A 144,179-nucleotide genomic window follows, 5' to 3' on the forward strand; every position below is an offset into this window, starting at 1 on the left:
TCTGTACAATTAATTTAAGTAATTTGTGTTGTTTTACTTACTCTCTGGATATTACACACACACAAAGCCAAATGAAAAGAATCTTCTGATCTCATACTGTTGTGTACAACTAGGTGATTCAAACAGGGAGCACAAATAAACAATCCCCACTACAGTACAGAACATAGTAATAAATAATACAACAATTAAAAATCTTAGGTGTTTGAGAGTGCAAAATGTGTGTAGTAGAATCATAGAACAATTCAGGTCAAAAGGGGCTTCCAGAAGTTATCCTCATCAAAGTGATTCCTTGCTTAAAGCAAGTATAATCAAACCAAGTTTCTCAGACTTCTGTCCAGCTAAGCTCTGAACATCCCCAAGGCTGGAGACAAAAACTGCATAGATCCCTTTTTCAATATTTTACTACCCTAAAGGTAAAATAAAACAGCAAATAAATAAATAAATACTTCCTTATATGTATAATTTCAAATGTGTCAGTTTCTGTCCATGGCCCTTTTTACTCTCCCTTTGCACTTTGAGAAGTCTGCTCTGACTCTTCTGTGCCCAGGGCTTGAAGTAGTTGTTGTCCATAATAACATCTCCCAAAGTTATATGTTCTCCTGGCTAAACCGGGACTTGTCTAAGTGTTTCCTTATATGCCACATGCTTCAGCTCTCTGACCAGCTTTGTGGCCCTCCACTGGGCTCATTTCACTACATAAGTGTCTTTCTCCTGATGGGGAGCCTGAAACTGGAGAGAGATCTTCAGATAACAGTCCCAAATGAAACATTATGCACATCTAACTCATTTAATAATTGAAATTCATGGAACTAAAAATAATCTTGAAATGCCTTCAGTTTGGCTTTGAAAAGTGTAGTGTTTCCAGCATTGTAGATGTCAAAGCAATTTCACTGGCTGATTCAGCTTCAATTTTGGCACAATCAGCAGACTGGCATCTTGAGCACTTAGAACTCAACCAGAATATGAAGAAAGAACAGCTTGTTAAGCAAAGAGAATTCAAGGGCAAACAAGGTCTGGTGGGGCAAGAAATGTTTTAAATTGATGCTGAACCTGTATGGATAACAATAGAGTGAGCTGAAAAAGCTAGAAAATGTGCTGACCCATCTCAGTGTTAGTGTTTAGGTATGTGGAAAATAATTTGTCCTTAGAAGACCAATAAGAAATTTGTAATTAAAGATGTTCCTGGTCTAGCAAAATCACGTGTTTGCTTTAGAGAGATGAAAACATAAAAATAGAACTACTTTCACGGCTAAATGTATAGCCACAAAGATGATCAGAGGGCTGGAGCACTTCTCCTATGAAGACAGGTCAAGAATTGTGCCATCTAGAGAAGAGAAGGCTCCGAAAAGACCTTCCTTTCAATATACGAAGGGAGATTATAAGGAAGAGGAGGAAAGCCTTTTTAACAGGGCCTCTAGTGACAGAGCAAGTGGCAATAGTTTTAAACTAAAAGAGGGTAAATTTAGATTGGACATAAGGAAGAAATTTTTACAGTAAGGTTTTTGAGACACTGAAACAAGTCACCCAGAGAAATTGTGGATTGTCCCTGATTGGAAGCATTCAAGGTCAGGCTGGATGGAGCTTTGAGCAAACTGGTCTAGTAGAAGAGGTCCCTGCCCATGGCAGGAGGGTTGGAACTCAATGAATTTTAAGGTTTCTTTCAGTCCAAACGATTCTATGATTCTATGAAATGTTAGTAAGTTGTTCAAATCTAAGTCTTGGCAGATACAGGGAGGAAACTAAGCAAATACAGCAATCAGTGCTAAATTTTTTTACATATTACTGTTCATTATCATATAAATATTAGGGTACCTTGGGCCTTGGGTTTTTTCTTGTCTTCAGAAGGTTCCTAATCCTGGGTACAATTAATTTAACACTAATTAAAAACTCTTTGATATAAGTGCCAACATCAGTGGAATAATTTTATTTCTTTCAGTGTCATTTTTATTTTAGATAATCCAGCCAGCACAACTGGACATAGAAAAGACAGTAGGACAATAATGATTTTATTACATATTTTAAAAGCCAAAAAATCAGCTTTTTTTTTTTTTTTCCTGAATAGCAATGAAAGCCTGGACCACTCAGTCAAACCAGAACAGCTAAAGGCAGCAGACAGCCAACAAAAAATGGAAGACTTATAACAGAACCCCTGGGACATCTCAAAATATGTTGGACATAGCAGAAAAAGGCAAAAATACAAACTCTCAGTATATGCCAAGACTTAAATAATTCAGAATTATCTGAATCTGATAAAAATCACTTCTACTGATAACCTCGGAAACTGGTCTAGGAATCCTGCTGTTGAATAGCTAGAAAAGATGGGACTAGAAAATATGCATTGTTTTACCTGGGATTTCATTAGATAATTACAGATCTTTCAAATAATTATTTTCTTCAGCAGGATTTCCCCAATATAAGATAGTATATACAAGTCAGATGATTAGAAACCCTTGACAGTCCTAACATAGAACCAAAGTAAATTAATGTAAACATTTAAAAGTAATACTGAATTAAAAAAAAAAAAAAATTCACTAGTTTAAATTCCTATATATTATCAGTGTAAAGTATCTTAAATATTTTGTTATGTATCAAATGTGTCTGTGAAATTATATGTTGAAATAGTAAGAACATGACATGGTCAGTTTTTTTGACACATTATTTTTCTTTTCAAGAATAAGAAAAGTGACAAGTCAAATATTTCCTAACTGTGGGAGCGAAGGGAAGAATAAACTGGATGCTAAACAAAAGGATACATGATACTAGAGTCTTTGTAAAGATTAGATCTGTGGAGCTAGAGATTATAAAAGGTCTTGGTTTTTGAATGAAATACTAATTTGAAATTGTTCAGTAAAAAACCTGTAGCAGCAAGACGACAATGGCTACCCACAAAAAACCCCAGTCCAAACCCAACAAATTCTGTTGCACATCTACAGATGTAGTGATGTAGGTACCCTTTGAGAAGAAAGACTTCATACCTCCTCTATTGCTGACTGTGTCCTTTCTTCAGGGTAAAATTATCAGGATTTCTTAGAATTAAAAGAAAGGGTGGTGGTACACAGAAAAATCCAAATCAGGAGAGCAGGGGGAACTGTGTGGTTTCTCTTTTTCAGTCTTAAGTTTCAAAGCTAGCACTGTGGTTAACATGCAGGTAGTTCCAGACACTTTTGTCTTGTTCAGTGGGTTAAAAGAAAAGGAAAATGACCCACAGAGGAAAGCTCTGTAGAAAGCAATCTGTGAAAACATAAAAAGGTTCTGCCTGATTCATAAAGGTCATTTAGATTCAAGTGCTTTAAGTAAATGGATTAGCATAAATGGATTAGTTTGCCAAGGTTTGCACACTACTTTGAAGATATATAGGCTTCATACTTGTTCCTAAATGGCCTGCATAAGTCATGCAGAAAGTATTGTTCTCTGAGTCAGTTAACTAATGAGATACGATTTCATTCTTGAGTACTAAATACTTTTGACTTAGATATTATATGAATCGTGTGTCCCTATGTGCCTAAGTGTATAGGTTTGTTTGTGTTGATTATAAATTTACATGAATCTTGTGATTAATTTGTTAACATCTTTAGTTATAGTTACCTTCATCTGCTCACAGATAACACTAAATAGGTACTTAAATTAATAAGCAGATCTTTAGTACGATTAATTTTACAATGCTTCCAATTAAAATGAATCAGCTGGTTAGTTGGAAACATCCAACTCCATGCACAGAGTGGAATTGTGTCATATTAGTCAAAGATAATGTACTAATGTCATCATGCAATGAAAAAAGATGAGACTCTTCAATAAGATTAAGGATATACCCAGAGAATTCTGAGTATCTCAATATCTTCTGTAGAAAAGGAGCAGAGTTCCCAAGTTCCTAAGACTGAGACCAAATGAGGAGTATTTATCACTTCATGTCTTGTGAATTTCCTTAAAAGATACGCTTGCAGACTTTTTTCAGCTTATTTGATACTCCTCTGTAGCAAAGCTTTCCAACAGCAAGAGCATATTTAGTAGACAATCCCTGACCAAGTATTCTCTGTGTATCTAATCTTCATTTCATGCCTTGTGTGCCATTGACTTTGACCTTGTAACTAATGGTAATAAATGCCACAGTTCTCTTTGACTGCATCATATTTCAGGACATACTCTCTAACAGAATGTCTCAGAAGAACATTACCAGTATATTATGGGACATATTCTTATGCCTCTATTAGCCATACCCGACAAGGGAGAGAAATCGGACTCTGGGGAACAGTTTAACCATTGTCTTATGCCAAGACAGATCAGAGAGTTGTCCTGGTGAGCAAACACCTCACCTATCCACAGAGCCTCAGGGTTCATGCTGAGGGGACAAGGCATCTAGGAGACAATAATATGACACTCTGCAAAAATGCAAATTCTGTTACCTCAGTGACAATGGCTGAAGATTTATAAGTTATACCTTCATTCTGGTGCCTGAATTGAATTCACTCCTGCATAATACCCCTGTAGATTTTCTTTTAATCTAATATTATTAGTGTGCCTCATTCTGATGATATGCTACAGTGATAAATCATCAGTGTGCTGCTGCTCTGATGAGCAGTTGCTTCAGCATGCCATTGAATCTGTCATGCAAATGATGTATTAATGAGGAATACTGATGGTGTGTTCTGCAAAAGATGGCACTGCCTGGAAAACAAAGGGTTCAGGAATGTATTCAATAAGATTTCAAGACAAAAAGTCAGTCAGCACACAGCATGCTAAGAGCTGCTTCCCCAGATACACTATAGAATCTTATTTTTCTGAACTACTTGTGCTGTTATTTTTTTAACTTGCAGGAAAGAGGCAGGAGAAAACAGTTTTGAAAAGTACTACTTAAGCTGAGATAAAACAATCAGTATAAAAACAGCTTCCTGCATTTTATCAAGCATGAGGTTTTAATTTCACTCTACAAAGAACGGGGAAGAAGGGGAAATAGAGAAACACATTACTTTAGTTCTATGATATGGCTAAATAAAAAGGAGTAGAGAGCTGCTTTAATAGATAGATAGGAACCTTACATATTTAATGTTCTCCACAAGTAAAGATCACAAGAGAAAATTTTTTGCTGTGGCCCCTAAACTTACCTAAAATTACTTAAATAGTATAGGTAATACCACAAGAAATCTTGTAAAAAGTGATCACATCTCCATCCCTATGCTTTATTTTAATCTAGATGGAAGAGAAGAAAATACCATAACTAACAATAAAAGAAATCTGTGATTTTTGTAGTCACTTTCCTAGATATTATATGATTATGACAGTTTAAAGGCCATAGAATATTTCCATTTTAGCTTATCTTGGCTTTTTTACTTGAAAAAGTAAATCTTTTAATAGGAGATACTTTCAAATTCTAAAGATTTTGGATACATTCCAACAGACCATACTAATAGAATCATACCTTTAAAGCAATAAAACCAAATTTAAAAACTCATAGATATCTTTCCAAAATTCCTGAAAGCTAAATTAGGAACATTTTTATCTGATTTGGGAAAGCAGTACATAGAAAATTTAACTAACCAAAGTTTACATGACAGAATATTTCATCAGTCTTTAGATTTTCCAATTCAACTTTCTAGAAGACAATGAAAAAAACATTCACTTACATTGGACACAAATCTGGTATTTTGTCAAAAAAAAGTATTGAGTATTATATTAGCATTTAATATTAAGGGTAAAAAGCACATATTTTGTATTAAATATAATACAAGATTGAAAAATGGTGATGATATTTGTTCGTACCATAGTTATACAACTAAGGGTGCAGAATGGTGCTATGTCACGTAGCTGCAAATAAGATAGAATGTTTTCCAACTACCAGCATTTGGAATGCATTAGTAACAGAGAAGTAAAATAATTGTCATTATTTTTTCAAGAGACTAGTGCCTGCTAGTGATAACTGTAAGTTTATTCTTCCCTCTTTCTTATACTATTTATAGTGTTTATTGGTTCATTTTTCTGCCAATTTGACAATTTGTAGAAAAAACAGAAGAATAAAGGTCTAACATGAAAAATCTCTATGTCCAGCTCTTGTTTATTGCTTTAAATTACATCTTTTCACTGCAGCATCATAAATAAATATAGAGAAAAACTAAAAAAAAAAAACCAAACAAATAAACTAAAAGAAATTCTTGACCTCAAACATTAATGTTTTAGAGTAATGTTTGGAAAATGTTTTGATTATTGAAATCATCACTACTTCTGTTGTTGAAGTGTGCTTTCCTATCAATATTAAACACTCTCCATCTGAATGCTGAACACTTTTTTTTTTGAGGCACTGAGTTGGACTATTTTTAAGTTTTCTGGGAAAGAAATCAATATCAAATTACAACAAAGACAAGGCTGAAGTAAAAATTGTTTTTGTCTGGCCATAGGCTAGACAGCTCACTGGTAAACATTTAAAAACATAAACTACCTTTGCAATGTATGATTCTATGAAAAATTTATCAATTCATAATACTGATTTTCCAAAACCATACAAATTGTGATTTTTAGATGGAACAGTCATTTCTTCTAAAGAACCACCATTAAACCTTTTTTCTGGCAAGTATAATTTAAAACATTTTCTTGATATTATAGCATAAAATAATACAAATACACTAAAATGTTCATGACAGTTTCTTCCCAATGTAAATATTTACTATTTCCTTAATATCTAATACAGTAAATCAAAAGGAATATGAACTATCAGAGTCACCAGAATACCAGCACTGAGAATACTTAAAAACCTAGCATACAGAAAGAATCTGAAACCAGCTTTAAAGGGAAATGGTCTGTCTTACACAAATTAAAATGTAAATGTCTTCTTAAAGGGTATAAAAGAATGCTTTGACACTTTTAAACATTCTGTCAATTTTTTCATGGAGTTTTTAATCAAGGCAATATCTTCCTGGAAATTATTTCAGTTTTGACAATTCATTTACTTCAGAAACATTTCAGTAAAAAATTTTCAATCAATCACCTCATAAACTGTCTTCTAAATGCTAGCATCTAATTTCCCCATAATATGGTTTCCATCAAAAAATGTGTCTTGTTCCTCTCTTTAGATATAGAGCAATTTTTACTTTTTTTATATCAAATTTTCAAGATTAGATGAAGAATCCTGGAAAGAAGATGGTTTGCTCATTCTGCTCATGGCAGACTCCATCCAAGATTTGGATTGTTCTTCTCCTTGTGACAAGATCCCTATGAAATTTCTGGGTAAAAAAAAACACTGTCCCCTTTACATCATTTCTGGATGGATGCCTGCTTGATCTTCTTTCTGATTTCTGAGAGTTTATGTGATAGCACTCTGATTTCCTAGTCCCTGAGGCAGAATTCCAAAAATTCTCTCTTCAGAAAAACCTGATGACTTTATCCCATCTCTCCTTGCTGTACAAGAAAGAGGGAAAAAAGAACAAAAAGTGCAAGTCTTTGCAAGTCTTAGTTCCGTAACCATCTGAGTAACAGCTGATCTTTTTCTGAAACTGAATTCAGTGTAGATATTTCTATTTTCCTTTAAGCTGATGAAATGGATACTTGAAAGATCATAACTAGTGTGTAGCCTGGCTCCAACTGTAAGAAGAAGTAAGAAGAGGTTTGAGAAAAGATAGGCAGCTTCTCTCCACCAAAAGTATTCTGCATACTCATGGAAGCATTAAAGGCTTCTCCTGCTTTCCTCTTCACTCTTGAAAGCATTCTGAGTAACTGTTAAGATTTTTTTTAGGAGTTTTGCCCTGGAGGAAAAGCAAAACTATAGGAGGAAAAATAAAATATTTTTTCAATAATATTTAGGAAGTAATTAGAGTTTTGGGAATTGATCAGGCCAGAACATTAAGAAACTGGAGTGAGAACTACAAAATCACCAATCTGAGTGCCTTTACATAGAATAGTCCAAAATTTCGGTAGAAAAATGCCTATTTCCTGAGAGTCAGTCTCAAGACTACTTCTGAAAAGGACATTGGAAACTGATGTCTAAAAAAACAGTGTAATTTTTAAAAATGTTGGCATAAAATTCTTTATATAGATTAATCTCTGGGGCTCTTGACTATTTTCTTTTTTTTTTTTTTCCTCATTGATGTGTTGGGAGACACAGTGTATCTGGCCAGTATTCTGTAGACAGCTTAGACAATATTTCAAGAATTGTGCTATTAGTTGTTCATATTCTGTAAACAGCAAAAGCAAATATATGTGGACAAATGCTTTTTCTTGTACTTGACAAAGCAGGGCAACAATAACTCTTAAAATGATAATTTTGAAAACCAACACAAATCATCCTCCAATGGGCAAGATCCACGTTCATTGAATAAGAGCCACTTACAGTAGCAAATGTAACTAATCTTATTATCTTAGAACATGTGTCTTATGCATACATAAGAACATTTTAGGTATTGCTTAAATATAAAACAGTTTCCATTATGAGTGCATAAAGGGAGAGAAAAGGTTGCTGGAGACTGTTGATTCTATGGCAACCAATTTTTCTCTTAATTAAAAATATTTGTATTTATGGTTTTAAAAATTTTTCACAGAGAGAATATGAGAGACATGGATTGCATTTCTGCAGAGATATAATGTATAAAGACATTTTATAAACGTAAAGAAATACATAGGAACTTATTTTAAAGTTATATTACTCTTTCCTATGAAATTATTTTTTCTAATGAGCTTAACTAAAACAAAAGTCAGAACCTGAAGATTCAGACACAATCTCTTTTTCTCTCTCTTCTTCTCTCCTTCTGTCTGTGTCTTTCCTCCTCTCCTAACTAGGAGGCAATGCGCCACTATGAGATGTCTCCATGATAAAATCTGTAGCTCACATTTTATAGCTTAACTTTCTATGAGCATTCCCTGCAGTAAAAACATATGATTCTATTTATCATACAATAAATTATTAATTTTTTAAAAATCTCTATTCTGGTGCTATCCCTCAGTGTAAAATACATTTCTTTTGATTGATTGCTACTGCAAGCCTGGAATTCAGGCTTCAGTCTCTCTGTCTGTGCTGATATGCTTCCTTTTACATTCAAGTGAAGTTCAAACTATTAGCATGACACTGACAGAGATGCTGACATGAGGTGTTTGAAACAAAAGTTTTTGAATTATTAATGAAATTACAAGGGCAAAATCAGATCATTCAATGGGAGCTGGGATCTTAAAAAGACCAATAATGGGTACTAAATTTTAATGAAGTTCCTAAGTAACACTGAAATGCACCATTTCATTTGCTGTTAACCTTTTTGATATGCTGCTCTTTGGACTTTAAGATCTTTTATACAGGTTGCCTCTCAGTGATAAGGACAGGTGACTGTTCCATTTAAGTGAACATGCTTAACTGGAACATGGCAGAGGAGTTAAAATCACTGTGGGCTAAATATGAAGGGATATAGCAGCTTTAGAAGATATTACCAGAGAAAGGGGAAGGAGGAGGTTGCAAAAATAGATTGCACTCAATATCCTTAAAGAATCAAAAATCACTCAGATACAGAACAAATGTATCTTTAGAGATAATATCAAGGTCTGTGTGTCTTCTCTGAAGAGGAGCTAAGGAGGATCATTCTTAGAGCTCATCATACACAAATATATCTAATCCTAATGGAGGAAGAGACCACACAATCTAATGTCACTTGAAGCCATGAGGATGGGCACTAATCTCATGCTGTGTTGAAGGACCTGGGACTACAGAATCACAGAATCATGGAATATGCTGAGCAAGAAGGGACCCACAAGGATCATCCAGTCTAACTCCTGGCCCTTCACAGCACCATCCCCAAGAGTAGAACCATCCCAAAGAGTAGCACCGTGTCATCAAGAATGTTGTCCAAACACTCCTTGAACTCTGTCAGGCTTGGTGCTTTGACCACTTCCCTGGGGAGGTTGTTTCAGGGCTCAACAACCCTCTGGGTGAAAAACTTTTACTTAATATCCAACCTAAACCTCCCCTGACACAACTTCAGGCCATTCCTTCAGGTCCTGTCATTGTCACCACAGAGAAGAGATCAGTGCCTGCTCCTCCTCTTCCTCTCACAAGGAAGTTGTAACTGCAATGAGGTCTCCTCTCAGTCTCCTCTTCTCCAGGCTGAACAGACCAAGTGACCTCAGCTGCTCTTCATACGGCTTCCCCTCAAGGCCCTTCACCATCCTCGTGGCCCTCCTTTGGACTCTCTCTAATAGTTTAATGTCTTTCTTACATTGCAGGACTCAAAACTGCACACAATATTCAAGGCAGGTCTGCACTACTACAGAGCAGAGTGGAACAATCACTTCCCTATTGCTGCACTTCTCTCTTACTGGATGAATCCAACTTGGTTAAGCTTTTAAAGCAAAACTGTACGGATTTTTATGAAACTTTGTAAGTTAAATAATTTTATAAATGAAATGATAAAGGATATTTCAACAATTGTCAGAAAAAATGAAGAGTCTTCGCTGCCTGAAGTTTTCTGAACAAACAAACACCTAAACTTTCTTCTGCTTCCAAATAGCTGTTTTATAGTCCTCTGATTTCTACTGGCAACTTTGTTGAGTCTGTGATTTCAAGAGCTTTTGGGATGATACTTCTCTCAATGGGAAAGGCAAGAAGAACTGACTGATGACAGACTAGTAAGAAATACCTTACCTGATACTAACCTTTAGCCTTCAAAATTGTACCCACTACAGGAGAGTTGCTTCTATTCTTTCAAACTGTAGGCACATATACATAGCTACTAGTCACAGAAGCAGCTTATTTTCACTTTTTAATCACAGGCTTGAAAAAATACCCCATCATCGTGTTTTGTTATCTTGTTCTTCAAAGAATATTTTGTATTCATTAATTTTATATTTGGGTCACTGATTCTGACACCTTTTTATCTGTGGTCTTTGGGGAAAACTTGTAATGATTACACCATAATTTTTAATTCCCCTTGGAGTATGGTGCTAATAACGCCAAGGTTGTTGCTTCAATCCTTGTATGGGCCACTCACTTAACAGCTGGACTCAATGACCCTTGTGGATCCCTTCCAACTCAGAATATTCCGTGATTCTGTGTCCAGACAATGGATATCATTATTCCTTCCTTATTTGCCAGGATTTTTAATAGGGTTTTTTGTTGTTTGCTTGCTTTTTCCTCTTTGCTTTATTTTATTGGTGGTTTTGGGTTTTTTTGTGTGTGTTTGTGTGCATGTGTGTATATTCCATTTTCCCTTTTCTTCATTTTGAAACACTTTTTTTTTTTGAAACAAAATTTTTAAAGAATCTCAGTTTTGACATGTATAAAATTTCTTACTCAATATGAATGAAGAAAAACAAGAATAATTAGGAAGAAAGTCTCTGCTGCAGCTGTTTGGGGTGATTGAAAGAAAAATTACTATGAGATGCATTTGGAAATAGGAGTGATCAAAGTGTCTATTTCCTGAGGCCTCCTCTCATCTGTGATTCCTTTTTTAATAGTAGATCCCATAGTGCACCTGGAGATGAGAAGCTGTCTGCTTTGTATTAGTGTATGTATGGATTAGTTTAAAATCTATAAAATCAATTATATATTTAACAATGAAAGGATTTTAAGAGCTTTTTTATCTTTCTAGGAACAATGAATCAAAGAGTTTAAAATTTATCACTAGAGATCTGTCTAAGTGATACTGGAGGGGAATATGCTAAATAGGGAGAGGTTACGAGTCCAAAGGTTGAGTAGAGGAGGGATTCAGTCACAAATTTGGACTTATCTTGGCTTATAACCACTACCCACTCTATTCAAAATGTCTCTTGAAAGTGTTTTTCAAAAATAATTCTGAACAATTGTTAGTTAGGCAAGATTTGATAGAAAATCTGTAAAATTTTCTGCTCCAGACCTACCACAGTTAATACCTATGGGAGGTGGTTTTAGTCAGTAGTCACTTACACAAATATCCCTTGCTGGAATTTACTACAGCACCCAGACACAGGAAATTTTATTACTGTATTAAGAGCTGATGCCATCTAATAAGAACATTCATCTACCTCACATCACTTTTACAGGACATCAATATTTAAATCTTTGTATGGTGTTCCTTCTATTGTATATCATATGAGCCTTATCCCTTCAAGATAAGCAGAAACCCTTCAATTTTGGTTCAGTGATTATGAGCATAAGAACTGCTGTTAAGAAACAGAGTAACATTCACAGCTTCCACACATTTGGTAGGAAATGGTCCTGTACAATTAGAAGTCCAAGCAAATATAACAAATAATAAATATATGAAAAATCTCACTAAAACATGTCTCTATTCAAATATCAGCTCTTGTATTTTACAAAAATATATTTAATGCCTTGTAGACATATCAAATGAGGAGTGATTTTCTAATGCTTCTAGCAGGAGGTCAGAAGTAACTGCAAGTAAGGTGGGATTATCACTGATAAAAAGTCCAAGAGATGTTACTCTCTGGTCCCCACATGTACATGCTGCATTTTGCAAGTGGGAACTGAGTTATTTAAAAAATGACTTGTAACACTTACATTCAGCTTTCTCATATTATTATTTTTTATTGCTTGCAACTAAAACAAACAAGACTTTCCTGCCAGCCTTCAGTTTTTTAAAACATTTGCTTATTTTTTTGCAACTAAAATGTTTCATTGCCAACACAACTATTGCATGTGACCATGTAGGAGGATGGTTACTTTTTAAAAGGAAGGAAATCTGCAAAACTGATGAAGATATTCAGGCAGTGCACAAAAAAAGAAGGTTTGCAGTCTTGGGCTCCTACCTGTATTTACCCTCCCAAACAAGTATCCTGCTCAGCAACATCTTTGAATCCCAAAGATTTTACTGGGAAGTAAAAGACACTTACTAATCTCCATATTTGCTGAAGATTAGCATTCTTCCCATACCTCTTACTGAAAACTAAATGCGTTTCTACTAATTCTATATTCAACAAGGAATCTTCATACTTATCTCATCTGTAAGAACCTCTTCAATACTGATCTCTAGCAAAATAAATGTATTTTTTTCTTACATATCTTTAGGAGTGCAACAAAACATTCAGCAGTTACCTTCTTTGTGTGATATGAAAACATACAAAATTAGATTACTTAAAATTCTTGTTTGGGGAAATAAATTAATGAGCTCTTCATGTCTTTTTTTCCTCCTAACCCAAATCTGCAGCTCTATATTCTCTAATTTTAATAAATTTTAGAAAGTAATATTAAACTGTGATTTATAGGTGGGTCACCAGAGAAGTCATCAATGTTCTTTAAGTATCTCTAGAGCTTCTAAAGACTTATGTGTTCAAGAGAGATTTGATTGCTTGGAAAAGATAATGATAAAAATGAGTTGAAAAACTTGCAGAAAAATAACGATCAAGGTATGAAAAAGGAAATTTGGTGCAAGACATACCTGCTGCATTTTCTTCCTAGTTACAGTACCTTCAAAAGTATGAAGTTTCTATGTCTGATGTGAAGAGAAAAGCACAAAAAAGATCAATAGTTTGTTAAGAAAATTCTTGGGATGTCAGTAGCTTACAGAATTATATTTCTTTAAGAGGGATTTTGTGAATGGCAGCTGTTCTTTGCACCAGTAACTGATGAAATGCTGGTGACTGCTCACAGAATAGCAATGACAATATGAGGGGCAAAGGAAGAAATGTGACAAAATGTACAAGTAATATAATTATTGGCAATTAAAAGAAGAAAAAAGGGGTAAATATACTAATTATTGTTCAGATTTTACATTCTCATGTTACTTTATCAGCAAAATAAAGCAAAGTATTGGATTAAATACCAAGTGAAATTTCATTGAGCCATTTAAAACTTGAGATAAAAATAAATTAAAAATTATCAAGGGTCATGAGGTTTTCAGAATAAACATTAAATTCACTACTGAACAGAGGCCTGTCATCATCAAGTTTGTTATAATTCATAGAAGCATAGATAACTTTAGGCTCAAGCAGAACTCTGAAGCTCACTGAGCCCAGCCTTCTAATGAAAGCAGGGTTAAATTCAAACTGAGATCAAGTTGCTCATAATCTTGTCCACCTGAATTTTGAATAACTGTCAATAATCATAGCAGAGGGACTGGGAAATTCCAAACCTATAAACATGAATTTCAACAGCTTGAGCTAAAAACCAATCTTTTGGCAAGTCTTATGTACTTATATATATTCATATTTTTTGTGAATTGAGGAAGGTTGAGTGGTTAGCCCATATTCACCAGTCTGCTATACTGTAATTCATCTTTAAAAGAGATTAGGTTAGCTCCAGCCTGTACTGTGAAATAAAAAGTCTTGTGCTGTACAACTTGGGCTTGTAATGCTGAGAGTTATGCTGACGAGGGCAACTTTAAGTGTGTCTGTACCTGACAAAATATACAAAAGAAATAAAAGCCCGGCAGCATACCAGCTGATTGGATGAAATGCTCTGACTCAGAAGGAAATTTCAGAAATAAATTAAAGGAATCAAAGGAGAGCAGAAAGTAGTTTACATTTTAAAAGTGAGGAAGACCTGATGAGGCAGCAAATATCCACTAGAGAAAATTCATTGCTCAAACGTCTCAACAAAAGCAAGACATAGAGGATTAGCTATTGCTAAGGAATGCTCCATATTCTGATCTCAACACAGGCATAACTTTAACATTAGCAGCTGGGAAAGATACTGTCTGTAGAAGGAAAAAAAAAATATATCATTACTATTGAAAGTATTATTAAAAATAAAAGGCTCAATAGGGTCATTCTTTTCATGCTCCATGCATTTTCCCTCACCCTCCCTACAGCAGTTGTTAATGTTTCTTAGGTAAAAATCACTCCTCTTTTTTCTGCAGACCAAAACACCTTTCTTACTTCTCCCATACCTAACATTTTTTTCTACTTGACAGAAATCAAGTCCAAGAGCCCTAAAAAGAATAAACAGTAACAAAAGTTAAATTCAGGGTGCAATTTCATGTAGGTCTTTCCATATTTGTTAGTTCCCAAGGATTGTCTTTATCCTGGATCATTTGCCTCATCTGGGATATACCAGTGGCCTACATGCATTTATTGTCACAGGTGAGACCCCCAGAAGTTGTATGAGGGACCACTCAGAAGGAAAAGTCAGGGACACAGGAAGCCAGGGGAAGGCGTATGAATGTTGACAGTCACTACCAGCCTCGCCGTAGTCCAAATTCAGATGCAAAGACGTGGGCTCAAAAGTTTACTTTTCACAAACACATTATTTTTTCTAGATAAGAATATTAGTTGTCATTACAGCCTTGTCTCACTTTCATCCACTAAGTGTTTTTTGTTTAGAATGTGCTGTGTTCTCGTCATACATTTTAATTTCAGAATAAATATTTTGATTTTCAGTTGCTAAAAGGAGAACTGAAGAGTGGTTTCTGAAAGCAAGGAGGGCAGATTTCTTTTATGGGTTTTTTTGCTTGTGTACTTGTAATAAGATAAAAATATGTTTGCCATCAAAACTTTATGAAATACATCTTCCAGAAAGCTTCTGCTTTTCTGTATGGGGCTTTTTTGGATGTGGGGATCCCAAGGCTGAGATGATGACCAAAAGCAGCACTGTCCTTGTTCTGTCTGCACCTGTCCCCACAGCCCTGCCTTGGGCTCCACCAAGATGGAGGTGTCCGATGCCAGGGGCTGGGGATGCCCCAGTGTCCTCCTGGCTGGGGTGGTGGGATGGGCCTGGCTGCCAGGCTCTGCTGTTTCATGACCCCCAAGCTGCCACAGAGCCCCAACACCCCCCTGCCAAATAATCAGGAATGAAACTGCAGATCATTTTCAACATGTGCTCAGCCTGTGTATGAACTTACTATAGTAGTGTTATAAAAATTGAATAAACACTGAACAGGAACAAGAAGATGAGAGTTCCTTAATTATTTTCAATTAATTTAAATTGCTGACATTTTAAGTAGCAATTTAGTTTCCTGAGTTCTTCCCTTCCCTCTCTCTGGATGACATTGTGACTTCTGCTAGTTTTTTATTGCTTTGGATTCCCTCAGTGCTGTTTAAAAAAGAAGAGCTTTAACAGGTGAAAAGTTTAAAATCCATTTTAGTCAAGTGACTACATGGAGACAAGATAGCTTTTGAAAGCTTAGCAGTTTATTCCAAGGAGGGAAAAGGGATAAAAGGAAGCAGCTCATCAGTAGTAGACTGAAAACCACCTTGCCAGTTTTGTGCATTTGTGTTATATATAGCCACTGCTGCCACACACACATCATGCACTATACAAAAACAACCTTTGGAACCATTTGGACTAATAAAAAGAAAGAGGTTTCTCTGACATAAAAATGGGGTTGGTTGTTTTTTCTTCACTTTGGCTGGTGCTGCTGTTGTTAAAATAGGACAAACATTTTAAGGTAAATCTTATTAGACAAGATGGAAGAAGACCAGCAGCCCGAACTGACAATAAAAGGCATGTGGAATTTTAGATACCATAATCCATTTATAAGTATAGTTATTTTTCAGATGAATATTTCTTAAGATGCCACTTGCAAGCATTTGCAAAACTCCCTGCAGTTGTCAGCTAGATTTGTCCCACGTACTTTCTTATCCTTGACTGTGTAAAGGCTGACACCTTGCTCTTTTCTTAAATCCACAAGCCATTAATTTCTGACAACTTTCCTTCTGCCTCTGAGGTACCTTAGTGACTATAAGATCTATTCCAAGTTCAAAGTTAACCATCTTATGCTATGTCAGGGGTTTGCTGCTGCTGCGGTTGTTTGCAGATAAATAATTGAAATGTTCCACCTATCTCATCTGAATCAATGTCTCTGTTTTATTCTACCTGTGCAGCTCCACACCACTGACAGACTTCTTGGTGCCAGTGTTTCCAGCATTATAGCCTCTATAGTCATTTATTATGCACATTAGCCATTATGATCGAAAACTTTGATAATCTGCTTGTTTCCTGTCAAGACATACTGGTAAAAAAAAAATCCCTCTGTAGCCCTCATGGTCAAAAATCACTAAATGATCAGTGATGTGTTCCCTGAAAATGGGAATGTGTCAGATTGATTTTCCTGAAAGGCAGAATTTTTTAAATTATAAATAAATAATTAAAAATCCTATACCTTAATCCTACATTTTAACAATTAAAATATGCTTCCACCAAATGTCCATATTTATAGAAAATGATTACATTTTGTACTTAGATAAAGGTGCAGCTGGGTCTTTATGAGGCTTCAGTTTTCTATAAATATAGAAATTTGGTAATTTTCACTGTTGTGCTGTAGTAATAAGCACAGCTGGGGAATAGTGCTGCAGTTGTTTCTTTGGCTACAAAGCTAAATTTCAGACTTGCAGGTTGTCTCTGGTTTTCATCTGCTTTTTTATTCTACATGGAATAAACCAGCTTCAGCATATCAGACTTAAATCTGTGCCTGGTCCTTACATCTGGTTGTCAATGACATGTTCCAAGAAGCAGTATGACTGCTTCTGTGCCTTTGGATCAAGCCACAGACATCATTCAGAACCGAATCACTGGCATGTATAAGCAAAAGATGAAACTGAAAACAACAGCACTTGACTCCCTCTGCATCCTCTCCTGTTGTAAATTTCCTAGTTGTTACAATAAAAAACTGGAATTATCTCTTAAGCCTTTCATGCTTTCTTCCTACTTTTGTCTCTCTCCTTTTCTCCTTCCCTCTTTTTTATTAAGTAATCAAATACCGGCAGTGTTTAAGCTAATGGGCAGTATGGAAGAATGCTAACTATGCAACGATAGACAGCTAAACTGATCTAATATTCAGGAGGCTCTAATTACTTTGAAATTATCCAGACACATAGGCACCTGTTGGCTAACATTCTGAATTGTCACCTGCTAATTAAATGTGTGACATTCATGTACAGACTTCATTTATAGCTTGGAGAGCTTGAACTACCCGACTTGATAGAAATTGCAGTTGTTGTTTGGCTTTTTTAAGAAAAAAGGCATTTAATTGAGGTGTTTCTTTTTATTTTCTCTCACTTTGTATTCCCAGAACTAAAATGGATCTGTTGTCTTTTGTCTACTCCTTCCAGCATAAGAGGGTCAGACAGCCCTTTTTTGGAGTGCATCCTCCATGACCTGATATGATTATTCTTAATATTAGAATTTACATTACCTATGCATCTTCCTTTGGAAACAAGATGTCCCCAAAATCTGATTGGAAGAGTGTCCTTTGTTGCCCCTTCGCACTGGCCTTCCCAGCTGGCTGGCAATGCCGAGGACAGCTGCATTTCATACTGTAAAAGCTATTGTAGATGTATTTCATTCCTCATCCTTTCCTGGTTTTACAACCAAGAAGTAAATATTACATCTTGAATCTGTGCCTTTGATACAGATTTAATTTTTTGCAAACTACATTGATAGAGGAATCATGTAACAACCATGTCAAACTAACCACTGAACCTTTACTGAATTCCACAGGATTTTCAAGAGTTCAAGGTCTATGAAGTACAAAAAGCAAAATTGTACTGTCTTGACAGAAAGCATTTGTTTAATTTCTGTTAAAGGATATAGTTTTGAAATTTGTTCATAGTCTGGCTGTACTTCAGCTTTTGGCAATGTTTCTTCTAAACCTCTATGGCTGTAAAGTACTGTCTGTGAAACAAATTTTAAGGACCACATCCTGATTAGCTATTTGGGTTTCTTGGTGGGGGGCTGTTTATTTTGTCTTGTTTTGTTTTCAGCTCACGCAGAAGGAGAATATGTGATAAAATACAAAATAGAAACAAAATAAAAATAGAGAAGGTAGGAAGTAATGTCATAACTTAGTAGAAAAATTGTAGTGAAACTTAGTTCAGGCCCTGTAGGAGGAAAAGATTATTTTATTAAAAATGCAACAAAATGAAAATAAATAAACAAATAAAAAACCCCAACCACATTAACTCACATTAACACCCATGCTCACATACTCACAGGCACCAAGATTTTTGTGGTTTAGCATCCTCTTCAGCGTGCAATGAGCAACAATCTTGTACAATAATGGGCCCAGGATGATATAGGTTCCAAAGAACCCCTCATTACCTCCTCAGTTTTTCTTAGGTGGGTGACTAGCTTGCCCGTTTTGCATGTGTCTGTTGGACTCTTCAGAGATTAATCTCTCCATCTTATTCAACCTCTACAGTCCTTCAGAATTTATTCAGTTATTTGTCTATTGAATCAGATGTTTTGAAAATCAATGCATAAGTGTGAGTGGTTGTTGATGGTCAGCTGTTCATCTACATGCTATCAGGACATGCTGTTCTCATAGGCTTAGTTTTCTGCTTTTTCTTCCATTGCTTCTATAGCGGAAAAATAATGTTAATTATCCATTCACACCAATATTAATGATTTTACTGCAGTTCCATAGAAATGAAAGTTGCAGAATCAATTTCCCCTCAACTAATCATGTCAACTAATAGATTAAAGTCATCTCTCAAAATGCAATAACCTGTTTCTTGCATGGTTTTTAAGCAAACTGTGCCAGTCAGTAAGTATTACTGCCTGGTCAGATGTGACAGCTGAGGAATTTTCATGAACTCATAATGATCCTTGGTTCTCTGACTAGTAAACTGATCATTACCAAAGAATATGAAGTCTCTGAAGTATGTTTATACAGCAATGGGCAGATTTTTTTGAGGAAAACAAATAAATAATAAATAATAATAAATATCCCTGAGTGGGATAAAAGGCAGGAAGAGCATATATGTGTAGAGATGTGAAAGCACTTTGCCTTCTCAGCTTTCATCTGGGTAGTACAGACTAGGACATACCATCTTCCTTGTGTCTGGAAATACAATCCCCATCTCAAGCCTAGGAAAGTTTTTTTGAGAGCATTGCAGCACAGCCTCTACTTGCTATGTTTCTTCTAAACTAATTTTTCACTTTTGATTACGGGGCCTTTAGTCTGAATTATAGCCATTCTTAACATTTTGTGTCTACTAACTTTATATTATCTATGTCCTAACATATCTCTCCAGATTTTCAAGGTTTCCTTGAATGACATCATCCTCTTACCTATAATGCTGATGCAGTATTAGAAATTATTCACATAAATATGTTGGTATTTCTCAGAATTACAGCAGAACCTGGATATTTTATATTTGCTGCAGTTTCATCCAAACTGCAGTTATTACCACATATGAGTAAGGCTGTGTGAGGGGGAAGGAGAACATAAATGATGGATGATTACTCTCCATTATAGTGCTGAAAAGCAGCCAGTCACATCTTTCTTAGCTGTAGATCTCTACTTTCAATCTGTGAATAAAAAATATAAGTATGAATGATCGCATCTTGTAAAAGATTTTGTGGGACCATATGCAATAACAAGCACAGAAATTCTGTTGCAATTGAAAATCTGTAGTCCTTCACTGTAAACCTCCCTTTGAGTACGTGACAAACTGGTGAAGGTGCACCAAGATGTACTCAAAGGCTATAAAAGACTAACAGGTAGATGTTTTATAGTCATTCCATGCATTGTTAGGTATTTTAGTCCCCTAGCACTCTGAAAAAGTACTAAAGGTACATTACAGCACCCAAAAGTAATACAGAAGGAGTTTTGTTTTCTAGATATTTGCATAGGTTTTAAATAGGACTTCTGCAGACATGAGTAAGTAGAGTTTTATACAGGTATGCCACAAAAATGTAATTTTAAATGCATTTGAATGCATTGGTAATCCATTGGAAAATTTTATACAGTTTGAATATTTTAACACCTGTCTGAATTCATAATTAAAAAATGCTTAATGCTATTGCAAACACTGTGAAAAAAAAAAAAAAGGTGAATAATCATGAAAACGCATGTGTTACTTCTTATTCTGTATTTTCTTACTTAAATATCGATCATAAGGAAAGAGTCCTCTTCCCTGTATTTCTTGGTCTGATTCCACACTGCCTTAGGCAATCACTATCTTGTGTGCAAAGAAGTGGGGGTATGATCAGAATAGTAGCATTTTACATGCAAACTGAAAAGCTACAAGAAATTACAGAGGCTTCAGGCAGTAAAAGATTGGATTCCCTGCCTATGTTGGATTGTACACTTCTGGCTAGTACCCAGTTTTGCAAAGGTAAAAGAGGCACAGAAGATTTATAGACAGCTGTTCTGTCAGGCAGTGAAACTTTAACCCTGTACTTCCTCTTGCCCCTCCTGGTTTTCTTATCAACTTATTGTTTTCTTGTTTTTACAAACCACAAATCCCCCTACAGTAAGCATATATAGAGATTGACAGAAGACTGCACTTATTTTCCTGGCAAACTTTTCCTAGTAATTATTAAAAAAACCTGTGTCAAGAAAAAATCACCTAAAATAACTAACTGCTGGTGTTAGAAATGTTATAGCTCAGAACGTCTTTCTGCACTGACTCATCCCTTGAAAGTTACACCTGCTTTGGGGAATTACTGTTCAGAAAGGCACATTGTGTTACCTCGGAAACAGCTGCGACTGCATGTGTATATTTAGATAGAAGGTATTTCACTTCCTTCACATTTCTGTCTGATATGCCATTTTCTTTGTATTTAAGCTGTTAATGCAGTCAGTCCTTAGCTGTCACATCTGCTCTCTTTTTAGTCTTAAATCTACCCAGCTGCAAAAGATGGTCCTGTAAGCATGCACGTCTGGTGACACTGCCACATTTCTGTTGTTTTCAAAATTTCTGCAGGAGAAAGAGTAAAACAATATTATTAACATATTTAGGACCAGAAAGATAAATTCTATGCACCATCTTTAGAGGATTCAGTATTTCATTAAGACAGGTCATCTAATAAAATCACACAAGGTGACTTCATTTCCTTTCATTTCACTTCACAATTGAGAACAAGGGTACTTGTCTGTAAGACAGATGCTTGGCAGGAATGAGGTATAGCTAGGTACGAAGGAGACTAAAATTATGGAATCTTATTTTTGTTACTGGAATTGAATTGTTGTGTGGCCTTGGGTAAGTCATTTAAATTGTCAATGCCCTGATTCTTAGTTTCCCGTGTCAGCAGAGTTTTGATGGTTGGCTAAATGCTACTGAGCTTCAAGAATACTTTGAATCCTTCACACACAGCACATAATATAAATATGAATTTTTTTCACTACCATTATTATTTTTATTCTGCACAGACCTTTCTCTAATTAGGGGAAACAGTTTCACTACTGATTTAAAGGCAGCATGTGAGTGTATCTAATATTTCAAGTCATCCTACTTTCTGCATATGAATGGTACTTACTTCAAAAATATGTATTTCATAAAGTTATTAAGTAAAAATTAGTGCTTTAAAACAGATAACAAAAGAACTGAGAAAATACGTCCATCAATTTCCTGCTACTTTCTGGTCATAATAGACGAGAGAAAGCAGTGAAGAAGAAAAAGATTAAGAAGAAAATACTATATATGGTCATAAAAGTCTGTTTCCAAACTGGTCTACATTTATTTATTTTTTGCCTATAAAAATATTTAAACTCTTGATTGAAATTATGCTTATTCCTTCAGTATTTGTGCCGGTTTGGCCAAATTTAGAAATACATCCTCTGAGAGAAGGCAGGCCACAAACTACCCCTCCCCCACCAGGTTCGGGAAGAAAAACTTTTTTCTTTGAAAGAAAGTGAAAGAGATAAAAACTATTTATTTAACAAAAACACAGGAAAAGGATAATAATGCTAAATAATAAAACCTCTTGCTCTGCTGAGAGAAACCTGGGAAAATTTCAGAGTCCTTCCATAGATCTCTCTCCTCCTCCTTGGAGCTGGGACGGGGTGGTGGGCCCACCTCCAGGGTGAAGGCCTTGGTGGAAAGTCCTCCCAATGTATTCTGATGTTGAAACAGTCCAGCAGAGAAAAAAAGGAAAAAAAACCAAAATCCCAGGAAAACAAAAGTTCAACTCTCCGTCTCTCTGGAGAAAGGAAAAGGAGCTGAAAAAACTGGCCGAAATCAAGCCGGGTGCCTTCCCCACTCCCCTTCTGCTGCCGCAGCTGGAAAAAAACTCTCTATCTCTGTGTGACCTTGAACAAGCTGCAAACTGCTTTGAAGAAATTTTGCTCAGTTTTTCCTCCCCCCTCTCAGGCTCAATTTAACAGCACAGAAAGACACTAAATTAATTTCTGGGCATGGGGCAGTGATAGGGGATACAAATCACAAAGTCACCCCAAGACAGTATTAAACATACCATTTTCTCCTTTCTTAATCTCAATTTACCTTTTTATTTTTATCTAACAAAATCTTTCTTTTTTCCTCATTTCTCTTCTAGAGTCCTGTGTAGAAAAATACTCCATGTCTTCCAAATTTCTTGCTCTTTTCTGCTCGGTGATATATATAGAGCAGCATCAGTTGTGATAACTCAGTGATGAAGATTCCTGCGTGCAAATATCATGAGGCTATTCCTGCCAGCCTGAGCTGTCTTTTCCCAATTAACTACTGGGAAAGTGGTCTTGAGTGACATACAGTATAGGAATGATAACAGGGAGTTTCAGATATTCAGCCAGAAATGAGAGAAACTGGAAAAGGTGAGATAAGTTTCAGTAAAGAGAAAAAAAAGAGAAGTCAGAGTAGCTTAACTAAAACCAGTGATTTTAGAGGTACATTTGCAGTGTTTAAGGCACTCTAACTTCTAGAATTTTGTTCCTTGCAATATCAAAATTGTAAATTTCTGACCCAGAATACTGCTTTAAGACCCCAACAAACAAGAATTACACAACATGGGGTACTACTTCTGTTATCATGTAGGAAAAAGAAAGTCAATAACATAGCTTAAATGCATAATTAAATGCCAATAAAAAAAGGAAAAAGAGATTGCAAGAAAAAAAAAGTTCTATAGCAATAGGGGTGGGTGCTCACCAGCTGTAGGTTGAATGCCTTGGATAGGCACTGGGAAACCAAAACTCACAAGTCACCATATTATGTTCTTTCAACAAATCAAAGATTTCAGTATTTCAGCATCAGATCAAAAGCTGCAAAAATGCACAGAAATAAAGCTGAGGTCATCAAGGGCATTGACAGTGTCCTAGATTACAGGAAGAATATGAGCATTTGTCAGATGAAACCATCTAGGTAAGGAAACTGAAAACAAATTAAAATAAATTTCCAATGTTTTCTGACAGTCAGTCTTTAATTACTTCCTGACTATTAATTTAATGATATGTGATGATTTCTGTATCTAAGTATGAAACACCACGTAGGCACTTTAAAAATTATCAGTATTGCTAGAGCTACTTTTGAATCTGTACAGTAGTCAGTTATCAGTCTCCAAATGCTTTTTGGGAAGAAGAATGAAAGATGGAACACCAAAACAAGAGCAAATTTATTTGTCTAGGCAGTCTTGGTGACATGTAACTTCTGTGTAGTAACAAAAATCAGGGTTGTAATTTTTGACCAAAGAAACATTTAAGTTAATTCTAACAGCCTTTGAAAATTTAAATGAGTTGAATACATACAATCTTTCATCATGAGAATCAGGATTTTTGTTTTATGTAATCTCTTTTTCTCTAATCTTTTAAACTTCAGTGTTAAAGCCAAAATCATTAGAAATGCCATCCCAGGACCTTTCCTAGAAACATTTTTCTGATTGTGATGACAACATTATTCATGACCATTTCATATCCCTACAGTTATGCATAAGCATTGTCTTCTAAAGCAGATCACTTTGTCCTTATATTTTCACACTTAAAAAGAAAGTAATCTTCCTTCCACCTTTGTTTTACTATCTCTTCTAACATGATTTCATAGGGATTTTTTCATTTTTACAGTCATCCTTAACATCTTTTATGGTATCTAATTCAGGTAAATTTCATCATTATCAGCTGAGTAATATTGTATACAATATTTTGAGTAAGATCCTGACAATATGTTACAAAATGGGAGCAATGTTTCCCTATTTGTAATGGGAGTTCCTTGTTTGATGCACTCCAAGGTATTATTATTTTCACAGCCATGTCACAGTCATCTTATTATTTACCAATGTACTCAAATTTTCCTTTCCTTTCTTGCATACAATGAATGTAGTTTACATTTATAGGCTCCAATTCTCATTAATCATAAATTATTTATCTTTTAAATTTTTATTATTTTATTTCATTTCATTTCCATTGCTTTAGCTCCCAAGTTCATCCAACTCTTCCACTTACTGATCAGGTCTGGATAATAAATTCCACTTTCTAACACTTCCACATTTCAGGGTGCCCACTTGCTTCCTGCATAAAATTCTCTAAAGAAAATATTAAACATATTTACCCCAAGAAAAATGACTGAAGGAAATTATTATCTAATTTCTTCCCAGTCTGATCTGTTCAATGCAACTTTTGCCACATTCCTGTTGCCTATCTATTCCTAAGTTTTAATGAATATAAGTCCACTCCTCTATAGGGAACTGTATGAAGTGTTTTGTAACTCTAAATAGATTGGAATGACTTGACTACATTGATCTAATACATTGATCAGCTGTCAGGAAATATGCATATATGTTTATTTCCAAAAAATATATATGAAGTGAATCTACTGTGCTAGATAATAATTTTGTAACTTACTCAAAGGTCCACAGAGCTGCATGGACGTGGTAATTTTTTTCTCCAAAATTTGTTCTAGGACATTATACATCACTGAGGCCTGTTACATGCATATATCTGATGTACATACAGTGCTGTGTGTTCTTCTCTTCATTCAGAGAGCTTTTCCATCATTCATTCATTCATTCATTCATTCATAGTACTGGACTTTCAATTTCAAATGATGTTTATTTTAAGGACTAGATTCTTCAAGACAGAGACTAAGGGATTATTCTGATTTTTTTATAATTTGAAATCTAAGTTTTGTTTGCATTTTAGATATCCTTACTTTTTCCAGATACTTCTTTTTTTGTCATCGTTTTGCTGGTGTGGGTTTTTTTGATTACCATTGGTTACCATATTTTTTTTGTATAGAAGTTACATTGAAAAAAAGAAAATATGAGGCAAAACTATTCCTTTGGCAACTGGAATAGATTAACCTTGATCTTTTCTCCTTTCTGAGCATGTATTAGTATCACTTTTCTTCTGTTTCCTATCCCTGCTGACCCTCTTCTATTTTTATCTTTGTCACTGACAGATGTAATTTTCTTTAAAAGACTCAGCTTAACTGTATTTTGACTATTTTCACTTTGTTTCTGTACTTCCTTGCAATTTTGTCATAGGAAAATTTATTGGAGAGTCTTTTTCTATACTTTTTCATTGTTTTCCTAACAATTGTTTGGACATATATTATATTGTTTTGTGTCAGTTTTCTTTTCATTCAGTAAGGCTTGCACTTCTTCCATATGAATGCCCTCCTGCTCAAATTTGCCCTTTTTACAGAAAATAATTATTTGTTCATTCCATTCCAATACTTGTGTTCATCATTCAAGCCAATCAACATTATCAATTAGAAGTAAGAAATGAAAAAGTCAGAGGCTAATTTTTTGTCTTACATTTCAATATCTCAGATTACTCTCTGTGGCTAACTCTTTTATAAATATGCTTTCTGATCTGAAAGAATTTATTTCCCTGCTTCATTTCAGTATTTGGTAGAGATATCTGCCCTCTCCATGTGCAAGAATATTTTGTCCCTAAAGTTATTATAATATCTATTTTAAAATATATGCTTAGAAAATTGTAGTGTTTCAGACTTATTTGAACTGTTACTTCCAGAATTTTACTGAGATTATTACATAGTGAACTTCTGCAATTTCTTATAAGTGAAAGGGAAAAAAAAAGTGAGGAAAAAGGAAGAATTTGGAACTTTTTCAAGAACTGGATTTAAAGTCTGTATAAACACATATATAATTTAATGATTACTTTTGACCTGATTTGAAGATTACTGATAGAAGTTTTGAAAGTTGAGCACTGTAGGATATTAAATATCAGAAAGGTTTTATGACTGACCTTAACTTGAATTATCTTTCCTTAGTCAACAATCTTCTTTTGTTTCCAATGCTGTAAGAAAAATGCTGAATTAACAGTCCATTAACATCTAAAGCTTTCTTGTTCTTTCTCTGTGATGGCTAATACAGCTGGTGTCACTTTAAAAAAAGGCCTGAAGGAAACATTTTGTAATCAGCAAAAGGGTATTTTACTCTGCATGTTGTTTTAGTTCTTTTTGTCTTTATTGAGATTGCTGGAAAAGATGCTAAATTAATGGTCAGCAGTTATGTGAGGACTTACACTCTATGACCTAGTTTCAAAACACAATTCATTTGACATAGGCTCCCTGATTGCCACCTGAGTGTAATGTAATGTCTTTCAAATATTAAAGACTAGCAACTCCTTCTTACTCACAACTCACTTCATATAGGTATGAGGTTTTTCTTCCTGGTTCACTATTAACTTCCTAAGGCATGAAGTACATTGTCTTACTCCATCCTTACTTTTTACAGTGCCACAACTTCTTGAAAGCTTTTCTTTTAGAATTCATAGCATACACATGCAGAAGAAAAAGACATAAGGCAGTCTATTGGTTTTATGTCTTTTGCCTACCTTTTATAAAAAGAGGAAATATTCTGACCACATGTAAATAGCAGTAGAGAATTTTGTTGCAGATGGATCTAGAAGACAGCACTACCAAAAGCACTGATTACAAAACCCATTCCTTCAATCTAATTTTGCAACTCAAATAGTGAGAGTGCCTAGTATATCTTGACCTTTTAGAGATTGAGAGGTTGTATAACAAAACTGATTTATTAAAGGAGAAAAGAAGTGAAGAGGAATAAGGAGAGAAGAACTAAAAGAAAAAAGTGAAGGAGTAGATTTTTACAGAAGTCTGTAAAATCATGTGAAAAAATCATTTATTTTTCAAGCTCCCGGCATGGCTAACCTCCATAATACTGGTGTACTACCACTGCTAACTGACCTTTAAACTTTATGCTAACATTATATTTTATATACGTTTTAGAAATTGAAGAAGGTTAATTTTCTTGCAGACTTAATTTATATATTTATTCTTCCATGTTCAATTACATTTTCTGAAGTACTCTAAGTTTAATAATTCATACTTAACAGCTCTCTGATGAATACACTCAGTTGTAAACAAGATGTTCTTTTTCCAAGCTGGTTAAAGTTGCATCCTTTTAGTCTAACATCATGTCATCTTGTACACACTCACTCTTCTGCCTGCTAGGTGTAAATAATATGTCTCTGTGTCCTTGGACAATATGTATAACACCCGTTACACTTGCTGTCTGTCTTGTAATGCAAAAATCAGTAGGCTCTTACTTATAGAAAAAGCATTTAAAAAATAAAAAGAATAAGTTGTTTCCAGAGCTATTACAGCTTTATCCTAAGCCCAGGTAATTTTCTAGTCTTCTAAACACAAGATACTCTGATTTATACTGCAGCTCATATTGTCAAAAAATTAGATTTTATAAAAGACTAAATATTAAAAAGAAGAGCCTGATTGATGTATGGTTCTTCATCCAGCATGTGGAGTGCATTGGTTTAATGCTGTCTGGATTCCAGGTGCCCACCAAAGCCTCTCTATTACTCACCTCCAAAACTGGACAGAGGAGAGAAAATATAGGAAAAGGTTCATGAGTTAAGGACTGGGATTCACTCACTGGTTACAGTCATGGGAAAAGCAGAGTCAGCTTGGGGATATTAATGGAATTTATTACCAACAAAATCAGAGCAGGATAATGGGAAGTAAAACAAATCTTAAACACACCTTTCCCACGCCCCTCTCTCCTTCCCAGCTCTTCTTCCTCCCACCCAGGGATGCAGGGGAACAGGGAATGCAGGTTATGGTCAGTTCATCACATGTTGTTTCTGCCACTGCTTGGGGACAGGAATTTTTCTCCATAAACTTCTCCAGTGTAAATCCTTCTCACAGGCTACAGTTCTTCATGAACCGATCAGGAGTGAGTCCCTTTCCACAGCCTGCAGGGGAAACTCCAGCACCTGGAGCACCTCCTCCCCCTCTTTCTCCAATGATCTCGGTGTCTACACAGTTGTTCCTCTCACATATTCTCAGCCTGTTCTCCTCTGGCCACAGTTACATCTGCACAATAACTTTTTTCCTTCTAAATATGTTATCACAGAGGCATTACCACCATTTCTGATTGGCTTGGCCATAGGCAGTGGCACATCCATCTTGGAGCCAGCTGGCATTGGCTCTGACAGACATGGAAGAAGCTTCTGGCAGCTTCCCACAGAAGCAACCTCTGTAGGCCCCCTGCTACTAAAACCTGGCCAAGCAAACCCAATACATAGAGAAAGAAGGCATAGATAATCAGAAATTTTAAAAGACTTCCTTTTTAAATGCCAAAGATTCCCAAGAATAATTAAGGAGACTTTCTAAAGAATTAAGCTCACAGTTTTAATGGGAATTCTGCAGATAAAGGTTCATATGATGCTTTGGTTATCTGTAGATAAAAGACTGGAAAGATCACTTTCAATACAATAAGAAAACATCGAAAGATGAAACTTATTTATGACCCTTTTTTCTCCTATAACTAGATTTCCTAAGGTAGAGACTTTTGTCACATTCCACTGTCTGAAGGACGTTGTCCTCAGACATCTGGTCTCTGGGGAATTTTGAAGATGCGGGTACAGCTCTGATCATCACCCTTAAGAGGTTTTTAGCTGCCACACTGTCATTGGTCATGTGCCTAAATACCTCTAAAATCCTGAACTGGTCTCATTCTCAGGCTGAATATGCTAAAACCCGTGTTGTCGTGTTGTCCTCTGGGTCAGTTCACTGCTGCTCTGGTACCAAACAGAGTACCAAATAATTGCCACTATATTGCACAAATTCTGAGCTACTGGAAGGCAAATAAAACAACTGTAGTTTCAAAAAATCCTCTTTGAGAACTTTGAACTCATGTCTTATGCTTCTCTGTGTTTTGGTTTTTTCTTTCTCTTAAGCATGTTGAAAGCAAACAGTAGAACACATGTTCCATGCGAGCTCATTTAGTTCAGAAAACGATTTTGCTGTCAGAGTATTGGCATCGTTTTCAATTCACTCAGAAAAAATATAAGCAGTCCAGATTTCTTGGCCTGAATCTTGATGAATTATTTCACACATTAGTTTTGGACAGCATGGTCACCTTTAAACCTAATAATGTTTAAATTTTTTTCTGTATCAATTGGTTTATATAACTCCCATACACCAATAAATAACAGAGATAAAGTGATAGACAAAAATCGGATTTTCTACTGAGGTTGACAAAAGCTTACCTGAACTGCCTCCACCTGGGTTTTCTAACAGAGCAGTGATTTTGCTTTTCTAACCTGATGATTCCTTAGGCACATGGCAGATTAATCTTAGAGATATCATTTGGCAAGGTAGTCTGTTCAAGGCCATTAGCTTTTCTCACACATTGCTTTGCCAATAAAACTTGTTAGTGAGAGTGCTTTTAATTTCTTTAATTTCCAATTTCCAAAGAAAGGACAGACTTTCAAATTTACAAAGACATTGGGTTTTCTAATGATTGAATGGCAAGCAAGACACATTAGTTATCCTTCCTCAGATGGAGCTTCGATGTCAATAAAGTTTTTATTTTTTAGTCTCATATTAGTTAAACCATAAGGTTTTAAAGATAGATGTTTTACTTTAGGATTGGGTATTAACAAGCTTCAGCTCTTGAAATAAGTTAGCTGAGAAGAAAATACATTCTCAAAACCTTTCTGGTTCCTTTCAAGTATGTCTTCTTTCACATTAAAACATCAATCAAGTATTTGTCTTTGCCTCCTTGTGTATACTCAGTGGAAGGCTAGGAAGCTTCCTTTTACTTCAGTACAAAGTATACTAGGCCTCCAAAATATTTGTATGCCACTGTTTCATTGCAGATTTGAGAGAATGCTTACTTCAAAGACAGAATGGCTAAGAAAATTAATTTAATGTCTTTTTCTTTGAAACTATATGAATCGTAAAATGTATGAAATTAAAGTATTGGAAGCCATTTTTTGGGTTTTGGCTTTTTTTCCTACAGCATTCCATCACACTGGTATGACTATCACATTTCATTTATATGCCTTCTTAATGCCAACTAATTTTCAGGACTGCTTGTTGTTTTCTGAAGATTCCTTGCCTTCCTACATACAGCATTGAAATGACATTGTTGCTGTCATCAGCTAGGGAATAGCTTACTCCAGACTTATGGCAGGAATGAAATAAACTAACAAAAACAAATCAAACTGTTACATGAACATTGCCATATTATTTTCATTCTCCTAAGTATTGAAAGTGCTCTGTTCCTCTTCAGGTCTTTTTATCAACAGATGACAAAGATGGATCAATCAGTGCCACAGATCAGATCACTGACAAACCTGGGCAGATAACTTGATATTCTGATTCCAAGACCAACAATGTCTGGTTTTGACAGTGTCACTGTGTTAGTAGTAAGAGTAACATTAGTACTGCTGTTCTAAGGTTTAATCAACATCTGTGATCAGTGGTATGAATCCAGAGAAAATTCACTAAGTTACAACTCTCCTCTAGGAAATTCCAGCTAGAGAAAGCAATGAGCAGTGGAAGGATGAAGAGTGAGGCAGCAAGACATTGTCATTCATTGTAGGGAAAAGACTGGGGAAAAAATAAAGAAAACAGGGAAGTTATAACAGTACGGAAATTATAGGGGGGAAATGCAGTTGCTGTTCCTTGGATGGAATGTGGTCAACATGCCCAACTTCCCACACACAATATATGCTAAGGGGGGGATGAAGCTGAGAGTGGAGCAGAGTGGAGAAATGATGACCAAGCTCTGTTGAAATCCTTGCAGAGGAGGGAACTCAGTGATACTTTTTAGCTGATAAGCCACATATTTAGCTGCCTACCAATGGAGATAAAAAGAGATGTCTTGCTGTTGAACCAGAAACCAGGGTGAAATCACTCTCCTCAGATATAATACTGATGCCCATCCCCATCCCAAGGTTACCTCAGTTGTAATACTGATCCACACCTCCATCCCAAAGCTACCTGCCTCCAAGGTATGGGCACCCTTCTCTGAGCATGACGTATGCCTAGAGTCACTCAAGCTCTACTAGACACAAAGAAATATTATTATAAAAGTAAGCTAAGAATGGGGAGAAGTTAGGGAAGACTCCATGGTAACTTCTGGGATCAGTTGACAAGCTTAACATGTCTTCCCCCCATGGGGACATCTATCAGGTAAGAATCATACTGTATGCACACTGAATTACTATCTCTAGCTAACTTTTGCTAGGGATCAGAGCTTATCCATATATTGCTTTAAATAAGATTTTGCAGTCAGTAACTATCACCAGCAACCTTTGGACCTTAACCTGTCACAATTTTCTATTATACTAATAGTGTTATTTTGCAAATTGTGTGTCCTTCAAGGGCGCTGGCAGTCACCAGCAGTGGGTAACATACTCGACCACACACTGGGACCTGGGATGGGGTCTCTCTTACACTATTGCTGTGTGTGCTTGAACAGTTGAACTGCCCTCCATTCCAGTGGACTGCTCCGTGGAGAGTCCCCATAATGGGATACTGGCAAACTGATCGGGCACAAGTGTCTTGGCTTTCCTGAAGTCCTGACACACAAGTCAAGCACAAGGGGTTTCAGGAAATCCTCCCTTTCATGTGACATTCAGCATGGCCTCCCCATACCATCAGTCTTATCTGTATTGTAGGTGAGGCCAGACTGCCAGACAGCCAGTTGGCCACAGCTTTGGTCTGTATTTGCTTTACCTCTTCATGAATGCAAAATTGCCAGAAGGCAACGCAAACCTTCTCAGTTTCTGAAGTTGTGTTTTTTGTAGTACACCAAGCCCAAACTAAAGTAAGACAACTCCTTAATAGAGATGACGATAATTGGCTAAATTAGACTGATTAGAAAGAATGCCATTGACAGATGCCTCCTGTGCTTCTATACTGCTTTCAGTCGTAGTCAACTGGATTTTCATGCATATTCACTACAGGTGTTAAATTTGAAGAGCTTGCCCTTTTTGTCTTCTCTGAATATATCTACCCATTCCCAGAAGGACAAGAATTATGGATTGTTGGTTACCTCTGCTTATTTCCAAGGAACCGTGGCTTTTGAATATTTAAATAACTCCACATTTCGTAGTAGCTATTTGAATTTAAATTCTTTCATGGGAGTGCTTTGTGCATGAGCCAAGTTGGCCTTCATTAATCTCTGAGTCCCAATAAAGTATATTGACCTGTGCTAAGCTGCAGTAAAAAAAATATGTCAAACATACTATATTAACCTATTTTTCATGATCAGCTGTTTTGAAGTATCAATTTTTCATATTATTTTATTATGTTATCATATAATAACTTACACTGAAGGATAAATCAAGTCACAAACTACTAGAAACTGAAGGGGAAAAAACATGAACAAATATCCAGACAGAATCAATAGCTGCATCAACAAGCTGTACGTCCTATGAGAGCTCCCTTCATGTGTTCCTCACAAAACAGGAATACTTAATGTTTTGACTAACTGAAACTTTCTTATAAACCTTATCACTTAGGTGTTTAATCTCTCCCCTTAATACCTCTTTCTTTATATTTGAATGAGATGAACCCAGGCTAAGCATTGCAGACTGTTGGAAGATATTGTTCCACAGGGTGGAAATATTATTAGCTCAAAGGAAATTGTATTCAGATAGCATCTGGTAAAACACTATTCTTCACATCATTAGATCATCTATGAAACACTAAAAACACCAGAAAAAGCTTGATACTTTTAACCTCTCTTTTTTTTGCTACAGCCATTTTCTATGTTAACAAAATCTCAAGAATCAACAAGACAACATATTTGAAAACAAGAAGATTATAGTTAATTTGGATTGTACCTACAGTCAAAGGAGTCAGTAAAGCTACATATGGCCCCACAGTCTGAGGAAAGTATAAGATATTTAATTTTGATAGCCTGGAAATTCTGTGTGTTCTTTATTTTAAGGAGAAACCGTTATTTGTGTTTTCTTTGGTTTTGGCTTCTTCTCCAGGCAGTATTTTACCATTAGTACTTCATCAAATATAAACATTTCCTAACAGTCTCTCTATTTAGTATGTGAACAGAAATTATCTTTATAAGCAAGGGTACTATTCATTACAGCAAGATTATATGTACTATGCTGATAGTAAGTAAGTAGCTTATGCCATTAAAAACATCCTATTAAGCTATTTACATTACCATTAAAAGAAAGAGATTGTGTCTTCCAAAATGGGAAAATCAGTAGAAGAGATTGTGTAAAAAGAAAAGGTATCCAGCTCAAAGCAACAATCTCCCATCTTGATGATGTAAGTGATCGTTTACCTGTCTCCCCTACCAATGTATAAATCTTGACACCTCTTGAAAGCCATAGGGAGATCTGCCAAGTACTTCAACATGATCAAGATTTTGCCTAGCATTTTTTAGGTGAATCAGTAAACACTTCTTTTTCCATAAAATTTCAATTCTCTGATGACAATTATAAAGAATGTTCTGACCATTAAGGAAATAGAAGGACATTAAAATTCAGACTGAATATTCTTGTAAGACTCAAATGGTCTAATGTGGCTTGAATATCTGGCTCGAAATCACACTATCTTAATTTATCAGTAGTTAGCCTCAAAGAGAGGAAAAGCTATCAGCGTATGAGGAATACTAAGGCAGAGCAGTAATTAAAATGCTGCACTAAATGTCAGTGCACATAGGGGCATTTTGTACTTGGGCTGTTTTACTTTGTAATTTTTCCTTCTTCTGTGCATCAAGATCATGATATAAATAATAATGATGAAACTGGGTTACAGGTAAAAAACCTTGACAATTTTAAAATGCAATTTCATAAAATGTATAAAAATTGCTGATAGTAGTACCAGAACATTGTAAAGATTTAAAATTAAATCAATGTCATGATTTGAATGGTGTTAATGGCAGCTCAACTATGGAATTTGTGAGCTTGTGTTTCAAGAAAATGACAGATTAGTTTCACTGCAGTCTATTGATCCTATGTTTACCTTTTTCTTCATAGTTTCTTTACACCAAAGAGAGGGAACACCTCAGGACTTTCTATTGTGCTATTAACAGTACAGAAAAAGGTGGGTTTCGAGTCAAAATAGAGAAAAAATCAGGATACACATGGCCAGTATGGTTTTGACCAAAGAAAAGGAAACCCAAAAAATTCAATGAAAAAGATCAGCTCATTCAAACATAAGCAATTCAGCAAGAATACCAATTTTAACATTAACAAAAACATAAATAACCAAACCTCACCCCCACAAGACCTCCAAACCACATCAACTTCACAGGTCTCAGGTAGAGTGACCTAGGCAGTCAAGACATTATTAGACAAAAATATTTGAATAGAATGACAAGGTAAATGGTCTTTTAGCCTATGTGAAGAAGAGACAGGATTTAATTTCCTACTGTGTTCAGCTTATACTCAAAATGATTTTACTTTGGTATACAATGAAAGAAATTCTGACTTTGACCAAGATACTGGTGAATAGAAGGAGATTGATTTTTTTCAGTAGTGGTTCAGCATTCAGCTTGCTGTTATTCTGCACAAAAGGTTTATGACCTCAGTTAATCATCCAAATACTAAACTCCACTTAACTTTACACCATTTCTAGGAATAGGAATTTCAATCTGATTCATGGAAATCACAGTCCTTGCAACACTTCTAACAGCTTTTAAACTACTTTGGGTCAAAATATGAAACCAATTTGCTTTCATGGTGGGGGCAATGTTAAAAGTTTTGCCTGAGCCTTAATTAGATTTTTCTACCTCAGTCATTGATGGAGATAAACAAAGTTTTTGAGAGTAGGATTACTTTTTCCAGATACTCTCTGATTAAAAAAAGGTATTTTAAAAGAAATGGTTTAGGGGTGGAATGTTTAAATGTACATATAATTGTAGAAAATACGTGTTCACATATGAGGACTGTATGCAACACACCACTGTGGCTTCAAAGGAGATCTTCTTCTGATTTCAGAAAATTCTTATGCTGATTTCTTCTTTCAATGTGTTTGATTAGATATATAAGGCTCCATATAAAGATTCCATTACAATCCTGTGTCATATAATGATGAAGTAAATCAAGTTTTTTCAACCAATATATTTCTGTATGCAATTGTGTGGTCCATTGTATGCAGATTTTATGTACCATAGGGAAAGATTTTTTCTTTCTTTTGTGAGAAAATGTAAATTATAGTAACAAAGTATAGCCTATTATATGTAGATCTTTTTTTTCATTACCTTCTAGAAAATAGATCATATTGTATGCTGAGAGTCCCCTAGTTCAAAGAACAACAGTTAAGGAAGAAATTTATAAAAATCAGTGAACAATTAAATACATTTTTAGATGCATTAAAAATGGACTGAGAAAGAATTCTTGGTGAAGAAATCATTCTAGGGTGAAAATATATCTTAGGATGTATCTGGAAAACTTAGATGTAGATAAACTAGGTAAACTTAGGGATGCCACAGTTAAGACAGAAATTTGTAGAGCTCTTGGTGTCTTGTAGACTTTCCCATTTCTGTCAAATAAAGCGACATTTCTATCTTTAGCAATTCACTTTTACAGTCAGAGACCAAAAAAAATATAGTTGACCCCTTCTGTCACTAATAAGGTGAATACAACGATGTCTCAAAGCAGTATTACTCTACATAGATTCTAAAGTAGACAAAAATTCTATACATAAAAAATTAAAATCAGTTACATGACAGATTGCAATCAAGAATTTAATACTAGATTTGATATAGTTAATTGTGTTCACCTTTCAACTCTTTAAGGATCTTAAAAGTCAATGTAACTGTATGCTTTAGAGTGTATTTATTTCCTTTTCAGAATGACAAACTATGACTTTTCTTTATATCATACAAGAGTATTTGTCCATAAAAATAAGATGCTGCCATTTTATATTTCATAACGTGCTTTCATGCAGAATCTCTAAAAGAAAAAAGGACAGGAAATATTTTTTATTAATTATTGCTACCACCTGAAGGGTAAACAGGAAAAATAATTGAGAAAAGACCTTAACTGAAGAGGAACATTGTGATGAATCCTACCACTCCTTTTCAAAACAACAAATAAAGAGTAAAAAGGAAGTTGGGGGTTTTTTCTCTGTTAATTCTTAGAGAGAAGTTTGAGTTGGTAGCATCAAATTTCATGAGTCCTACAGTGATTATATTAAGCAGCTATCAGAACTAGAAGGCTTAGTAAGGCCTGTGCTATGTCTTAGTGGGAATATAACCTAGAGTAAGTACACGAAGTTTATTCTTTTGAATAAGAAATGTAAGCCAGAATCTCCATTGTTTGTTGAATTCAGTATATTTCATACTGGTCCAAACAGAGTAAAAAGTCTTTACCTTAAGTGTTCTTCAAACAGCTTAATTTTATGTAGGGGTATTTTAGTAGCACTCTTGAAACTGTGCATTTTTCAAGATTCTTGGAAATCTCAATTTAAAACAAAACTATTCAACTGGCATATGGTGAAAGGAAAGACATGTTATTCCACTGTAAGATGGGAGTGATTGCAATGTTTGATATATTTTTTTATCTAGGATTTATGGCCTCTAGTTAGATACTGAAGCTTTTCAGAAAGTTAAATAAATAAATATGATTGGAAGTCTTTTTAAAGGGCTGTTTTAATTATTTTGCCCAAATAATTTCATTCCCTTTCCAGGACAGAGAAAATATTTCTTACATTTAGTTAGTAGAATATACTTTATGCCATCCACCTATGCAACATAAATAATACTGAGAGAAAGAATTTGAATTAGATTACAATCTGCAAAACCTATAGTTGAGGTAATTTTTGGTGAGCATTATATAGTACGTGTATTATGCACACCCTTATGCTATAGTAATGTCTGCCATCGAACCTAAGGTGTTTCTACCTTTCCACCTTTCTTTCTTACTGCAACAATACAAGCAGGAGGCAAGCATGTAGAGTGTAACAGCAAACTTCACTAAATTAGAACTGTGCAACAGAAAGCATACATATGCAAGAGTTTCTATGGTACCAGAATAAAGCATACTTTTTACCATAGAAAGCACACCAAAAAAGCCCCCACCGTAACATAGTTTTCGAATAGTGGAGCTTTTTGGCTTTTTTTACAGATACAGAAGGTGGAAAAGGAGTAATTTGGGGCTGTTTACTCTAAGCCACATTTAAATCTCCTGTGACTGTTATGTGCTAAAATCAGCATTTTTGACATCTTAATCCAGATTCATGAATTATCTTCCCACAAACAACAAGGAGATTAATGAAAAACTGTTCTCTCAGAACCTTGCTGATTTAATACCTGCTTAAATTCTGCAGCATATCTTGCTCTCATTAAACTGTATACACATGGCTCTTTTTTTTTTGTATTTTTTAATTTTTTATTGAAAATCTTACATGTATGACTAAAAGTCATGGACGATATCTTTCAGTTCCATTACAAAATCTGTCATATATATATATATATATGCCTATATATATATATTTAATACAACTAGAAGCAAATCTACTGAATTATGAAACAATGATTGTCTATTAAAATGTGACTCAAATTAAGTATGTTGTAGATGATTAAAATTATTTTTCTTCTCTGATGGAGCTGAAGGCCACTTTCACATAGTTAATTGATAATGCTGGGCTGCAAAAATTACAAAGCCTTAATGATAATTTCCCATGCCCCAGCCTCACATCAGTCATACACTATGATTTCAGTACAAGGATCCTTCTCTCAGAAAGAAGTACTTTAAGAGTGAGCACCATCCTCTGTGGAGTACCTTCTGTTAACAAACAGTTCTGCAAACAGTTCTGTGTACCTCTCAGTAAATGCAGGCAGGTCAAGTCATTTCAAGTTAAATACAAGCAAAAATTTTGCAGGAACAGACTCTAATTTAGAAACTCATCTACATTTTATCTAAAACAAAAAAAATCTGAAATAATACTTAAACCCACTATTTTACTTGAATATATGCCTTATTATCTAGTAACAAATCATGAAAGATGAAGTATAAATATTGTCAGAATCATAAAAAAGTTGTCTTATTCTAAGAAATCCTACTTCAAAACCATACAGTATATTAACCAACAATAGTTGTCCTTCTGTTTTGGCACTCCTGAACCAGCATAGAAATTATGTGTAGTGAGTTAACACCTTGGGGAAAAAATATTTATGTGCAGCAAGATCTAAAGACGACTTCTGAAGTTAATAGTACTACATTGCTTAACACAAGAAAGAAATTTAAAAATCTTTTACTGTGATTCATCAGCAGCAAAAGAGAAGGGGAAGAAGAAAAGCAAGGTGTTTACAGTCTTTGAAGCATACAGCGTGTTTAACCTTGAAAACTAAATCTTGCCTTGAAGACACTCCTAGCTACCTCTGCAGTCTTCTTTCCAAAAATTCAATGTACAAATATTTTCTTTAAATGTCTCAGACTTTTTAATGGCTCAGAAGAACAACTGCACATCCTTGGAGCTGCTCTCCTTTCTGTGGGATGAATGGTGGGTAGCATTGTTTACTGTAATTTCTCCACTTCCATGCTTCATTTCCTACATTTATCTGAGAATGGAGAAAAATCAGCATGTTCTGACAAGTCTAAAACCATGAGGCAGTAAAATGGACCTGAATTTAGTGGAGATTGGAGCTCCAAAATAAATATAATACTTTATGTCAAACAATAATAAAAAAGGATAAATTCTCCTGTACAAATCAGAAGAGAGAATAAAAAAATAGCAAATAGATAGCAACACCTTTTCTATACCTACATGGGCATCACAAAACTTCCCAGGCATAAGACTACACCTCCATATTTCTCATTTTATGTGGATTTTAAGCTACTTCATAAGTTGATGACAAACACTGGAATTTCTCAGTACAAACAATAATTTCTCAAAAACTACTCAGAAAATTATAGGCTTCTAATTAAACAGCTCTGAGAACAAACGGAAAAACACACAAAAAAAAAACTTCCTGGGTTTCTGTTTGTTTTTCATCAGTCCTTCTGCTTTTGTTCTAGTAAGCTGTATGCACATTGTAAAGAAAATTTGCTAAAAAAACCCTTGCATGTGTAAATACCATGTATTGTAATATTGTGTTGAGTTATATACTTGAAAGCTTATTTCTTCTTAAACAAGAGACTCTGTATTCCCGATATAGCAATACTGTGAAGGCATCTACAGAGTATCACCAGTTCGCTGAAGTGACTGCATACTCTTGAAAGTGAGTTGCCTCTGCAGGTATTTGAGGGTTGCTATCTATTTGAACGTGGCTGAGCATTTCATTTTATCAAAAATGCCACCAAATGCTCATATTTTCTGTGGTCAGTGCAGTCCCTAGGACAAGTCTAATGAAGATATGTTCCACCAAGGCAAAAAAAAAAACAACCTAAAGTTTTAAAAATGGAGAAATATTTACAACTTTCCTCAGTCTGTAAGGTTGAGTTTTCTGTTTTAATATTCTTCAGTGCATTTTCAGAGAAAGGTTCCAAGGCTAGGAGTATAAGCAGTCTGGTCCAGTCCCATACATATCTGCAAGCCTTTTAAAACGAGGGCCCCAGTCACTGAGGTAATCGTAGTTCTGGTCAGAGTTTGAGCTGATGGAATCTAAAGAACTGAGCGACTCTGCCACCGAGCCGTTCCCCTCAAATGCGTATGTCTGCAGGGAGTCGTAGGGTGGCGCGCAGGGGTCCACGTCAGCTTCCTTTAGTCTTTCCCAGATAAATTCCCTAAAAATGACATTATCTGGGATACTTTTAAAAGTTGGTCTGCTCAAGAACTGAATCTCAGGTGTTACATCCCTTCTGGTCTTGGTGTCTCGCATGATGTTGAGGTTCCTCAAGGCAGCCATATCAAAAGCCTCTGTGTCTTCTTCTCCACCACCCTCATCATCGTACCTGACAATGTTTTCTCTGATATCTCTCTCTTCATCAAAAATGAGGGGCTCTTTTTTCCGTCGCCTCATGGTGACAATCAGCAAGACAAGAACTGGAACAAAGAAAAGCTAGAGTTTTAGCAGTGCTGAAGTTTTCTCATATTCTTCCCAATATTGGAAGTACTCATTAATTTATATGGCAAAGACCCAAGGAAATAGCAAGAAATGTATGCAGTTTGATGTGAAACCTAGCAGGTTCTGAAATAACTTTTAAACTGTCGGCTTTTTAGACCCTAAAGAATCTATTTCCCTAATCATTCAGGATTAGCATCTTCATCTCTAATTCTATATCCCACATTGTCTGCTAAACATAAATTTCAATACTGGTTCAGTCTGATTATGACAATCTAACAGCCAAGAAATTATAATAATAATAAAAAAATAAAGACCTTTTCCTGAACTCTTAAATGCCCAAGTGATAAAAACACATTCGTAAATTAACGGAATAGAATTTAAAAACTAGGGTTTGGGAAGTGACTGAATTAAAATGTATGACCAATACCTGCTGAACAAAAATAAAGTTAAAAAATTATAGATTGGAGAACAACAAATTGTTAAGCAATGTGTAAAATCAGACTGTTAGTTCATGGAATAAAACCACCTTTATATAAGATCTTTCTTTCCTGAAAAGTGCAAAGTACTACAGATTTATGACTTACATCTAATGAGAACTGCTAGGGCTGGAGTTTACTGGATGAACCAGTACTAGAAATGTAACTGGTTATTTAATTTTAGTCCTTAAAGTTTCTTTCAGCTTGAAAGCTAATTCTAAACTGCAGTGACAGTCAAAAGCACTGCAAGAAAGTAGCTCAAGGGTCCTCTTGCTCTAATACAGTTTGGTAGAGAAACATCATTGCTGACAGAAAAAATATGGAACCAATACTATGGATATTGCATCCATCTGTGGGACATGATGGAGTGTGAATCATCCCCCTAGAAAATGTTTAATACTATATTGTAGCATCTGGATAACATTTGCTGAGTTAATGATACTCTTAGGAAATCACAGACATCAATATGATTGTAAAAATAACAGTACTTTGAAAAGTGACATTCCACAATTAATTAATCTCTTCTGATTTTATGATTATTTTTAATGTTAAGAATATGTGAATATATGCATTGATAACGTTTTCAATCTTTAATTACAATGCCAATTAAATTTTGTAGAAACATATGGAAAAGCAAAAGCTAAAAGGTGATATAGATAATATTAAGCTTGAGATTCGCTAGGTAGTCTCAAAACTGGCCTCCAAAATTGCATGATGTAGGACTACTTTTCTTGAAAGCCTTTCTTTTCATGGAGGAATCTTAAATCAGTATCAATCTAGCCATTGTGAGGAATGGTTTAATATTAGGATTTCTTGGCTAGAATAAACCATTAATTTGTACATGCAACAAAGCTGTATATGTCTACAGATATTATGGCACTATTTGGAACTGGCTAAAGCAGGACATGCATTTCTGCACAATTGTTATTTCCCTTTGGAGCCACACATGCCTAAAAATAAAACTGCAACTAGGTTTTTTTTCCCCTAAACTTTTTGACATATATATTAGGCAACAATTCTTTCCTCTTTTCTCAGTAGCTACCAAGCACACATCCAATAATCCATCTACTAATAGATGTCTCATGACTATATTACTACGTAATCAGCATCACCCTTTCATGTTTTTGCCCCTGGCATCTACCTGATTTATGCTTTATATATTGAATTCAGAAGCCACTAGTTTGGGGCATTTTGCTTTGAACAATATTTACATAAGCAGTTTAATAATATGAAATATTGACCTTTAAAGTGACATTTGTGGAATTCCAAAACATTCTGATATTTGTATAATACAAATTAAGCTGTAAATTATACGGCAGAGAACATAAAATTGTCATCAGAGACAATTGCACTCCATTCTTAATGTTTTTCCTCATTGTAAAAGATATTTTAAAGTGAAAGGCAAATTAGCTTGCTGACAATACGAATATATATTTAAACCAAGATTTCTATTGACATAATTTCTCTTTAATTATTATTTTTAACATTTGCTGCCATATTTTTTTATTGCCATATAAGTAAGCAGATAATCATTTACTTTACTCAAGTGTAAATGCATTTTCACTCTACTGTCCTTTTTAACATACTTCATGTTGAAAGTTAAAGACCTGCTAATAAGTGTGAAATACAAAACTTAGTAGGAAGGTATGCCTAAAGGTACAATAAAAATCAAGATACAATGAATGTTTTATATAGTGTTCTTTCTACCTCTCACACTTGCTTGAAGCCAAGAAAAATATGGAGCCTTTCTAAAGGTTAAATATTTTAGCATTTAGATGACTTTATAAGATTATTAATTTCTAGCCTTTCCAACAGCCATGAACAATAAAGTTTAACCTCTAAATGAACAAAGCTTTATCTACATTGCAGCTGCAGAGATGAATACAAGCCCTAAACAATTTTCACTGATATCTAAATCAAATGCAAATTATTTCAAAGTTTTTTCATTTCTCATTAAGTCATGGCGGGCTTTTATTTCCTAAATTTATGACAAAAGCAGAGATTAAGTTAGTAATTAGGGACTGGCCAAACTTCTAAAAACCTAATTTCATGATTCTTAGAAAAGAAGTAATACGGTGGAAAACCTTTAGGCAAATATGTATTGCACATTGAGGGCACTAGATTGGCTCCATGCTGATACACCCAACTCATACTAAAGAGATGAAGTGACAATGCAGATTTCATATGTGATGTAACAAATAAAGAAATCAATCGATATTTTAAGCAACTAATTATAAAGACTTAACAACCAGAATTAACAAAGATTTAAACTAACCTTTTAATTCTTCTGATTTACCTGCATTGTTGGAAACATTGATTTCCTTTAATAGGTACAATAGCCGAGAAAAAAAATTTGTTTGTCTGTATATTAGCTGAGGTAATACACAGTTTAATCCTTGTGTCAGTATAGATTTAACACTAATGTTCATAGTTTCAGTACACCCAAATCAGTCTTTAAACAAACACCTTTGAATGCAAGAGTGGATTTTTGCTTTGCCATTTTGCAGTGCTCTTTCTAGAATTACCATGAAATTTCCATTTTGGTATGATTTGATAATAAGCCAGGTTTAGGTCACCTGAACATATTTCCCTGGTTTAGTACTAATTTTTCCTTTTGTACTCAAGGCAATTGCAACATAATTGTAAGGAAGTCATAAAAGTTATGAGATACCCTGAGAGAGAAGACAACATGCAGAGCTATACAGTAAGGCACAGAGCTATACAGTAGGTCACAGAGCTAAATCACAAGCATTACCATGCTTTGTATACACTACACCCCTAAGCCAGGAATTTACTATAGCAATAAGCCACATCAGCTGCGAGCAGATCAGCACACTGGTTTATGCCTTAGGTGTGTCATGATTCATAAAGCTGATGATTGGAGATCCTCAGCCATCTAAACAGCACACTAATAGCTTGTTTAGTTATACCTTGCAGTTGCCACTACAGGCAGATAAATTTTGAGGATTATAGAGGCCAAGACTCAAGAAACTCGAATTTAATTCCCACTTATACCTGTTCTTTAATCAGTTTGGACTGATATTTGCAAAGTGATGGTGACCTTTAAATGTCCACACTGAGTGACCCTAATCAGGTCCCTAACTTTCAGAAAACAGCTGCTGCATTTCTTATTCAACTACTTTCTGGAAGTGTTGTTAATCCCAGTTAAATGTTTTCCCCCAGTTACACATTTATCACTCTTAAAACTGCAAGGCCAAACTCCACACATACTACATAGTCACATTCTGTACACGTTATACCTATTTAGAGAATTAGATTCTTATGACTTGAACTGTTTCTTCTTGTTTACAAATCACAGTTATGTGTTCTGATTTAATTTGGGTTTTGCAGGTATTGTGATAATGATAACAAATTTGCTGTCTTTCAACTGAAAAAATAATTATTTAAAGCTGTATTTTGAAGTTTTATCAATGTATTACTAATCTGTAAACTCTAGTGCCACACCAATAGGAAGCTTTCTTCAGTCTTTCTAAGAAAATAGGTGACACTAATAGATTACATTCAGAAGCATGAAAGACAAAAATCATGAGAAAGTATTGTTCCAATCTAACTTTCCATTGAATCAATACAAAGCAAATACTTAAGCTCTCAAATGCAATTAGGTTATCTACAGGTGAATATTCTGTGTGTGTGATTTTATGTAAACATTTTATGCTAAACAGTTGTTACAAAAGCAATTACTGTGTCTGGGAGATGCTAACTGAAAAACAAATTACCTTGAATTAAATTACCATATAATTTTCAGAACAGTTAAAAAATTCCTGCTTACTTTCCTCAAAATTATGTGCAATCCAAAATTAATCCAATTACTACTACTTTCATATGCTTTTTATGATTTTTTTAGAATTTTTTTCTTTCTGTAAAACTTAGCCTTACTGCATAATTGGAAAGCCGTATTGAGTAATTAACAAAGTACTGGAACTGGAACTTTCTTTTGAAATAAAATTTACAATTTAATTTCCATCAGTCAGTATGAAGATAGAAAGAGATTTTGTTTTTAGATGTTTTTAACTTCTAAAATTATTTTAGTTTGAAAAAGAAGTGTATACCATGTTATATGCAATTATCACAAAATAATATGATTTAGTAATGTTCTTCCTTCGTAGGGTCTGTGAAAACATTGTGCTTATTGGTTGCTTAAGTAAAAGTAATAAGAAATCCCACTGAGACAATCTGGGCCTTGGTAGAGACAAATTGTTATATATAAGACAAAGGGATATATGGGGAAAGAACGTAAAGTATATCATAATAACTTTAAGAAAAGGAGAGCTAGTTGAGAATTCAGACACTGGTGCCAGAATGCATGTATTCATTCAATTTATGCAAATTTCATTACTTTTCTGCTTTACAACTGGCACCCATATTAAAATGACATGGATCAATGTGACTGCATTTACACTGGGTGGTAATCTTGGGTCAGAAAAAGATATTGATCCACCTCTTTTCACTGATAAAGTCTTACACAAAAATGTGCATCCCTTGTCCCAGTTCACTTGCCAACAGCTGAAGCCTGTTTTTATGCAGTACTAGTGGATCTTCAGCATTTTTCTCAGGAATTAATGCAAAGAGCAAAAGGGAAAAAGTAAATTCCTAGCAATACCACCATGCAGTTGGGCCCAGAAAATATGTTCTAAGAACAATTGAGAGAGAAGAAAGGCTCTGGGACCAGACAAGCTGTAACAGCTGGCTGGGGTTCACTGGGCATCAGTGATGCTTAGGTACTTCTTCCTTGTGGATACTGGCATGTGGCTGACAATAAAACAGAATACAGTACTAAAATGCAGCACTCAAAGCCAGGGCTATCATATAAATGTAGTCTAACCTGTTCCTGCAGCTCTGAAATGTACTCAAAAGGAACAGTTTAGACTGGAAGTGATGATGGCGCATACAAATGTCTTTTTGGATAAATAATGTTGATGCCTTCAAACAGATGACTTTGGAAACTCAAAGTCTTTGACAAATAAAATCAATGGTAATGTGGTAATATGCAAGATTTTTTTTACCAAACCCTTGTTCAGAACACTTTAAAAATGACTGGAATAAAAGCTCAAGTTTCTTGATCTACTGGTTGCATTTGAACCCTGGTGTACTGAGTAGAATAATCAAGTTATTTGGTGCCAACATACTGTGTCTCCACTCAATGGTCGACTTGAAATCATACAGCTTCTATTTAAGAAAAGTTTATGGCAAGACCAGGCTGTATGGTACCTACAGCAGTTTCCTATGTAATCTTCAGAGGCTCCTTTCTCACATACAACAGAAATGGTGGCATTTCATTTTGGGATCAAATGAATTGCTATGGTTACAGAAATTTTGTTCCTAAGTATATTGGACTAAAGTTTAAAACGGGTGTTTTTTCACTGATACTAATGCCAGTTGATATAAGAGAATATTTTTATATCTTTTTGAACTCTAACATTTAGCTTCTTGTCCAGATAAAGTTCACTTGTGTACATAAATTGGCTAGAAATGCTATTTGAAAAATGGTATTTAAAAATGTTCATTAAAACTTTTGGCAATAATTCCCTTTCATTTCATAAACCTAGGCCTACCATGTGTTGAGTGAGAATAAAGGCTTATGGTGTTAGATTTTTTTATGTCACGGAGATGGAAAACTTTAGAAATGCCACCTCCTATATATATATATAGCTACTGAGTAAGTTGGTTCAGTTCATTGCAGAGGTAATGATTTTTATTACTCTGTAAAAAAAGTATGCAACAGGTTTTTCATTTTGGAGTCCTTTAGAAATATTTTAGCAGAAGGAACATTTCTTTCTAATGGTTTCCAGTGACACGAATCAGAGTGCTAATGAAGATGTATCTATACATGGTGGAAATATTGTCATGAACAGAAGCTGGGACACAAGTCTCTTGAATTGACCTATCTAAATTACTTTGGCAATAGTGACAGATAAAACATCACTGAGATTATACCAACATAAGAAGACTGTGGCCTTCTGCCTTTCCTTAGACTGGTACGTACAGACAGGGAATAGAAAAATCTCTTAATTGATAACAACACTGATGAAAGTTCTTGTGTGCTGAAGCCGGGGTACCCTTGTTACCATATGAATTTTCAGACAATAGGCAAAACCTCACTTTTGCTCACCTGATCCTTCATCTTTATTTCTTGATTTGACCCTTTACTGTTTAATGACTAGGTATTACATGAGAATTGCTAGGCCAACTAGGATGTTGACACTATTCCACTCTTTTCCACTGCCTTTTATCTAGTTGCAATTTCACTGCTCAACATAAAATTCAACTGTGTTATCAAAGTAACAAAAGATCACTCTGTAGATGATGTCAATCAATTATGATTCTCATCAGTAAATTACATCTGTTGTATTTTCTGAATATCTTTTGTTCTATACAAATCAATAGCAGTTTAAAAACACCTATGCCTGTGGAAAAGGAACACACTGATACTGGTTATATGGTGGGTATGCTAAACCAAATGCTTCCATAAACTGAATTGTCTATCTTTTAAATATTGAATTTGAGGCAAGTAATATTTTTTTTCTTCTACTGTTATTTCTTATATCTGTCTGGAGGCAGTTTAATATAGAAAGAAAGTATGCAAATTGATAATCCTAATCTAAAGGTTTTCTTGTGCTCATGATACAAAATGCTGCTCTTCCTTGAATACTATCTGTGCGTGTTTAAAGAAATCAGGGTGAAGGGGAATGTTGAAGCTTATATGCATATATCTTCTGCTACTATGTGTTGAATGGAAAACAAGGGTAACAGAAAGAAGACATACCTAGCAGTGTCAAGACACAAGCCAATATTGCGATCAGGGCTCCAGTGCTAAGTCCTGCAGGCAAGATATATGCTTCTGCATTGCACGTCTGAGCAATACCATCTGCATCACAGTCACAGACCCTGATGGTGAGAGTATTAGTGCTACTAAGTGAAGGTGATCCACTGTCCACTATGAATATTGGCAAGTAGAAAACAGACTGTTCCTGTCTTCGAAACCCGTTTCTTTTGGTTAATACTGTCGCAGTATTATCTAGATAAAGGAATAAAAAGACAAATTATAAAACGTGTCTTTTCTAAAACACAAGCCTATAAATACTATAGCCTTCTACTTAATGACTTCATAAAAACATTCATATTACTTCAACAAGTTTAACTTTCCCAGTCATATATTTTTGGAAGTTGCAGACGTAAGATCAACTGGGAAATCACACCCAACTTAACAAGAAGATTTCTATTTTTAACAAAAGATTATTTCAAAATTGCAGAGGTCCATTTCATTTTAGCTAAGCTCACAGTTTCACACTCTTGATAAAGACAGCTGAAGATCGGATCATCATAAAAAAGAAAAAAAATTACCTGTCAGTGATCAGATTAAGTATCTATGTTTCCAGTTAATTTGCAAGCATCTATCTCAATTATTTACAGATACTGGTATCCTATTATTGGAATCATTGACCATATTAATAGGAGAATAGGTTCTGAAGATCAATGAAATATTTTTTGAATGCAAAAAAAAATCCAGTCAGTGCACAAATGCAGGTAATTGTGCATGCTACAGAGACATGCAGTTGTTTTCAGATTCTTCTGAGATTCAAGATGGCTATTATAATCAGTCTAAGATGTATAGTTCGACAGTGCTCTGAGCTGTGTGACTAAAAAGCCCATGTGTTCAAGAAGATATGGGCAAAACTCACTGTGTTCTACACAAATTGAGAGCTTCTGAGAGGCAGGGAGCTATATCCCCCAGCATGTATAGATAGAAATGTTCATTCAGTCGGTCTGTCTATCTATTTATATGTATTTACCTATCTATTTATAGACAGATATATTGGTAGTCAGTAAAGTTATCTTATCATGTCATCTATTATGACCCATCTTATGATAGATTAACCTCTAGATAATAATAGATTAGATCAATAGATTCGATCATATTATGATCAATCTAGGTCATAATAGACCTATGAGGTTATATCAAGCAAACACCTTGATATATTTTTACATTAAATATGCATAAAATTAACTAATCTTGAATAAGGCAACTGCTGCTTTGTCTTGTAACTCCACTGATTTTACAGGCATTACAAAAGTCTGTTATTATTTTTATCACATTGTAAGTTCTCTGGAAGAGGGCCTCTGTTTTCATTATGTACTTTATAGTACTTATGATGTCAGATTTCTGAACAGTCCTATTCTAATGCACTTTTATTATTTTGATCATTAGGGTCTTCTATATTGTATTAGTTTCAAATTGCAAGCTGTTCATATGAAGAAAATTAAGCTTTTCATTAATTACATGTAAGGTAAGGCAATGAAGACCTGTGTGAAAGACTTTTATTAGGTCACACATTACACTTACTGAATATTATTCAAAGTCTGCCTGTACAAACAATGGCCTTCAGTGTCCATATGTCTGTTTTTTTGCTTTTCTAATAGGATGACTTTGTAGCTTTGGCTTAGTACAGATCCAGAAAAGAGCAACACAGAGCAATACAGTGTCTATTTAGTTCTGTTTGTTTCAACTAATAAATAAACTGCCTGACTCGTGCCCAGCTGCTGTACTGTGCAGTGCAACTAATGAGGGCAGTAATTAGAGTGTGTTCTCAGATATTTTAACTAACAGAAATGTGATGTCAATGGGAGCCTTTGAGGAAAAAGTCGTAAGAAGTCTGTACAAATATTATAGGCAGCTTTCTTTATCAAAAGCATTCTTCAAAAGGGGATATACTTAGTTGCTGAAAAGATATATCTTTCTAAAAGAAAAAAACAAAATCCTCACAAATCATAAAACATCTCTGTTAACCGTGCACTCATTTTAAATGCCCTGAGTTTATACTAATAAGACATGAATTCCTGGACATTATTCAGTCACTGCCTCAAGGTAAAATCTAATTTAGATAAAAACCTATAAATACAGGGAAAAAATATGAAGAGTGACTGATGAGAAAAAAAAAAGATTTAAAGATTTGATGCTGCTCTGTTTGGCTCAAGGCTTTAAATGACTCAAACAACAGCTTAATTCCTTTGACAAATAGTCTACAGATAAAAATATTTTGCAGGCTGATTGTAGTTTATGTTCTCACCAGAACAGAAGTTTATGTAGGTCATAATAAGCATGCTGCATTGAAAAGTAAAGCTTCTAGTGGTGAATATTTACCAAATCAAAACTTTCTTACCTTTGTTGTCCTGCAATGTAAAATTGTGGTTATTTGCTGCCTCTGCTGTTAAACTGAAATAGAACTGATGGCCGTTTGGTGGATCATCCTTATCAATTGCACTAATTTTTTGGATCACCTGTTTTGAGATACATCAGGGTTTAATTGAAGCATATGTGCATGTACATTACATAACCTCCCTGTTACCTATCAAAATATCAACCCTCCCTTGAGTTCTAATCATCTTGCATTTTGATTTTCTAATCTCCTAAGCATGTAGAGACACTGTTAAAGTGTGACTCAATTTTTTACTTTACCTGTACCAAATTTATTGGCCAAAGCAATGCTCTGCAGTGCCTGGGAGAAAGTTAGGTCCTGTCATTCACAAGAGCTTGGAGTAATAAAGTACGTAGCAGTGAAAGAAGTGCATCTTCTGGATGGCTCTTAGTGTAGTTATCAGTGGCTACAAGCAATGTTTTAAACCTTCACAAGGAAACTGTGATGCTTTTGAGCATTGGAATTCATGTTTGGTTTGGTTTGTTTGTTTGTTTTTTTTTTTAATATAATGAACACCAGAAAGGCACAGCATAAGCATATTAATATTTTCCGGAATTTCATTACTATTTTTTTTTAAGTTTCATTTGCTAAAATTCTGTCAAAATCTACTTCTAAAGAAAGTGTCACCACTGCTTAATATCCACAAAAATTGGGAACTCTAATTCTCTGGTCCACTTCTGACCAGAGCACAGGGAAAACAGACAAGCGCAACAATAAGAGCATGCCTAGTCTGTGTTTCTCATGAACACAAGCTGATAATCATAGTGGTTTTGTTCAGAATTTAAATTATGAGGTGATTTTGAAATGTGCAATAAACAAGATCTACCACAGGAAGGACAATACACTGGGAGAAGTCATAAAAGTGCAAAGAGTTCCGGGGACTGTGTGGGATCTATGCAGGTGCAACATCTACTAGTTTTCTGGAAGTGGGAGGAGAGACTGATACATGTATTTTGTGAGGTCTTCCACAGAGGGTAAAAGGGCAAATATGATGGACACCAAGGACAAACAACAGGAGATGGATTTAGCTGAGTCTAGGACTACTTGGAAGATATTTGGGTAGTTGAAAATACAGGAATAAAAAATAGGGATATAATCCCCTTGTGAAACTCTGTCCTTAAGGTCCATACTTCCTAGGGGGAATAAAAGTGTGTACTCATTTCTGGAGTGGTAGGCCTTTAGTCTCAGAATAACCTTTGTGTTACTCCTTCCCACTTCCCACCACAATTAGGAGGAAGTATGTATTTTTAGTATCATCCAAAATTAGATGAGTTAAGCAAAGTGTATCAGTTATACAAGTAAGAAAGACAGAGATTTTAACGCTACTTTCAACTAGTAATTTTTATACCTGCATCTTTCTTACTGTTTGCTTGTACTGTTCACCAAAGCCTCATTTTTACTCTTATAAGCTGATTTTTCTTTTTCTTAAATCTGGAAGGCTTTCATAAGGAATGATTGCCTATCTGGTAAAAATAAACATAAAACCTATCAAGACATACCTGACCAGGCTGAGCATTTTCACAGACAGTTGTCTCATACTCCATGGCAAACTCAGGGGCATTGTCATTGATGTCAAGGATAGTGATGGCTACATAGCCTCTCCCAATCTGTGCTGGATTCTCTACAGGAAAAAGTCCAACAAAACAATTAAGAGAAGATCCCTGAAAGTTATTCTAAAGGTCATTATCTTTTTCATTTGCATTCTTCTTTTGGATATGCATGTCAAATCAATTCCAATCCCTCCCTCAAATACATAGGAAGCTCTTGTCTTGATCTTCTGGACTTCCAGCTGCTTCAATTAAACTAAGATTTTACTCTCAGGATAAACTGGAAATCTAACTCACTAATCACAGCACTGAATCACATCACATGGAAGGATAAGAGCAAGATGATGTAAAATCATCACCAAGCTATCCAGAACACCACTATTCATACTGGGAATAGCATGGTTATTATGGGTGCAATGTTTGGGGATTTTTTCTGAAATTCAGATAGATCTGTCTATTAAAAAGTCAAAACCAGAATTTTATCAGCTGTATATAAGTGAAAAGAAGACTGCACTCTGAAGCAAATCCCAAAGTATTTGAAGTGCACACACAACTATTTCAATACTGTCATTTGTGGTGGCCAGTGAACATACATTACAAGAGACAGAGAGTTTTCATTAAGACAAGTCCCTAGTACTACAAGAACCTCCTGAAGTTAGGGTGACCAGAAAGGCTTCTCCCGGGATGCATTGTTCTCTTATGGTAATCTATCCCAGTTTGGATTCCCCGGTTGGCCGTCCACCTCTACCCCCTTGTCGCTCCCCCAGAGCTTCCCCATTGGTCCCCGTTCCCTAGTCCCGCCTTTTCCCCGCCCCCAGGTAAAACTATGAGCTTCAGGATCGCAGTGGTATTTGTCTTTGCAACCTTCAACAGTGTAGAAGCAATAAATGCTCCTGCCAGAATGCACACAAATGCCCTTCTCAGCTCTCTGTTACCCACTGCAATACTGAACCCACCCGTGCTTCTGTGGGCGCACACGGGACCCCACGGAGCTGGGCAGGGACGGTGTTAGTCATTAACATGTTCAACACTTTAAGTATGAATCACATCCTTAAACTGATACATATCTCTAGCTAAAATATGAGTATGTTCAGGGTCCAATGGCATAATTTCACCTTAAACAGTAACTATATTTTGGACTAAGCATAGTAACATCAGTTAGTGCAATACTTATTTTGTTTCTCTTTTGGAGCAGGGAAAAGAGATGTTATAATCCTTTTTTACCCCAAACAGTGATGTTAGTGTTATAGCAGGACAAAATGAAAAACTACAAAACTGCAAATACTTGTCTATCTTTTTATAGTGTATTGCAACCAAGTTTTAATAAATATTTTAAGCAGCCAAATGTAAATCACAAAGTTTTTTTGGTTTCTTTTTTCATTCCACATGTGAAATACCAGAGAAGTAAGCAATTTTGACACCAAATTTTTCTTTTGCCGCACTAAGCCTATTGAAAACCAAGCAGGTATGAACATAAATTAAAGCAGTACAAGGTTTTGCTTGTGCTCCTACACTCTCATTTGTGTCAGGTATGCCCTTTGTCTACCTCATCAGTTTTGTTACTACCCAGGAAAATTTTTGTTTTCCATTTTGGGTTTTTAGACCAATGACTTGTGATAACACAAGATAAATTCATAGAGACACTAAATGATAAATGTTAACGTTCAGGTTAAATATTATATTAAGCTCACAGAAATCAAGAAGTGTTGATTTTTACAATAGCAAGCCAGAGAACTGATAACTCTTTTACTATCACAGCCCAAAAGAGAAGTATTAAGGATGAAATTTGAAGAAATAAATTCTTCAAATATAAAAGCAAAAACATATTGTTCTTCACAGAACACATACAAAGCTGAACAAGTTTAGGTTTGAAATGGCATTAGAAGAATTCTTGTACCCTCTTGAAGCATTACATGTTTAAACACTTCATTTTACATTGGAATAAGATACCAAATACAAAATAACTTCTCCAGTGGTACCTTAAAGTTAGGAAAATGAAACCACATTAGCATTCTCATCCTCTTTTCTTCATACCTTCTAAGAATGCTGTGGTTGACCAACAGCAATCAACTCTGACTGCCCTGACTTGGATGGGGTAACCCGTCTCCCCTATCTTCCACATCACTTTTCCTCTATTGACACTTGGTAGGAGACTGCTGTCGTAACATATTTCAACTCCCTTTGTACTTGTCTTTCAGAAGACAAAAGAATATGCAAGGTATGAAGCAAATGAAAGAGCAAACACCTAAACTGTTGTATTTTTAAATTTTTATCATATAGATTTTTTTTTTGCATTAAGTAATAAGTTATTTTTGTCTGCCACGGTTTGCAACTGCCACAATTTCTCTGAATGAAGCTGATCACAACCAAGCCTGAAGCGTTACACACAAACTGTTGATAAAAATCTTCCTTTGGATACTTACGACTTTCCATGGCCAAAACTGTGATATTATGAACAGCATTAGTTTCCCTGTCCAAAGATTTGGCAGTTGTAATGACTCCACTGTTGGCATCAATATTGAAATACCTCTCCAGGTCTGTGTTTCGATCTATCGAATACCTAGGTAAAGGATGAAAGAAAACTTTTCATTTATTACAGCTTGTAAAAATATTTTATTGGTTTCTTATTAGAGGGAAAGTGTTTCCACTGTTTCCTTAGTTTGAGCATTGTTCAGTCCAGTTTCCCTGGGGCATTAAGAGACGCAAAGCCACATGCAAAGGTGAGAGAATTACACAGTGACTTGTGCTGACAGTGGTGGGCTCCACTTCCACAGTGTCCACTTAAGTGAGGTTATAGGTATTCCACTGTCTTTTCTTTCTTCCTCTCTGCTGTAAGTCAAACTCAGGAATTAATCAAATAGTATCCTCCTGAGAGCCAGCTAAGGAGAAGGTGAGTTGGAATTTGCTACAAGCCAGGCAGTGATCCCATGGGGGTTGGCAGCCCGAGCACAAAGCTTTCTATCACCAGCAGAAGAGCCCCTGAGTCACCCAGAGCTGAAGGGGAAGGGAGAGCAAAGGAAGATGATGCAGACTAGGGTCAAGGGATTGCATGTCATCACTGTCAGCTCCCGATGCTTTATTGTCATTAGACAAACACAGGCTCATGCCCTTAACTCTTTGGCTTAACGTATCTTTACCTCCCAATTTGTTTTAGGAAGGGGATATGAGCTCCTTAGCAAACTGAAAATAGCATAAGAGAAAAGGTCAAAATGCCTGCGGGTGATTTGCTTATACCCCTTTTGAGGGAAAGGGACAGTTGATTAGGCAAATTTAGATTTACAACTGGAATATTCTCAACATTAGATTTATTATTGGGTCAGATTCTTGCACTCTCATTCAGGTCAAGTAGGTACTCCAGAGCACTTCCCTATACTCAGGATGAATTAAAATGTCTGAATCAGATCAAGTGTGATCATTGCAATTACTGTCACACTGATAATATATTAAATTATTGATATAACACAAACCAAATCCCTTGAACAACATGAAAGAATTATGGAAGATAATTAAAAAATGGGACTTCCTAGACACAGTCTTATCAAACGATTTGTTTGTTCTATGTTGCAATACACCATCTTCTTCTTTACTGTATTACTGTTTTTTGAACTATCCCTCTTAGCTCTATAATCTAAGTGCAGAGACTTGTTACATAGATAGAATTGTTTTGCTGCATTATGTCACAGCGAGAGAGAGACTAACGAGTTGTAACAACAACAGTAACAGCAGTTTCCATGGATTACTCCTTTCCCTCCTTCACTTTTTCTTTTCTTCTTTCATTTTGTGTTAACTGTAGGCCATTTTTCACTTTATTTCTTGACAGCACTGATGTTTATTTGGTCAGCAGTGCTCTACAGCTGCTTTGTGGCTGGCAAGTTTCCCCATGAGACGATACCTGTCACCTCTGCTGTGTACTCAATCTTGGCAGGCCTCATAGCTAAGATTCAATCTCCTGCCAGATTTCCTTTAGAAATCCTTAGATTTCTTGATTATTAAGACTATCACTATGCAACTTGAAGAGTCAAAAGAGAAGGAGGAGAAAGATGAAGGAGAAGGAGAAGGAGAAGGAGAAGGAGAAGGAGAAGGAGAAGGAGAAGGAGAAGGAGAAGGAGAAGGAGAAGGAGAAGGAGAAGGAGAAGGAGAAGGAGAAGGAGAAGGAGAAGGAGAAGGAGAAGGAGAAGGAGAAGGAGGAGAAGGAGAAGGAGAAGTGAGAAAGATGAAAAGGAAGAAAGCAGTAAAGGAGGGAGACAAGGAGGGAGACAGGGAGGGAGGGAGGAAAAGAAAACAGGTTACATAAATTGGATGACAGATTCTTATGAAACAAGGAGAAAAATAATTTTATGCATAGGAAGCAAGCAGTTTCCCTTATTTACGAGCATTGTACCCATACTCAAATTCTAAAAGAAAATATTTCAAATACTTTTAATCCTTTAATTCCTCACAGCCATTAATACTTGAAAATCTTTGAGCTGCAGGAGTTTTAAATCCTTTATTTAAGCTAGTTCAAACACCAATAGTTCTCTGGACCTTATGAGATAACCTCTTATTTTCAAAACATTTCTATTTTCCCTAGTCAAGGCTTTGTGTCTGATCTTGTAATTTCAACATTTCAACATTTTCTGAATTGTAATAGATCAGTTTTTAATCAGTATCAATATAATCCAATGTTTGGGAGTTGGAATACTTATTTATAGATTAATAATTTAAACTTCTTAAACAGATCATGAAAAGTTTTATGCATTAATCCTCCTCACATTCCAATTTTAGGTGAATCTCTCTCTGATGTATCAAAGCATATGCAGAAGAACTTTAAATTATGTGATCTTTCAGTACCTTCGACAATGTACATAGCAGGTTCACAAGGATATAGATGAATCCTCACTACTTTTCCTTTTTGCTCTCCCTCAAATTCCAAACAACTTTGAAGCAGAAGGAATCGTCAAGATGTTAGTTGGTGATATAACTATTTTTTGTGCTGGAATTGTAAAAATTAACCAGATCAAGGCAAATAAACTCACCTCTATGTTTACACAGGACTCAAAAGTACGATGACCATGGCCTGCATTAATGGAACTGTGTTTAAGCCTATTCTAAATGATTCTGCTAAACCAGATATTATACACCAGATGCTAGCATCAATGCCAGAAAATACTGCCACAGCAAAGAAAGAGCTCAGCAAAGATAAATTTCACAAGTAAATCCATGCCAAACATTCATCCAGGACTTGTTTATACATGATAGGAATCAGCTATTTTGAATATGTTGCAAATATATAACGAAAGAGATAGAACACTTGCATCACCTCTAGGAGTGAAACATATGCTTTACTTTTGCAATATAAGATCACTGCTTTAGAAACACACTACATTCCCAAGCTAATTTTCAATGCATGAAAGGAACGACTTAACATCACCCAAACAAATGACATCCAAACAAGTACCTGCAATGGTCTTTCTTATTTATGCCCTAAGTGAGCAATAAAAACAAATGAAACTAAGCACTATGTTTTGTGTATGTGTTCTTCCTCCTGCAGGTGTTTAAATTCACAGAGTTCCTAAGTCATAACCATTACTTTTTAAATCCTTTGTATGTTCATTTGAGAATTAATATTCTGCATAAGAAAAATAACAAGTAGCTCATTACTGGTTTAGCTAAGGTGGTGAGTCTTTGCCATTCAGCTCTAACCTTAGATACAGGCAAACATAAGATTGAGAATTTGTGTTCTCTTATGGTTTCTTAAAGATCTTGGACATTATAATGTGGAAGACTTGCAGGTTTTTCAGACACTGAAGACAAAGGAAGAGGGGCTTGACAGCTTATGAATCTCCAGTGATCATATCTCTTCCCATTCAAATGGAAGTTATTTGGCTGCAGAAAAATTTACAGAACCAAAAGCCTTTAACCATCCCGACTAGAACAGGATGCATCTCAGCCTGTCCGCTTCTCTCATGTGAAGAGTTTTCCTAATGTTTCCTGCTGTGGGACCTCAGCTCTGGTTTACCATGTGGGGATTTATGTCCTATTCCATTCTGATTCCTAGTGCACACAGACTGTGAAACATTATTCAAGCATACACATATATGATAGATATAATTTTTGATCCTGGTTGATTTAAGAGAACATAACTTGCTATAGATAATAATAGGCTCTTCCTAAGCTTAGAGAGTAATAAACATGAGTGATATTTTTAGGTGATTTTTTTCTTTTGGGGTTCTGAAACTATATCTTCTCTTCTTTGTTTCACAAAGATTTCAATATATTTTTTTTCAGAGGTTCAGGTTATAAAAGGTTTTTTCAGAGGTTTTTTCAGAGTTCAGGTTATAAAAGTCAAACCATGGAAACTCATATAACATCTGAATCTCCCCTCTGAAAGGGAATAAAGCTTATTAATTACTTTCAGTGTAACCAAAACCCCTCCCACCACAAGGTGAACAACTTCAATGCAAAGGCTGAAAAAATAATTAAGACCTCTTAGAATTACCTGACAGGACTATTTGAGGCATCTGGATCATGGGCAGCTACGGTTCCAATGATAGTGCCAACCTTTGCTGCTTCAGACACCACCATGGAGTACAAACGTGAGGTAAACACAGGTGGCTCATCAACATCTTCTACAATTATCTTCACTGTTGTCATATCACTGAAGGGTCCCAGACTCAGGAAACGAGGGTCAACATGCATATTGGCTGCTTCTATCCTCAAGGTGTAGCTTGTCTTAGCTTCAAAATCCAGCTCCTATATGGGCAAAGTTATTAGGAAATTTTATTATTCAGCAACGTTGACACAAAACCGTTTCGCTTAAAACTTTCAGTAAATACAAAATTACCCTTGCCATTTGTACACAACCAGCACCTTTGACTGAGAGACTATATTTGATGTTTTTTTAGCTTTCTCAAAACACTATTTGCAGTGTCTCACTAGGTGAATATTCTGCAATGACTTTAAAAATAAAGATAGTTCTACGTCGTGAGTGAAACAAATTTATGAGATAATGGCAAAACTTTCTGTAACTTCTGTGAGGACCAAATTCTCACTTATTATTGTGAATTAATACTTATTTTTGTCTTATTAATATTTTATCTAAGCTAATGGCAAATACAATGGGACATACTACACAGACTAAGAACTCGATCTTTTCAGGTTACTTATAGGTGAAAACACCTCATTCAGAAAATTGTGGGTGGGACTTTTTTATTTTAAATTTCTTTGGAATTTATTGGTTTTTCATAGTATTTTGATTGACTAAACAATTCTTTCTCCAAGCTTTTATAAATTTGCATAGAAAATGTGGCAATTGCTTAAATGACACTGCTTATATGGCAATATTTTGTACTGAGATGCAGCCTGGAGATTGTTTTGTTTTGCTTATTAAGCAAAATGCACATGATTTTTTTATACTTTCCTTCTGCTTTAATTTTCTTTGATGGAAGTACAGTTTCTTTTCAAATAAATACTGCATTAGATTTAAAAATTGCCCACCACAATAAATGAGATATCTGTGATCTGGAGGACAGTCCAAAAAGAAGAAAATTATTTTTGAGGGAAAAAAATCATTTTAGCTCACAGACCATTAGTGAAAGAAAGTATCAAGTTAATATTAGAACCATTTACCCTGTATCTATAGTCTTACTTTGTCAGCTTGCACCAAACATCCAGCTAACTATTCCTTTGTAATTCCAAGTTTAATCATCAAAAACAGCAGCAAAATACACAAGCTGAAATCTGGTTACTCAACTATAGCTTCAAACTCTAATTCCAAGTGTATAAAATAGATTAAAAAATGTTTTTCTGTAGTTCTGCTGCTGAATACATCATAGGGATCTGAGAAGTGCTTGGAAATTAATCCTCCAGCATCTGCGAAACATTCCAGTATTCACTCAGAGGAGCAGCAGAGGTGAAACACACATCTGTTGACCTGCAAGGGCCTAAGTTCTCCATCTAGTTACAGTGGGATAAATCCCAAATGAGCATCTTAAAGTCAGCGATTATGCTGATGCTATAATACAGCTGCAAACAGTCTAGATTTAAATATGAAAAATGAACTGCAGCACAGCACACTCAGAAAGGCACTGAACTTTTACAAACTCTGTGTGGCAGCAAAAGGCTTCTCCGAATGGGAATACATGTGACCCTCACATTATGCAAGCACTTACTTCTTGCATTGAATCAGAGTTGCAGTATCCATAGCTCTAGGAAAACAGATATGCTGAAATAGAAAGGCTGTCTGGATACTTGCCACTGTACTGGATACAACTGGTCAGTATTCATTAGTAAAGCATGTTTATTATTTTTTATTTTCACTTTGGTTTTATATTTAGGTACAATACATGTGTTATGAAACAACCTCACAGCCATAATGCAAATGCAGTGTGATACTGGAATGATGAAAAATGCCTCAGAAACTTCATTCTATGGTGATAATAATTAGGCAAGTGATATGACCATGAGCAGCAAGGTTAAAGAGAAGACAAAAAGGCACACAAATATCTTAAAGCATCACATTATCTAATAAAAGCAAACTATTAATTAAAAAAATTACAACCTGAAAAATCAGCATACTAAATAAACATATGATAACCTGAAAAATGTCAAAGACAAAAGGCTAACATCTGTTGAACTTTAAAAAAAAACAAACCCAAACCACAATTCCCCCTCAATAAACAAAAACATTGACCCTTTAGCAAACAGTATATTTTCAAAATGTACAAAAGTATTTAGTGGAGAAAGGAAAGCTAATTTGTTCTCATTAATGAGTGATATCTGTTGAAATTGGGTGACTGAGATTACAGAGATATCTAATCAAACACATGGAAATATATCATGAAACTGCAGACAAGATAGCTTCTGCTATACTAAGGTCAACAGCACAGTCCTTCTAAGTAGAAAAGATTATGAAATCTCTGATTTAATAGACATAATACATACAGCACAATATATGTAATTGAACAAATTATATACATTTTAATTTTAAGAGACTAGCACAACAAAAAAGAAATATTATTTAAATTAATTTTAAGACACCCACAAGTTTCTATATTGATTAAAGAAGACTAAGTTAGAACTTAATATTAACTAAAATCATAAAAATGAGTTTTTTCATGTGAATGTTTATCGTGAGGGAGTGTTAAACTAGTAGGGAGTTCACCAAAAATACACTTTCATTAGAAAAGTATTTCCTCATAGAAAAGGATGAATAAATAACAGTGGTGTAGATGAATATTCTAAACAGCCTTACTTACTAAGAGCATGTTCAACCTTCTCTAACGTAGCCATGTACATCTAAGAAAATCACCATATGGTGTTTAGAGTGATTGTAGCAAAATTCTTCCAGGAAAGAAGTCAGCTGGTCTAGTTGTGAATGCCTGTTTTTCACCAGTCACTAGTAAGGGAGTCTCAATAACTGAAAGAAGTAAACATCTGCTCTCAGCAACATGAATACTTCCCTAGGATTCCCTCAGATATCTTTGGGTACCCAATGCTGCTGACAGTATCCAAAATATATAAGGATCCTTGTTAACAAAAAAAAAAATAAATGAATTTTAAAAATCGAATCTATGTACATATACAGTGGAGAAAAGTTGATGTTTAGAAGAGGGTAAGTATGGATTGGCAAAGGGACTTTACAATATCAAGTATTATTGTGTTATGCAGTGGAAGTAATGTTTTATTTAAGCTCTTTCTAGTAGAACCTGGCAGCTGTGGGGTGCAGCAATGCCTACAAAAGCTACAGTCATCATCCTCAATCTGTTGCTCTAAGATACACAACCTTAGCTCCCGTGAGGAATACAGAGGTATCAATCAGGGTTTGAGGCAGAATATAATCTAGGAAAAACAAACGGGATATCTAAGGTATGATTAATATGCAAGAGCTCTTGACCTGGCGTAAATATTTCAACATTTCTTAGCTAATATAATGAAGAAATTAGATGCTACCCACACTAATGAAAGACAGAAAGTGAACTGAAAATATTTTCCTTTTTTTATTTCTTCTTATCTAATTATCACTGGTGTCTGTTATACAGAGAGCATTATTTAAATGGCCTTCGGATTGTGCCTTCATTATTTCCTGCCATAACAAAAGCAGAAGATTCCAGTGATGGAACACCAAGTTAACAGACTGCAAATCACTACATCAGTAGTGAAGGTTAAACGGACAATGTATACTTCAGTCCTTCAGTACAGTGAATAGAGCTTGACAGCTTCATTAATATCTCTGCATTAGTATTATCTGATTAGATCTTGTGCAGGATCCATTAATCTTTCCTTTTTTTGAGGTATGTCTTTTTTTTTCTTCTTTTCCTTTTAAGAGTTAAGAATTTTATCCTCTCTGAAGGAAATTACCAAACAAGTCTTCTATTTTAGAGAGGCTGGATATGAAGTTATAACTCAAGGAAAGCCCATTTTTATAATGTTCACTTTTACTGTATGGTAACTTTGTAATAATGTACTTTTCAGAGGTGAAAATCCCATTTTTAAGCCCAGTTGAGGTTTTATATTGAAAACTGCAGTACATCAAACAAATGCACACAATCTCTCAAAGGAACCATGGAAGCCTCAAGTTCTTACATTGTAAACTCTGATACAGAATTGAAAGAAAAATTTCTAGCTAAAAAAAAATTTTAAAAAATTAAGAAATGTTAACAGTAATGGAAAGATATCTTTTCACTCAAAAGCTCATGCATAAACCCTCTCCTCCCCCCACCCCTATTTTATAATTGCCAATATTGCTTTTAGAATGAACTCAGGTTTTAAAATAATCTCTTAGCAGTCAATTTCTATGCGAAAGTACTTTGCAACTTTATTTTTCCTTTGACATTCAAACTGGTTGGTGATATTTGTGGTAGGGCTGTGTATTGAGGGTAGAAATGAAGGCAAAGTGAGCAAGAACTCTACCATGGGAAATCTTAATGCTTGTCACTTTCTGCAGTAAGACATTGCAACCCTAACTCTACAGAGTATTTAGGGGTTTTTTGGTCTTTTTTTTCCCCTCTTAACTCAACTAAAATCTCTCCATAGGCTTCTGAATGGCTTGAATCACATCTCATAACATTTCAAAAAGTCGCATATGATACATAAAATAAAAATATATGTTTCAGACTTAATTTTTATTATTAATTACCATAACTACTTTAAGTACCAAATATTTGATAAAAGTGTAGGTGGATACAGAGCATCATGTTTTAATCTTTAGATGTTTTACTACTAAGCTATTAATATTACTGAAGTCTAACTTTAGCCTGCAACTTTCTGAATAAAGTGAAATCTGTACTTATATGATGCCTTTTTTAGTACACTATTTCTATGAATAGTGCTTTGGAAACCACAAAAAATAAGGGTTTGTGTATGTGTTTTGCTTAGAAAATGAAGCCAAGTGAAGCCAAGACTCCATTAATATGTATTACAATCAGGATTCTGAATCAAGATGTGAAAAATCAACATGAATTCACTTCAAAATTGTACATAGGTTTGCATGGACACTTCAGAATCTATTGTATTAAATGACTGAATCATCATGCACTTCCATAAATGTTTCTTCAATTCTAAGATTTCTACTGCAGAGAAAAATCTGACACATTTTTTAAAACTCCAATATATGCAAAAAAATTACACTTTTTCTCCAAACACCCTCACCACTGTGAAATTGAGCTATGCAAATGATCTCAGTCCTTACGAACGGAGCATTGATAGCAGTATGTAAATTACAAATGAAACCACAGGAAGGAATTGATCCTACTCTGCAGATGGAGAACTGAGTCACGGTGTGAACGAAGAAAAAATTTTGAAATACATCTAAGAAATATAAATGCCCGATTCCTTTTCATAAACTCTACAACACTTATTTTTTTTTCTGAAAAGATCACATAAGATGAATGTTTTCCTAAATCCAGCTTAAACATAACTTACATATCTAGTTTAGTTTTACTTTGGAATTGGCAGCCCATGACTTCAACAGGTGCACTCTTCACTGGGTTAAAAACTGGCTGGCTGGCTGGCCAGCCAGGCTCAGAGAGTCCGTAGTGAATGGAGTTACACCCCGTTGCTAGCCAGTCACCAGTGGTGTTTCCCAGGGCTCAGTGTTCAGTCCAGTCCTGTTTAATATCTATCAAAAATTTGGATAAGGGGTTTGAGTGCACCTCAGTAACTTTGCAGACAACAGTAAGTTGGGTGGGAGTGTTGATCTGTTGGAGGGCAGGAAGGCTCTGCAGTAGCATCTGGAGAGGCTGGATCAATGGGCTGAGGCCAACTGTGTGAGGTTCAACAAGAAAAGTGCAGTGTTCTGCACCTGGATGACAACACCCCTGCAGTGCTTCAGGCTGGGGGCAGAATGGCTGGAAAGCTGCCTATCAGAAAAGAACCTGGGGGTGCTGATCATGAGCCAGCGTGTGCCCAGGTGCCTCAGAAGGCCCATGGCATCCTGGCTTGTATCAAAAGCAGTGTGTCTGTAAGGACCAGGGCAGTGACTGCCCCCCTTGTACTTGGCACAGCTGAGACCACACCTTGAGTCCTGTGTCCGGTTTTGGGCTCCCCACTCAGGAGGTGTTGGAGTGTAGAGAGAAGTGCAATGGAGCTCATGAAGGGTCTAGAGACTAAAGTCATATAAGGAGTGGCTGAAGGAACTGCGGTTGTTTAGCCTGGAGAAAAGGAGGCTCAGAGGGAACTTTATTCTCTAGAACTACCTAAATGGAGATTTTAGTGAGGTGGGGGTCAGCCTCTTCTCCCAGGTAACTAGGGATAGGACAAGGCAACACTACCACAAGTTGTGCCAGGAAAATGTTCAGGCTGGACATCATGATGACTTTTTTCAGTGAAAGGGTACTTAAGCATTGAAACAGACAGCACAGGGGATCATCATCCCTGGAAGTGTTCAAGAAATGACTGGATGAGGCACTACAGTCTAATTGACATGGTGGTGTTCAGTCAAAGATTGGACTTGATGAACTTGAAGGTCTCATCCAACCTTAATGATACTATCCTATGATTCTATTTTATTCTATTCTGTTCTGTTCTATGATTTACTACAGAGACTGTGCTATGGTGTAGAGATTAGCCAAAGTCGCATTATTTGCAACATCAGAATTGTAGCATGAACTGCTCTGAACAGGATAAAAATAAAAAAAGATTTCTTCTGTTTCATTTGACAAGTGAGAACTTTTCATTTATTTGTTAGTATTATTTAACAAAAGAGAAAGTAAGTAAATAAAGGAGTGGGAATATTTCCACAGGGACATGTAGCTACTAGGCAACAAATTGTATAATATAGTAGGTTACAGGAAAAGACCCTTATTAGCTTTCCTACCACTTTCCCACCCTCCCTTTAAGCTGAGAATATTACTTATGGGTCTCATTCACGTGTTTTTTATAACAAATTCTGAAGAAAGAGGAAAGACAAAGAAAAAGAAAATCAAAGTTTGTCTTCAACAATTTTTCATATCCTATTTCACATTATGACATAGCTGAAAATAGCCTAAAAATTACTTACACGTTTTATATACCATTGTAGATGCATGCGGGATACATTTTTTGCATATGAATTCAGTTAACGTATTGCAGAAGAGAGCAGATTTTGTTTATTAGTGCCAATAACCAAGTAAATGGTGCAGCACTGTTTTACTAGCTTCTGTCATTAGATGAAATTTTAGCTTCTCTAATCTTACAAAACCCAATACTACCCAGACATAACAGGCTGTTATTATGTAAGCCATAACTCCATGAACAAAATTAGTCATTGTCCTAAATATTTAAAAAATGTTGTGTGGGGGGTTTTTCATTTATTTGTTTTTGTTTGATTGGTTTGTTTTGGTTTGGGTTTTTTTGGTGGGGGCTGGGGGATTTTTGTTTAGAATGAAATTAAGCAACTTCCTGTAATACGTGAACTTCACATCTCATTCATTCAATCCTGATTCAAATATCCTAACTGGGACAAAATAAAATAAAGTGTGATGAGTATGTGAAAATCCATATGGCTGCAAAAACTGTACAGTTATACACATGCTTCCTAGTTGTGCTACATAAGGTAGTACAATCCTACTCTTTACTCTTTGAAAAGATAAAGACCAAGTGGATAGAAACACAAAGAAAGCTTTCTTCTCTTGTCTGATTCCATTTGGTCAAGGAAGTTATTGCAAGAGTCCCAGACTATTGTCAAAATGTTATTTTGAGCTGAGGTTTAGTCTGGTAGCTGATCTACACTGACATTAGTCACTAGGTAGCAACAGTACTAGCATGTTCAGGAACTTGTATCCCTTGTCTTTCCGTGGCTATAAGAACTATGAGCAGAACTACCACTGCTATTCAGAAAACAGCACTGTTCTCTAAATGTTTAGAGAAAAATACATCCTGAATAAACTGTGCAAGCCAAAGAGATATCTGGGTTTATAGCAATGCAGAAGAGCTACAAAGAAAGGAAGAATACACTCCATGTATTTCAATGAATATCACTGTTAAAAGTAAAACCACAATTTTTTTTTTTCCACTGACTTGGGATGTTTTGAAGTCTCTGTGTTACAGGGTACAGAGAACAAATATGTTCAAACATGCATGGAAAACAATCCAAAAAAACCAAAAATTAAACACACCCAAATCTTATTCACCAGTAATCTTGAGATACACCTAACCATGTAACACTTTTCTCTAATATCGTGGTATTTGGTATGTCTCTGTTTCAAACCGGATCATTTTCCTGCATTTTTTGCTCATCCTTGGGCAATTTCTTTAATACTCCATAAAATGAATATTGTGGAATAAAAGTAAAAAAGAACATAAAAATCTTTCTTTGCTCAGTGAATTCTTAAATCTCACTTCCCTTCCCACAGTTTTCTTTTCTTTCTTACAAAAACTCTTTCTTTTTTAATTTAATGCTTCTCATGTGTTAAAAGAAGTGTTAGTTTTGAGTGAGGAAGTCAACTTTCAAAATTGTCTTAAAGTATCTTATCCTTCTAAAAACAGAATGCAAAATCCTCAGCTTGTGTGTGGAACTCGGATAACCAGGTGCCAAACTTTCTCCACAACACCCAGCACAAAAACGAATGGAGAAGTGCCTTCAGCTGCTCAGAGTTACTGCCGGTGATTTTCATGCCCAGCCTGCTGAGCTTTATGTACAATTGCAGCAGAAGTATGCAAAACTAAAGCACCCATTTGCATTTAGAACCAAAGCGTGCCTTTTCATAAGTCTTTGCCTTGGCATTTTACTGCCAAGGCAAAGACTGTGTACACAGACATGTCATCTGAGCATATCAATACTCACAAGTTGAAAAGGATGGGCATGCATTTTGAGGCTGAGCTGTTTCTCAATACCTCAGCTGATTTTAGGGCATGAAAAGGAGCAAGGTAATTGCACTCAGAGGAGTACAGAACGTCATGTGCCCAACAGTAAAATGTTTAGGCAGATTCCAGGCTACATACTTATTTTCTTTCCTGATTTCTAACTAACAAGCACACATTAACATGCAGGGATAACCTGACTGATCTGGAAGGTAAGGCTCATGACTGAAGCCACTTAATCCACATACACAGTTATGAATGAACTTCAATTCAATTTATTATCCAGAAGAAGGTGCATTTGCCTGATAGCCACTGTGGTTCAGCTCTTCTCTTCTATCCTAGACAATGTTCTCTGCAGGGTTGGCATGGGCAAAGCACATGGTTCCCTGGAATCAAAATGAAAAGCTAAGAACATCTGGAGGTTTGGGAGGTGCCCGTCAGAATGGAGAATTGCCTTTGGGTATGTCAGAGTATGTCAGGTTTGGGTGAAGGGCAGTCAATTTTCTCCACAGCAGACCAGTGCTGTGCTTTGCATTGGTAGCTGGAAAGGTGTTGACAACACACCAGTTTTATGGCTACTGCCAAGCAGTGCTGGCACAGCATCAGCGCTGTCACTCCAACATTCCCCACACTCACCAGTAGGCTGGTGGGCAAGATCTTGGGAGGAGACATAGGCATAACAGCTGATCCAAACTCACCAAAGAGATATTCCATGCCATAGGGTGTCTGCTCAGATATAAAAGCTAAGACAAAGGCAGAGGGATGAAGGGGGGGGTGGACATTCATTATTTACAACCTTTGCCTTCTGAAGCAACTGCTACTTGAACTGAAGCCCTGCTTCCCAGGAAGTGGCGAGACACCTCCATAAGGAATAAAATCTTCTGGTTTTCACTTTGCTTGGCGTGCATGTGATTTTCAGTCTTGCTTTTGTAAACTGCTCTTATATTGAACCAAAAGGTTTTCTCTATCTTATTTTCTCACCCCATCCTGCTGAAGAGGGGATGATAGACTGGCTTGGTGGGCACCTGTCACTAACCAAGGACTACCTACCATACAGAGGAAAGTCAAAAATAGTAGGAGAATTAGAGAAAAGGTCTACTGCTGCAGAGAAAAATGTCTGAATACTTGTGTCAAAACATGGCAGTATGTAGGTATAAAAATTATTAACAGATTAGACCATTTGATCAGGTCAACAATTTTTAATGTAGTCCAACAGCTATTTCACAGAGCACTTCTTAGGCAAATATTCAGTAGTTAAAAGTCCAGTTCAGTTCCCTAGCTAAAATGATTACAGAAATAATAAATGTCAATTATTTGGTCCACTGTATAGCATTGAAATCAGGATACTCCAGGAACAAATACCGTGACTACAAAACCATACTAAAAATGGAAGTTAACTCACCAGTTCTCAGATAACTGAAGACCTTGACTGATTAAGTATTGTTCATTGTAAATGTTCTACCCTAGGATAGGCACATTTCTCCCACATCTTTGCCCAAAAACTTTAAATGAGCAAACTGAAGGAGCCACATTGAATTTGGCTGTTGAACAAAAAGACTACCAACTTTCCATCACTTGTATTTCAAACGTGCTAAGCAGAAGTACATTTTGCAAGAAGCCTAAGATGGGTGTTTTTTCCTTGAAAATTGATGATTCACATTACACATATTATGATCTTTCAAGGGTGAACATACTTCATTTGTTGTGACATCTATGGATGATTACCAGCTCTCAACAGGTGTTAAGGGCACCAGGAAATTAGCCCACTGCTTTGCAACATCATTCAGTCAACTTCTTTCAAAAGGGAAACAGAACTGAAGCTTTATATTGCTTTAAGAAGAAATTGATGCACCAGAGAAGGGAAAAAAATACCAACACAAAAAGGCAAAAAAACCCCACCACCGATAGGTGAAGGTTCCAAAGATTAAAGAAAGTATAGGGAAGAAAAACCTGTTATGGAACCGTATTAAGTATATGGTCCTTGTTCAGAAACATAGTTACATGTATTCCAAAATGCCAAGTCATTCCCACATTTTAGGGGTATTAAGCTGTTGAGGAATCCATTCAGTGTAGGTAGCTGGGTGAGCAGCTGCAGTAGGAGCTGCAGATTGGGCTCTGGGTGGGAACTCTAGGCTGTGAAATGATGACCTTTTGCATAACAAAGATCACAGGGACCATGCCAAGCATTCACCCATTAAGAGGTAGGAAATAGGGATTTTTCTAAGGTGTTGTATGACTTCTACTGTTAAAAAAATTTAAATTTCCTTGAAAATTATTTCAGCACATTTTTACTTTTTAAAAGGATAGTCTAAAAATATGTTGCAGCAATGTAAGAAAGCTTAGTTTTAGTATTTTTATATAAATATGATTTTTCAATTTCATAATGTTTTCTAACTGCACACATAGAAAGCTGTGAAGAAAAACTACTTATTTAAATTTTACATGGTTTTTTTTAAAAGAATAGTTTTTAATAATACACGATCTTGTAAACCTACTACTTTTAGTGTTACATAATTTTAACTTAAAAATATGTGCTTTCTGAATAGTACCACCTCAGCCAAAGACATTTAGACAATTATTTTTAAAATTAATTTCAGGATCCATTTTTTATTTGGAACTTACATTTTTACTGCAAGATATATTTTCACATTTCCTACTATTTAATACAAAGCCAAATGAGACTGAAGTTTAGATTCCCATTCAAACACGGCCCTTTAAAACATCCTCCTCATAACTATACAGGTCTTGTCAAAGAAAATGCAGAATATTTTTCAGCACAAATCATTAAAAACCTCAAAATCACACAATGAAGTCAAGATGAAATATACCAACAGAAACCTTTACAGCAGACAAGGCTCTTAGAAACAAAAGCTCATACTCTCATTACCTGCCCCCATTTTGAAGAGTTCCAAATACAATCAGTGGGTAAAATCAGACTCACCTTCTGAATGGTTATGATTCCCTCCTGGGTGTCTTTGTCAACAGAAATTTTGAATACTCCCAAACCATCCCCATCCACAATCTTGTACTCCATTTCAGCATTAGGTCCAACATCTGCATCTGCAGCTTTTATTCTGGCTACCACAGAAGCCACTGGCAAAGACTCTGGGACATTATACTGATATGATCCTGCAAAATTATAAAATTTAATGAATTCAGAGCCTTCTGGACTGAAAGCCAAAAAAAATAAATCTAGTGTTCTTAAATCTACCTTCCTTTAAGTCATGTGCCTGAACATTTACTCAGGCTACAAGAATCTATTCTTCATTTTTGAAATAGAATTGCCATTTTTGCTAGCTTTTCTTTGTGATAGACTCTCAGTACAACAGGCATAACTTCTTCATGTGACAAGAGAAGTATAAAGAAAAGATGCAAAAATATAACTCAAAACTTAACTGCAAATCATGATGTGAATCCCTGATAATGCAGAGACTCTTTTACTTTGTTTTTTCAGAAAAGAGGAAAGAAAAGCAAGTAAAATAATATTAATATAAAATCTTATTATTTCATAGCTGTATATCTTGATTAGGCAGTTCATAATCTGAATATCACTAAAAACTAATATATATTCATTTCTTTAACAGTAAGTGCACCATCTTGAAAATTCTAGCTTTTTTATTCAAGTACAAAATGATATATATGCTGTCAAAAGGATATCAGAGTGCATTCCGTAACCAATAACACCCTCACCTTCAAAAACAGCTTCAGTTATTCTATTATTATTTCAAGCAGTTGGTGGCTTGAAATAACAGGAAATCTATTATGTCCAGATCTATTTTTTCCATCGTTGGAGGTGAGGCTGGAGCTGACATGAATATATACTTCACATTACTTTAATTCTATGTTACCAAGTAATTTTTTTTATTATTATTAAGAAAATAGCACCCCAGACAGAATGCTATGAATAAACTGAGCTCTTCAGGTTTGAACATACAGCTGTGTGCTCCTTTCTTTGGTTTGGATGAGAGCCACCTTGGTCAAAGAAATCAAATGGAGGGAAGGTGACTTTCTGGCTCTTTTGGGATTAACTCTTTAGGAAACATTGTAAGCATGTGGAAATGCCAAAGGAATATGAGGGATTAAGGGTCAAGTTAAAGAATCTGGAAGTCGAACTGGCAAGACCTAAGTATCTATTAGGATATATATTTTTGTCTATTTATTCATAGAGAGGAAGTAAAATACATTAATAAATGTCCCTTCTGTACACCATTTCATTTCAACTGATCTGGTATGCATGAGGTAACGAAAAAACAATGCTTACTAAATAATAATAATAATAATAATAATAATAATAATAATAATAATAACTCGCAGTCAGTGTTTATCAAATTACTTAACATGGACAATAAGCACTTTTTGTTTAGAAATAGCACAGTGTGTAAAGAAAATAGCAGTGTTTAGGAATAACATTACAAGTCATGTATTTACAAAGTAACTTACTGCGTGGAAAGCGGGGCGGGTTGTCATTAACGTCAGTCAGGGTGACAGTCACAGATGTAGTCCCTGACAATCCACCATTCTGCCCAACCATGTCCTTTGCTTGGATAACTAAGAGATACTGGTCTTTGGCTTCTCTGTCCATATTTGGAAGAGCAGTCTTGATAACACCTGCAGAAAGACAAGGATTGCACAAGCAAAAATATGCTACTGTGAAAGATCAGTTTGCCTTTGAAAGGTAAAAGCAGATCAGTGGTTGCATCAAGAGTGGAATGAATTAATTCCAACACTAACATCACAGGTTTTGACTAGGAATTGCACTGACATACCATAAGCTTTTTTTAATTAGTCACCAAAACCCACCAATTTTTATTTATTCGTAGATTCACTGGGTAATGCTGTGCATGACTGTTTTCCAAATACCTTCTCCCTGAACTAGACTTCATAGTGTCTTGGGTAACACTCCCTTCCCTGGAAGATGTAATCTTCTCTATTTGTTTTCCTACTCTTTTAGAGCTAGGAAGAACAGAATATTCTGCTCTCATTTTTAAGATTCTAAGATCAAGATTCATTTCACTATCTTTTGAATACACATTCAACACATTAACTCCTACCCATACTGATAACATGCCACACTTTGCAGATATATGAAATTATCTTATTTTACCATATATTGAACAATATCCCCTTCTAAATCATTGGCATAATTAAGAGGGTTTTTTGTTTTTTAATGAAATACTTAAATATCTGAAGTAGCTTTTGTTGTGTCCATTTGATGACCTGCATAATTAATTAACTGATGTGAAATGAAAACTAGAAGAAAATTCAGTGTTCCATCCTTTCAGCTATGCTGATATACATCAAAAAATAAATATGCCTTCTCAAAATATGATGATTTTATGAATATTTCATGCTCAGAACATAGTACAGCTGCTAACCCTGATTTCCAGAGAGGCAGCCGTTTACTCCACCAGCACGTAGTGTCAGCAGTAAAAGAAACATAAACAAGCTAAATAAAGAAGAGGCACATTGGGACACATATCTCTTCATCTGCTATTTGTTGAATGTTTGCTTAGAGTTTTATTTCTTTTTCCCTTATGAATGCTGGACTTGCCATTAATCATCTTTGGGTTGAAACATTTATTTCACAGACTGCCTGGCACTATTTCACCCATTTTACAAGACATGTTAAAATACAATACACAATTTCATAGTGTTATTGTTTCTACCTTGCTTTTCTTGGCCTGCTTGTTTTCTGTCATAGTTAAATTACCAGGCAAAGTTATCCAATCATTTGGAAGCAAACTGTCATGCACACAGGAAATTTGAGTATCACATCAAAGTGATGAAAATGCATGCAAACATTTCAGTCTGAATTCTTAAAGATTTTGATTTAGCAGAAACTACCATATAGTTCAAGGGCTGTCTGCAGTCATTATGACAACATACATGGTACATAAACACACATGGAGAGAGAGAAAGAGAAACAGAGAGAAAACCACTATAAATCATACTCATTGGAGGGAAAAGCGCTATATATCCCTGCTGAGCATGGATCTGCTGCAATATGAAGAGAATTATAGAACTTATTTCTGCAAATTTAGATGTTGTTAAACATCTTCTGTTCATAGCATTGGGACTCAGTTCTGATTCACATCACAGATTTTATACGATAAAAAGGGTAAATATATTTTTTTTCTTTTGTCTCAGCTTGGCTATATCCAAAATGAAAATTATAACTCTTCTCCTTGTAGGTGTAAGTGAAGGCTCAAGCACTAAACTGAAATGAGCAGAGCAAGAACCTACTTTCCTGCTTTATGAAATGATACAGCAGAATGGGAAATATTTATTAAACCAACAGAGGATTAAAGGTTGCATCTTGTTGTGGCTTAGAAATATTTACAAAATTTCAAGAAAATTGTAAAAACAAAGTTTCACCAGTAATATGCCTTGAAAGTGGCAGCAAAATGTTACATCTGATAAGCATAAGAAGCACAGTGTTTTCTTCTTCAAATTAATAAAGAAGGGATTCATTTCCCACAAAAAAACCTTCAGTTTGAAAAGTAGAATGGAGAGTAATTGTGCCTTAAATCTATTCTTATGGAATCTGGCTATGTGACATTTAGATATTTCTGAAATCTGCAAAAAAATGCTCAAAGTATTTTGAAATTTTAACTGATAAGAGAGATAACAACAGATAGCAGACCAAGCAGCTGGTAGATAAAAAGGACAAGAATTTCTATTCCAGCAAAGTCTGTTTATTACATAGCTCTGATGTGTGGTTTTCATAATGTATTCTAAAGAATAAGAGATTAAAAGACCAACAAAACTCAAATATATTCAATTAACTCAGAGGTCACATTAATAAGTCCCTAGCAAGTCTTAATGCACATTTTCCTTTTTTTCTTATCATTACTGCAAAGGGTTTATGTAAAGTTACCTGTTTTGGGCTCCACAGAGAAGTAAGGCTGTCCCTGCAATATGCTGTAAACCACTCGAGCACTGTTGCCGTAAGTAGGATCATCCGCATCAGTGGCTGTCACTTGAACCACAGAAGTACCTGTAAAATGTTTGAGGCACTATTGTACATGAAAGACACAAAAATTTGAACTACATTTTCACAGGCGTTCATCATTTCCATGCTGACTCTGTTTAGTGTATCAGGTTCTACTTGTAAACTAGTATTATCAGCTGTTACAGAATTCTGTCTTCCCAAATAGTCACAGGCTTTGACTCACAGCAGTAAAAACCATCTCACTCAGTAGCTCCTACTCTCTATCTCTGCCTTTGCTTGGTGAAGGATATGTGAGCAAAATTTCTGTAATGATGGTGAAGCCTGAAATCTGTTTAAGTACAAAATATAGTAGTAGTATTTATTTTAAGAGAAGTCTGCATGCTGAAATTGTAATGACTCATTAGAAATTTGAACATACGTACATATATAGGTTTTACAAATTTTTATAAACCTACACAAAATTATTGTTAGCCTATAAAATTATTTACTGCTTCATAAAAGACATGGCTGAAGGCTTTCTTTTTCAGCTCAGAGAAAACCTGTTGAAAGCTGTCTCTATATTCCTTTAAAAAGTACTAATTTCCTTCAGTAATCTGCAATATCAGTTTTGGTAATCTATTTCATAAATATTCCTTGATCAAGAAATGTCTCTATGTTGACAGGAATAAGAAAGCAAAACTTCTAACTGGCTAGCAAGAAGGGTATATTTTGTGAGGACCTCATTCTGCATCCAGGTCCTATTCATTATGTCCTCCATGTCAGTTCCCATTTGTTTGGTTCTATACAACAGCTTCCATGGTGTGTGCTGGGAGCAGAATAAAATAACACTCAAGAGCCAGGGCCTTGGCCATGGTCACCACCCTTTGACAGACAGAAAGGATTATTTTTTCTCACTGGCAGATTGTCTGGAACATTCAGACCTTCCATTCAACTGCCCAGGGATCCATTTGGAGGTGAGATTGCAAATTAATATTGCAGCAATTTGGCAGATGCCCAGTAAAGGTCTTCAAGAGAGGATCAGATTGCTTCACAGACTGGATTTAGACACATGATTAGAGAAAAGCATTTGTTAAACACAGTGTCCATTTTCTGAAAGAACACATTTTTGACATGTGAAAATAAGACCAGCAAGTCTTGAAAACTCTTCTTAAGAACAAACTGCAATAGCAAGTGTCCAGGGTGAACATAACATCAATCGTATTCTGGTCAATTTCACTTGGATTTTTCAGGAAATGAGAGAAAGTTCTGAAATTCTTTCTATCTGAAATACTACATCTCCCATCCATTTTCCTCATCTTTTCCATTCTCAGTTAAGTAGAACATCATAAATGGAGACTGGAACTAGGATGAAAGTTTGGAGAGAGGATTAAGTGCAGCCCTCCATAAAATGGAACAGATTGCAAAGGATGGGTCCTGCTTGTAAGAATTCTGACCAGATATGATCATTCATAAGATAAATTTATTCACTTAGGTTATGGCCTAGCTAGCCCACATTCCTGATGTCTATTCCTGAAGTATCCATGGCAAAGTAGTATGATTGCAATTCTATTTAAATGCAATTTTTATCTCTTTGTGACCTGTCTAATATTTCTGGGGAGGGAAAAGGTTCTTCCCAACCTGAAATTTCACATGCAACTATTAAGTAGATGGAAAGTTTAAAAAGAAAATTGGTAGTTAATCCATGAAGTCATTTATCAGTTATGGGACTTACAATACATCCATTTTCTGTTCACCAGTAACTAAGAGCTTTGATTCAGTATGTCAAACTGATTTTACAGATTACTCTATAATATAATATCATACAGGGACCTATTTTAGACTTGCCAAAGTCTATCTAGCTTTTGAGAACAAGGGTATCAAAATGATTGTTTGACATCCTGTGTTCTTTGTGAAAGCCAGGATTACCACATTTACAAAGTCACTAAGCCCTGCCAATGAAGCTTACAATGTCTGCAAATATTGGCAAGAGTGCTTATAAACCTCACACACAGTTACGTCTTTGCCCCCTGCTCTTGCTGCTTTCAAGGGCTCCAGACCAATACAAGATCAAAGAAATTACAAGCTATGCAATCGTAGCACAGTCATTTTCGAAATGCTGCAAGTTTAGAAGTGCTTGTTTGCTGTAAAAATCTACTGATGTAGCAAACAAACCCTCTACATTCCATGAGATGAATAAAGTCATTATCTGAATCTAATTGTCTCTCTCCTGAAACACATAGATCCTTCAGAAAAGGATGGGTTTTAAGTAGGAATTCTAACATCAAATCTTTCTGCGATAATCCCATTTAAATGTAATCAGTAACTAAAAAACAATGATACTTTTCCAGTCCCTCTGTGCTAATCAACTTCTTCTAAACATCAATGGGGGAAAGATCTGAAACCCCTGCTATTGTCATTATTTCTTTACTAATTGCACACAAAAAATATTGAGCTTCTGAAGTCCCATGCAAAAAGGGAGATTTCTGTACAACTTTTTTTAAGAATATGCAAGATAACAGAAGGTATTCTAACTATGTGAAAAGTCCTATGTGTAGGAAATCTGTTCCAAGGAAACATAATGTGCAGAAAGATCTGTATTTGAGGATTTCCAGAGATTTTTCCAGAAGAAGCAGATTGCTCTTGAAGAACAGGTATTCCTTCAGAGTATGATAATTGCCGTGTATTGCTGTGCTAATCTTTCTGCAATGGATTGATGTCAAATTAAAATATGTAATTCCCTTTAAAAAAAAACCCAAAACATAAAACTGTTGGGATACTCATGGATAGCAAATAAATCTAAAGGGTGAGGAAAAATGGTTAGTTGCATCATAGTTCCAAGTACATCATCTTAGCAGAATTTGTGTTCCTGCACTGAAATTAAGTCTTCCTTGTATTCCGAAAAGCTCTGCCTTACCTTCTGATACAGAAAGTCAGCTGTCATACATGCATCCAAGATTAGGACTTACAGGTGACATGGACAATCAACAAATGGTTCCATACCTTTACTCCATCCAACAAAATGAGTGTTCCAATCAATCCTGTTTAGTCACCATTGTTCAGAGCCCTGGAGCACAAGTGTAGACCCTACCCCAAACTTTCTATAGTGGCTTTATATAAACTGCAGCTTCACAACTGCAACTTGAAATATTTCTTCCAGTTTGTGTATTTGATATGGGTTGAAAAAATAAATATGGGTTATTTATTTAAAAAATATCTTTCTCTTTTAGGTATGGATTCATCTACAATTATTTTTCTCTACAGTTATGTCTTTTTAACAAAGTTTGGATATCAGTTCATTTAAAAGAATTCTACAGGTAGGAATTTCATATACTTTTTCAGCAATTGTAGCAAGTACTGAGAAAAAAATCTGTGCTGCTTATCAAAGTGTTCCACATATTTCTTTTTTTGGTAGTAGTTAGTAACAGCCTTAATTCTGTGTAATTGGCACAGATTTCTGGTTTTATTTTCCAGAAATTTTAAGATAATTTTTAACATAATCTTTAATATATAGGTAGAGATTACAAAATTACAGTAATCTTAGAACTTGACCTATTTATAGTGATATTAATGTAAAAGGACAGGAGGATCTTTGCAGAGAAGACCTTGAATTCAGAATGTTATTTGTACTTAAATTTACCCAAGTCAAGACTCAACAATGTTCCTGACATGCTGTAGAGATTAACCTTTTCTGTGATAGGAAGAGAAAAAGTTAAACTCGTTGCTGAAATTTATTTGGAGTTTATTTTGAAGGGATCCATTTTGAATCTCCCACTGTATTACTTTAGAAACCTCTACAGAGCTTTCTAGAAAGCTTGCTCGTAACTTGCAGTATATTTTACCCAAATTCTGAAATAATGTTTTATGAAAAATGATTCTGTGACTTCTGTTTTAATATTGGTGAGATCATTCAAAAGAAAACTGGTTTCTAAAACCAGATTAATGTAACAAATGCCTGATTTTGAAACTGCACAAACTCTTATCAGTTGAATTTTAGCCAAATTTACAAATTAAAAATAGAGCTTTAAGGCAGTCAGTTATTAAAAGTATTAATTGATATCAGTTAACAATGGGTACTATGTCTAACACACAAAACAAATCCACGACGGCATCACATTTCTACATGGTGTCAGCTGGTATGAAAAACATTAAACACCTTTACTATCAAGTTGTCCATAATTCCTGCTTAATCCTTATGAGCAAAAATCCAGACTAGCTCTGCTCAGAACCATCTGGCATTTCTGTGCTTCTGTCACTGGCCCTTACCCACAGCAATGCCTCCATAGCCGTTCCCCTCCAGGAGTGTGAAGGGGGAGAGTCAGAAGCCTCTTCGCCTTCTCCCTCCCCTCCCACAGCCTCGTTATGTTGCCTTCACTTGGGGACAAAACTCAAGACTGGTCCCAGCTAAGCAGCAAGGTCAGATAAAGGGAAGCAGAGGTGGCTTGTGCCTGGAGAGGGACACTACCCCTTCATTCAGGTTCTCAAAATCCACTACACACTGTATCAAAGATTTAACCATGATACAATGCTTTTGCTTTCTTTTCTTTGTTATAGAATGCAGATATTTCTATCCATCTCAACCAGGGGTAATAAACATGGCAAGAGAGATATTTGTTGTGGTGGGTAACAACCAAAGCTGTTGATATGGCTGGAGATCAGAGAAGATTAAAAAAACCAATACTGTGTTGGGCATTGGAATTCTCATTCCCACTTCCCTTGGCTATGACTCAAACAGACCAGTATGTTTTTGTTTGAAATATAATTCTACTCAATTTTTTAAGTACCAGACATACTTTAAAAAAATGTGACATAAACAAACCCTTATGATTTTCAGATAAGCCATATCTTTGGGGGTTTTGCCATGAATAGATTTACAAGCCATCAAGATATTTACCCTGTTCAGGATAATCAATATAATTGGGCCTGACCCAAATATAATTTGAACCTGACCCAAAGTCATTTCAAATAAAATAAGAGATTGACTTCAATTAGCCTTAGATAATGTCCAAAAATATTTATCAAATAAAATACAGAACCATTATACTTGCATAACCAGCCTGTAGGTTAAAGAGGTTATAGTTTTCCTAGCCTTATAGTTAATTTGGATTTATAATCCTAGGATCTCTTTCATTTCTTTTAATATCCAATTAAAAATCCTTGTCATGGATATAATTTTAAACAAAATAGGAGAGAGATACTTTGTATCTCCTTAATATTTCATGGATGCTCCAGGTGATTAATTAAAAATTATGTTATATGAATAAAGTATGAATTGCTGTAACTATGTAAGACAAAGTGCGACAAAGTGTGACAAAGGAATTTCATGGTAATCCTTAACTCTGTAACAATGCAGTAGGTATGTGATACTAACCACGAAGACATTTAAAATGTGCAGTTTCAGGAAGTTAATTAATCTGAAACCACCCTTAGTTGACACAAACCTCAGAGAGTGCACAAGTCTCAGTTAATAATTTTGCATAATACTTCACCTGATTTGAAAATACATTTGGTGTTGTATGGTCCTTATGGGAGAGAATTTCTTTTACTTATTCATGATGTAAAGATTCAACACAATATGCAAAAGCAGCTAATTTTGAAAAACAGTCCTTGTATTCTCCACTGCACACATTGCACTCCCCATAGATTGATTTCCAATATATTTTTGGAACAAATGGAGCAGAGGTAGGAGTAGAGGCATGGATTTGTAAGTGTAGGTAAACCTCATATATCTGCAGTAGTTGTCCGTACATCAATATGCCAGTGCAAGAAAAGACAGAGGTAATAAATGCAAAAGAGAAATATGGAGACAATTTCTTTTCAGTTCATAGGCAAAAGTGAAAAAAACCCCTCATAGTTGCTGCAAGCTACATCTTACTTAAATAATCTTATTCTAAAACAAAAGGGCAACTTAATTTAAAAAATATATATATTTTAACACAACATATTTTTTGAAGTGGATGATTTAGGTTTTATAGTCTTAGATTATCTGTTGTCTAGATTTTTTCAAAGTTTGGAAGTAATATGTTCTCAGCAATGTATCACAACTTCATCTCCTTCCTGTTACTCTGCAAAAGCTGTAGTGTCTGTCTTTCTTCCAAGGCTAATATTGCCTCCTCAGTCATCCACATAGTGCTTGAGTGACAATGAGCAATGCCAAGTATCAATGAGAAATAGTGTCTATGCTCACTGCTTAGTAAAATAAAAGTATAGAAAATGCATTAGCAATGTTTTTACTTATCTTCTATTGACTCCTAAGCTGAGTTTCAACTATATAAGCAATGTTTACTACTGATTGCTGCAGGGCACTTAGGTAAGGAAGATTCTTTTTCTCTCTCTAGCTCCAGTTTAGATGCATTGTTTAACATTCAAAAACACAGGAAATCATATTGAGGAAACTATAGCAAATTTTATGTGCAGTCTTACTGTAAGAGTACCACATTTTAATATGGTTTAAAATCAGTCAAGCAAAGATAATATTTATTTCAATGACCAGAGAACTCTCTCAAGCTGAAGTGAGCCTTCCCATATACATATTTCTAGTACATTAAATTAAGTTCTTGTGGGTTTTTTTTTTTTTTTTTTGCTTGCATTTATAATTTCATCTTAGACAACATTTACCAAAACATCTCTGGGCAAAGTCTTAATTTGGTCTGAAAGAGTCAGCTATCAAAGGAACAGAGGCACCTGGAAATGGATGAGCATTTTGTCTCTCTAAAATGAGGAGATAGTGGATTTGATTTTGAAATTCTTCCCTAATTCAAACTCAGGAAAAATAAGCATTTCTTTGTTTCCAACAAAGGGTCTGAAGCCTCTAAAATCCATTCTTCTCTGATTCCACTAGAACTTTGAGCTATGTCAAATTGTATCCCAGTTCCTGCTGCTTGCACATATTCCCCAGAAAATGGGATTTCAGTGTTAGAAAAAATATCCAATTAACTATTACTAAAATGTGCAAAACTTAGAAACAAAAAATTATGCTATTCACTAGCAGGAAATTTGAAGAGTTTTTTGTGAACATACACTATCTGAATGAAATTATAAATTATCACCTCTGAGTACCATAACATAGGTGTGAAACTTATTACTGTTAATGGGAATTATAAAACAAAGCCTCTGGGCACTGGAATGAGAAATACACCATAAAATGGTTATCTGAATCCTTGCATAGCTATTTGAGTTTCACAACATTTTTGAAAGGGTAAATACTTAATCTAGCATGTTATTTCCAGTTAAGTCTTGAAATATCTAACTGTTGCAGGTGCCTCATAGATAATTAAGTAGCTTAGTGTGAAACAGTAAAAAATAATGAAACTTTTAAAAAGGCAATAGTAACAAATTTCCCACAACACCCACAGTGTATTTTTCACTTACCCACAGGAGACATCTCAGGAACTCCAGCAGTGTAGGGACCATCCAGAAATTTTGGCTCATTGTCATTGATGTCCTGAATCTTAATGACGAACTCAGACTCTGGCTCCACGGGTTTATTAGTCAGCCTATCTAGTGCTTGTGCTCGGAGTGTGTAGTAGGCCTGCTCTTCTCGATCCAGCCTCTTTGTAGCATGAATATCCCCCGTGTTCTCATCAATAATGAAAATGGAACTTGCCCCTTCGCCTGACAAGATGTATTTGATGGAACCATCGCCTTTATCAACATCAGAGTGAAGCTGGTGAAAAATTGATGAGAGATGAGATTAACTTACAAGAGAGTCAGTGGCATGGAGATATGTAAAAATAATTCCTATGTTGAGCAGGAGTATATGAAATTTTATTGTTCCTGGAAAGATAAGCTGAATGTTTATCACACACAGCATGTGAGGGACCATTCAAATCTGTAAATTTGCTCCTTTAAGCAAGAAAACTTCATTCTTTCCTGCAAACAATCTCACTCTTCTCATGCTAGATTTTTACATAGGCAAACATATGTACCCATATGATCATAACCATCACTTTATTCCTACCTGAATTTAACTACATTGCTCACTTCAGCTTATCATCCTACTGAAGGGTGAGACTTCAAACAAATATCAGTATAAACTTAATGTCAGTGTGCATTTGCTTCTGTGTGTATTCACATATTTTCTCACTGTTTACTGTGGAGAGAAGTAAAACAGTCAAATGTTCCTCATGAGGGAAAGTAGCAGGGCAGGTACTGATCTCTTCACTCTCATGACCAGTGACAGAATTCAAGAGAATGCCATGAAGCTGAGTCAGGGGATGTTTAGGTTGGATATCAGGAAAGTTTTTCACCCAGAGGGTGGTTGGGCACTGGAACAGGCTCCCCAGGGAAGTGGTCACAGCACCAAGATTGACAGAGCTCAAGAAGTGTTTAGACAAAGCTCTCAGGCACTCTTGGGGTTTCCTGTGCAGGGCCAGGGGTTGGACGTGATTATCCTGATGGGTCCCTTCAAGCTCAGCATATTCTATGATTCTACAAAATGAGGTAAAACGTACTGGTTGATAAATTGCTCAGTACTATCTGACGGACCTGTAACTTCAATTCTTCTCTTCCATATCTTGCTTTCCATTATCTAATTCCAGAAAAATGCAGACTCTGAGAAAGATCAAGGTGTCCTGGCAATTTTGGAAATACACAGCATTGAAAGCCAGGGCCAGTTTCCCTGGGACTACTTGTAGCAGGCACACAAGAAACATACTTTGGTAGGTCCTAATGTGTCTTCCATTAGAATGGCAAGATAGATTTACAGAAAGAGTTTTTTTGTTGTCACTCAAACTATTTTAACTTACGGAGCAAGATTCCACGTTTTCTAGCTCTTTTTTGTCCTTCGAGTTTCATCTTCCTGTTACAGAACACAAACACCCCTTACATACTTCTTAAACTTGTATCAAGAATGTAATTGATCTGGATATCATGTTATAGTAACACATACATATAATATATTTAGTGCTGTACAAGTGGGAAGAGTATCAGTAAAATTTAAAGTACTCTCTTGTTTGTTAAAAGTGGATTCATACTTGTAAATAGCTGAAGACAATGTTAAATATGCTTGGATTTTTCTATCTCATATCTTCTTTGTGGCTGTCCTAACTCCATGTCATCCTGAGTTTGGAGGTAAGTCCACTGCCATCAACATCATCACAATTTCCATCACTAACTGCTTTTTCTCTCTCTTAGAAGTATCACTGTGACAGTATTCACTTCCAGAACACATGCAGAAAATTGTTATCTTGGGTATAACTTAGCACAGCTGCAAAATCTTTTCCTATTTCAGTAGGGAAGTATTCATGCTCAGTTTTGAATTTTTCGGCTGGATAAAAGGCTGCCTATTTCTTACACATTATTTCACTTACACTGTTTGGATATCTCATACTTATGCAATTACAGTGCACTCCTCTCTTTTAAGACAGAAATGGCATCTGGAGCTTTGGACAGGATTAGAAAAACAGAACTAGGGTATCTAAATCAGATTAGCTAAATTATTTCAAAATATGGTTTATCCTTATTCTGCTGCTACCTAAATCCAGAGACACCTACACAAGCCTGAGATTTCTTTGGTGGAGTTCCCCGAATATTTAAAGCTCTACTTCTCTGCATACTCAGGCATAAACAATGCTGACACAGTGAGCAGGTAAAAATGTATCTCACATTTGGGCTTGTTCAAGATCCACAGCACTGCATATTCCTCAGTCCCAATAGCTGGGTTTTATGGAACCAACCATACCTCTGTTTAACTCACACATCTGGCAGCTGGGACTCTCAATGCTTTGTCAAACTTGACTGGAAGAAGTATCCATCTTCCCTACAGAGGAGCAGTTGATTGTGCAAGTAATAATCTGTTTAACTTGTCCTTGATTTTGTTTCATGTTTTTTTTCTTTCCTCTTTTCTTTCTCTAATACCTACTTCGGGGTACATAAGTCTCCTGTGTACCACAGAGGCACTGTGTGGGTTTCCCTAGATAGCCAGAATCCTGTAGTCTAGACTGAAATGCTGAACACCACTACACAAGAACTGAGGTTATGGGATACAGAGGTTCCATGCCTTCATCTTTCTTAAGTGATTCTGTTTTCTCCATAGCTCATATTCCAGCTGATCTTTCTGCGGTGGCTGAGACTCTCACATTCTCCCTGCAAAGGCTGTTCCACCTTTTCTGGCATACTTAAGGACGTGCTGGGTGAGAGAAAAGCAGAGGACACTATCATACTGAGCAGTTCATCGGGCAGAGCAGTTTTCTGAATGTTAGAGATTTACAAGTAGATCTCTTCAAGCAGAGGAAGGAAATTTTCCATATCTCAATTGCTGAGAGCAGCAGAGCACTGCCCATGGAGGATGGTGCTGAGCCCATCAGCACATACAGTGGTCTCAAGCTGCAGGGCTGCACAGCCTACCTTTCACCTTGTATCTACATGCAGCCCTATCCTGAGTAACTAATCAGCACTGTTTTGAGAAAAAAATAGACCTTCAGGGAAGAGGCCAGTAAATCCTTGAAGATGCACTGAACAAGGCTTTCACATCGCAGGGAAAGAAGAAATTCTGTAGCTTCAGCAATTCCCATTTGCTCACTCAGTGGCTTGCTGATTAACAACACATTGTTCTTTAAGGAGTTCCACTTTGAGGTCCATAAATCTCCTCACGGATTACACTACAGTGGCTGGTGACCTGCAGTGAAATGCTGAACAGAAGCCACTTTTTGGAACGATGCCTTGGTAAGAAAACTGCTACTGCATGGATTAGTAAAGTGATTAGTGAGGACCTTTGTTATTCCAAGGTTAAGGCTCTGGAACTGCAAACTTCTTTGTATCTTTTATTAAAACTTTGTTCTACTAAGCATTTAAAAACTGTTCTGGCCCATGCTCAAATTAGTAATGCATCATTCTCTACCTACTTAACCCCAGGAAGGTGATATAGCTCAAGATTTAGTTTATATTTGGCACTATAGAACAATCAATTCAGTGGAAAGCACTCTAAAGAGCTTTTTGAACATTTTCATATGCATTTTAGAGGAGATCTGAGATAACTTAAAAGTACAGTACAAGAGAACAATGCAAAAAAAAAGTACCTTGCTGAAAATATTGAGAAGTTTGGTGAAGTTTTCATGTCACCTCTATTCCAGTTTCACACAATATAATTCTTCCACACAGTGATCTTCAAAATCTTCAAAATCATTAATGAAGAGGCATCAATGCTTTGCAACTATGAACAAAATTTTTGAATGTCCTGTACCATATTCACAGCTCTGCCACTACCAAACATGACTGCAAGCTGCCTGTGCTTCCAGCTATTTAATTTAACATCATAGGAAGTGAGAAGTACAATTTTCCATATAATGTTGGCTTTGGAAAACACTTTGCACATTTTTTGTCGTTGTCAGGTTTTTTTGTTTGGTTTTGTTGTTGTTTTGGGGGTTTTTTTGCCCCCTTTTTACTAGAATAAATGCATTAAGTAATAAGACCTGAGACAAACAATATTTGTTCTTGTTATTAATTTGGCAACAATTATATAGAATTATATTAGTCCCCAGGACAGTTGTACTTTACAGGAAGGTTCCAGAAAGCGTCTATGATAGCACCATCTGCTAGCTTGTGTTTCACTCCTCCCACTTTCTACGGGGCCATTCATGTAGGAGACAGAACTGCAGCTCAGTCTGTAGCTGCCCATGGGGACTATGACTTTAGGAGTAGAGAAGATCAAGAAGATCAAGAAGATCAAGAAGATCAAGGCAAAGTCAGTCTCAAATTCTTGTTTCAAGAGACATGGAGGATTCAAGTATTCACTGGGTAAATCTCATCTCATTCCATTCTGAGTCATTCCAGACAATTTTTCTTTCTGAATCAGTTTGCCACAAATACTGTAAATAAAAACCTGTGTTTTCATTTTCAGAAAGAGGAATGATAGAGACAGTTTTATGTTTCCAGTTACTTCCATCCATTGTCATCTCCACACAATATCCATGATGGTGACTCTCCCGTTTCCTTGGCTATCAATTAGGCTTGTTTAAAGTATAAGATTCATGATCCAGTTCTTATATACTGACCCTATAGCTTTTTTGTTACATTCCACATACATTTAACATGAAGATTCTGAGAGTTCTGGATTTGGGTAATCCCTGCATGTACAAGAGTACACAAGAAGAGGAAAAGGAAGCAACAATCCTCTAGAGAGAGATGATGCTTTTTTTACCAGGAGGATAACTTTTGATGTGCTAGGAAAATTAGTAGACAGTAAACAGATCTAACAATAAAAGTTACATAAGCCTTGTTGAGGCAGAGGGACAATGTACATAAGAAGTGCACTTTTTTGTTGTTTTTTAGAAGATAATTTATTGAGTGCCCTCTGTTGACTGTGAACTCAACCTAAAAAAGAGGGCACTTAATCTTTTTAGGCTTTCAGTTTGAGAAAATACCTGTTTGGATATGTGTAAGAGAAGGAAGCAATCAGCTTCACTAAATAGCAAAGGTGTTATTACCCTAACTCTTCTAATAAACCCAATTTTTTCCCTTTTTTTTGGCCCTACAGCAAAATAGCTTAATCTAGGGTCTCCCCTAACTCATTTATATCTATGTGGACCTTTAGGGTGGTAATTATCTAGGGAAACCTAAATAAAACATTTCTAAATTCCTAATACTCAATAGCTTCTGGATATTGCCTATTTGTACCTTAAGATCTGTACAACCAAAGATGACATCATTTTGTATCACTTTCCATTAAAGTATGCTAACACGGTATTGCAATAGAGAAGGACACTTATTTTTCTCAGTAAGGAGAGATACTGCACTGCATTAATAAAAGCATTTAGAGTATTAAAAGCAGCTTATCTGGCCACTACTGATCTCTTATATGTCTGAATGGGAGGTTTGGTCTTTTTCTGATTTTCAGTTCAGGCTCCTTTAAAGCAGGCGCAGTGTTCACATGCCTCTCTTCTCTGATTTCTCTTTCTTAAAGACCTATCTTTGCTTTTGTTTCTCCCTATGCCAGCATAGTTAATGATTCATTGCAGAGTTAATAGACTATTGGTGAAGAAGCAAATTGAAGGGAGAACATGAGGAGCTGATGATTTTTTGACACCAGTAGGATCACAGAAGTAATGGAGAGAAAGCGATGTACAGGGAAAACATTAGATGCTTCAATACAATCTAGCTTCATCGCTCCCTGAGCCCATAGGAAATGTGCCCTCCTTTGCAGAACAACTGAAAAGTTTTCTCAAGGAGCAGTTGCTTTGTCTGCATCCCTTCCTTTCTCTCTACAAAAGTAACTAGAAAGGGAGAAGAGGAATGAAAACTGCCTCCTCCTCACGCCCTGTGCAGGCATCCATAGTTATTGGTGATATGGAACTGACACAACTGCAGCTTTATTCCTGCCTCCTTATAAAAAGCAAGGAGGCACTAAGAATCAAAAACAACAACAACAAAAAAAGAAAAAAATAACTCCAAGCCAGAAGCAATCTTCTTGTCCATTTTATAACTACAATTTACTATCACAAAACAACTGAGAACAGATTGTGAGAAGAAGACACTCTTTTCTTCATGCCACCTTCTCCCGCTCCTACTTTCTGGGAAGACTTAAAAAGGGTATATAAAGATTAAACATGCAATTTCTAAAAGATTAAAGAAAGCTGGTGATTTGAAACAAAAATGCAATTTGGCCATTTCTATTAAATTTTGGTCATCAGAACAGCCAGGTTCTCAACACTGCTATTCTTGGATTTTCTTGGAGTCAATATTTACTATGGTACTGTGTTTTGAAATCCCCTTTCCCCATAGATTATCACTGTGAGTATGTGTTTTGTGGTGACTCAAAAAGTACTAGAGATTTATAGGGTTTTTTTCTTCTTCTTTTTTTTTTAAATATTTTTTATTTTTAAACAACTACATTTCTCAACTATCAGGATAACTAAGGGTTCAGTGTTGATGATTTGAAACAATTTCAATTCAAATAATAACTAATATTTAAAATTCAACATAGACAAAGGAGTTAAAATTTCAGTAAAATCTAATGTGCACACATCCCACATTTCTGCAATGTCTAAGGGTTTCACAAACACATTAGCTACTAATAGGATCATTGTTTTCAGAGGGAGCCATGAAATTATCATTCTTGTAAACTGAAACCATATTTCAGTATCAACAGCCAAAGACATCTTTTTAAATTTATCTTTCAGTCTCATTACAGAAGTCATGTGGGAAAGAAATAGATTCCTCAACATTTTATTGATGTCAGCAAAGGCTTGTGATTCATATAATTGACTTCATACCCAGGCACCAGTGAAAGTATTATTCAGCAGGTAATGATTTTCTTATAAAAGTCTATTCTCCAAGAAATGTTGAGAAAGTGATAAAGGAGCTCCTGGAGGGCTTTTGTTTGCTTTTGGTTTTATTAATTTATGTAAAACTATAGTACAGGCCTAGGCTCAGAAGAAATATACTGGTCTACATTCTGCGCTTTCAGAATAACAGGTAATACCGAGGACAAGAGATCAAGTCAATATAAACGGCCAAGACTTTTAATTAGAGTTTGAACAGAAGGAATATGCTTGTAATGCTGCCAGTTTCCTTGTCTCAGCAGTGTTGTCAGTATAGTAGGGAACCAGCACAGACAAGTGTGTCACTGTGGCACAATTTGCCATGTTGATGTACTGGCAGTTTCATGTACTGTTTTGTTGCCTTCAGACTTGCTGTCAGGCAAGTGTAGAGATAGTCATGTGGGAATACAACAAGGTCTCATGCTGCAGACCACAGTATAACCACGTTATATTTACCTAACACAAGCAGTTGCTGAGCAGGGTTACTAAAAGCAGGGTTACTAAAAACGCAGTCAGCCCAGACAAGACTTCTGTGCTGATTTAAAATATCCAAAACAGTTTCTGGAGTGCTCAGAGCTGACCAAAGACCTAAGAGCTTCTGAGACAATTGAGGTCCAGGATATTTCAGAGATCTCTTCACATTCAGCACTGACCTTACAGGCTGCCTGAACTCAGACTGCCCCTGAATCATATTTTGTTTTGACACAGGTAATACTAGAGCCCTATGAATGACCACAAGGCAGATATATATCTGCCCAGGATCACCGCAAATGCGATGAGGTAATCACAAGTTACCTATCAAATGAGCGCATTTCACATTCAAGGTAAACCAACGCATATCCCTTTGGGAGTATCAGTTGCCATGCCACAGATTGTCCTTAATAATCCTCCTGCAGTCAAATGTATGACATTTGGCATAATTTGAACCTCCAAGACCTTCATATTCAACAGTATGTAAAGCCAGTGAGAATAAAGCTCCATCTACAATCAAGGTATTCAGGTATTATTAAGAAAGCATAGGATGAGGTAAAATAAATAATTTTTTTTTAACAGAGAAGAAAAACATTAAGAAAAAAAAGTAGTAAAAATATTAACAAACCAAAAGCCAAAGTGAATGAGAGTATGGATAGCTCTGAAGTGCAAGAATAGTACTTGAGAGTAATGTTGTATAACTTTATCAGCCTCTTTTTTTCATGCTCTGCTTAATGCAACAGGAATTTAAAAAGATGATTACCTGAATCTGGTCAAGTGTCATTTTACTGAGGGTGTGTAATACTACTACTCCAAGTGTACCAAAAACACCCAACCTACTCTGGAGGTGAAAAAAAAGACATTGCAATTTAAATTGCCATTGATTTTAAAGTCCTGAAACCAGAGAAGCAAACAAAATAAACATGACTAAGGGCAGGGAGAGTAGCGTAACTGTCAGCTTACTTTGAATGAACTAGGCATTTTTCTTTAAAAAAATCCCAAACAATCCTTTTCTTCCCCTGTTAATGCAGTTTTTGAACTTCTTCTTTTCTGTTAAAGAATGCATGTTTCTGCACCTAAAAAATTAAAATAGTATGAACCTTTATTATTTACTTATTCTCTCCCATCACCAAACCTGGAATAAGCAGTCAGGTTTTACTATTCACTCTTTCCTCAGTGTTGTTTCCCCAATAAAATGCTAAGAAATATTGGTGGAAGAGGTTAGTGAAAGCCTTTATGCAGCCTTTATACTTTTGAGTGGTGCATCAGTGCTTCAGAAGGATAATAACCTTATCACCTCAGCCACATGAAGTGAAGTGAATATTTAATTTTGCCAACCTTTTGAAAATGGGGGTTAAACAGGAAAGAGAACAGTGAAACTTTTTTATTTCCTTGATGGTTATTATTCAAACAAAATTCAAATAAGAAGTACTAAAATTCTAAAACTTTCACTTCATAATATTCCAGTTAGTATCTAAGTAAGCCCTCAAGGCTTCTAGGTTGAAGACAAAGTTCAGATGAAAAGTTCCTCTAGGAATAACTGATACTGTCTTCTAAAGGCTAGTGAGTTGAATAATTAATAAGAAATACTGAAAAATTGGTGCGATAAAAGCATCCACGCCACATTTTGATGATATTTTTTCCCTCTTAATAATACTCAGTATTGTCTGTAGTGTTCTCTCTTCCTGTGCTTATTTACATAATGTAGCTCTTTATAGAGACAGTGATTTTATACATGCATATAGATTTAAGTGCACACATACGTATGTGTGCGTGCGCACACAGACACACGTGTACCTTTCCTTTTTCGTCTTCTTTTCCAGTCTCTGCAGCTGCTGTACTCACAAATCTGTGCCTTCTCCACTCCCCAGTTTTAACAAGAACACAAAATGCCCTGTGGCGACAGGGAATTGTGCAGCCAGCCCATTAAGTTTACTGCAGCTATAGGAGGAACTCAGAAGCAGCTGCTGCTGTGGATGGAGCTGAGTGGGCATATGTAGCTGGCTGAGTATTCTTGAGGAGTTTTAATGGGCCATCATCATGACATGTCACTCTCCAAAATGACTATTTGTCACTCACTCTCTTAAAAAGAGAGTTTGGCAGCTTTGGGAGGTAAAAACCATCTGTATACTGTGCCTCATCATGTACTAATTGCATAATATTTACGGGGGGCTAGGGGGACAGCAATACTGTATTGTAGCACCACCAAGAGCCTATAGACAATATAACACGTTCATAACAGGAACTGGAAAAAAGAGACCTGCTTCCCCCCCAGGCACAGACTTCAAACTTTTCAGAATTAAGCTTCCTAGAATGGAAACAGACCACACTCTTTGCAAACAATATGCACATTAGAATCCTTATAGAGCTTTTCAATGTTCAGCTTTGCGTGGGGGTTTTCGGTTGTTTTTTGGGTTTTTTTTTGGTGGTGGTGTGGTTTGTTTTTTTCCCCACACTACTGTCAGTCTACCAGTGTTTATTACTTAGAGTACTCATTCTGAGTATCTCAGTAACAAAACAGCATCATTGACAAACCAAGCCATAGAACAGATGTTCCGACTTTTATAAAAAACTGCTTGTTTTTACTCAAATAGATTTAATTTTTGATTAAAGAAGCCAGTGACTCAAACTCCATTTATAGAAGTTCAAAAAACAATTAAATCATGTGAAAATACCACTGCAGTGAAACTCTATTTACAAATTCCTGAATGTTTATTCTTACTAGCTCTATTTTGGGTCTTACTTCTTCTCCAGGAAAGGGCCTAAGTTCCCTTCCATACATGCCAACAGCATTTCACATGATCCATATCTATTCATAATGCACCATACAACTTGGCATTATATACTAAACCAACGTATTTGCTGGTCCAGTGGCTTGATTTATTTTGTTGCCAAGAATCACTGAAGCTGTAAGACAAAATTCTCTTAAAGACACTACACTCTATTTCAGCAGCATAATAAACTTGTGTTAAGGATGCTTTCTCCCTGCATTCCCCACATATGGCTTCTACAAAAGTGTTCAGGCTTAAAAAATGTAGCATGGCAAACAAACACCTCAGACCCCAGCATACTTCATAGAAGAATATCTCTGAGCTAGCAGATGTCCACGAGCTTGAAAAGTTTATGCATGTGTAGCAGCTTACAGAAACAGAACCTTCAAGAAACTTCACTCATTCTTCTTCTCAAACTACTTCATCATTACACATGAAACAATCTCTGCTTGCACAATATTAACACACATACAGTAAAAAACTGTTCCTTGAACATTTTTTTCTTGAATGAAACACATACATAGATGTGCAAATATATATATCTATAGTAATATGATTTTTTTCTTCCTTTACCACTGTATATGCTTCTATTGTTATTTCAGTATAGTTAGTTTATTTTTTAGTTAGTTATTATGACCAGACAATGCATGAATGTACTATCCCTTTTATCACAGAAAGAAGGGAAAGAGGGTAAATGAAACAAGAAAAGCAGTAACAGAATTTATATACCTTCAATAATGAAAAATTATTGCTTTTACTTTTTTATCTGTTCTTGAAAACAGAAATAAGAAATTAGAATACAAATACGGTGATTGGAAAGTTGTTTCTCCCATAATGCTTTTTCTACTCAGCCATAATAATTTGGGCCTAGGATTTCAACCATGGAAAATGAGAGCACATTAGAGGATCTATTTTTTCATCTCTAACTCTGTAATCTATAGAATTGTCTGTAACAGCACTGCACAGGAAAAATAATCATGCACATTTCTTGTTTGACTACCATATCAATAATACCAAATTTACAAACAAAAATTAATTTGGTATTAAAGTATTTTCTGAGATAAGATACATACTCATACTGAATGTATTTATTTTAGATTGGAAATTATACCTCTCATATTGTCTCTTCTTTGTCAACCTACTGATCTATAGTTTAGACTGATTATTCTCTTTCTGCTTCAACTATCCAAAATAGCTTTCAGCATTGCTTGGCTGATAATGATTTTTCTCATAGGAACCTGCTTCCAAAGAACATTAGTACCAAGGAATAGACACCCAGAGGGTGTAGAGGTTTTTTCATATGTTTTTGTTTTAGTTTTATGTTGTATCAATTCCTCACATTTAATTTGCTTTTGAAAGTTTAATGCTACCAGAGTTCAAGTCATAATCTTACCTTGTGTGTTAGTGGGAAGTGCTGAAACCTGACAGACTGGAAGACAATGGTAAAATACTTAACTGTAAAGCAGTGTGAGTAATTAGGGTTATGTGTTCGTAGAAGCTTATAAAGTACTGGACTACAGAAGAGAGCATGATCTGATCATTTTAATGATTAAAGATTTGTAATACAGAAAAAATGCAGTTAACTGGGTCCACATACTCACTAACCTATTATTTCCTGAAAAAAATAATGGACTTGTTAATTAATATTTACAAAAATGTCAGAACAAAACAGAATTCACATGTTGGTCTAAATACTAACTTTAATTTTTAACAAAAATGATAATACAGATGTCAGGATAACAGTGTTTTTTATTGTGTTTTGCTTCTTAAAAACTAAATTACTATTGTCTTCCTCTATAAAATTCTATATGTTTTAAAAAATGCAATACTTGATGCTGATTTTCGTGAAAGATATATAGTCAACTTTAAATTTTCCACATGAACAAATTGGTTATATGTTATAAAATATTTCACACCACACAGGTATTTCCCAAAGCATTTTCAAAAACCTCATCCCATAAGTCTTCTCACCAAGATCAGTGGGACTACTCCTAGACCTAAAGTGCAAAATAAGGATTTTGATACAACTGCCCACATCAGACATAACTAGTACCTCGGAACGCATGTGGTGGAAAAAGTCACAACTGCCCAGAGCTGACAGTGGGTCATGGAAATAAGTCAAGAACAGAGAATTTGAACACAAAATTTTACTATAGCGTTTTCAAATGAGTAATTTATTTCCTATGAAAAGGGCAGCAATGAATATCTATAGTAAAGCATTATAGTTTCATTGCTAGTATGACCAAATAAAGTGGAGTATTAGATACCTTCCTGCAGACATTTATCTCGTGTCTTAAAATGTGTTCAGGTAAAAAAGAGCAAAAGAATCCCTTGGTTAATTTATTAACATAAAACACAGTTTAGTGTTGCTAGTGTGTTTACATTTCATTTAGAATCTCTTAGAGTCTGGGCTTGATCAAACACACTAAAATTTCTGTAGTGCTTTCCCTTAACTACTATGACCCATTTCTAACACTGCAGTAAACGTAAAAGTAAAGTTAAAACACTGAATGACAAATAACACACCCTTTTTTTCAGTAGACTATAGGACAATTTTTATTTTCTTTCCCCTGCTATTATATATTTCACTGAAGGTAGTTTATCATACTGATTTTTACCCAAAAGTGTTTCTCAAGTCCATCCATCCACCCATATATATCGGCTAGTTAATCCACAGCCCATTGTTCAAAATTCACTTCAAAACCTAGGGAAATTTGACCTGGTGCTACATCAAATTAAACCTGTTTCATAATTTCCTAACTAGGAAATCATCCTTATCCATGTGCATCGTGTCAGGACTTTCTTAACAGTCATGAAAGCTGGTACTAAGCATATGCCTAAGTACCTTCCTGAAATAAAGCTTTAACCCCTGTTCAAAGAGGAAGGTTGCTTTAATGAACGTGTGCCACATATGCCTAATTATAAGAAGCAGCACTGAAAGATTAAGTGATTCCATTACATAAATTCACACTGTAGCTGTTCAGTATTCAGAACAAGCTGAAGCAGGGTATGCACAGTAAGTATGGACACTTGAAAGTCTGCTTGAAATTGTTTAGATCATTTAAAGTTATCCTTTGTCAATAGATACGTTAAGAGGTTTGATTACTCCCTAGGTTTTTTTTTTAAGCATTCAAACTTGCAGGCCTGCAAGGACTTTCAGATATAACCAGGCTGATCTCAAGATAGTAATTCATATCTTGATAGGCATTTAAACTCCATAGGATTAAGGTCTGGGAAATAAATGCTTTTAATGCCCATGTTTTCTGCTTGTTTTCAGAAAATATTTGAGGGGGAGGATAATCCATATTTCAAACCCATAAAAAACTGCCTTAACATGAACAATACTAGGTTAATTATAAATTCTCCCAGCTTAGAAGGATTTTAACAGTTCTATGTAAAGGGCAGTGCTCTCTTAGTGCCTTTTTCTATGCTGGTGGGTTTCATTTAACAAAGAAAATCTCATCAAATTCCTATGCAATCATTATAACTTGTTTCCTTAAATCATATTTTGACATTTCAAATGATGTGAGAAGATATTTATGAATTAAGATTGAAATTCATTTGGATTTAAAAAGAAAACCCAGCATGGATATGAGATTTGCCATGTACAATGCTGATGCCAATCCAAGATTTTTTCATCTGTTATTCATGTTTTCACCCTATTTTTATTGTATTTGTTACTCACTGCCATTGAATGCTGGCGATACAGTCAATGCATGTGCCATTGATAAACAAATTTTGAGAAAATAGCAAAATGGAAGGTATTATTTTAAACTGGTCATGTATACTTACTGAATCTACATTAAAATTCAAATTGTGCATACCTGTTTCTAATTCTGTAAGCTATCTGGATTCTACTGAAAATTTTAATGTCTTCTTTCAAAACTTCTTTCTGAAGGTTGCAGTACTTCATATATATTGAGAATTTTCAATTTCCAAAGAGACCCCTCCAATTATCTGAAACAACATGTCCTTTTGACACTATAAAGGACAGTGAAAAGGGTACATAATTTAAATTCTTAGGTGGTCTCTGATGAAATTACACCACTCTTACCTAATGATCATTTTCTTGTTGAACCCCTTCTTAGTGAGCTTTGGTTCAATGAAAATAGTGCACACACTGAGCTACTTATGAGAACACTCCCTGCTTCTGAAACATTGTGGTGAACATGGAGGCACAGGAGATACTGGAATTGTGCGTTCTGCAAGCTGCAAACAAGATCAGTCATCTGAATTTACTCTACCTCAAATGTTCCAACTTAAACGACTGCTACTAATTTGTCTGTCATGCTTCTGGTGTACCATCAAACATCTCCTTAAGGGATCTTTTATTATAGTATCTGATTGTTTTATTATAACATCTGATCCATTTTATAACTAAATCTGAAAACAATGAATTACTTTTGGAGATTAGAGTTTAAATCACTGTAATACTTGCCCCCAGCATCCAAGACTGATCTTTGCTAAGTTTCACTTGACACAGCATGTAAACTTCTCTACCAGATTGTCTGAGCGCTCTCAAAGCTTAATTGATCCAATTTGCATGTCACATCCTGGCAGAATTGTGCATCATTTCTATCCTCTTGGACTAAGTGATCACCATCTAATCACTTTGTATACAAAGCAGATGGAAAGTTTCCAGCTCCTTTGCTATCCCCTTGCATGCATCCATATTAAAGCAATTCTAATTCAACAAACAATCTGATCTTTCTGTATTTTTATAGGATTACTCTCTCATTGATAGGCCTTCTGTCACCAATTGTAATGTTCAGAACATTATACTCAAGGCATTTTCACTTTTGTTTCGCACCTTCTGCGTGGTGCCTTAAAATGATCATTTCATTTAACAAAGTCCCCTTAGGGAAGCTCTATGCAGCTTGGTGTAAATCAGCACAACTCTGTGCACTGAAAGAAAGGTACAATTTCTAATTATTCAGGATCCTGTAGTTCTAAGGGAAAACAAATAATTAATTATATCCTTATTAGTAAAGCTCTGAGCCTTGTACATTAATAGACAGTGCCAAAACTTTTATATCTGTTAAAAGGAAAATGTTCCTTTAAATTCAGTAAATATTTTTCTGACAGTAACTGCTTCTGCACATGAAACTAAAATCTCTTATTTATGTTATTTTGCTGTACATTTTCCCTACAAAATTGTGCAAGCTGTCATTTAAACACAATGACAGTTTAGTAAATAGTTATGTTGTTCACAAATATATGAAAGCTACCTTGTTAAAATAACACAAATAGGAGATTCTGCAAAGAAAAGTCACAAGCAGATTAGTCAAATTAATGAAGGATCTACACATTTCAAATCACTAAATTCAAACTTTATGAAGTGAACAGAAAGTTCTACTTCCTAATCTCACTAGTGATTCACTGATGGAATTTATATTCTCCACCTGTCTCTAGTTTATATACAACTTCAAACGTTGTTATGTGTCTTCAGCCACACTCTTTCCACACATTCCTACCTGTTGAATCCATTGTCCAATAGTGCCTCTGCTCTTCTGGGAGTGGCTGGCTTATTTTTTTCCTACATACATCCTTTTCATCACTTCCACTTTTGTTCTCTCCATTAATCTCTATTCATATTTGCTCAATAAAATTTATGAGAAGGCAAAGAAACTGCTCAGGGATTTTTGAAATTTGTTTTCAGTGAAGAATACATGAGAAACTCTAAAGTGTGTTGTTCACAGAAGTCATCAATCACTGGCGGTCAGTGTTCATGACAGCTCAAGATAAGGGATACCCTTCAGTTTGCTCTGCAGCTTTTAAAATTTGTGGAAGATTAGAAGGTAAAACCAGTGCATACATAAGAGAGTAAAGGAACCAGGATACACTATTAAATTGTGAAATAATTTTTGCCAAAGGTAAAGTATGCCAGTTCACTTATAAAACCATGCTTTTTCCATATATACACAAAATAGTGTCACAAATGGAAGGATAGTAGTTGTTCAATGGCAAACCTAGAAAATTCAATGTTAACAGCTAAAGAAGAAAATTAATTAACCAAGTAAGCCAATTTAATCATAAAAATATGCATTAGGACAGTAAATAGACTTTCTATTAGTATGCAGCACAATGAAAAGTGGTAGCACAAAACCAGCAATGCTTTTCTTTAACTTGTACTTCAGACTCAGTGGACAAGTCATATGTAAGCTGTTCATATTGTAACCCTGGTTGAGTCTTATGCCTCTGGTTACACAAGCAAGTAAAACCCCTGATATCTTCAGATTCTGTTCTCATTTTGAAAATGCATGGTCCCATAGCTTACAACGGGGTTTTACAGGTGTAAGTCAGTGGAACATAACAAACAAGTCTGTGGATGACACTCAGTTTGCTGTCTCACAGCTGAGCTGTGTTAGCTCAGCAGGACTAATGGCAATAATATGGGGGAAAAAATTATCACCGGTACAGGCAGGTGTGACTCACACATAGAATTCATCTACTGAGCAACACAGTATAATTTTATACAGTCACTTTTAAGAGCAAATTTTCTGCTAGTCTGTAAACAATCAGACACCTATTAAACCATCATATTGTTTTTAATGAAGACGCCCAGAGTTTCTAAGCCAATGTGAAGACTCAGGGCCCTGAGAGGCCTTTCCCATGTGACAACCTGCTGCTTCTTCTGACACTCCATCCTGAAGGTATTTAAATATCGAGATAAAAAATTTAACAGTATTAAATGCTTTTGTTGAGCCCAAACTTACAGGAAAACATCAGGGAAGGTCTTTCGATTACTGAGACACACAACTTCAGGAATATATACATAATAACTCTTAACTTGCCTCGCAAGACATCATTTATAAAGTAATTTTATCCTTTGCCAAACATTAAATAGTGCCTTGATGTTTAAGAAAATCTACCTTATGTTCTTGCACTACTTCTGTTGCCACCAGCGAAACCAAAGATGCACTTTGATTTTGAGAATACTCTGAATGTACCATTCATCCTCAGTTGTATCCATATTTTCACCAGATACAAGTTACTATGGAAGCAAAAAAAAAATCTGGTTTCACTCCATGATTCTCTACAACGGCACTCATATTAATTTCTGTTGAAATTGTCTTATTGGTAAAGGTTATTTGCTGACACAGGAATGTTTGATTCCAGGAAAATTTGAGATATTGCAGATCATTTTGTTCACTGTAACAAATGTAACTCTTCTAACCTTGATGGCGAATCTGCAGCGTGTCTCCCCTTTAGCTTGCTAATTATTTTACAAAGTAATTTTCCAAAAATTTAATCTGAGACACAAATTGTTAGCACATCCTGCTACAGCCCCAAACTGTGTTCCAAAATGATATTTGCATTTTAAGTATAGAATAAAGCATGCATTAAATGATCAGAACTGGAAGGTGGCTCACTATCTAAAACACAGATGATAACATAATTTCAGAAGCAAAGGTAAATCTTCAAAAGCTTCTTCAAAAGCAAATCTTCCATTTCTAATATAGTATACAGATACAGACCCTTATATCTTTAAATCAGAAGGATCTGTCATCAAGGTGGATATCTTAATTTTTCCATCTTCCTCACAGTCTCATTTTCTGCTTGGCAGGTATTTTGGAAGCCTGACAAGGCACCTGGGCCCTCAGTCTGTATCATCCCACACGAAAAGCAGCCATTGACTTCACTTTGTGCTACTAGAAGTAAAATTGCCAAAAAAAAAAAAAAAAATCCAGAAAGATTATTTTGTCATCAGACTAGAAGAATGGACCATCATCGTCTACCCATCTCTGCTTACTAAAATAATAGATTAATGGTAATTGTTGAATGTGATACTGTGACTTATATAGTATGGAACAGCATCTAATTTTGACAGGACATTGAAATTAGTCTGCATGAAAAAATTCTCACGCAGCCTAGAAACAGATGGGAGGACATATAGTTACATGAAATGATCAATGGCAAAATACCAGTCTAGAAAGAAAGGTGTCTACTAAAGTTCTGAAAACCATGGGTGTCATTATTTCATCCCTTTAACTCCCAACAAAAATTTGCTTTGTAAGGTGCAAGCTACCTTCTTTAGTGGTAGACCAGAGAACACATCATTTTGATTTTTGGCTCTTAATTTGGAAACAGTCTGGACATGGTCCAGTTATTCCCCTGACAGTTACACATATTTGAATCCTTCCATCCATCTGCTGAGACCTTGGACTTGCTTGGACTCCTCCAGATCTTCATGTTGTTTTTTTACTTATCCACACTTTATCTTGACCCAGTAATTCTTGGAAACTCTGTATGGAACACTACTCTCTCTTGTCCTGTGCTGTTTGGCACTCTGTTGCTCAAGTTTTAGGCTTATTGAACAAATTCAAATTCTCTAACCCTATCCAGTAATGTTTTATAAGAAATATTTACATATTTCATTTTCTATTCATTGCTTCTTTACTCTCATTAAAGAAGCATAAAAGCTAGTTCTACTAGTTTTTGTCTTGATGATATTTGCTTTTGATGTCTTGTGTCACAGATTACCTTGCTGCACATGGCATTTTCCTCTTTTGATTAAAAATGAACTTTACTTACTTTTTTGTCTCTTTCAAATGCGTCTGCTAGTTAACAGACCTACTCCCCTGCATATTTCTCAAACCTGGATGTTACTGGATCTGTGGTTACCTGCCCTCCTTTTCCATCTGTGCTAACATAACCAAGTCAGGCCTTCTTTCCAGAACCTGTGAGGTGGATTGATGCGACATAAACCAATGTGTGACCCATATAGACTCATATAGCTTCTTTAGCAAAGAGTGTGGGGAATCAAGACCCATACACTGAGCCTCGCCTCAGTCCCTGGCCTCATTAGAAAAATCATCTCTGTCCATGTGGATGATGAGAAGGTGATCAGGAGTAGTAAGCATGGATTCACTAATGGTAAATCACATTGGACCAACCTGATTGCCTTCTGCAATGAAACAGCTATCAGGATGGATGACAGCAGCAGATATTGTCAACTTTGACCTCAGCAAGGCTTTCAACACTGTCTCTCACAACATCTTCATAGGCAAATTCAGGAAGTGTGGGTTGAATGAGTGGACAGTGAGGTGGATTGAGACCTGGCTGAACCAGAAGGTTGTAATCAGTGGCACAGGGTGTAGTTGGAGGCTTGTTACTAGTGATGTTTCCCAAGGTTCAAAACTGCATCCAGTATTTAACTTATTCATCAATGACTTGGATGAAAAGGCAGATGCCTCCTCAGCAAGTTCCCTGATGACACAAAGCTGGGAGGAGTGACCAATATCCCAGAAGGCTGGGCAGCCCTTCTGAGGGACCTCAAAAGGTTGAAGAGATGGACAGAGAGGAACTGTCTGAAATTCCACAAAGGCAATTGCAGGGTTCTGCCCCGGAGGAAGAATAACCCCATGGACCAGGACAGACCAGACGTGACCTTCTGGAAAGCAGCTCTTTGGAGAAGGACCCGGAGATCCTGGCAGAAAAGAAGCTGTGCATGGGCCAGGGCGTTCTTGTGGCCAAGAAGGCCAGTGGTATCCTGGTCAGCATTAGGATTAGCATTGCCAAGGGACTGGCATTGCCAAGGGTCAAGGGAGGTGATCCTGCCCATATACTCAGCCCAGGTGAGGCCACATCTGGAGTGCTCTGTCCAGTTCTGGATTCCTCAGTACAAGAGAGAGCTCCTGGAGTTCCATGGAGCTCCTGGAACAGGTCAAAGAGAAGGCAACAAAGATGACTAGGGGATTGGAGCATCTCTCTTACAAGGACAGCCTGAGGGAGCTGGGTCTATTCAGCCTCGAGAAGAGATGACTAAAAGGGGACCTTACCTTTGCCTTTAAGTGTCTGAAGGGAGGGTGCCAAGAAGATGGACCCAGACTCTTCAAAGTGGTGCCAAGCAATATGACAAGAGGCAACAGGCAGAGACTGCTGTACAGGAAGTTACACCTGAACACAAGGAAGAATGTTTTTATTGTGCAGGTGACCACATACTGGTACAGGCTACCCAGAGAAGTTGTGGAGTCTCCCTCACTGAAAATATTCAAGAGCTGTCTGGACACAATCCTATGCCACATGCTCTGGGATGACCCTGCTTGAACAGGGAGGTTGGACCAGACAACCCACTGTGGTCCCTTCTAACCTGACCCATTCTGTGATCAGATTGTTATGCCTTAATCTAAATTTATTTTCTCATTGTTTGCTTTGGTATGTTGCTTTCAGTGAGTAAAACAAAGCAAAATGCTTTATCATGTTCCTTCCCTTCTCACACTTACTCTTTGGGATACTTTTTCTTCCCTTTCACTTTTTCAATCTCTATTTTCCCGAACTAAAACCATTAAGTCTGGAATTTTCACATTTTCTTTGAATCTTATGATAAATCTGACTTAAAAAAAATGCGTCAGTACAGTACAAGCAGGAATTATTCCTCAATGTGAGGTCCCTCCATTATTTCCTAGACTTATATACAGATTTGTGTATATGCTTCATCACTGCTATCATTCTAATTCCTGCATGTTTGCTCCATAAAACCTTGTTTTGCATGGCTTCACTTAGTTGGTCAGTCAAATAAATGGAAACAACATTTCAAACAACTAATATTTCCTTTGATTTGGAACTGATATGCACTCAAGTACACTTGATTCAGCATAAAGAAAAAAAGCAGAAAAGCAATTATGTTTTAAGATCCTCAGCATGGTGGTGGACATGAACTTGCAAAGAAAGAAACAAACATGAATAGTGCAATTTGAATCTTAAAATTAGAAAGGAAGTAACAGTTTCACTTGGTTTATTTCCTGTTTAGATGAAGCTACAATAGAGCGCTTTTGTTCACGGCTTTTCACTGTCAAGAAGATATTCAAAAAAAGGAGAGGATGAATAAAAGAGCAGTATGGATGAACACAGGACTACAGTGCTGACTCAAAAGGAAAACCGTTTAAAAGTATTGCTTGGCTAAGCAACAGTTAAGTGGTAAAGAGTGAAAGATGGGTGGGAAGGATAACAGTCTATATATGCATGAAGATTACGAACATCCAGGTACAACTGGAATTATTTAAACAGATTTTAATACATAGACTATGTAGCACTATAGCCCTGCCAGTTAAAAAAGAAGCATAAAAATATGCCAAGCACTTTTCCAAATGCCTTCTCTGCCCATAGAGTGTGTATAAATTGTGTAAGAAAGACAAGTTAAGTATTTTGCTAATTTATGGTATTACGTTTATACCATGATTATGGAAACTTAAGAAATGACCATCTGCTTTTCCCAGCTGTGTCTGAAAACTTTTCATTGTTACAGGATAACAAGCTAAACTTTGCCTAATACAGCACCTGCCTACCTTGTAAGGAAAATGAATTGCCTGCTTGCCTCGTCAGCAGGGTTACAATTTGGTACCTCAGTATGAAGTGTTTAAGCAGCTTATCATCCTTACACATGTACCATCCAAGTACCAGATTTTCCATATTTTGGAAGCATTTCAAATGAAAAATAATTTTTTTGGGTTCAATTCTTCTCACACATACTTCACAGCAACAGAATTGCATGTCTCTCTAATCCTTGAGGTAATTTCTTATGATTTACAGAAACAGGAAAACTAAATGAAACAGTACGACTCTGGCAACATTTTGTGGAATTCATGCAGCAAAATCTCCTTATATCACCTGGATAATGACCTTAAATTTCTTGCTTTCTATTCAGTGGCGGCCTAAGAATTTCCTGTGATGTAGGTAGAATATTATGTCAGACTGTCCTTAGCTGTTCTTAGTATATACCCTTTCATCCACATGATAAGCCACAGTGCAGCCCTTTGGTGCTTTAGGAATATTAAAGGATTATATGAAAGGAAGGCACTATTTCTTCACCATCAAAATGTGGAACATGTTGATATCTGTTGCAAATCAGACCTCACTATTCCTCTTTTACTAATCTACAGAATAAAATATCAGTTAAAAATTCAATTTTGAAATGACCAGACAATTGTATTGCAACATTAATATTCTCAAGTGGTCTCCTAGGGTCAATAAAACTGATCTGAAGATTCTGGACTAAATCTTCAGTTATTCTATGAACAGCATAACTTAATTATCAAAACATACTAAAAAACTTTTTGCCTTCTTCTTGAATGTTTAGAATTATCTTCTTCTCCCAGGGAGAATTCTGAAAAAGACAGCTTGAGACTAAGTCAGTAAGGCATATTTTTTGTTTGCTGGTACATGAGTAATTGCATGTGAACTACTGTATGCAGAAGAGCTACGTTTGTCTCAGTATTCCTATTTATCTGAAGAAAAAATAACACTTATTCTTTGCTAAATTTATGACTTGTAGAGTGCTACTACCATACTATGTGCCTTACACCTACATAAATAAAAATATTACTTTTGCAAGAGCACAGGGCTGTAACATCAGCAAATATTTGTATATTGACAGGACTATTAATGGTAGTAGTTTTTTTCAAGAACATCTGCAAGAAATAATCCTAAATATATTCTTCAATTTTATGAACCTATTTATTGATTTTGGTGATCAGTGTCTACTGTCAATGAGCTTCCTCACTGGCTAAGTTTTACATTTGCCAGGGAAGGTTAGAGGGGCTCCCGTTTATACACTGAGTTCAAGAGATGTATGGTTCGGTGTTCACAATATTTATTTATATTAATAAATATAAATCTATTTATTTATATTTTATTTATATATTTTTAACTGGCTAATCCTCCTTCTCATAACCTTGAAATGATAAAAGATTAATCATTATGACATCCTCAAACTTCTGCTCTTGGTATAGGCTGGTACTCGTACCATGACCATGGTTTGGACAGCTGGGACAGAATTAGAGTTCTCCTAGAGCATACACTCCACAGCCTTTTCTAAAAGTTACTTGTCTCTAATTTACATGACAGTAAGTGTCTCTTCCAGTGGAAAAGTGGCAGAGAAAATGCTGGTAGCATAAGGTAGCTAAGTTATCCTAAAAGAACAGAGCAACCTAATGTATTAACATCTTTCTTCTCTCAGCAGTTCCACCATTAGCACTTAGCTCAGCTACCTCCTCCAAGGAAATGCATAATGCTGAGAGAAAAAGATTATACTGAAGAGATTTTCCAGTACTTATCACCAGTATATTTTTGTAAAAGCCAGCTTATTGCACACAAAGGAACAATTCTCTGATTTTTTTCATGATCTTTAAATATGTTTTCCCATGCCGTCCCTTTAACTGGTTAAAGTTAGCACTGGAACATTGACATATGTACAGGGGTGCTATTTTATTAAGTGATTACTGAAAAAAAGAAAAGGACAAAGGAATTTCAGAAATCCAGTATAATATTTAAAAACAAATGTAGAGCAAAGAAGAAATTCAGCAGGATAATTATGACAAGGCAGCAACAGTCCTGGCAGCACTTTTAGACTGTGACACATGGAAAATACTTAATACATGAAATGAATGCCCAATGAGTCTGTAGACAGACACTTATGGCTAACAGAAGATGTATAAGAAAAAAAAGGCAACATGAAAAAGGTAGTGTGACAGCAGGCTACAAGATGTAAAACTATAAAGCATATGCAGTTTGATATTTTGAAAGCAATTGGAAAACATCCTTTATCTTTACAGGTCTGAAAGAAGATGTAGCCTTGTACTAACATGGATACTAAATAGGTCTGCACTTAGTTTCAACCAGCTAGTCATCCATAAATGCTGGGAAGGCAGAAAAGAACTTTCTATTATATGTTCATAATGTTCTAAAATGTTGCATGATCCTCATTTTCAGAAAAAATAATATTCTATCTTCATAGCAAACAACACTAGTGACCCACTGTTCTCAAACTATTTTCAGATGTTGACTAACACTATATTCCTCTGAATTCTGTCATTGCCTCTTAGTCTGCTATTGCTTCTTGCCTTATAAGACCACTGCCTCAGAGCAGGCGTTGTATTTGCTTGCATTTTGGCTAGCCCAATAATTCATGAATGGACCTCCTTAGTCTTAGAATAATGCAAGTACTCAAAGTTCCTGATAGCCAAAGTTTTACAATGCTGTATTTCCAATGCCATTAACACAGAATTGTGAGATAAGAGGATGGACATAAAACTGGATGCTGGATGACAGCCAATAACAAGAACTAAGGGACCAAGAAAAACCTCAGAAGATGAAAAGGAGAAGGAATGTCAGAACATCACAAAAAATGTCAGTTGGAAGCAGCATCAGCTTGACTGACATCAGAACTTTAATTGTCATGTTCTCCTGAAAATAAGGCATTTTCTGATAACCAGCCAAGCATACAGGAGCCTCTCATCTACATATAATTGCAAAATCAACTTTTACTCTTGCTTTTCTATTTTTTCAGAGACTCATACAATTTAGTTTTAAACAATGCCCAAAAGACATTCAGAGCAGAGCACTGCAGGTAGAGACTCAGTCTCATGAAATACAAAACTGGTATTACAGGATTACATAAATAGCATGGCTGTGCCATTGAACATGAGGGCTGCTTAATTTACTGATATTGTCATCACCTTCACTAACCTTCCTCTTCTGTAATGGCACATGTTAAGGATCAATGTTCTATATTATACTGAGAGATCAAAAAGCTACATGTTCTGGTTCAGTATCCAACCATAAGTCTCTCAACTCTATTATCACTTCTAATAATGAAATTACATACAAATTGTCTTTTAGTGCTTGGGCATGTGAAATTGTCATCACTTTAAATCCCTGGCATAAAACCTTCTCCTGTATCCATTCAGCTATGAGAGAAGAGGACTTCCTGTAAAGAGAGAAAGAGGAAATTACACTGTATCTGTGCAGGCTGATGAAATCAACCAGGAAAAGGCAGTAGATTCTAGGTTATTCTTTAGGATAATTCTTCCTGTGTGTCCTAATCTCACCCTTCTCCCCAGAGATACTGCCGTCCTGCACACTAAGGAGGAAACATTTGGATTGTCAGTCAGATCTCAGTTATTCAGGGTAATCCACATAAAGTATAGCATGGAATAACACAAAGCCCACAGTGACTATCCAGTGAAGAAAAAATGTGTGATACTGGGACTGGATAGAACAAGTTGAGATGGTAAAGTCATACCTGTGCAGTACAACTGAAGCATCGTTTCCCCAAGACCTATTCAATACATAAAGCAAGGAAGCAGAACTCAACTATTTTGTCTGTTCACTTGTTTCATTTGCAGCATTTGTGGTAGGAAAATACTTGACAGGAATGGCATGTCCCATTTTACTTAAAAGGTCAACTGTTATCAATTTTCATAGCACAGAAAAGCAAAGAGTTCCTGAGATGGATAAATATCAGAAATACAGCAGATTTGCTTTTTCTTTTTTATAAATGGCCTGCTGGGAGTATATAAAACAACAGTGCTTCAAAGATTATGATAAAAGTAAAGATAACACAAATAGAAAAGGAGAAAAAGATATAACAGGGGAAGTTTCTTTCTGAGTTATTATGCCATCTTTGTTTTCCACATAGAGGCCACAAAGACAGATGAAAAATAGTTGGTCTGAGTTTGGTTTGTTTGAATGTTTTTTTCCAAAACTACTTGTGGTAGAAAATGAAGAAAAATCTGCAGAGCTGTGGGTACTCTCAGCCAGGAGCTTACTTGCAGAGCAGACATGAACATTTACCTTGCACAGGATGCTTGGAGGGAAAAAAACCCAGACGGAAGCTGAGCAGAGAGCCCTAGTCCCTGTGGGTGCCTCTAGAAGCAGTAGGAGGATCAGATCCCTGCAGGGAATTGCACCTGACTCACCTCCTTCTTCACTATGTGCAAGTGAGGCAGCCCAGTCCTTTTTACCTATATTTAGCCTTTGTAATATCACCCCATCTCCTCTCCATTTCCCAAAATGCCAGTAATATTCCCACAGTTCTGTCTGAATTTGACTGAGTGGCCAGCACTTCCAGAGTACTCACTGCCTTAAAGTATTTTAGCAAAGACACTCATTATCCAAGTCAGTCAAAATTCATCAGCCACATCTGAAATTGTCAGGCTGTGATTCTATGAAAAGAGCCCCAGTGCTGACTGGATCTGTATGGCTTGACACAAGGTCACATCACAGATAAATACAGTATGTGCATAATTCTGTCACCTTATGGAAACATTCACCAACACCTTTGAAAAACAAAGCATTAACTCAAAACCCCAGTATCCTCCCCTATCCTGCCTCCTTCCCTCCAAAATGAGGAGACTGGAAAAAAACTACCCACTCTCTATGCTAATAATAACATAAACTTGTTATCTGGCTGCTGTAAAAACCCTTTCCTCACCCTGCCTGTAAGTTCTCTTAAAACTTGTAAAACCAGCAAATTCTCTTAAATGACCTAATTTTATGGGAAAAGCAGCTTGTTTGCTGCATTTTTTTCATGTTTCCCTCATTCTGCACTACTCCAGAAAATAATAATGCAAATATTAGCACTTATGCACTTTCGTCCACATTCGAAAATTGAATACAACAGGTTAATTCACCTAAAGCAGTCAGAAGAAAAATAAAAAGGCAGGTAAAATTGTATTGGAAGGCAATGAACCTGAGCTCTAGGAAACTATTTGCTCTTAGTTCACTTATTTAACCTTTTTTCTTGATTTTAAAATGCAGGTTAGGACTTACACTTGTTCTTACATTATAAATAAAAACAACACTCAGAGTATCTTATGAGTTCCAAGTGTTATTTTGAGAATTACCAGTGAGCCTTTCAAAGTTACATATGAACTTCTTGGGTTTGTGCTCAGTCATAAGTCCCTGTCTTTTATTTTCAGTCCTTCACATGTTAGTGAGATCTCAAGGGAAAAGAAGAGTTCAACTCAGCAAAAAGCTTGAAACTGTCCTGTAAATATACTTAAATTTAGAGCCATTGGAAAAGGAGAGTTGGTTTGGATTCAAAAGAAAACATTGAAGCCAGCCATCAATCAGCATCTTAAATGGAGTTCACAGACTTGTTTCGCTTCTTCAGGTTTGTGTTTTCTTTTGTTTGTTTGCTTTTTTCAACTTTTAAATAAGAAAAATGAAAGTATTACTGGCAGAGATTTTGTGTCATTATAATGCTTTTGATGTGACTGACACTCTTGTAGCAGAAGACATTAAAAGACATTAAAAAAAAAAAACCAAACCACACCAAAAAACCCCAAATCCTGGATGTCAGATAGTTATGTGACAAAAACAAAAAAAGTATCAACAAAATGTTCAAGTTCTACTTTAACTGCATCCTCTTTTGCCAATGTGTACCCATGGAAACTTCAATTACAAGACCATATACAGCTTTTCAAATACTCAACATAATAGCATACACTTTTTCCTAATTTTAGGTGTTTATGTTTCGAATAATTTAAAACTGCTCTAGACTATTATTTTTTCCACCCAAATAGATTCCATTAACATCATTTATATGGAAAATACAGAGTAAGGCATTTCACAAAAACATATTACCAAGCAATAGTAAACATTTTCCAGAAAACAGAAGCCAACTATGCTTCTAGCTCAGTTAGCATCACAGTTAGCTGCCTCATCTCCTGCATGGCATGTCTGGAAGAGAAGTGTCTATCCAAACAGTTTCATGGGTTAAACAGTTAAATGCTTCAGCCCTCCAAGTGAACATAACACATGCTGTGCTGACCGACAGAAGAGAATCGTATATGGTTCAGTCCACAATCTGATTACATGTTAAGCACTTCCCAAGAGGTGCTCAGAATTACATCCAAGATGATTAAAATTCATACCATAGAGAGGAAAAACCTACATTAAAAAAAAAAAAAAAAAAAACGAGAATAAAAAAAGGCACCAAACTTCTGTCACCTCTGACTCATATTAGAGTAAAACTAATGGAACTGCTCCAGAGGTTTCTTTTGAGTCCCATGTGAAACAGGCCCTGCTGCCTTAAAAGAAAATACACATGCATTTAGGAAAACAAGAAAAGGACGTCCAGAAGGAAGGCTGCAGTATACCTCAGGTATAGATCTGAAGCCTCATTAAACAAACACGAAAACACTGAAAAATTAAGGGAAAGACTTGTTTTACTCAGGTGAATAGGAATCCTGCTACATTATTTACAAGGAATAGGATTTTACCCTGCATGATCATGCAATTAAAGTGTCAGAATGCAGACACCCAGGAGGACAGAGCTAGTGCTGAACATGAAATTAACATTGGTATTTCACAACTCTTGAATGACTTGCCATGTAACCCTAACAACCCCCAAATGCTGCCTTACAACCAGAATTGCCCAGGGCTTAGTAAAATTGAATAGTGGAGGGGAGACAGTATTCCCCATTGCAGCTCCATTTGCTTGAGTGTTTCTGAAGCCTTTTTATCTCACAGCCCTTAAAAACTGGAGGAAGGTCCCTCCTTCCTGGATGTGCAGTTAGATTGGCACCCTGCAAACCATCCTGAATGCAAGGCAGTGCAGGACTGGCCTCCCCAGAAGCAGAGCACTCGGCACAGTCTGGTTGGTGCTTTCACTTCATTTGATGAGAAAAGTGAATTGTGCCAGCTTTTTGTTTGCTGTAGCTTCCTCACCAAGGAGGAAAAAAAAAGAAGAAGAAAAGAGGGAAAAAAACCCCAACCTTCCTATTCAAATCTTGGTCTTCTCTGTCCCTACCTGCCTTCGAAGGATTTGAAACAAGAACCACAATGTTTCTAAGAGAAGAAGAGGGGGAGGAAGGTGACTGCTGCTCACTTCAGAGTGGTGCTGCACATAATATGTTAAGACACAGAAAGAAAATCACTTCTTCACCTTTTTGCTCCCCTGCGTGGGAATGCAGCTTTGGTCATGATTGCACCTCAGGAGCCACACAGTGAACAGCCTCAGCAGTGAGAAGGTTAGGAACTGGGCACGTCGTATCTTACAAGATGCTCAGCAAGGACTCTGTTTCCAGGAAGATGGCCTTCCTTTTGTACATGAACATTTTTATCTGCTTTTCCTACAAAATGGATTGCTGGTACAAATTCCTGAGCCAACAATTCATACTGCTGATACAAAAGCAGGATGGGCACAGACTGTTTCAGAAAAAGAAAAGGTTGTGTTTTGGAAGATATCTGCTTGTGAATGCTAGGACTCTTGTAAAGGACAGGAAAGAGCAGACTGTGAAGCTAAAAATAACCACATACATGCAAATATCATGTACTATACCGCTACCACAGTATTTTTGGCCATAATATAGCAATCGACTGAATATGAGAATTACTATGAATCAAAACTAGTCTTCACTCGAGTATTTCAAGACGCTTCTTTTCCAGGAGAGAAATTCAAATTCGCAAGCCACACTTCTTTTTTTATCAGCAGGAAAGAATGCCAAATAGGCCATTTCCAGAGGCACAAGAGAAACTCCAGCCTGGGAACAAATTTGCCTAAAAGACAAACTCACGCAGACAACCAACTGCTGCATGGCATCAGAATGGATACTGCTACATAACATCAAACTTCAACAAAACTTTCAAGACCACTGTGATAGAAGATGATATTTCTGATTCTAGCCCACCTTTCTTAAGGGTTCAATTATGCAAAGTACCAGTCCCAATTCAGAAAAGCACCTAAACACAACCATAGCTGCAATCATGAAAGCAGTTCCCTATTTAACTTGATTATTCAGTTGGCATGATTAAATTCTAAGTGCTTAACTGTATTAACACAAACATCAAGGTTTTGCCTCAGTAGGATAAATTAAGTAAGCTGAAATTCATTGCACTGGTATATCTGAAGCAGTGGATTTCAGATTACTTCATCTCTTTTTCTGTAAGCATGCTGTTGTACTAAAAGCTGTCACTCCCTTGTTTTCTATGCATTTGCTGTATTTTAATGAGAAACTCTATTTATTGATTCTGATATTACTGAGAAAATGGGTTTTCCTTTCAATAAGATGATTACACATAAATGTTACAGAGAAACACAAGAGGGGGTTTTGTTTTGTGGGCCTTTTTTTCCCTTCATAATTGCTGAAGGCAGCGTATTACCCACTAGCACAAGGCAGTAAATGAGTTAAGTCCCGGATTCACAGCTGTGCTCAGCGTGCTCCATGTGCAGTGACGGGCACACAGAACGAACCATTTGGGATGCCCTGATGTAAAAGGGCTGGCTCTGTACTGGACCTGTGCCCATCGCAGGCGAGGTAAAGCCACAAGGCTGTGCTGTGCATGGAGGACAGTGAGGCCCCCAGGTGCCAATCTGCCAGCCAGGCAATGTCAAAGAAAAGCAGTAATGCAGACATGCCCTCCTTTCCATTCATCACACCCACAGATGCCTGATTCTTTCTCTCTTGCTTTCAGTAGTGCTGAGTTTTAGGGAGCAAACAATGTAATACATGACTTCTTTTTTTCTGGGACTAGCTGTTAACTCTTAAAAAAATATTCATCATTATGTTCCCCTATTTTAAAGTCTAGTGTAAGTAATAAATATTTCCTTTCTATCAATGGTGGCAAAACACTTTTACTGTACTGCATTAAACAAGCAGTGCTAATATGTAGAGCTCTTAAAGAAAATTACAACAGGAACCTTGCATTCTTACAAGAATGAAATGTGTTGCTGATCTGAAGTATTAAAGATTATTTCCTTTTCAAACTATGCAACTTTGTTCACTTAAGTCAACTAGGCAGACAAAATTACAGTGTTTAGGTTGCACCATATGAACAGATGAAAAAGCAAGCATCTGCACCCTCCAAAGTTTATTTAGGTCCCCTACCTTTCCTACATAGAGTGGGTCTGTACCCATGTATTCTTCCAGCACAAAGAATTGATTCCACACCCAGCTGCGTTTGGTTCTTGTCCTCCCTGATTGAAAATAGGGCTTTGACCTGGACCTTGTGAGCTCTGCTTGATTCATCCCAGAAAGACACAGGAAAAGAGCTAGTATCTGAAGAAAATGGCAAAACTCCACTTTGCCCAACTTCATCTTTTCTGGGTTTTTTTCCTCGGTGAAAGAAAAAACCTTGACCAAAGCAGGCACAATTCCAGTTGTCTCAGTAGCTCTAGCCTCCGGCAGGGTGTCAGCTGGGAGTCCAGAGATAATAATTTGCAGAGTGGTCAATTGGAAGATGTCAGCACTGCTGAATAGCCTTCACCAAAGAAATGGTGTAATGGGTACCTATCCGGGAAAAAGAAAAGAATTGTTGTCAGAATTTTAATTTTTTTTAAAGAAGGCAAATTCTTTGCAGCTTACACACCATGCAACAACACTATTTATTTATTACTTTTCTCCTCATCAATACCAATGAGTGTACATAAATCTCTGAGAGTTTATAGCAAACTCCTTGCATGGCATTACTACTGCTGATACAACTGTATTTATAGTCATAAAGTTTTCTCCTGACTGTTCTCCTAATACACCATTTTTTCCAGTAAAAATGAGACAATTGTTTCTCTTTAAAATAATCAGAGTAAGTGTAGTTATTTTCAGTAATTTGGTTTGATATTTTTCTCTTCTGTCTGTTATGGTCTACTTTAGTTGCCATTATTATGATATAATTACCAGCCAGCTACAGGCAGAAAGTTGTATTAATGGCAGGGACATACCCTAGCTTAACTCTCTCCCATATAACTCAGAACTAAAATGAAGGAGCATAAGATGAATCAGAACAATTTGATTGATTCTTAGTCACAGCACACCAGATGCTATGATTTGTTCTGATCTGAACCTGACCTGGTAAAAAGCCCTGAGTCTCCCCACTCAATTTCAGTACATTCCTAAAGCAAATGTCAGGCACCATAAGAAACATGTTAGACTACTTTATATATTTATACAGAAATATGCCCAGAAAGATCAGAAGATAATGTCATTTTGTGTTTTCAATGAAACCTTGATTTAATAACAAATGATTTTTCAGTACTAACACGTACAAATTTTATCTTTTTGTGTATCTGTTTTTATTTCAAAATTTAATCATTTAATAACTCATAGAAGTAACTAAAAAAATTATTTTTTTTAGAAACACAAACTTCAATACTTGAACAAGACTCTTTTTCTGCCTTTTACGACTGTGAGCCTTCTCTGCCCGTGTAAAAATGCATACTTAGTATAATGCTTTTAAAAGTATAAATTCTGTCAGTCAGAACCAAACATAGCTTTGCCTTTTGTGGGAATCACCAGGTAAGCAAAGCTGTCTCTTAAATAGATATCCTCCTTGTCTGAGTGAGCACTGAGGCAGACCAGGAGCATTTATGAAGTGCCAAACATGAAGTGGAAATAAGGGTGAAATTAAAATAGATAACAGGGCATTAATTTGGAGTGAACTGCTGCTACTTAGGAAGCCATGGTAGAAAGAAGATTTCATCCTTTCTACATTTAATTAATCTAAAAAGGCTAGACATTAAATCACATACACATTAAACACTCTGGACTGATTATCATATTCCTACCCGTCACTACTAAAACTGAGTGAAATGTGATATCCACTATCTGTTTTCAGTATGTCAGGCTCTTTCAGCAGCAGAATGCCTATGCATTGTGCTGCCAAAGGTACCTAGAGGGCAGAAACATGAAACAAATAAAAAGCTCTTCTGATTACAGACTGTATTTAAAGCCTTTTTGTAGTAATCCCTTCTGTGGTACTGCCCTGCACCAGAAAGGCTTTGCTTAGAGGCTGGTGGGATAAAACCACAAACCCACTGAGCATGTTTGCTAAGCAGCAGCAATTTGAAAGCTTCCATATGGGAAAATCCAGTGTCTCCCTACAGGCAAAATGAAGAGAATAGGCAAGTCTTACCCAAAGACCCTAATTTTGTAAACATGATGCTACAGTTATAAAAGATATCACTACAACATGGACCAAAATTCTTCTCACGGCAGGATTAACAAGCAGGTGTCATCCTCGTTAGAAGAGGATAGTTTGAAATGATTAATCCCAACTAGTCATAGCTCAGTTTTGATCTGGTCCTTTGAGTGAATCATGACCATATGACAGTAATTACTGACAGGGCTGCCAATGAGTGTTAAGGAAGTAGCTGTGCTTTCCCTGTGATATGTTGACTTCCTACTGCTCTGTTCAACTACGGTAAGTGTTGTTTGTAGTACAGGCTGTTTATGCATCCTTGATTTCCCTCTCTGTGTCTAAGTTACATCATGTTAAAGACATCTGATATTGATAAACTGTCAGTTTATTTCAAAGAGGCAGCAGATTGTTATTTAACGGAGATAAAAATACAAAATGGATTTTCTTAAGAAATGTCAGTAAAACATTTACAATATGTTAGAGTCTTTTCACTAAGCAGTTTGAAATGTCTTGTTCTTGCTCTGAACAGACATTTCAAACCTAGAATTGCTCTAACCTTTATCTCGAACAGTGTTCTCTTATATCCTTTCTTTTACACCTGCAGGAAAGTATGAAAGCCACCATATGGAGTGCCATGGTCCCCAGCCACACGCCACAGCACAGAACTGAAAAATGCACCCAAAATACCAACTGAAAAACAGTCCATATGCTAGACAGCACAATCTGATGAAAAGCAGAATACTCACACCTCCTGGAAAAAAAAAACGTTGTTGTGGTTTACTCATTCTCAAATACTTTCACCACACAGACCCAAAATTCCAATTATTTTTATTCAGTTGTGTGGCAGCACTTTCTGCTCAGAAACACTCTTCCCTCCCTTTTTCCTCTTCTTCAGGATAAGTCTTCCTATTCCTCTTAGAGCCCTTTTTTAGGTTTCTATTTATAGTTCTTCCAGCATACTGCCTTTTATATGTGATATCTCCAAAAGTAGAAGTCTCTGGTCTTTAAAAATCACTTTTGTTTTGATAATAATTCTTTATTAAATTGCATTTCATTACCTTTCTTACTGAGATAGATAAATAGATAGACAGATACATTTTTACAGATTTTTTCATTAATTTTGTCCAAGCATAACTAGCACTTCAACATCACCTGTTCTATGAAGTCTCTAAGTGTCAAGTCCATAAGCAATGTCACAGCATTCATAAAACTGAAAACTAAGAGATAGTGCTGGTGGTTTTTTCCTCATTAAGGCATAACTTGAGTGTTCAGGGTTGCATTTGCGACAGTAGATAAAACTAACCCTGACAGCAACAGAGGGTATTCAGTGCTCTGATTCCAGTGTCTTCACTGTCATCTGTGTTTACTGACTTGAGTGTGATGGCAAAACTGACCTGCAACCATTTTGTACTTTTTGTTTAAAGATGCTCTTTTATAAAATGCTATCTTTTCTGCACAAACAAGATTCAGAGTATACAAAACTGAGAAATATTTACACTTGTAACTGATACCATTAACTACCTAGAACAAAAGTGAATCTTTGCATCTTGTTTCTGATCTCCAAAATGCTACTCCTCTCCCCAAAAAGGGGCAAAACACAATCATATCTCCTCATTCACAGTTTGCCAACATAAAAAGTAACTTAGGCCTTTAAAAACAAAATTATATATTAGTGTATTTAAAGCATTAAGCTTTCACATCTAAGCTTGTATTCCCTATTTGCTTTATGTGTAGTCCTGGCAATCACAAATATGAAAAATACAAAGTAAAAGAACTGGTGTGTAATTTGGAGAGTGTTATGTGATCTGGACAGTGCACATAGCATGTCTTAGGACAGCATTAACATGCTGTCCAAGTGAACAGCTTTAAGAAGTAGAAAAAAACAAACCCAAAACCCAAAAAAAACAAAACATAAAAAATATCCCCTAGATATCCAAACTCGCATGCTTATGTCCTTAAATAGCTGGCTGATACATAAAACCTCAGACTGAAGAATATACATTTGAAAAAAATAATAACCACTTCATTCAACATACATGATAAACCTTACATTTTCTCCCATCTGCTGTACAAAAATTAAACTATATTTAAGTCACAGTGTTCTGGTGTACAGTGCTAATCTGAAAAATGTTACTACTCTACTTCGCCGAAACAATCTGCTAGTGTCAAAAAGACACTATTATGCACTGTCTCCAAGGGGCAATCTTGATTTGTTGAAAACATTCAGATCGTGAATAAGATCCTCAGCTTAAAAGTCCCCCTCACTGAAAGCAATTAAGGGTAATTTACACCCACTGAAAATCTCTCTGAATATTTTGCTTCACTCCATAATTTCTAAAACAACACATCAAGTCTAGTGTTTGCTGTTTGTGTGTCACAATGAGCACCAGTAGATAAGGACAAGTTTTCAGTCTCAGAGATATCATCCTGGAAGCCCTCCTTCTCCATGTCTGAGATTTCCCCAGCCCTGTAGGGCAGTTTGCTGAAAGCTCTTGAGATCAGCTTTGCACCACCTAACCTTTGCAGCCAAAATGCAAATTCCTGCAGACTTCTGCTCACACATTGCTACCAGTGTCACAGTGCCAGCTTAATCTATGAACCATATCATTTTCCTGTCAACCTCTTCAACCCAACAAAGAATTTTGTCCTTCAGCATACTTTGTCCTAAAGTGTTTCTAATGCGTAAAATGCTTCAGGAAGAAGTGGAAACCCAAACCCTTTTCCATTAGTAAGCTCCACCAGTTTGGACTGCATTACTCTAGTTTGAAATCTTGCTGCCAGCCACTCACTGAAGTTGTAACTGAAGAGTTTACCACTCCTATTTTATTGTCTTCTCTTCCCTCATCTTCCCCCTGCCCCATTATTCTCCTCTCACCAAACTTCTTCCATTTTTGATAGTATTGCAAATACTAGTACTGCACAAATATGCTCACTTACTCTGAGCAGCCGCCACCTGCTAGTAAATCTTGTTTTAGCTTGGCCAACAATGCACAGTTATCCCATGCTTGTTTTGTTTTGTCTCTACTTTAGTCATTCAGTAAACTCAGACACAAGGTATTGAAATAATTCCAAGGGTGACTATTGCCACTGGATCTTGAACCATGATCCCTTAAACAAAGTAGAACCAGCAGGTGAGCCCCCTGACAGCAGGACTGCCCTCACTGAAATATTTATGCTTTGACATTCAATTTTACAATGCCCATTGGAAAGGGTGTTATCTTTAGTGGCAGAGAAAATTCCCCTTTGCTACAAGCCTGCAGCTCCTCCATGTCATACATCCTAAATATTACAGGAGACTCCTTCACAGGCACAGGCATAGGAATATGATCCTTGAGACAAAAAGGTTTTGAGAAGATAACATGTCTAATTATGGTGTCAATTGCAATGTCTGGTTATCACTCTTTTCGTGGACAGAAAAAAAATAAAGGCGTGTGCCTTGGAGCAAGTGAGGTGGGGACCCTGCGATGAAACGAAGCTCTATGAGTCAAGGCACTACGATGAAACCTATTAACTCCCTGTGCCAGATGACATTACAACTACAGACCACAACCTCCTGCCGCTAACTGGCCTAAATATTCACATGGGAGATCCGTAAATGTAGTGCACATCCTGCAGTCTGCATCTGGTTATCAAGCAAAAAACTATCACTGCTCCAAACATATGGCACTGTTACACTAAACTGGCTCCAATACCCTCTGACTCAGGTGAAAGGACCTGATGAGACGACAAAAAAAAATTAGGCACACTGCAATAAATTATATGGCTTAAAAAAATGCATAAAAGAAAACCAGGCAACAGCTTTTGGTCTTTTACACTGCTCTGCAGTTGTTCATAAGATTGCACATGTCTAGAGTGCTAAATTTTTTGGGTTGTTGGTAGGTTTGTTTTGTTCCCCAAGCAAAATTAACAAAAGAAAGATTTTTTTTTTTTTCCTAATATCATTTTCTCCATGTGAAAGAGCTGTATTGGTTTTTCACCTTGCCATGGTGCATTTGAAAGATCTAAGTTGCTGGGAAGGATTATGCTAATTTGATCAGTTATTGAAAAGAAACACCAGCAGTATTTGTGGATCTGGGACCAATCAAGGCAAATATTTAAATTTCCACAAGCTCAATTTCTGCAGCCTTATTTCAGCTGAAGAACGTCACATAATGCCTAGGGATGACTTTCTTGCAGAACTGCTGAATTCCCAGAGGAGGCACTCCTGCATTACTGCTTAGAGTTAAGCCTGGTTTGACAGGAAGAACCGAAGTAACCATCTATTTTATGCACCCTTCCTCAGCTAGAATTTAATGATTTTTATTGCCACAGGAAAACAATACCCAGAAGTAGCATGAAAGCATACATGAAAAAAAAGTGTGCAATAAACTAAAGGAAAAGGAATGGCTCAAGAAAGGCCTTCATTGAAGAACCGCTGAACACATCAGACACTGAAGCCAATAGACTAAAAACACACACAAAAAACTTACTAGACAGCCCATCACTAGGACTGACTCTCAAGCAGTATATTCATCTGTAAACCATTTGAAGTTTAAAATATTTTCTATTTTCATCACATATCAGACTCAATTTGTGAGCTGAATCCCTTTGAGAAAAGGCTTAACCAGGTTTATAGCAAAGTAGGAATTTAAGTTGGAGTAGAACCATATAAGGTCTTGCATTAGTAATGATTTTCTTCAGTCAAGTCTCTGACTGCTGAAGAAACAGAAAAATGTGGGCACAACGTGTATGTACACACAGTCAAACATGAAAAGGACAGGCGAAAGTCTACATGGATGCTGTACACATTCTTCTCATCAGAAAATTCACAGTCAATCTGCAGTTGTACAAATGCTGCAAAATTACCCTTTTACATGAAAAAATAAGAATATTTTGCTATTAAATCAATAGCAAATAATCAACAGTACTTTGCTATTAAATCAATGAAAGTAGACTTAAGAGAGTTGTGAGGCTGTCATCTGACTTTTAACACAATTCTAATGACCTACATTAGCCTTTAATTACAGTAAAGTCTCCCATTATAAGGGTGAAATGTTCCTTGATTAAACCTGCAATCTTTAATGGCTTTTTGCAAGAAAATAGGCTATACTACTGATGTTTGTATTTTCACTCACACTAACTGACACGCATTTCTAACATGCAGTGGTAGCTCAGATTATTACCTTTGATATTTTCCTAATATTCCTGGTAGTTTTAAATCTTTATCAAGTACTCAAACCCTAGATATTGCACATACTTAATATCAAAAGCTGTCAGAGCTAGGCCTTCCCTTACAGTGGATTTTATTTCAATTGTTTTTAAATCTTACTTAGCCTTTCTTCATGACCCTGAAAAAAAAGTGTGTCTAGATGTCTAGATTAGATCCCCTGGTAGTTGCAGACTGAAAAGCTATAAAATTGTGTACAAGGACTTTAAAAAGGATAGCACATTTGGTCCCTGGATAGTTTTTTGTGTTTGTTAAGTGGGTTTTGTGTTCTTTTTTTCCTCCAAAGATGGTAACACACCCGTTGCACTGAACTAGCTCTAATGAGGCACAATCGTACGGTTTCCAAACATCCTCACTTCACCTCTGCATCGTCAAAACTGTTATTATATTGCTGTAAGAAAATCAGTATCACTTTACAACTGATCTTCATCTGTTGACCTGTTGTACCTTCAGAAGCTGCATGGTAAGCAAACTTAATTTAGTTATGCAACTTTCATGCTACTGCCCATCTGAACAGCTCTGCACCTGAGATTGTGTAGACCGACCTTTCTCAGAAACAGAGTAAGTACCTAGCTTTCACCAGTAACAATTCCCTGCAAACTCAAATAATGGAGCAGACAAACAATTAGTAGATATAATAAAGGTAGGAAAGTAAAGTCATGCATTAGTGCCAAGGAGAGACTGTTTCAGAAACTGGCAGGCTCAAGAGTTTGGCTCTTCTATGTATTTATTTATTTGTCCTGGAAAAGCAATTTATTTTCTGCAAAGCTGCACCATCACCTATGTTTCAGCTGAAAAATGGCAAGTCAGTATGTCTTTTTAGAGAGACTATGAAGTATACTCTGCCCTTTAAAGTCTCTGGTTTGGCTTGAGCAAGTTATCTATCAGAACATAAGATTTTATCCTTGCAATGGGAAAAGATTAAAGTATCAGCATTTCAGTTCCCAGAATCAGAGCATATCACTAGTATCCATCTCCCATCCTCTCCTAAATCCCAGGGAAGACATCGTTTGTAGAATCTTGGCTCACCTGAACTACTTCACCTTTTGAAAGCAGTATAAGGCTAAATCGTATCTCAAAAAGGGATATTTTTTTCCTCCATTAGCAACCATAAGCCTGAGGATCCAGATGACAAACCTCTTGCTACTGGTGTACACAGCCTATTGTAGGAAAGCAGGACATGCCCGTGCGTGGATATGTGGATGGATTGGGGGACAGGGCGGAGGGGGAAGGGTCAGTATCAGCCAAGCACTGCAGAGCTAGCCTTACCAGCTGAATACTAATCAAAGAAATAGCTCCCATAATTTCAATGTTTGCAAACTCTAGAACATCCTTGACACAGAAGGACGAAAGCTCTGGGAAATAACTCAGGAAATTTCCTTGTCTCTAATCTTTTGCACTGTAGCATCACTGCCAGACTTCGAGCCCAAGCAAGACAGCCGCTTTGGCTTGGCAGAAAGGACTGAGACAGGACTTTGGGCTGCCTGTATTTTGCACAAGTCTGTGGTCCTCCCTTCCCCCACCCCACTTCCCCGCTTGTCTGTGAGACTTCTCCAAAGAGTCAAGAGTGATGCTATTGTTCTCTATTTCTCAGAAGGTGCACAAGCGCCTACAGTCCCAGTGCTCTCACTTTCCACGGTTTCCCCACCACACCTGGTGCTGGGTGCTCCCGCGGCCGGTCCCAGCCGCGCTGCCCGGGCCGTCCCCAGCCCGAGGAACGGGAAACTTACGGCCGCGGCCGCACCGCCTCCGGCGGCTCCGCAGAGCTGCGGCCCCGCTCCGGGCAGGAGCCGCTCCGGAGCGAGCGGGTGCGGGGGAACAGCACACAACCCTCTCCTGCAACTGCTCCGACCGCCCTCTGCCTACATGGGAGGGGAAGGGGAAGGAAGGCAAGGAAAGGCACAGGTGCAGCCAGCACTTACCTGCTCCCCCTCTCCCTCGGCTGCCAGCGCGGTGAGTGTTTTAATCCCAAGGGCCGACGGTGCCTCCGCGGCGAAGTGCTGGCGGGATGCTCCCCGGCGGGGGGGGGCGGGCTGCAGGCGGCGGGGCGCCCACCGGGCATGGGGGCTGTGCGCCCGCCCGCGCACTCGCCCGCACCCGCGGAGATGGGAGCGCTGCCGCTGCTCCGCTCCTCCTCCTCCACGGCACGGCGCGGCACAGCACCGCCAGCCGCTGGGCACACGATGGGAGAAGTGGGTGCCGGTGCCAAGCCTAGCTCCGACTGGGTGCGGATCGTGGCTGCGGGAGGAGGAGGAAGAGGAGGGAGGGAAGGAGCGCGGAGGGAGGGAGAAGGCAGAGGAGGTGGGGATGCTGCTCTGGGCAGGGGATATCACGGCTCGGTGGCTGGAGCCGGCTGCCAGCTCCGTCCGAGGGCGCGCGGAGGCGGCACAGGGACTCTTTGTACCTCCCGAAGACCCAGCGGTGGCTATTGAAGAGGGATCCAGGGAGCAGGCAGCCTGCCCGGCCCCACTACCCCCCCGCCTCTTCTCCTCCTCCTCCTCCTTGACAGGATATACAGATGGAGTCCTTTGGATAAAAATCAGGAGCCGGGCTAGGGGGTGGGGCGGGAACCAATCTCTCTCCCTATTTGCATTTGAAATGGTGAGTTGAAGGAGACACTTCAAGATTTTTTTTTTTATTTATTTTTTTAAATTTATTTATTTATTTTATTTCTCCCCCCACAACCCACCACGCAATTTGTCCTACAAGCTGCGACTGAGGTTTCGAGGCGTAAAGACAAAGTCACTAAACTGAACTTGCGGAGTCCCCGCTTTAAAGCTTTGCCCTTTCAGCCTGCCCAGCCTGCCACTTGTGAAACCCACACTCCCTGCCCCGGCCCGTCCGCCTGCCTGGCTCGGGGCAGCCGCGGGCACCGACCCGGATTGGGCCGGGGTCCGCTCTCCTGGTCCCTGGGCAGGGCACGGAGCCACCGCCGACCTGCTCAGGGGACTTAAACCTCGCAGCCCTGCTGCCCTCTGTCTCCCTAGAGCTGCTGTCACGCCTCCCCGACCACTGTTTATACCGCGGGGTGGTGGTGAGTGGGGAGAAGAGGATTAAAGAAATAAAAAATACGCTGAATAACTAAACCAGGTGCTTTCACAGAATAAAGCGTGGAGAGAGCGGAGTGTGAGCCCCGGCAGCGGGAGAAGGCTCAGTGTCGCGCTGGGGCTGGTGCCCGGCAGCACCCACGCACAGCCCCGCATCCCCGGAGCTGCTCGGGGCAGCCGCTCAGGGAAATGAGTACCTGCTTTGTCTGGACGTGGTCCAGCTGGGAAAGCGGCAGCACAAACTTTCTGCCTCATTTCAGCACTGCTGAAGCCGTTTGGGTCTCCAGAACGAAACAGATCTACAACTGAAACGTGATCAGCCAGGAGTCAGCACACCTCCTGAAAAAAAAAAAAAAAAAAAAAAAAAAAAAAAGAGGCAGAGGTTCCAAATGTTGGCAGAGCTGCTGAACTGACATTTTCCATGGACAAAAATATTTTTAACACATACTGTTTTTAGAACAATGGATTGTACCAAGGTCAACTGTAATATGTACACCTTGGCCAATGTCTTTTGATTTATATTTACCAGAAGAGCACTTTCAACATGATACAAACAAACTAATAATGTGCATATATAATTAATTTTCATTCCTACTATGCATTATACTATAAAGTGTATTGTCAACACTAATAAAGTAATGTGTGGATAAAGTCACTTCATAAGAAAAAAACAGCAACAAAACAATTGGTTTGGTTCACAAAGGTCTTCTTAAAAATAATTTTAATTTCTGAATTTGTTTGTAGCCTTTGAATACACAAATGCAGCATCCGTGACTATTTTAATAAATGTAATATGTAACTGCTATGTGTTCTTTGTCTTTAAGCTTCACTTTCAGACGTGATTTCCAATGTCACCCTTCTAATCAGAGGGAGGCAATTCAACATCATGGCATTTGTGAACTGAAGAAGTGGTTTAAAGAGAGCAACTAGAAGCAATCTTCATTCTCCAAGTTATGGAGTGTCTGAGTGCATGGTTACAACTTAATAAGATGTATTCAGGCAAGAAAATCCTGAAACATGATTGCACACAGTTGCTTAAGATTGTAATTAAGGATTCGCCTTTCCTTTGTTCTCCTTCCCCCAATCCCTAATTCATCTTTTACAAGTTAATCAAAATAAGACTCTTTGCACTGATCCTTAGAGGACAAGGTTCAAGGACAGATAATCTTTTTTTTTCATAATGAAATATCACAAACACCTCTGCTTTATCTTCTTTCAAATTCATTCAGATATGTTACCATGAAAATTTATCTTTTACTACTTAATTCAGTAGCTATGACTTCAATGATGAAAATAGAACTGTTAAAAACAGAGAAAAAAAGTCTTTTTTGCAAATAGGATGATATAAAAAAAGAACTACAAGAGGTCATGAGCTTCATAAACTTCAGCTAAGATCCTCAAAATTTTTCTTTGCTCTTCAGGGTCAAAATAGGGACTAAATAGTCAGTTAAATCATTATAAAAGAAGGACTCTTTCTTATTAATTTTGATTCTGATCCAGATATTACTAATGGAGAAATGGAATAGTCAATTATCACCCAATTAAAAAGCTTTTATGTGTAGACCTTCACAGAGTATTTCATGATGTTCTTCCTAGCTTAACAGACCTCTCTCAAGGATGTGCTTTATGTTCCAAAAATCTAGTCTCTCAAGCAAAACCTTTCATTAAACCATGTGTCAATGAAAACATTGGAACTTATTTTTACTCTGTTGAAAATAGGATAGATATTTTTGTCTTATTATTTTTCTAAATGCTTATGTTGTCGTATCAAAATAAAACGTATGAAACCCTTTGACTTTCATGGGAGCGAAACACTGACTTCAAGCAAAATGTGTGACTAAGCAGACCAATTTAATTTCATTGCACAGGCAGAATAAAATATAAAGAAGTAATTATTCTTAGTCACTTTTGGCAATCTACCATGTTTAGTAACATAAGCAAATGTATATTTTTTTAATACAATTTGTTCTTGACTATCTTGATTGTGGGTTCTTGCCAATGAGTCAGTCCTTTCCAATGCATTGACTGGATCATTTTGGCAGGAATTCATACCTACAGCACTGTTGTATTTCTTTCTGATATGTTTTGTAGTGCATTTACTCATCCTGAGAGGTATGGGTGTACCACTTCCGGAGGAAAGTCTATGGTTTATACAAACAAACCTTGGACCATGCTAGATTCTCTCTTATGTAGGTGCTGTGGAGGCATAAATGCAGGCATCAGAGTGCATTGGTTCTGCCACCTTTCCCATCTTTTGACTTCTGAAACTGTCAGGGATGCCTCTTCACAGTACAAGTTACATTGCTGTTCTGTATAGAGGATCCATAGGTAGATTTAGGACCGCAAAACCTGAAACCACATTTCCTGAAGCATGCTATTAAATGCTTCTTAGACACTGAGAGCTTTAGTGTCCACTGCTTATGGAGGATTTTGAGCTGAAGCGCAAAATGAAAATGTTTAATGGTTGTATTCAGTCCTCTGAGCCTCTGACTGTCTCTTGATATTAACATTTCTGTCTGTACACTCATACCCATTCTGAAAAAGAGCAATGTCAGGTAACTGCTACCTGGGTCCTGGTAATTCACTGTGTAGGAAGAAACAACTTCCATTATGCGCCAGGCAATAGCTTGTAGAGCTCCTTCAATATGAAAATGTATTATGCTCAGAGGCAAAATGCTAACTTTTCTTAAAAATTTATGTGGACATCAGTCTTTCATAAAGCAAGCAGGAGAGCTTTCAGTTTAGTATCTTTTTTAAAGAAAAACACTTCTCAACACCATTATCACATGGTTTCCCTATAAAGGTACTAATGGCTCTGTATGTTACTCTTAGCCAGGGGCTTCAGCTGTCCAGAAATAATTCTTACAAGTGGCTACAATTCTGACGTGAATACCTTACTTTCTGTATCACAGGGAAAGTCACTGTCCTTTGCTGTGGTTACACTAGCTCTGATTCCAGTCTAGAACTGAGCATTGTTTTTCTTCAGTCTTCTTTTTTTCTCAATTCTACAAATAGCAGAAGGCAAAAAAAAAAAGCCTATTGAAATTGAGGACATTCACGGACTTTAACAAGATACTCAGCAGAGGGATGGCTCTGCCTTTCTGCGTCCTCACAGTTATGGTTTATTTCCCTATTTAAACTGTGAGATTTTTGAGACAATTACATTGTTGTCTATATTCCAAGAGTTTTTTTCACCCAGTGTAGAACCACAGTAATTATGGGCACCTGCCTAACAATAACAAATCCAACAACCTATTCTTAAGAATATATTTTGCAGAATATCCTCTAAAGATGTCAGCCAAAATTACATAATATATGAACTAAATTATAATAGTGGTGATTCAGTTGGGGAATTTATGAGGTCTCTTCATGTATACACAACCACCCATTCTGCTTAGGAAGTGTTACCTTATCAATTCAACATTACCACCATGGCTCCGCTCCATCTGTCCCTCTTTGGTTCCTCTCTATCTTCCCTTGAGTTTCCACAATCTTTTGATGACATATTTGGTCCACATAAACTGGCAAATCTGAGTAACCGATATATTTGCAAGAGTGGTATTCTTCAAAAGTAAATCTAGTTAATCTAAGGCAACATAACTCTAAAAGTAATAAGAAGTTACAGTTAAAAATGGAGTTTATGTTGTCAGGAAGAACAGAGAAAAGCGACAGAGGGAGTTGTAGAAAAGGAACTTGTAAAGTTAAGGAACTTTAAATTGAAAGTGGGCTTGTTTAATCATAAGGAAGCTGCAAAATTAAAAGATTCTACCATTGAAGGTAATTTATTAGTCACACACCAGTAAGAACAGCACAAGAATAAATCAACTGAAAAACAACAACACAGAAAGAATTTTGAAAATGTCACAGGACGATGGTGGCAAATGGAAGGTAGGCTGTCAGAAGACTGAAAAGAGAAATGGAGAATTTCATTATGGCCACACAGGAATGGAGTATTTGTACAAGCAAGGATAGATGGCTTAAAAAATCCTTAAGACCAGAATGGAGGCTGTGTGGCTAGGCTCCAGTTGCTATTCATCATATTATAAGTGGATGTACCAAGCTGGCCAGCTCTGAGATATAATACAGAGTGACAAAGCTGGCAGTGTGGTGCAGTGAGTGTTCTGCAAGAAGTATGGATTATCAATAAAGGAATAAAAAATAATCAGCAGCAGACCAAAAACAATGCTGATAATAGAAATATTAAAATTATTTTACAACATTAGAATTAAATTTTAAAAAAGGGGGCCTAGGAATAAGAGATAGGAAATGAGATATTATAAGAGGATTAAAAGGGAGGCAGAATCATTAAAAAACTCTTTTCTCTGTTTCATTCAAGTATGTTGGCTAAACAAAAAATGATCAAAAATGCAGTCAGGGAAGGAGCACAGGAGAATCCAGTTTCTGAGAAGAGCATGCAAAATGCCAACTACTTGTATATCCTTGGACCTGCACTAACATTGCAATGGTGCTAAGTCAAACAGTAACTCTCTATCAGATGTCACATAGCTGCTTTTATGAGCATCTCTTGATGAACACAATCATTCAGATTGTGTTCGAAATAGCACGTGGGTCTTAGATTGATGCTTCATGCCAGCAAGATCCTGCTGGTGGAGAAGAAGCATCACTGTCATAATCAGCAATCCTCTTTTTTGATGTATGCTAAAAAAAAAAAAAAAAAGAGGTTAGATGCATTTCTGCTGAATATTAAGATAAATTCTGCCAGGCATTCATACTGTGGCACAACTGATGTAATTTTTTCAGAGGAACTGTGATAGAGAATGAAAACATTTGTCTGATCCAATGAAAAGCTATACATAGGAAGTCCAATTGACTTCAGGGTGTTTTGCACACTTCAGGGAGGGTGCCACTGTGTAGCATCCACCCGAAAATCTGCAGCTACGTTACTTGTGAAAAATGGCAACATATACACAGTTAAACCAGTAACTGCCCATACGTAGCAGGATGTCTATCTTCAGGTCAGACCCTAAACTCTGCATCAACTACACAAAATTAATATGAATAACTCCTCCACTGACCTCTAAACCCAAACCAGATTTCATTGTTCCAGTGTAATTTGTCAAGACAAGCTTGAACATTTGCACAAACAAAATCGGCGATTACAGCTGCAATTTTAGAAGTCTTTTCTGAATAAATGGCCCAAATTACGTATACTTCTGCATCATAACTGGTATTCAAGATGCTTATAACCTTCCCTGTGTGAAAACTTAATTAAGTAAGCAACTTTCTTATTATCATTTGTAGGTTTTTCCCCTGACCACAGCAAAAATTAGACAAGCACTCTCTCTTTCAGAAAACCCCCCCCAAAACTGAAGACAAAAGCAAGGCAAAAAATCCCCAACAATCCCAAAACACATTTTCAAAATGTACAATCTGAGTATTATAAACACAAGGAACACTACAAGCAAGGAGCATGCTGGTGACCCTTCCTTTTCCCCTTCAAGCAATCCAACTTTTCAAGTCTTGATGTTAAACAAAATGCTAATCTCCTATACCTGAATATTTATGGAGAAAGAATTCTACACCAGCATGTAAGCAGTTGTATACGAAGCAGATGGAAATGTCTTCTAAGTGAGTTAGAGAAAAAATGTCACTATCTTCATCATCCTGAACTGCCCACTCTCAAAATTATCTGGTGTGAGTGCTGAAGGAGACATAATTTCATATGTCAATTTTCCACCCAGCCAATGTATCCATCAAATTTATTATTCCTTAGGAATGACAACTTAGACATTACTTTTATAGTTAAAATATTAAAAACCTTATAAATCCCTTAATCCTATCCAGCTTCTACCTCTTCTTGGGGTAGAGTCTGCATTCATTAAAATCAGTGGGAAAACATTGTTTATTTAGTCAATGAGAAAAAAATAAGTTTTATGAAAAACCTAAGTTATTGTTGGTTTGAAAACTAGCTCAGAACATGGAGCACAGCATTTTGTCCCACTCCTACAGAAGGTGATGGAAATCTTTGCAACTCCCAGATGGTGGAAATGAAGATGCAAGTCCCAACACATTACACCAATCGTTATGCTGCAAGAATAAAACCGGAGTTTGAGCAGTCCTTATTTCCTTGTACTTCTACCCATGGCTGTATGTATAAGGGAAAAAAAAAGGGCTGAGGGCAGATGAAAGAAAACAGCAGTTCTGTGGAACTGGCTTCCTCCCACACTTAGCAGGTTAATAATGCCCTAGCACCAGAAGTAATTCATTCAATCTCCTTCACTCTTTTATTGTATTTCCTCCAATCTGGCGTTTGGAGACATCAGTGCTGGACACTGGAATGTTGTGTCTAATCACTCACCAACACTGACCTTGGTGTTACCAGCCCTGCAAGCCTTGGTTTTTCAAAAGTACGGCTTTTGTTTTCCTCTGACTCCCTGAAGTTTGTCATTTCTGTTGGGAACTTTCTGGGACAAGGGGGTTTTTAGGTCAACCATGGGACACAGAGCACAAGCACCCTGATCTCAGTGTGAAGTACTACCATACAGATACATACTAACAATTTACTACACACGTGAATATAACACACAATGAGTCAGTTACTTTAAGGCATCCCATGTCAGGAAGCTTGTGTTCATCCATACATATTCATCTTGCTTTGAACTTAATGATTGTGGTCTGATCAAAACAAAATTCAGTAAAACTGGAAGTTCCACAGGATTTCTTCTTGAGGATTCTAGCAATATCTTTTGTGTCTACAGATGTATACTTTTATCAAGCTTTATTGCTAATATATGTAATTCAATAACTCTACTACACTTCCTCTGAGTAGCTTTTATTTAATTTACTGTGATTATCCTCAAAATAGGGGAAGGCTGAGAAGAATGACTCCATGTATGGGATGCAATATACATCCTCTGTCTCAAGGCCAACAAAAGAATAGGTGCCTTTTGAGCAGCAGATGCCTGCAGGAGGATAATATACCCACCAGTTACTCAGCTGCTTCATCTGTCATTTTTATGAAGGCATGTCATGGTTGGACAGAGCAAAATTGCCTGTGAAAAGCTATGTGAGGAAAAAAGGGAGAGAGAAACAGGTAACTGCCTCTTCCTAAGTGCTGGATGAAATTAATGTTTATGGGGGAGGGGGGGAGAGCACACAGGAAAACAAACATAAGAAATAAGTTTGTAAAATATATCTTCGTACAGTATCAGTCATCTCAATAGTGCTAAAATGCTGCAGTTGCTCCACTGCTATTACTAGTTACTTTAAAAGATAAATTGATGTGAAAATTAGAAAGTAACAGATGTGAAGCAATCTTAAGCATAAATTCCTTCACACTTCTTATTAACTGTGGTTAAGATTTTAGTTGTCAAAAACCCTTTAATTCAGACAATAAAAGCAAAGAAAGGAAAATTTAACTGTTCTTCAGTGTTGCAAGCCCACTGAACTCTAATTTGCTGAAGATTTGTTTTCTGACACTTTCACCAGAAAAGGCGAGAGTGGGGGAGGGAGTGGAGAAGTATTTCTCCAAAAGCATTCTGACCCACAAAAAGACCCAACTGTATGTGTTGGGAAACATGTCCAAACACTTCTCTATTTAAGTCTTTCTTCTCTTTCAGTAAAGTGTCAGTAGTTCTTTGAATAGCTATTGGCCTTGGCCAAGACCCTAGTGAAAGGCAACAGATGTTGCTAAGATTGTACCCAGGCTATCCTCTATCCTGTTTCATTTCTGAAAGAGAAAAAGAGAGAAAGGAAGAAGAAAACTTGCTTTAAATCACTGGACCATTTTGTACTTCAGCAAATCTGTTTGCACATGCTCGACTGGCCTCACAGAAAAGGCTGAGCCTTTTGCATTCAGCCTGAGGTCAGTCCTAATGCTCTCTTCAGTGGTCCACACTCCTTTCACATGGAGCAGCTGCCTCTGATTGCTAGAACAAATTGAGGTGATTCAGGCCACCAGCAGGGCCACGGTACAAGTGCTTTTCACCAGAAAGGGAGGGAAAGCCTTAGAACAGGACCAACTGGGGCTGCCCACAATAAACCGTAGGATTAATTTGATACAGTCAATATTAAGACATGCTCTTGCTGAAAAGTGGGCCATAGTGAAATAAACTACAAGACAGTTGGATTGAAAGAAGAGGGAAGAAAGTGGTGTTTGAACATTTATTATGTTACACCTAATTATTTAATTGGGAGACATTTAAAATGGTAACACTGACAGTTCAGGCTTGGGAACATCTTGCTGTTTAGTATGTTAATGGCAGAATATTCTTGATGTAAGTGGGATTCAAGATCAGTTGGATCATCATCCCCCTCACAATATTGTTTGAAACATTGACTGCAAATTCCCTAAACTATTTCTGTGATCAGTTTATAGAGAAGAATAATCAACAGCACCATTTCCTACCATATTTATCAACCTGTTTCAGTGACTGGAAGTGGCTACATTGGTGTTACCCAAGGAAAAAAAAAGGAAAAAAAAAAAAAGAAAAAAATAAAGATTTGGTATTTACTTCTTTTTAAATTCCTTCCCATCTATGAAAAGAGATAAGAGCACAGAGCAGGCACTAGAAGGGAAAAATGAAGTCAAAACTCTCCCCCTTTCCCTGGTGCAGCCAAGCTCCAGCACTACTTGCTTCAGTCCCAACTATCAGATCACAGCATTTTCTGCTGTGTGAAGGATCAGGCCAACAGCTTTATGAGTCTGAGGCTGAACAAAACAATACAGTACTGCATTAAGGCACGATACCAAGCACTTACCACTTCAAAAGGAAGCACGCTTTGATGCCTCTGAAAAGAAAGCAAAATCTCTACAGATAGATAGGTAATTTTACCAGACTGGTCAAAAAATGAGTGCTAATGTTAATTCATAAAACTGTAGATTTAAGGTCAGGGAAAATTAGGAATTACAGCATTTAGTCTGGCTCTGCATTTAGATGGAACGGCTGAGTATAACACATGGCCTTTGAAGTAGAGTTATCCAAGAGGTAGCTTAGTAAGCTGAAGAAGAAAGGAGAAAGATCCTTCTATTTACTGAATTAGCAGGTATGGAAACAGAACTAAGGGAAAATGTATGCAAAAACCTGCCTGTTAACTCAGAAAAATTGAGATGTAGAAAAGTGTCCAAATAGTATCCTAGAATCTGTGATACATGACTTCACAAAAACAACAAAAAAGAAAATAAAAATATCTTTTAACTCCTTGAATTATGGACAGTAAACTGAAGTACATCTCAGTCTTCCTTTTTTAGCATTTCATCCTATACTTGCCACTGTTTTCACATAGAAAAATAGAAAAATATAAAAGCTGCATGTTCAAAGAAAAGTTTTAAAAGAAGACCAGGAGGAGCTGCATTTTCAACAGAAAATTCACTTTTTTATTCTCCTTAAAAACAATAAGTAAGTAAATATACAGATCATGAAATCTTCATACCACTTCTTAAAACTTTATTTTCTTTAAGGCATTGCATATAATAAGTGTATGAGCTTTGAATAGCTGCATCTGAAAACTCACTCCCAATTGTAATATGTGGTTTTCATCTAGATAAGGGTTGGAATTGTTTGTTTCAGTGCCACTGACAACAAAGCCAGCTGAGACATTCCTCTTCTCCTTCCTTCCTACCCCCAGGGCTGGCACTCACTCTCTGTTTAGCTGGGGTGGCATCCTGTGTGTGAGTGTACATTGTGAAATAGATCAGTTCAATGATTCAAGATAAATCAAGCAATAAGAAAAGAGACCTTTTCAATTAATTTTGTTTAACATGTATTGCTTTCCTGATCAACTTCACAGCATGAGTCCATATGTAACTATACCGAACAAAGAGTAGGGATGAGGGCAGAAGCAAGCAAATTAAACTTACACTTTCAGTTTCCTTCAAGAACTTTCCTTTCTCTTCTTTGGGAAGATTAATGGGAAAGGTGTTTGGGCATATCTTCTGTTCCACTACCTGGATTTGATCTCATTCTGCTAGTTGGGTATATGCTCTTCTGGTCTTCTCTTCTGGTCTTTTTCCAAGTCTCTGCCAAGTCATAGTTTCCTGAGGTACAGATATCGAATGAGAAAGGGGAAGGAACTGAACCTTACTAAGGTCTTCAGTGGAAAGTTCTGGAGATGGAAATGGAGCCTTCTGGGATTAATCTGACAAGAAAGATCAGAGTCACTTCAGCATGCTTCTGCCTACACTTGCCAGATTTATACAGCATGTAAGCAGGAATGTATGACTGACAGTGTCGAACACTGCTGAGGAGAACAGTAGAAAGAGTATGGGCATCAGTTGTCAGTCTGATGTGATACAGGCTTTAATAAGATAGGCATCAGGGTATAGAAATGGACTGAATTAATGGTTGGTAGAAGCAAATTATTATTTGGGCTTCTACACAGTTTCTTCTTGTGCATAAAAGAAAAGAAAATAATAGTAAGTGTGCAACAGCTTGTGCCTTGCTGGATAGCACATCCTATTTTAAAAAACAGCATCAGTTTCCATACATTCATTTTGAGGGTACAGGGCTCAATATATGGGTGTGCACATTGTTTTGGTGATGTAAAAAAAAATAATTATATATATGTGTGTGTATGCATATGCTTCTGCAGAATGTAGCCTAAACCCCACATACTCAAGGCCTCAGAATTTAAGCAGATAAGCTACTAGAGAAAAGAAATTTTAAAAACCTCCTCATTAGAGAGAATTCATGGATGGTTATTGCTATGCCATGTTTTAATAAAGGTGCCATCCATATCATATCACTTGTGCTCCAGGCACTTTCAATACTAAAAGGAACAGGCAAGAACCCTACAGATCTAAGTCTGAGCTCCAGTATGTGTATGCCTCCTAATTGGTAGCACTGACCAAAGGTCTATAAGAATCTCTGATAAGTACAACATGAAAAGGAAAAAAACTACAAAGCTTATTGTTACAGAGATTTTTACATTCTTAAAGTGTTAGTACAACTTGGGGTAGTTAACAAAATACATAATAGAAGCAGGCAATATAACTGATTTAGAATTTCAAGAGCCTTTTGAAAGATTTCTTCTTTTGAGGATATTAAGCAATGAGAGGGGATGATGCACAGTCATGTCATGGATTAAAAACTAATTAGGAGACAGAACACAGAGTAGGAATGTATTCCAGCTCACAACCCAGAAGTGAGTGATTGTTTTTACACAGCAGTGCCAGAGCAAGCCTTATTTGCACAAAACTGCACTCACTGCTCTCCAGTATCCTTACATATTAAAGAAAAAGTAAATTAAAACACTATTTCAAAATTTCCTCCTTTCCTTTTTCACTAAAACTGGTATAGAGTGATCTTCAACATCCAAAGGATATAATGAATTTTAGTTTTGTTCTTGACTAGTTACCTGGAAGAAAGAAGTAAAAAGGAAATTTCAAGATTAGCATAGCATTTCTCTGTCTACCTGAAGCAAGCAGATGAAAACTGAAGGGGAATTTTGAGCTCTGAAGTGGCTTCTTTCTCTGCAGAGAACTACACCTGAGGTAGTTGGTATGCAGGATGATCACTTGAATAATTTCTTGTTTACATGTGGTACCTACATTTGGCATATGTTGGCACTTCCAGGATTGCCAAGAAGACTAGACAGCAATTCAGAGACCTAGCCCACTAGGGATCCACAGTAACACTGAAGGGCAAATTATGCCCATTTTATCCCTTTCTAGTCCTTCATGGAGCTCCCTTCAGCAATGATTATTTGCTAACCAGGACCTCTGGCACCCATTAGCATCTGGCCATGCTGAAGGGATGGGTGATCCTTGTAATGCCACACTGGCTGCAGAGGGTACCCCAGTGAGAACTCATTATCTCAGTTTAGTTCACAAACCTCACTCTGGTCCTCGAGGCCACAAACTGCAGATAGTCTCCTAATGAAGCTAGGAGCCTTAGGTAAGGAACTCCTCTACAAAGTAAAAAGCTTTTTACTGCACAGGGATCTGCTATCCTCCTTTTTAAAACTGAACAGAACCTGATAAGAGATACAGTGAATATAGACTAAAATGCTAAATTAGGAATGTAATCAAGGATTTACTGTTGACTTCAGGCATGTTTTCACTAAGAAGGGACTTCACTTGCCCCCGCTTGTGCAGTATCATTTTAGTCTTTGGCCAGTATCTTTAAGTTCTATCAAAAATTATCCAAATGAAAGACAAACCAAAAGATTATGAAGGATTTTGATCTTGATTTAGTTTTAAATCCAGAATAAAGAAATGATTTATGGGTGAGAGGATTAGCATATACAGAAAGTTACACTGCACTATAATCCCCTGATAGAGAAATAAAACATCAGAGAAGTAGAATCAGAACATGGATGCAAAAAATTTGACTGCAAATGAGATCATGATAACAGAGGCAATGAAGGTTTTAGGAGATGAAAAGGAGCTAAGGGTTGGAGTTTGTTTGCACACAGCATTTTTCTTTGAGAAACTCTTGCACAATTGTAAGAGTTAGGGCAGCCCACTGGTTCACTCAATTGCTTCCCTGTACAACTGCCAAAAACTTTTCTTCACCCACATCTACTTGGAGAACTTTGCTTTTTTTGCACACAATACATAAAGTACTATATTTTTGTACATAGAGACATATTGAAGTGCTTCATGATTCAGGGTTGAATCTCTGGTTGCAACCAAAAAAATATCAAAAGTGGAAGCAGACTATGTGATATCAAGTGCCTGTGGAGAGGCCTCCACGACTTCAATGCATCTGACACTGGCCACTTTCTCAGACAGTGATTCTGCTCAGGATAGACTTTGGATCTGAATCAATATCACAATTCCTGTTTAATGATAGCATTCTGTGGTCACAGAACTAGTCACAATTCTGCAGGAACACTTCTAAGTATATAGTGTGAACATAGTGTCCCATCTTTACCTTTCTAGAACAATTCAATGATATGCTCTTTCACATAAGTTTTACCCAAGAAGGAAGGCTGTATCTATTAGTGAACAGATTTAAATGATGTATCGTGAAATTGGGAAATAGCTAAAAGAGTTGCATGATATTATGGTAAAAATAAGTCTTCCTTTATGTAATGCCCTGCTTCCTCAAAGCACTTTATAACCATGAACTAACTAATACTTATTATTAGAGTAAACATTAACATTATTACATTATTTTTCATTTAGGAATTACCCTTAACTATTTTACTTGAACAGACAAGAAAACGCAATGATAATAATTTCTCATAAAACCCTTTTAATGTCTTCACCTTCCTTTTTGCTGGAATTAAATCACCAGCATCTTGAAATAAAAGCATTTCACTGTTGTTGAATTTAAATTTAATTCTTACTTGGCAGCCAAAATGGTACCCTCACCAGTTCTAAAATCTGGCAGTCATGTTATTTTTAATTTTTTCATTATCCTTCTTCTTTCTTATTTATCATATATTGAGATTTGCCTAATCCATACTTACGGTTCCATATGTATGGTTTTGCATCTATGTGTATATGTGCACGTGTGTGTATATATATATATATATATATGAATAGTTCCTTCACTACTTCGTCAGACAAAGCTCTCACTGAAGTAAAAAATAATTTTATTTGCCATACAGTGAAGATTTAGGATGCAGATTTCTCCCCAAGACAAAGTGTTCCATAAAGTAATATTCCTCAACTCCTCCAGGCTACATAGGCTTGAAAGTACATCACTGAGTTGAATATCACAAAAAACCCCCCAAGAACGAGCTCCTTTCCAGTCCAGAAGTTTTCATGAATACACTCATTTACATTCAGTATATTTTCACTTCCCTCTGTACCTTACGAAGTATGTTTTGGTACTTTGTTTGGTGTTGTTCAGGTTGAAAAAAAAAAAAAAAAAAAAAAAAAAAAAAGAAGGTAGTATAAGTAACAAAAACCCCAATAAGCTGTAGGATAATGTGAGACTAAGTCATCCCAAGAGAACACACTTCTTAAAATACCTGAACTGTTGTTTTGGACTTCTTTTTCTATTTTCAGTTCAGAGTAAAGCACTGTTCTCAGTTTGACTAGACTTAAAGTATAATTTGGATGTTTTTCTATTAGGAGGCAATTACAAAGGTGATATAATTACAAGCTTAGAAGCCTCCAAACCATTTTATGTTCTTTCCTAGGATATACAAAAGTGTTTGAATTTTGTTTCAAATGACAAATTTATAAAGAAATTTATAAAGAAATTTGTAAAGACAACTCCAAAAAAACCTCTACAGTACAAGGTATATGAAATATTATGTTAATTAATTAATATATCAGCTACTCTGATGTAAAAAAAAAAAAGGATAACATTTTTCACTTTAGAATTTTTCCACTGTAGCATAGCTGAGGGTTATGCAGGTTAACTGACCTTATCATCAGACATAGTTACAACACTCACAGAGTAACTGCAGGAGAAATCTGCTATAGATTCCTATCCAAATATATTCAGCCCTTAGCAGTTCAATTATTTTGTCCAGCAGTAGTCCTTATATTTCAGGGGAAAAAAAAAAAAAAAAAAAAAAAAGAAGAACAGGAATAAGTCATAGTTTAATTATGTTACAGTCTGTTAAAAGTCTTAAAATATAAAGCATAAGACATGAAAACTTGCATATCCAATTAAATACATTTAGAGTGAGTTTTGGGTTTCTTTTCCTGAAACTGAATTCTGAATTTAGCTTTGGTCACCCAAGTAATATTTATGAACATCCTGAAATCTTTATATAGAGAGAGTTTAGGAAGATTTATTTGTATGAAATGGAGGCAGAGATATAAAATATTTTCACAGTTTTTTAACTTCAGTTGTTATTTTCAATTGATAAAAAAAATCCCCCTTAAAGAACCTAAACAGTATATTTCTAGTTGTTTTATGTTCAGTAAATACAGCAGTCTTAACACAGAAATGGACCCAAAGAGCATACAAACTAAATTTATTCTTAAGAAGTATCCTGGCTACACAGAGTCACTTTGTCCCAAGTATGATTTGTAATTAGAGAGATTATAGCAAAGGGCATTCCACTACTGCTTGCTACAAGGCCCTTCAAAAACATAAATATTTTAAAAGTGCATTTATTCTCAAATGAAAAGAGGAATGATGAAAAAAAAACTGATGTCTGGTGAGGTTACTGCTTTCTTAGAGGCATGAAGGAATTGAACTGGATATAAAATACTTTCTACGCTTCCAAAAATCTTAGTAATCTATCAGACACTGAAATGTATAAAAAACAAAGCACTAATCTATTTTACTGTAATGTGGAATGAAGAAACCATGAGTAAAAATCCCTAGTACTACCTTTAAGAGATAAAAGAATATTTTAATGCAGTATACAAACAGCCAAAAGAAATCTGTGTTTGTAAGAAGAAAAACATTGATTAAAAAAAAAAAAAAGACAGAAAGAAAAGGCAATCTGAAGGAATGATTCTCTATTTATTATGTAGAAATAAAGCCCTTTAATATCTACTGTGAATTTTTAATTCCCTGGATATAAAGTAATAATCATTGTAAACAGTGAATATGTAGACCTCTCAGCCTTACGGCTGGCTGGAATGAGCATTACAGCTGAAAATGTGGGCTACAACCATGATTTCTAAAACTAATTTTAACTATGTGGAACACTGGACTGATTTGTTAAACCTGAACATAACTCTATCCCTAGCAAAGCTGTTCATACTTAGATGAGATCACTGACAGTAAGAATGTCAACACTGTAAGATTTACGGGTTCATGAAGATGTAGATGGTACTTCATTTCTTAAAAATACCTTGTTCATTCCACCTTTAGTTCTTACAGTAGATTCTATATGTCTGGGGAATATATTGAGAACATTGCTATCAGAGTCTGGAATGTAAATACACACTGAAAATTAGGAGCATAAGAATATGAAAAATTCAGTTAGTTGCTCAGTTCATCACCAGTAGTTCTGAGATGTAATCAGAAAATAAAATGTAAAGTCACCTGTCAAGTCAATTTACTTAGTTTAGAAGAAAAAGTGCATCAAACTGCTCTGCTGGGACATTGCAAGTTAAATCAATAACCCTACACTTTAGAATTAATGTAGATGCTGAATCAACACAAGGCCTATTAAAATGAGTGTAAAAGGGTTAAATTGCAATTCACTGTATATATCTAAATGCATTCACTAGTCTGCACATATAGCTTCTCAAATGAATGAGTGGTATGCAATTTGTACACTGAAACAACTGCAAATAACGCAAGACCTCTGAAATCATACTATTTTTAATTGTAGGGCATCTAAATTTAGACATTGAATGTTTCAAATTTCTTTTTATATTTTGAAACACTAGCTTCTCTTTCCTGTCTAGAGAGACCCTCTACGTCACTCTGGGTAGTTGTTCGTATAATTCATGAACAATCTCTCAAAACATAAAATGTTCTTCTGGCCAGAGATCCCAGGTAAGGAATCACAGGAACTGAAGGATCCAATGACTAATAGAACTGTGTTTCAAGTCATCCATGGGGTCAGTTGTCTGTGGCACAGTACCGAAGATTGATACGAATAAAATGTATTCTCCACTCAGCTCTCATTTGCTTGAGCCTGAGAATCAGGATTTCAGCTCCATAAATTTATTGAATCTCCTCTTCAAAAAGAATTACATAAGCTGCATTTAACCTGGCCTTGGTTTTCTTCAGAGATTGCTCAATAACTGATTTGCCTTCCACTTTTGTTTTGACCTCTATTTCATGTTGATTTGGGGGCATTCTGCTGACAAATTCACAGCAACACTTTCTTTGCAGCAGCTTGCCCTGCAGCTGAACTCTGTGGAGTGACAGAACAAGGTATAGGGCTGATATTCTTGCTCTTTTAAAGTGCGTGTAAATGGCTTTGAAATAGATGTAAAACCCTTGCCACAATTTCTTGGACACCTTAACCAGGACCACCCTTGCTTTATGTGAAATATAAATGGCAACAAAAAGAAGTGCCAAAAAATGGAACATCCCATTTCCCTCCCAAAAAAGTGTCAAGAAAATCTCCCCAAGAAATATTAGCTTGGGTAGAATATTACTTACCTTAGTTTCCACTATACCCTCAAAAGAGATTCCTGGAGCAAGAGATGTTGCATCACTGGGCACAACACAGGTGTACTGGGTTTGAATGGCCAGGGTTTGGTAGTGGGGGGGCTACAGGGTGGCATCTGTGAGAAGCTGCTAGAAGTTTCCTCCATGTCCAGCAGGGGCAATGCCAGCTGGCTTCACGATGGATGTGCCACTGGCCAAGGCTGGGACAATCAGAAATTATGGTAATGCCTCCGTGATAACAGATTTCAGAAAAAGAAAAGAATAGAAAAGTTATTGTGCAGATCTAACTGTGGCCAGAGAGGAGCGGAGTAAGACTATGTGAAAGGAACAACTGTGTAGACACCAAGGTCAGCGTAGAAGGAAGGGCAGGAGCTGAGATTCCCCTGCAGCTTGTGTGACAGACCATGGTGAAGCAGCTGAGCCCCTGCAGCCCATGGAGGACCATGGGGATGGAATGCAGAGATCCACCTGTAGTCCCTGAAGGAGACCCATGCCGGAGCAGTGGAAGCCTGAGAGGAGGCTGTGAATCCGTGGGAGGCCTGTGTTGGAGCAGGCTCCTGGCAGGGACCTGCAGACCCATGGAAAGAGAGAAGAGCCCACACTGGAGAAGGTTTCCTGATAGTAATTGTGACCCTCTGGAGGACCCACACTGGATCAGGTTGTGCCTGAAGGACTGAACCCCGTGGAAGAGTGACTTACATTGCAGCAGTTCAGGAAGAACTCTTGCCCATGGGATAAAATCCTGTTGGAATTCATGGAAAACTATATCCCATGGGAGGGACCCCACGCTGGAGCAGTGGAAAGATTCCTCTCACTGAGCAGAGGCAGAAACTATGTCTCATGAACTGACTATAATTCCCATTTCCTGTCTCCCTCCACTGCTGGGGGAAGAGATAGAGGTGGGAAGAAAGGAGAGGTGGGGAAAAGGTGGTTTTAAGGTCTTATTTTTCTTCTCATTAGCTTGCTCTGATTTTGTTAGTAATAAATTCAATTAATATCTCTAATTTGAGTCTGTTTTGCCCATGGTATTTGGTGAGTGATCTCTCCCAGTTCTTATCTCAATCTCTGAACCCTCTGTTAAATTTCCTCTCCCCTCTCCACTTACAGAGGGGAATGATAGAGAAGGTTTGGTGGGTGCCTGGCATTCAGCCAGGGTGAACCCCCTGCAGCAGGGAGAGCCCAACTGTGTTTCAATAGTTATTTCTGAAGTTCATTATGTTCCTCTGGTTTGTTATGCCTTTAGACCAGTCTGGCTGTCATTTAGGTCTCGTTTTCTTGAAAGTTTTACCAAAGAAAAGTTTTAGGAAATAATATCTAAAGAAACCTGAGCAACTTTCTCCACATCATCAAAATCAAATCAGTTTTACTGTGTGGGTCTAGGAATGAGATATTGATGCAATCCTTTATTCCAGAGAAAAAATTTCAACCTAGGAAATGTCCTTCATCTAAAGTTTGTATTTTAGCAAGTTTGTTTAAAATCAAGAGTATACCTGAGGGTTTGTCTTCTCTGGGCTGTCAAACATGTTGTTACATTTCTCCCTTAAAAACATTTTTTATTGAATATGTGATCAACCCTAGAAACTTCAGGCAGCATCTCTCTAAGTCATCTAAATATTAAAAGGATGACTACCCTTTTTGCCACAAGTGTTCTTTTTGAGATACAGTGGCTACAGTCTTGTCAGAGGGGACCCTCTTTAAGACTGATCATTAGTCATTTAACAAAATACTTGAAAATCAGTACTGATTTAAAAACCAAAAAAAGCCGTGCTTAATATTAATTATGAATATTAACATGATTTCATTAAGTAATTCCTCCCACATAAAAATTTCTAGAATTCAATTAGCTGTACTTGAAGAACACAACTTTCTCAATAGAATTTGTCTTATGTAGGACCATGTGAACTAGAATTGCTTTTCACAAGCTTGCTCTGAGCTGCAGAATCATTTATAGACTTCAGCAAATAAAAAGATGCTTTCCACTTGTGTGAAACTTTCTACCCGAGGCTCAGAAACTGCTTCCTGACACTTTTATTTCACAGTACTTTCAATACAGAATAGCACCATTATAATCCTACAAATAGGGAAATTTAGGAAAAAAAAATCTCAGATGACTTATATGCTAGAAGTCCTTAGCAGAAATATACACTGGAAAATGGAGTAGATTATTAATATATATATAAGCTAGGTGGCCATGCAAGTAGATTTCCACGTAGTTATTAACAAAACGTACAGGTTTTTTATGCTTGTCAGAAAAATTTAGAAATATCTTTGAGCATACAAAAAATACTTGTCTGATACATCCTGGACCCAGTGTTACAGCTAATATTACACAATATTTCTCTCTTCATCTTCCCAGACAGAGACATAGCAACCAGGGCAGGGTCCCAGGAGGGCCAGTGGTCATCTCCTGGGAGTTCCCACTTATTTTAGATCCAAGAAATGGCTAGCTAGTGCATTGATCGCTTAGTTGTCAACTCTTGTTGTTTAGAGCATGTTGTGGTCAAGCTGTGCTGAACCTTAGTAAGAAACCAGAGAAGGAAAAGATATCTCAGGCTGCATTTTCACTTATTGTGTTCAGAGGATTGCATGCTGAGCCATAGTGGATCAGAGCAGGCTAACATGTGTAGCATGATCCAGACACCTAGTTGCGTGGGTTAAAATGTAAATTTGGATGTTATTTTGAAACACGTGTCCTAGATCGATGGATTAACAGATTGTGAAATGTTTTCTTTATTTTGCCTCAAGAAAGAAAATACTGCAATGAAGGCATGCAAAAGGAGGGAACTTTGTGCTAACATAAGATTTCAAACATGTTGGTGTCTATTCAGGAAAATTCCAGTGAAGTCAGTAACATTATCCAGCTTTCATACAATCTAAATGAATCCAGTGTTATTCTTGAATTTCTCTGTTATCACCCCAAACAAAAGAAAGCTCAAAATATTTGGCAGTGTTCTTTAAGAGAAATATACTACAATGTATTTTCCCTACTACAGAAAGGACTAATTCACATGCAATGCACCAGCATGCTATATTTCACATTCCCACTCAGAAATATACACATGTACTCACTCTCACAAGAGTATACAGTAGCTGCAGTCAGATTTATGTCTCTGTGGAGCAATTTGAAAGAGTGTGATCCAGAAACTAAGCTGAACATTAAGCCTGGAGGAGCTGTTAAGCAACAAGGCTTTGCTGATTAAAACATGAACTTTATTTTAGTTTATTTAATTCGTTTTGCATTCGGCTGTTTTATGTTAATTAACTCTTATGCAATTTTTATTAAATTTACTTTAGGCCCTAAATGAATATTTCAAGTTGCTATTGATAACTGTTTATTGACTATGGAGCCCACATTTAATGTATTGCCACATTTAATTCCCAACACATTTATGAAAAAGAAGGGTTTCTCAGTGGTCAAAGACAAGGATAGAAATTCAGGCAGTATAAATATAAATGGAAATCTGCAGTGTACTCTCTGGTAGGCTGGAAAGCTACAACTACTTTAGACGGTGATGATGACTGATTTTTGGAAGAGTACCAAGTCATAAGCTTTCAATGCTTGGAAGAAGATACCTTGGAAGACCTAGTTAGAGTATGCTCAAGCCAATAGTAGGCCCCCAAAATAAAATAATTCGAAAGACTCTGCTTTGCAGTTTAGTGGAGGATAGGGAGAGTTACCTGGAGGAAAGGCCAAAACTTGTATTTCAATCTTCTCCTTTGTATTTGGTCATGGTTGCCTGCATGTTTGAAGTGCTTCAAATGTTATAATGCCTTACGAAACAGATTCAGTTCTGGTATAAGCAGATACAGTTTGACTGGCAGTTGTACTACAACACTGGGTAATCTTTTAAGTAATAAGTACTATCAGTAATGACATTATTAAAAAGCATTACTATCTTAGCTTTGCAGTGAAAGGCAGAGTGGAAAGATGATCTTGTTGTTACAGGACAGAAGTTATGAGTTCGATATCCAATATCCAGGTTTATTATACACTTGCTTAGCAAGCCAGGGGTAGTGTCTTCACATTTCAGTAAATGCCCTTTCTGCAAAACTACATAAATTGTTGAGATAATTTTTTTCTGTTTCTATGTTTAGCACCCCAACAGGACAATTAAAAGGTATTCTGAGACATTAGCAGAGGGTTTTTGTTTGCCCTGCTAATATTCTCTGAGATAGTCTAAGCAGTTTAAGCAGTGTTATCTGCGACTATGCTTGCTTTCCCTCAAGTTATATTTTAATATTTTGAAAAATGTCAAGCTGGCAACAATGGACAATAAAATTCATTTATCCACAGGCCAGGAACCTTAAGAAAGTGATGATGTGCATTAGACCCTTTCACATCTGGAAATTTCTGCAAGGTAGTTCAGCTCTTCAGTGTCTTCTCTCTTAAAGCCACTTAAAGTTAGTAACATCTGCTCTAATGGTTTTTGCTGATTGGTATGGCTGATGAACAGCCATAGCTGTTTGTTTGTAGGCCAAGCACTGCAAGTAGAAATATGTCCAGGCAGTCAGCTTCTCTAAAAAGAATCAGGTGAAATGGTCCTCTCCAGGGGCAGAAGGACTTGCAGCCCCAGCAGATGGCTGCTTTACTCACAGGAAGTAGCTCTAATTGGGATGTTTGTAGAAAGATGTGAGCTCAATGAAAAA

The 144,179-nt window shown here is 36.5% G+C and overlaps 1 protein-coding gene across 1 annotated transcript; it reads right to left on the reverse strand.

Annotated features, from left to right (window-relative positions):
- Positions 1–40,126: 40,126 nt before the first annotated feature.
- CDH7 (cadherin 7) lies at positions 40,127–121,475 on the reverse strand. Its single transcript, XM_069005933.1, has 13 exons — positions 121,456–121,475; positions 112,302–112,703; positions 81,561–81,855; positions 74,139–74,258; positions 71,702–71,869; positions 70,203–70,390; positions 58,482–58,735; positions 54,427–54,563; positions 51,956–52,077; positions 50,421–50,538; positions 49,321–49,335; positions 48,026–48,277; positions 40,127–40,743 (listed from the first exon to the last, which is right to left on the reverse strand). Exons 2-13 carry the CDS (start codon positions 112,509–112,511, stop codon positions 40,250–40,252), a joined length of 2,373 nt encoding a protein of 790 aa, XP_068862034.1. The 5' UTR covers positions 112,512–112,703; positions 121,456–121,475; the 3' UTR covers positions 40,127–40,249.
- Between the last annotated feature and the right edge of the window lie 22,704 nt (positions 121,476–144,179).

The sequence above is a fragment of the Aphelocoma coerulescens genome, chromosome 2 (genome assembly GCF_041296385.1).
Source record: "Aphelocoma coerulescens isolate FSJ_1873_10779 chromosome 2, UR_Acoe_1.0, whole genome shotgun sequence".
Lineage (NCBI taxonomy): Eukaryota > Metazoa > Chordata > Aves > Passeriformes > Corvidae > Aphelocoma > Aphelocoma coerulescens.

Bases quoted from the DNA above. Each gene is read 5' to 3' on its own strand.
- CDH7 (XM_069005933.1), bottom strand. From the start codon at position 112,511: ATGAAGTTGGGCAAAGTGGAGTTTTGCCATTTTCTTCAGATACTAGCT. The intron at 71,870-74,138 runs GTAACTTTACAT...GTCTTTCTGCAG, and splicing joins CTCTGTGGAGCCCAAAACAG to GTGTTATCAAGACTGCTCTT. The intron at 50,539-51,955 runs GTATGTCTTGAT...ATCTCAAAACAG, and splicing joins AAAATGCTCAGCCTGGTCAG to GTGATCCAAAAAATTAGTGC.